Source organism: Odocoileus virginianus, chromosome 30 (genome assembly GCF_023699985.2).
Source record: "Odocoileus virginianus isolate 20LAN1187 ecotype Illinois chromosome 30, Ovbor_1.2, whole genome shotgun sequence".
NCBI classification, from domain to species: Eukaryota; Metazoa; Chordata; class Mammalia; order Artiodactyla; family Cervidae; genus Odocoileus; species Odocoileus virginianus.
The window spans coordinates 37237305-37376659 of NC_069703.1; the positions used below are offsets into that span (position 1 = coordinate 37237305).

The 139355-nt window shown below is 48.2% G+C and overlaps 4 protein-coding genes, 3 long non-coding RNA genes, 1 other non-coding gene and 1 pseudogene across 23 annotated transcripts in view; 5 read left to right on the top strand and 4 right to left on the bottom strand.

Moving 5' to 3' along the window:
• Positions 1-8576: 8576 nt before the first annotated feature.
• CRYBG2 (crystallin beta-gamma domain containing 2) lies at positions 8577-38222 on the bottom strand. 2 transcript variants are annotated; one of them, XM_070458969.1, is made up of 22 exons: positions 37899-38222; positions 35869-35938; positions 33511-34250; positions 25067-27698; positions 24666-24713; positions 24457-24569; positions 24146-24275; positions 20147-20286; positions 19237-19363; positions 18966-19001; positions 18472-18608; positions 18189-18315; positions 17817-17956; positions 17575-17701; positions 17283-17315; positions 17044-17156; positions 13630-13759; positions 12216-12355; positions 11711-11834; positions 10090-10248; positions 8856-9015; positions 8577-8760 (listed from the first exon to the last, which is right to left on the bottom strand). In XM_070458969.1, the coding sequence occupies exons 1-22, from the start codon at positions 38012-38014 to the stop codon at positions 8672-8674; spliced, it is 5631 nt and encodes a 1876-aa protein (XP_070315070.1). In that variant the 5' UTR covers positions 38015-38222; the 3' UTR covers positions 8577-8671. The 2 variants fall into 2 exon arrangements, with proteins under 2 accessions (XP_070315070.1, XP_020764862.2); XM_020909203.2 differs by lacking the exon at positions 35869-35938 and having other exon boundaries at positions 37899-37982.
• Positions 18935-24330, top strand: LOC139032235 (uncharacterized). Its single transcript, XR_011484763.1, has 3 exons — positions 18935-19036; positions 22664-22773; positions 23555-24330. It is a non-coding gene; the product is annotated as an uncharacterized lncRNA (long non-coding RNA).
• Positions 38223-38589: 367 nt separating the features above from the next.
• On the top strand, positions 38590-43157 carry LOC139032237 (uncharacterized). The gene is made up of 3 exons (XR_011484765.1): positions 38590-38729; positions 42507-42651; positions 42947-43157. It is a non-coding gene; the product is annotated as an uncharacterized lncRNA (long non-coding RNA).
• ZNF683 (zinc finger protein 683) lies at positions 38927-50168 on the bottom strand. 10 transcript variants are annotated; one of them, XM_070458973.1, is made up of 7 exons: positions 49935-50168; positions 47413-48556; positions 46390-46653; positions 45525-45750; positions 43503-44191; positions 42286-42414; positions 38927-41114 (listed from the first exon to the last, which is right to left on the bottom strand). In XM_070458973.1, the coding sequence occupies exons 3-7, from the start codon at positions 46501-46503 to the stop codon at positions 40806-40808; spliced, it is 1467 nt and encodes a 488-aa protein (XP_070315074.1). In that variant the 5' UTR covers positions 46504-46653; positions 47413-48556; positions 49935-50168; the 3' UTR covers positions 38927-40805. The 10 variants fall into 10 exon arrangements, with proteins under 10 accessions (XP_070315074.1, XP_070315079.1, XP_070315072.1 ...); XM_070458978.1 differs by lacking the exon at positions 47413-48556 and having other exon boundaries at positions 46390-46514; XM_070458971.1 differs by lacking the exon at positions 47413-48556 and having other exon boundaries at positions 45525-45729; positions 46385-46514.
• Positions 50169-50242: 74 nt separating this feature from the next.
• On the top strand, positions 50243-82211 carry LOC110147603 (uncharacterized). Of its 4 annotated transcripts, none has more exons than XR_011484766.1 (5): positions 50243-50621; positions 50762-50953; positions 52246-52341; positions 59842-59920; positions 79464-82211. It is a non-coding gene; the product is annotated as an uncharacterized lncRNA (long non-coding RNA). The 4 variants fall into 4 exon arrangements; XR_002316928.2 differs by lacking the exon at positions 79464-82211 and adding an exon at positions 65131-65405; XR_002316930.2 differs by lacking the exons at positions 59842-59920; positions 79464-82211 and adding an exon at positions 65131-65405.
• Positions 63118-63738, bottom strand: LOC110147602 (eukaryotic translation initiation factor 3 subunit K pseudogene; annotated as a pseudogene).
• TRNAG-CCC (transfer RNA glycine (anticodon CCC)) lies at positions 78719-78791 on the bottom strand. Its single transcript has one exon. It is a non-coding gene; the product is annotated as a tRNA-Gly (tRNA).
• Positions 82212-87348: 5137 nt separating the features above from the next.
• LIN28A (lin-28 homolog A) lies at positions 87349-98613 on the top strand. Its single transcript, XM_020909295.2, has 4 exons — positions 87349-87520; positions 87988-88172; positions 97053-97237; positions 97959-98613. The coding sequence occupies exons 1-4, from the start codon at positions 87490-87492 to the stop codon at positions 98173-98175; spliced, it is 618 nt and encodes a 205-aa protein (XP_020764954.1). The 5' UTR covers positions 87349-87489; the 3' UTR covers positions 98176-98613.
• A 4073-nt stretch (positions 98614-102686) lies between these two features.
• Positions 102687-139355, top strand: part of DHDDS (dehydrodolichyl diphosphate synthase subunit) — a 37037-nt gene continuing 368 nt past the window's right edge. Inside the window, exons 1-9 of one of the 3 annotated variants that reach the window (XM_070458980.1) lie at positions 102687-102788; positions 103323-103438; positions 105116-105232; positions 110501-110643; positions 114030-114146; positions 115096-115197; positions 126399-126513; positions 128422-128529; positions 138729-139355. The exon at positions 138729-139355 is cut by the window's right edge and continues 368 nt beyond it. In XM_070458980.1, coding sequence (XP_070315081.1) covers positions 103376-103438; positions 105116-105232; positions 110501-110643; positions 114030-114146; positions 115096-115197; positions 126399-126513; positions 128422-128529; positions 138729-138878 — 915 coding nt within the window. In that variant the 5' untranslated portion in view covers positions 102687-102788; positions 103323-103375 and the 3' untranslated portion in view covers positions 138879-139355. Of the gene's footprint in view, positions 102789-103322; positions 103439-105115; positions 105233-110500; positions 110644-114029; positions 114147-115095; positions 115198-126398; positions 126514-128421; positions 128530-136386; positions 138652-138728 lie in introns of those variants that run through there. The other 2 variants (XM_020909199.2, XM_020909200.2) reach the window with 2 other exon arrangements.

The following is a 139355-nucleotide window of genomic DNA, read 5'->3' on the forward strand; positions in this document are numbered from 1 at the left end:
TCCCTCCATCCTTCAATAAAGAACTAGTTCAAATGTCCCCTCATTCATGAATATGCTCACTCCCCACAAGTAGAATTGTTACACTCTACATTCTGAGAGCCCTGCTGCCATTATAGCATTCCTTATGCCATTTTGTGATTTTTTTTCTTCCAGTATGTGTCACCCTTGCAGACTATGAACTTCTCAAGGGAAGGGATCCTTACCCGTCTATCTTGTTTGACTCACGGGAGGTGTCAACAAATGGCCTGAAATGGACGGATGGACAAATGGATGAAGATTTCCCTTGAGATGCACAGCCCCCTCTCTGTGGGGGCGAAAGCAGGAGGGCAGATCAAACTGTAATGTGAGATGCAACCCCTCCCCACACCCCCATCCATGCTATGTTCCATTCTGTCACCGAGCTCAAACACATACTGTGCAGTCGCCCACTGTGGGACTGCCCTGGGCTGGGCAGTCATTAAAGGGCACTAAGAACTGCAGTGGGGGGTCATCTGAGGCACTTTGCACGCTCAGGTTCCTTTTTTTGGTTGCACTGGGTCTTCCTTCCTGCACATGAGCTTTCTCTAGTTGAGGTGAGTGGGGGCTACTCTTCATTGCAGTGTGCGGGCTTCCCACTGCAGTGCCTTCTCTTGTGGAGCACAGGCTCTAAGGCACGCAGACTCAGGAGCTGTGGTGCGAGGCTTTAGCTGCTCCACGGCATGAGTGATCTTCCCCGACCAGGGATGGAGCCTTTGTCCCCTGCACTGGCGGACAGATTCTTAACACTGGACCAGCAGGGAAGCCCCCCAGGTCCCTCTTGTTCTGCACAAACATTCCCTGTGAGTGGTCTTCCCTGAACACTAACCTACAATATGTCCTCCCCCCATTTCTCTTTTTTTGCACTATCCTTTTCACTCCTTCATAGCGTTTACTGAAGTCTTAAATTACCGTCATTGTTAATGTTTTCTCCCATTCAAATGGGCTTCCCGGGTGGCTCAGTGGTAGAGCCTGCCTGCCAGTGCAGAAGATGCAGGTTCACTCCTGGGTTGGGAAGATCCCCTGGAGAAGGAAATGGCAACCCACTCCAGTGTCTTGCCTGGGAAATTTCATGGACGGAGGAGCCTGGTGGGCACAGTTCATGGAGTCACAAGGAGTCGGACAGGACTGAGCGCACACACACACACACACACACACACACATTCAAATGTCAGTTCCGTAACATCAGGGACTACGCCCCCCTTTTTCCCCACTTCTGTAGCCCCAGTGTGTGCAGTACTTGGCACAAAGCAGATACTTAACAACTATATTTTGCTATAATATTTTATCATCGTTTTCTACTTCACTGATCCTCTCCTCATTTGTGTCTAATCTGATGTTAAACCTATCCACTGAGTTCTTAATTTCTATCATTGTGTTTTTAAGTTCTAGAATTTCCGTTTGGTTCTCTTCTATAACCTATAGTTCTTGGTCTTGTCTTCTATGCATCTGAATATACTAAGCATTATTAGTTAAAAGTTTGGTTGATAATTCCATTATCTGGATTTTCTGTGTAATTATGTCTATTATTTATTGCTCCTCTTGTTTTTTCTTTGTTTTTTTGATCATGTCGTCTTCAGTTTCTGTGAGGGGTTGGGCTGTTGTTTCTCATTCACTTGTACTCCTCATGTATAACCTTTCATGCTCCCAACCCAAAGCCTGGTGGAGGGTGGGGGAGTTTATCAAGGCCCTCCTTTCTTAGCAGGCCTTGAACTACAGTTTTCTCCCCCAGCTCCATAAATCTCTATAAAGTTCTGCTCAGTTTCTCAGCTGTCTCTTCTGGAAGTAGCAAGTACTTTTAGAGGAAAAGCAGCCCCAAGTGAAGGGCTCACATCTTTATTCCCCTCAATTCTTTTCTTCATTGGTAACTCCCCAAATATTTAGTCTACTATTGCCCCATAATAAGCATTTATTGACCACATGAATACAGGCATACAAGGCTTGGAGGTAAGGTGTGATCACCTTTTACTCACTTATTATTCAGCTGTCCCTGACACCTAACTGCCATATTCTGTTTTGTGCTGAGTTAGAGAGGTGACAAGACCTAGAGGGACCTGATCTTGGGTCAAGCTACTAAACCATATTCTTAGCAGACACAATCTTTAGAGCAGTGACCAACAGAAGAAGCTCTTGGAATACTGAGGAACTCCCTCCCTTTGAAGGAGTTTCTAGGAGCAGGGGAATGGAAATTTTCTCAGAGGAAGGGGCTTCTGAGCTAAGTCTTCTTTTTTTAATATTTATTTTTATTTACTTATATATTTATTGGCTTGCCAAGTCTTAGTCATGGCAGGTGTGATACTGGATTTTTGTTAAGGTATGCAGGGTCCTAAAGAAAATCAGTGCTGAATATTTATTGGAAGGACTGATGCTGAAGCTGAAGCTCCAATACTTTGGCCACCTGATGCAAAGAACTGACTCATTGGAAAAGACCCCGATGCTGGGAAAGATTGAAGGCAAGAGGAGAAGGGGATGACAGAGGATGAGATGGTTGAATGGCATCACCGACTCGATGGATATGAGTTTGAGTAAACTCCGGGAGCTGGTGATGGACAGGGAAGCCTGGCGTGCTGCAGTCCATGGGGTCGAAGAGAGTCAGACATGACTGAGTGACTGAACTGAACTGAACTGCAGGGTTTTTAGTTGCAGCATGCAGACTCTCAATTGTGGCATGTGGGATCTAGTTCCCTGACCAGGGACTGAACCCAAGCCCCTTGCATTGGGAATGCATATTCTTGGCCATTGTACCATGAGGGAAGTCCCTTGATCTAAGTCTTGAAGAACGAATATTATCAGATAAAACAACTGAAGAACAGCTTTCCTTAAAGAGAAAAGACTTGGGTTGTAAAAGAGCCTGGGGCAACTAGAGGTGCAAGGTGGGTGTGGTTGTGGGCTAGGGTGTGAAAAGTATGGAACCCAAAACAGAAGGCTGGGGAGGAAGGAAGGGCTTTGAATGTCACACTAAGGAGTTTAGGCCTAATTCTTGGGGGAGGTAGGGGCTACGTATTGAGATTTCCCAAGTCAGGTTTGGAGAAGGTGTATGGTCAGGCAGGAAAATCTCGAGACAGACTAGGTTCTCTCTTTAGCTCTGCATTAATCTGCCCTTTTTAGGTCCTCAATTTTCCCATCTGTAAAATGGGGGTCTCTCCAAGCCCTGCACAAGGATGACACGCAAATTCATGAAGTGTTCCTTATTTTTCCGGGAGTTAGTGATGGACAGGGAGGCCTGGTGTGCTGCGATTCATGGGGTCGCAAAGAGTCGGACACGACTGAGCGACTGAACTGAACTGAACTGAACTAAGCTCTTCAAGTTTTGCAACCAGGGTTCTCTCTATCCAGATGGTGTTAGACAGAATGAAGCTGCTCAGAGGGTAGGAGAGGAAGTTTGAAGCCCCACTTCTCTCAGGTACTAACAGACTCCAGACATCCCTCCAAGTCACAAGTCCCAAACTCTAAAAACCCTTCCAGCACCCACCAGATCTCCCAACCACTAGCAGCTCAAGCTCAAACGACAGCAGAGACTCAGGATGTTAGAAATGAAATTTCTGGGGTTTGTAAGAATGTTTTTGCAGATATGAGCTTGGCATTTAAATATCGTGACACAAATCCGCAGCATGGAGAAAGGACCCAGGGTTTAAGAGGGGAGAAGACCGCCCAGTGGGATGGAGCCAGTTTCAGCAGGGCAATCTTGAGTTTCAACATGGGCCTCTTGTCTCCTGGGGCCAGGGCCCTTCCGGCATCTGCTGCCTCATGGACTCTCACCCACCCACGTGCACCAAAGGCAGCCAACACGGTGAGGTTAAGGGTCAGGAGCTGCCTCAGGTGAAGGAGCTGATGGGGGTGGGCCGTGGCAGGTGAGGCGGGCTTACCTACTGGGCTGGGGAATTAGCTCAAACTGTATCGCGCTTGCTGAGCATGCGAGAGGTATTGGGATTGATGCCCGCATTCTCCAGTTTGGGGCCTCACTTGTGGCTCAGCTGGTAAAGAATCTGCCTACAATGCGGGAGGCCTGGATTCGATCCCTGGGTTAGGAAGATCCCCTGGAGAAAGGAAAGGCTACCCACTCCAGTATTCTGGCCGGGAGAATTCCATGTACTGTGTAGTGTCACAAAGAGTCGGACACGGCTGAACGACTTTCACTTTTTGTGGCAGGCAGTGGAGGGCTCCACCCACTTCCTTCCCTACCCACCTCCCCAGGAGCCTCAAGATTCCTGCCCCTTCTTTTTTACTTCTTGGTTTTCACCAGCTTGACTTTCAGGTTTTTTTTTTTTTTTTTTCCCTTTGTTTCTTTTTAGCCAGGGCTGGAGGCCCTAAGAGCTCACTCAAGTGTTTCTGAGGCTTACTCAAGTTTTTCTGAGGCTTGCTACACGAGGCCCAAAACCGGAGCAGGGACGCGAGAGAGGGGGATTTCTTTTACTACCTGGCACGCAAACAAGACACAGAATAGACTAAGGAAGGGAGAGTGAGTGAGGCTGAAGCTGGGCTGCAGAAACAACCCTTAGGTCCTCCAGGAGGGAGCCAGGCAGGGAACCAAGACTTAATCGGTGACTTCCAAGACAGCCCAGAGGTTACATACATGGCTGCAGCTTCAGACAGACCTTGATGCAATTCCACCTGAAACTGGCTCCTCCTTTTATTACCTTGGGCAAGTCACTTAATATCCAAGCCTCAGTTTCTTCATCTGGAAAATGGGGGTGATTATGGAACCTGCTGCAGAGTCCCACTGAGATAATAAAGTGACAGGATGTTTAAAGAATAGAGCACGGCTCACGCATCTTTGTGATTCACCCTGTCCCCCACCCCTGGCTGGGACTTCATAGACACCCCCACCCCAAATCCCTTCCCCTAAAGTTTAGTTAACTTCTGGTCCTCCACTAGCCTTCTTCCCATCACTCTGAGACTAATACAAATAATCATCTGCTGTTTTCTTTATCCAAGTCACAAGATGCTAGGCCTTAGTAAACTTCAGAAATAATCCACTTCAGTCTTCTCACCTGAGGCCCGGAGGAAATGGGCTTACCTAGAAGCTAGGTTTCTGAGTTCCTGTCACATTTCACCTTCATTTTCACAGAAATCTACACACCCCACTTTTCGTGCTCCACAATCCTTTCTTCTGAATCTTAGAACGGTCCATAACCTTACTTTGAAACCTAAATTTATCCCAGCCTTTCCTCCTTCAGCACCTACCCCCTGCCCCAATCTCCTTTTATTTATTTATTTTTTCCCCCAATCTCCTTTTAATGATACTATATTTTTTTAATTCTCTGGCAATTCTTTCAGAGAGGTACAGTTTCTGGCCCCGGGGTCCCAGAATTGATAGGTGATTAAACCAAGATTCAATCCCCACTCTGCAGGGCTCCAAGCCCAGGGCCCTCTTTACTGCCCCCCAGCTGCCTCTGGGTTTGCCCACCTCCCATCCCCTGGGATGTGCCCCAGTTCCACTCCAGAACCCATCACCTGCCAGAGCTGTGGAGCTGGGGCCTGGCATCCTCAATCCCAAGGTCTGTAGGACAGCAGCAGTACTCACCCCACCCCAGAGGCCCTCCTTCCTTTCCCTCCACCCCGCCTCCCTGCTTTACCCTCCTTCAAAAGCAGCCAAGCCCAAAGAGGCCTGCAGACAGCCCTGAGTTCACCTCCAAAAGCTGCTACCGAGAGAGCCGCGGAGAGCCTTCCAAGATGAAAGGCTTCCTCTTCCTCCTCTTCACCATCAGCCTCCTGATTATGATTCAGGTAAGAGCAGCCCCCTGGAGTCCCTGGAACCACTGCCCCAGGCTCCTCAGATCTGCCTGGCAGCGGGGAGAGGGCCTGCAGGCTCCTGGCACCCAGCCTTCCTCCCATGGGAACCAAGGACACCGGACGCTTGGCTCCCAGCCTTCCAGTTCTTCTGGTTGGGGTCAGACTGTTGGAGGGTTTCCCCTGAGCATTGCTGCCTCCAGTACTTGAGGCTGGGGCACACTGACAGGGTGCCAGCATACTGAGGCCCCCAAGGGGTGTTGTGGAATAACAGGGGATGAAGAGGCTTAGGAAGACAGCCCTGAGTGACGATTGCATCAACCCACGGGGAACCTGGGGAAACGGTCCTGTTGGGAGGGGAGCCAGGAGAGGTTCAAATGGAGCCTGATGGAGGTGGCAGGGATCCCCCGCCCTGGGTGAGGAGCCTGAGTGTTTGGCAATGCTAAGAAGATAGAATTCTCCCATTCCAGAAACAGCTAGAGTCTCAAGATCAACTGCTACTCCAAGAGGCGGCTTTGGCAGCATCTCACACGCTAGTCAGTAGAGAAGGGAGCCGTTGAGTTCTCCATCGAGAACAGCCTGATCAAGCATTAAGGACAACTTGGTCGCCATCAGAAATAGCTTAATCTCCATCAAGGGCAGCTTTAGTTGCAGCGTAATCAGGCTTTGAGAACAGCTTGATCACCATCTGGCCATCTCTTTGGGGGAAAAGTCACACCCTCCCTACCCCCACCCACCCATACTTCGCCAGGTGCCTTCTCTCCAGCCCAGTCTCATGTGACCTCCCCCATGACTATGATGGGCTCTTCTTCCCATTCACTAGATGAGGAAACAGGTTCAGAGAGGCTAAGGCCCTGGCTGGGCTATTAAGGTCAAGGTCTGGAGCCACAGATTTCCCTATCTCCTGCATGCCGGAGGTGTGGGTGACCTGGTGGATGTGAAAGGAAGGTCCCAGGGGACAGACAGGGGACTGCCTCTGACCCTGCCTGCGTTGTGGCCCAAAGCAGCCAGCCCTCCCCACAGGACCTTGGGGCAGAAGTCACGACGCTTGGGACAGGGAACCAGGGGCTACAGTCTGGGGGTGGGAGAACTATGTCTCTAAACAACACACCTGAGATTCACCCGTCCCCGGCTTGCCCCACTTCTCCTCTTGCAGATACAAACTGGAGTCCTGGGAAACCATACCACCACCATCACCACCTTCTCCAAGAAACCCCAAAGCGGCTCCCCAGCCTTCGGCAGCCTAGCCGGTGGCAGCATCCTTTTCTTCTTGACAAACACCCTCATCCAGCTCTTCCACCTCACCTGAGGTGACACACCCCAGCCCTCATCCCATGCCCCCCAAGACAGCGGCCATCATCACTAGCAGGAGAAGCACCCCCAATCCTTGGGAGGCGCTGATGCTAGAGATGAGCAGGTTGTAGGAATTGATGGGCAGAGCTTGGGGTGGGGCCCATGGCCGACACAGGGAGGTTCTGACATGGAGAAGGAAGCACCATCCAGCTGGGGCTCAATAAAGCTGTTGTGTACTTGGAGCGGGGTGCTACGTGTGGTCACTTGACATCACTGGGTCTGAAGAGCCAGCCCCCAGGGGCTGCCTGTGTCCCCATCAGCAGGAGAGGTGGCACCAGGGAGCTCACACCCCACCTTCCCTGCCCCAAAGTCTGGAAGCTGGGGCCCTACCCGTTTGGATCCCCTTGAAAGGACCCAGCCCAGAACCTGCCGTAGTCAGCCTCTCTTTAGTTGCATTTGGTCACTGGTCCCTGGGAATTCAGGAAAGGCGGTCCCAGAGGACCCATCCGCCCCTACCCAGACCTTGGGCATCCACAGCTGCAGAGGCTCAGAGACTCCCCCACTGCACTACTTGAGTGTCTTCAGAACAACAGATTCAGAGAGAACTGCCCGCCCAACCTCTAGCGGTTCCCTCACAGCCAGCCTCCTGTCGTCACGTCTCCAACCACAGGGGTGCTGAGAAAGATGAAGAGGCCGCTGTTTGTTTCTTTCCCACCTATCCATGGTTGGGAAGGCAGGAAGGACATGCAGCTGCCCTAACCACCGTACCCCTCTTGGAATTGGGATCAACAGAGAGGAAAGGGACCCTGGAGAAGCCCCCATCTCTGTCTCTTCTGGGAGGACCTCGGCCAAGAGGCCAAGTGTTTGCTAGATTGAATGACTGTGTCCTGCCCTCTCTGAGCTGGGTTAGGGACCAAGACCCCCTGTCCCGGCTTATTTGACTGAGATCAAACCTTTAGGGCTTGAGACCAGGGTTGGGAGAAATTGATAGGAGCCCTGGTGAGCAAGGCCCTTTGAGGTGTGGCTGCCACTTGCCTCTCTCATCCGGCCCACCCTGCCGCCATCACACTGGACTTCCAGGTTTCCACCCCTGAATTTGTCTGCATCCCTCTGCCGTCCTCTAGCCCGGCTGACTCCTTCTCATCCTCCACATCGCAGGTGAGGGTTCCCTCCTCCGGGCAGTGTTCCAGGCCTGCCTCAATGGTTTCACGTCCTCCCCTGTGTACGCCTCCACTTCCGTTCTTAGCCTGTCCCTGAGTGTATCACCCTACCCGTTGGAATCCTCCACTGGACTGAGTTGCCTGAGGGCAGGGACCAAGGCTTGGATCATGTTTGTGCCCCTGAAGCCCATGCTCCGAGAGTCCACCATTTGGCAGGGCGGAGGTGGGGACAAGAGCCCGCTCGGCAGTCAGTCTGGTCCCAGGGCTCCCTCTGGCGGCAGAGGGAGGCCTTGCAGCTGAATGCCAGAACGGGAGAAGGCAGGTGACCCTCACTCCCACCCCCAAATATCAAGGTGCAGCGTCAGGGATACCCGGGAGCATAGTATAAAACAGTTTATGTTACAACAAAAAAACCCTATAAAAACATGTCCTCCCAGGGAGAGCCTCCAGGGCTGGGGGGTGGCAGGGAGGTTTCAAAGCACATGGACAGTCCAGATCTGGGACGCCCTGTCCTTGGCCAGCTCCCACAGCACCGCGTGGTCCCGGTCGTAGCCCCGGCCACCTGCGGGGAATGGGGTAAGAGAGGGGAGATGGTCAGAAAGAGCTGGGGACTCCACTGCCCTCAGGGGCTTTCTCCCACACACGTGCCCAACTTACCCTTCACGTCTAGGATCCGACCTTCAAACATCTGGCTGCAGATGTGGCCCGACTCACTGATGCTCCATGTCTGGCGGGGCAGGCGGCTCTCAGCCCACAGCACCACCTTGGAGCCTGTGCTGGGGGCGCCAATCACCTGCAGGCTCATGGTGGGGGCCACCTGAGGCCCCCAGGAGGTCGTCAGGCACCGGCCGTCCCCCAGGGACTCTGCCAAACCTAAGACACCTTTGATACACCCAGCTTTGAATTTCTGGCTCTCGTGGACTGTGACTCTGGGCAAACTTCTTGATCTTTCTGAGCCCTGTTTTCCTGGGGGGGGATGGTTGTTGAAAGGGTTCTAGTTCAATGTGAGAAACCATAAAAGAGCTGGGAAAATTTTAACTCCTCCAGGAAGGCTCCCATGACTGCCTCCTGAAGCACAGGCTTTAGCAGCAAACTTCCACATACTTATTGGCTATGTGTCTTTCAGCCAGTTACTAAACTGGTTTCCTCACCTATAAAATGGGAAGTATAATAGGACCTGCCCCCTAGCGCCCTCTAGGGATTGCATGCAATGTTCACATGAATCCATCATGATGTTCAGGTGAAGACATCTGCACAGTATCCCCTCCACTGCCACTTTCTCAGGAAAGGTTCCCCTTGTCAGAGATACTGGTATTCCTTATTTTTCCTTTCTTAATTTATTTTTCCTCTATTGCATTTTTCAACACCTAAGACTCATTGAAGCCATTTCTTTCTCTCCCCCCTAGGAAGCAAGCCTCAGGAGGGCCGAGCACATGGCAGGTGCTCAGGAAAGATTTGTGGAGTGAATCTATCATTTTGTTTTGGCCATGCCTCACGACTTTTGGAATTTTGATTTCCCAACCAGGTTCAAGCCCGGGTGCCTGGCAGGAAAAGCCCCAAGTCCTAACCACTGGACCACCAGAGAATTTTCGAATCTATCATTAATAATAGGACCCAGATCTGCGTCAGGTTATCAGAGTTGGGAGGTCCCTTAGAAGCCTCCGGTCCAGCCCCTTTTGTTTTGCAGATTAGAGACAGAGACCCAGGGAAGAGCCTGAACGGCCCAAGGGTACACAGCCTGCCTTTTCCACCTCCCCAGGGTCCTGCTGTCTGTATCTCTCTGCCTCTCTGGCCCAAGACTGACTCCTGTTCCCGACTGGGCACAGGCCGGGACTCCTGAAGGTGGGTTTGTGAGGGCCTGGGGGCCCTGTCCCATCCCTTAAACCGGTACCTGGTTCTTCAGTAGCCCGTCCTCATAGAACCAGATGTTGCTGCCTCCAGTTCGGGGCTCAGAGACCACCACACGGCCTGCCTTCATGTCTTCCACATGGTCCGGCACGGTCAGGTATCCCCCCAGTGCCGCATTCCAGAGGCGGAAATAAGCCCGGCGCTGGTGAGTGGGGGGAGTCGAGAGTCAGGGCTCTCTGGGCAGGGATGCTCCCACTTGGGCCCCTAATGCCCTCAACTCTGGACGCTCCAGTAACCTGAGCTCCCAGGATCTCCCTCCTGCCCCAAACTGACCTGGACCCTGTTTCTAAGTCACCCCTTCTTTCTCACTCATATGCTGAGGACACATTCACAGCACATACCCACACAGTTGTATGTCTGTAGAGATGCACATAGACACACCTGCAGATACACCCAAGATCCACATGGTCGCACAGGATGGCAGACACAGACACAAGGGTACATACCAGCAGGCGCACTCACTACTTGCTCCCCCCACTGACTTCACATCAGACACTCAGGTCTGCTAAAAGTTGGAGGCATATAGAGGAATACAGATGTGCACAAGCACTTATTAAGAGACATGCTCACATTACATGCTAAAGAGGAACCACGGCAGGGCGGACGCTGGCTTGGCCACAAATCACCCAGGGGTCTTAGGTGGTGGTGACAGTAATAATAATAATCACAGGCAATGTCTGTTGACATTTAACACTGTTCTGAGGGCTTTATATCATTATTACCTTCAATTCTCAAAACAGCTCTATCATACATACCACCCCCATTTTATAAGTGAGGAAACTAGGGCCGTGGAGGTAAACAACTTGTGAAGATGGTAGAGCAAATCCTTGTCTACTTTTTTGGGTCTTTATTTCTCCATCTGTACAATGTGAGGGTTGGAGATAATCTCCAAGATTTCTTCTAGCAATGATGTTCTAAGAGGGACCGTACAGGTATCCTCACACGAAGACACATGTTTTCAACAGTGTCACAAGGCCAGCCACACGCAGTCACAAACACACTCTCACAGGTGTACAGGGTAGCCACAGATTGCCACCAGAGGGCACATGCATACAATGGCCATCATGAGCACAGAAATGCCCTCAGATGGGCACACACACACACGCACACGCACACACCCTGTGGCCAGGCCTCCACATACATGCCCTCATTGCACATAAATGAGACACAGGTCCAGACATGCACTCATAGACACAGAGAAACACAGGTACAGACACAGCGTTGCAAAGTGAGGCGTGCTCGCTAATGGGTGGTACATGAGCTACTTTTCAGGCTTATGTGGATAAGCCTTATTGTTAAAAAAGTAATGGCAATGTGTTTATTACAGTGTCTATTAAGGAAAAATCACACACACACACATCAAACCCATGATCTAATGGATGTTATTCCTTAGGATAAGGATAAAGTTAAAAAAGAAAAAAGTGAGTTGATTTAGAGGAATATATTAAGGGGTTAATGGTTCAAGAGGAATGACAGTAGGACAAAAATTATGACCAAAGTACATAAATGCTGAGTTTGGGAAACATGGGAAGTGCACAGACAGACAGACACACACACAACCAGACAAGCTGACTCAGATGCACTCAAGCTGACATGCTACCCACCTGCTTGATGGGGTAGAGGGAGCCCACCCGCTGAGTCCCGCTGTACGTCAGCCAGTTGGTGATCTCACAGCTTCCCACCAGCCACTGGCGACCCCGGAAGTCGCTGTGCTCGCATAGCACCCAGCTGGACCCGGTGAGCGCCAGAGACACAGCGAGGAAGACAGACAGACAGACAGACAAGGAGAGGAGGCATGGCCGTCAGGACGGCCTCCAGCTCCCCTTCTCTCAAGCTGGGACTCCTCTGCCTGGGGTTCGGGTCCCAGGAGTGGGTGGAGAGGGAGGCGGGAAAGGAGCCCTGGGGTTTGCAGGGCAGAGTAGGGTCCTGGAGAGGCCCCCCCAGGCTGGGGTCCAAGCCCTGAGGGCCAGTGAGCCTTCTCAGTCTGCGCTCCCTCCCCGCTCCCTCCTGGCTTGGAGGGGAGTGCAAGAGAAGTGGGAGGAAGACCCAGAGACCCCCGACCCCCCCCTCCCTCACTAGCAGCCCCCCACCTCCCCTTGACACACTCACACGCCCCCCTTGATCCGCACAGACAGCACGTGGTTGTTGAAGCCCTCGGCCTGCAGGCTCCGCACCTCCCCGCTGAGCTCAATCTCCTTGCCCTCGAAGCACTCCAGTCCATACAGGAAAATGGACGGCTCGGAAAAGTGCTGCAGGCAGGGGGGCATGGAGAAGGGGTGAGCCCATGAGAACCCCGCCCTCAGCACCCCCCTAGTTCCAGACGTCTGACTCCCAGGTCAGTATTTCAGGCTCTCTTCCTCCTGAGCTGCACCCCACAGGGCCCCTGACTCCTGGACACTGCCATCTGGGGGTGCCCCAGATCATCAGATGCAGCCTGGGCTGGACGGGTGCCCCCCGCCTTAATACCATCTCCTTGGTAAATGGCACTTCTAAGAAGAGTGAGAATAATAATCCTGGTCATTACAACATCAGTTCGCGAGTATTCAGGCTGACCGACTTGCCAGATTCTGTGCTAAGAGCTTTTCTTCATCTTATCAGAACTTAACAGCCCTGGACACAGGTGCCATGATTATCCCTACTTAGAGGGAAACTGAGGCTGGAAGGAGGAAACCGCTTGCTCAAGGCCCTACAGCCAAGTTCCAGGTGTCTTCAGAGCCCAGCGTGGAGTTGTAAAGAGCAAGGACTCCAGAGCCAGGCTGCCTTGGGGAGAACCTGGCTCTGCCAATCACCAGCTGTGTGACCTGCAGCAAGCTGCATGACCTCTCTGTGCCTCAGTTTTCACGTGGGAAAAAGGGAGAAGATGACACTTCTATGGCTCATAGGGTTGTGGTGAGGATGGAACATCTTATAGTAGGAGAAGCCTTTTAAACCCCGCCTGGAGCGCGGTAAAGTCAAGGCCAGCCGTTCTGCTTGTGCTGCTCCCACTGGTCCCCGGTCCGTCACCAAGTCCTACAGACTCCAGGTCCTTAATAGGGCCCATGTCACTTCTCTCTGCTTGTCCCTGGTCTAGGACATCATCATCTGTCCTGGTTCTCTGTCGCAGCAGCCCCTCTGCCTCTCCCTGCCCACCCACTTCCGCCCATGCAGCAGAGCCATCCTCCTGTTTCACGCCTCCCTGCCCAGAACCACCACCTCAGTGGTCACCCCTGCCCCCAGCCCACCCCCGAGCGCTAGCCCCTCCTGGCCCTGTCCCACCCCAGTTTCAGGACACACCACTCTGTGCTGTAATCCTTCTGGGTTCCTTGAAGGCAGGGCTGTGTCTGATTTATTTTGGGGTCCCCAGGATCTATGTCAGCAGGGACTCAGTAAATCCCTGGTATGCTGACCTGGCTTTGAAGCTCTGGGATCAAGAGGACCTGGGGTAGTTCTGAGGAATGCTGGACTTAAGCCCGACAGCCCAGTCAGCAGTGGGAAGAGGCAGGCTGACCTCTGCCTCAGGGGTGCCTGGAACTGGGGCACTCACCAGGGGCACCTTCCGGAGAGAGCCCAGGACTGTGGAGGCCAGGCAGCCCATGGCTGTGAGAGTGGGGAACTCGCCCTCGGACAGAACGTACTGCTCACCCTCAAAGTTCTTCTCATCAAACAGGATCCAGCTGGGGAAGGAAGGGGAAGAATAGGGGGATGTGAGTAGGTATTTGAGCCCACCCTGTCCTTGGCCTGCACGGCCCCTCTGAGATACAGCAGACTGAATGCAACCTTGATGCGGCTCCCCCGGTCCAGGGGAGGCCAAGGATGACCAAGCACTGCGGCAGCACAAACTGAAGTCAGACTTAAGAAAGAATTGAATGGAATCACACTGCCCTTCAGAGGAAATCTGGCAGCCAAGCCAAACTCCACGCACAATTACTCAGCAAGCCTATTTCTCAGAATCTGTTCCAAGGACCCCCTTCATGAAATGACACATACATAAGGCTAGTGGTTACACATTGTTTGCAGTAGCAGAGTGGGAGCAGCCAAATGTCCATCAATTGGGGATTGGTTGAATAAAGCACGAATCTGGACTATAACACAGCAGTCAACAAGAATGAGGAAGAGCTATCAAAGGGATATAAAGTAACCTCCAAACAGTCTAAACAAACAAGGTGCATAACAGTGTTGATAGTACGCTTCCTGTTTAAAAAATTGAGATAAAATTCACATACCATAAAATTCACTTTTTTAAAGTATACAATTCAGTAGTCTTTAGTATATTTATCAGGTTGCAGTATGCTTCCTATTGTGAAAGAAAATGGAGGGGGGGAAAACAAAATATATTTGGTTTCTACAGGTCTATGCAAATTTATATTTGGTGTATATTTGCTTATACACCATATAAGCAACAAAAAAGAAATCTTTAAAAAGAAACAACAAATGAATGAATAAACATTTTTTAAAATGAGGGTGGGAGAGGAAAAAGTAGCATGAACAAAGCTGTAACTTATTGTTTTTTAAGTCTTGACTTTGGAACTCTTGTGATCTGAATGTTTGTATCTCCCCGGAATTCATAGGTTGAAGCCCTCACCTCCAATGTGATGGCCTTTGGGAGATAATTAGGTTTAGATGAGGTCATAAAGGTGGAGCCCTTATCATGGGATTAGTGTCTTTATAAGAAGAGAAAGAGGGGAATTCCCTGGCAGTCCAATGGTTAGGACTCCATGCTTTCACTGCCAAGGGCCTGGGTTCAATCCTTGACTGGGAAACTAAGATCCCACCAGAGGACGAGATCCCTGGGGATACAGCAAGAAGGCAGCCATCTGCCGGCCAAGAAGAGAGCCCTCACCAGGGAACCAAATCAACCAACACCTTGATCTTGGACTTCCCAGCCTCCAGATCTATGAGAAAACAAATTCCTGTTGTTAAACCACCAAGTGTATGGCATTTTGTTACTAGCTCAAGCTAAGACAGGAACACGATAAATATTTTCAGTAACTAAAAACTAGGATTAAATAAAAATGAGAAGTATTCCTAAAAATTAAAATAAACAATGAAATGAACCTAATTATGTATCAGGTTGGGGGCATAACTGCACAGAAAAAAGTAAAAAACACAATATTTTGAACTGAACATACCTAATGGGATGTAGGTGAATGTACTGAGGACAAAAAGAACAACAGAGACACCTCAAAAGCATTCACTGGTTTTTACTGTTAGTAGTAGTATTATCAGTAGTAGTAGTATCAGTCTCACAATTTTGAAACACGTAGCATGCAAATTTTGGTCTTCAAAGAGCATTACCCATTAAAAGCAACCAGGATTCTTTGGGAAGTGACTCCAGGTTAGAGGCAAAAAATATATACAAAATGATCCAGGAACATCTTATTGTACCAGAAAAACAGGAAGTTATTAAAAAAAAAAAAAACTATTGGGGTCATATCAAAAGTACCCAGGAAAGGGACTTCCCTGATGGTTCAGTGATTAAGAATCTACCTTCCAATGCAGGAGACTCGGGTTTAAGCCCTGGTGCAGGAACTAAAATCCCTCATGCTTTGGGGCAGCCCACCTGCCACAGTTAGAGAGAAGCCCTGGTGGCCCAACAAAGACACAGTAAAAAATAAACATATAAATTTTTTAAAAGTACCCAGGAAGCAATCTGGAGGGGCTTCCATTTGCCAAAGGTGAAGTAATTTGAATACACAAAAGAACAGTGACTCCAGAGGACTGGAGCCTTTCATATACATAAAAACCCATGAGTCCATAACAATACTTAAAAAAAAATCATCGGTCAGCTTTGGAGGTTGCCAGGGCACTGATTCAAAAATTATTCTGAAAATTGATAAAGAGAAAGGGGCAAACACGGACTCTTGGGAAAAGAGCAAACTGCCTTTTTTGCAGAAACTATTTCAGGTAAATAAATACTTGAAAAGGGAAAGTTCTTCTTTATAGAAGTATTCCGGCTAGTATATGTAGAAGGAATAACAAAACTTATAAAATCATCATTTTGTAACCTCTAAAGAAATAATGAGTCTAGGCCATTATCATCAATGGATACTAGATAACATGAAATAAAGGTCACTGAGGAATCTTATAATGTAGGGATCTTAATATCATTTAAAAAGGGACAACTAGACACGTGCATTCTGATGTGATGCAGTGGGAAGTACACGTACCACATGTATAATATTCTTGCCAAAGGAACAAAACACCCTGAATCTTATCAAGTCTCTGGATGTAAACTACCTGTTTACAGGAAATATGGGGCACAGAGGAACAAGTTTAAAACACCACCAGGAAGCAATCATCTAAAATACAGAAGATGGGAAACTTAAAGGACAAATTATTGGGTTTCTTAAATAATTAATTCCTTAAATAATTTCTTAAATAAATGGTATCAGACAAAAAGAAGGGGAGGGGACTGCTATACATTAGAGATCAAATGGACAAAATGTGATGTGTGGACCCTGTCTGGATTCTAAGAAAAACAAATGGATTTCACAAAGGCATTTTTTGAGATAATGGGAGGAATTTGAACATGGACTGGGTATTAGGTAATAATAAATTACTGTTCATTTTATTATATGTGATAATAACTTGAGGCTGTGTGTGTGGAAGGGTCCTTTCTTGTTAGAGATATATATTGAATAATTTACCTGTGAAATTTTACATTGGGTTGGGGATTTAAAATATTCCACTAAAAAAAAAAAAAAAAGGCAGAGGGGTGAATGAAACAAAACTGAAGTTCTTCATACTCTGCTGTCTACAATGTTTACATTTGCTATTAAAACTTTATTTTGCTTTGTTTAAGATCGAATGATTGGGGCAGAAGAGCTAATCCCAAGGAAGCCAAAGGAAGGAAGTCATTTGAAACAAAGACCTAACTACAGCCTCGATTTCCAAGCTGAACTAAGCGCTTCAGGGCAGGCGCCCACAGGCCCGCGTCTCCACATTCCCACGTCCTCACCTGCCGCCGTGGACTCGGCAAGACTGGGGCTGGAAGGAGGCGGGCAGAGAGCTTTGGTCATCTTCAAAAGAGACGTGGTCGCCCAGGAAGTCGGGGCCGGAGAAAAGCTGAATCTGGCAGCAGAGACAGGAAGAGATCAGAGAGAAGGAGGGTGATGAAACGGGGGAAAGAGAATGGGGAAGAGAGGGAGAGATTTAAAATGAGGGAGAGGAGACAGAGACCCCCCACCACCTCCTTACCTTTGAGATAAAGTGCAGATTGTGCTCTCCGACCTGAAGGAAAGGACCAAAGTTTTGAGATTCAAGGAGAGTACTAGTCCCTAGCCTCAACGCCTCTGGTGTCAATATTCCTGATCCTTTTCGCAGTTCGCGCTTAGTCTGGGGTCTGTGTTGACTCCGCCCCCTTCCAGGAGACCCCGCCCCCAGGAGCTCCAGGCGTGCTCCTTCTAGTCCCGCCTCCACTGTAGTGGGCACCGCCCAGACTCCAGACCCCGCCCCACCAAGAGGCCCGGCTCCTGAGGCCGCCACGCACCTGCAGGACCGGCTGCAGCGAGCCGAGGGCGCTGCTGCCCGAGCCCCAGTCGTCGCAGTTGCGGTACACGCCCTTCTCCAGCACGTACTGCTCCCCGGAGAAGCCCACCTCCTGATACGCCACCCACCTGCAGGAAGAGCAGGGTGCTGGTCAGCGGGGCGGAGCCGACGCCTCTGCTGGAGCCGCCCCCGGCCCGCCCAGCTCCCCGGAACCCCCCCCCCCCCCCCCCCCCAGTCACTCACACGCCGCTGAGCACGTGGATGGCCTGCGTTCTGGGGCCATGTCCCGCCAGCTCCACGTCCGGCAGCGCTTCGCTCACCTCCACGCCGGGCCCCTCGAAGTCCATGGCCTCAAACAGCACCACGGCCGGGTCCCCGAAGTCCTGGGCCCGGGGGACAGTCAGATTACTCCCGGCTCACGGACGGACGGACGGAAACCCCTGGGAGTGCCCAGACCCCTAGGACGCATCCCACTAAAGGACTTTGAGGTGAGGTGACCAGGGTGGGCTGGGGAAGGGCAGCAGGAGACTTCCACTACTCTGGAGAACAAGGAGAGGAGGCACAAATTCTCTCAACAGGGGATACCAGCTGAAGGTCCCAGTTGCTCTTGCTTACCGTTCGGATGACCCGCAGGGAGGTCAACGCCTCGTTATAGCCTCCCCAACGTGACCAATCAGCGTATTCTCCCTCTTCCAGCAGATACTGGTGACCCCGGAAACCCTCCTTCTCATAGCCCACCCAGCTGAGCAGGGGGAGACAGACAAACAGGGAGTCACAGGAAGCCCTGGGGATTGTGAAATAGCTGCCCCCACCCCCGGGCAGCCCAGGTCACTCCCCACCCTGGAGGGTAGAGGCCAGTGGGGGGGATGAGGTAGAAGGAAGGGTCCTGAGTCCTCACCAGCCCCCAAGAACTCGCAAGGACCCCACAGAGGCCAAGTTGGGGCTCTGGCTATCCTCTGGCTGCTGCAGGTTGTAGATGTCTCGGTTCACTTCCCAGCTCCGGCCCTGAAACCCTGGGGCCTCATACACCACAGCCTGTGGGGGAAGGGGAGGTGTGGGGTTGGACCAGACCCACCCAGCCATCCCAGGATGACTCGCCAGCATCAGCCCAGAGCTATGCCCTCCCAGTCCCTCATTTGAGCCCCATGCCCTCACCTGACTCCTTTCTCTTCTCTGACCCGTGACCTGGTCCTTCCACACCAAAAGCCAGTTCCCAATGAGTCAGTTGGGTTCCATCATCACCACCACCACCACCACAACCACCCACCCCCAGACCCAGCCTCTGGCCCCAGTGCCCTCCTCTCCATGTTCTAGTCCAGGCCATGATACATACACACACATACACAGCCCCCACACAAAGGCCCTCTATGACCCTGAAGCCCAGGCTCTTACCTTGGGCTCCCCTGGTTTCTCCACAACTGGGCAGCCCTGCAGAGAAGACAGAGTGAGACCCCAGCCCAGAGGTGGGGAGAGACAGACTGGGCCTGGTGACCTTGACTTTAGTTGTTCCTGAGACCCTTAAAAATGGCCAATCCTATGTCCTCCCTCCTTCCCTTAGAATCAATCCTCCCTCTCCTCAAATCCTATTCCCAGTAGGAGTTCCCAGGCCCTGCCTCTTCCACCAGACTGCAGGGCAAGGCTACTGGGCCCACCTACTCCTTACCAGTCTCATGGGCTTCAGGGAGCCCACGCTGGAGTCTGATGCTCCCCAGGCCTCTGTGGTGGGGTACTCTCCAGGCTCCAGAATGCAGGGAGTGTCTTCAAAGAAGGGTTTGGGGTATAGAAGCCACCTGGGGGAAGGCAGAGAAATAGCTGCACCCTAGACTCCCAGAAACACAGATTAGTGGATGAGGTGGAAGGTGCAGAGGGAAAAATTGAGTTTGGGGGGAGAGGCCCTGATCAAGGGAACTCTGGAGAACATTTCAGGCCCCATCATCTCCTGCAGCAGCCAGTCCATTGATGTCCTGTCTTCTGACCTGACACTCTCTAATTGCACACAGAGGCTGAGAGTTCTTTCTAGCACCCATACCTGCTTAAAATTCCCCATTAGCTTCATAATACAGCCCAGCTTCACAAAGAGGCCTTCCTCCTGGACCTCCCATCTCCCCAGTTGTGCTGCTTTCTCTAACCAGACTGAACTTTGAAAGCTTAGATCTCTCACCTCTGGGCCTTTGCGGGTGCTAGTATACTCTTCCCCCCACCCCATTCATTCAATTAACAGATATTTAGGGCCATCTACCCCATGCCAGGTCCTGCTTCAGGCATCAGGGACACAGCAGTGAACAAAACGTATGAAGTCCCTGCACTCATGGAGCCAATTCATCCCAGCTGAGGAGTCTCCTCCTCCAGGAAGGCTTCTCTGACCTGGGCTGGTTTGGTGCTGTTCCTTGCTCCTGCAGCCCTGTGTTCCTCCATCCTGGAACTCCGGAATGCTACTATCTGCTTGCTTGCCTGGCCCCACCAGTAGGCTGAGCACTTCTTGCAGGCAGGAACCATGTCCTGTCACCTCTGTGTCCCCAGCACCCAGCAGAGTGAGTGTTAAATGAAGGGCTTCCAGAACAGCCCAGACTCACAGTCCTGCGGAGACAGCGGCAGATGCCACTTGCAGGGGCCTCTCCAGGCCCTGGGGGTCCTCCAAGGCCTCAGTCAGCCTCACTCGCTCTCCTTTGAGGCCCTCCTCAGAGTACAGGCTGATCTCTGGGGTAACGTAGTCCTGCAGAAGGAGAGGGGTGGGAAAATTAAGTGTAAAACAGCACCTTGGACCTCCCTGGAAGAGGGAGTCGTAATGGACCCAGTGACCACGATGGTGTGGTCACTCAGCTAGAGCTAGACTTCCTGGAGTGTGAGGTCAAGTGGACCTTAGGAAGTATTATCACAAACAAAGCTAGTGGAGGTGATGGAATGCCAGCTGAGCTATTTCAAATCCTAAAAGATGATGCTGTTAAAGTGCTGCACTCAATATGCCAGCAAATTTGGAAAACTCAGAAGTGGCCGCAGGACTGAAAAAGGTTAGTTTTCATTCCAACCTCAAAGAAGGACAGTGCCAAAGAATGTTCAGATTACTGTACAGTTGCACTCACTTTCACATGCTAGCAAGATTATGCTCAAAATCCTTCAAGCTAGGCTTCAGCAATATGTGAACCAAGAAATTCCAGATGTACAAGCTGTATTTAGAAAGGGCAGAGGAAAAATAGATCAAATTGCCAACATCCGTTGGTCATAGAGAAAGCAAGGAAATGCCAGGAAAGCATCTACTTCTGCTTCATTGACTATGCTAAAGCCTTTGACTGCGTGGATCACAACAAACTTTGGAAAATTCTTCAAGAGATGGGACCAGACCACCTGACCTGCCTCCTGAGAAATCTGTATGCAGGTCAAGAAGCAACAGTTAGAACCAGACAGGGAACAACTGACTGGTTCAAAATTGGGAAAGGAGTGTGACAAGGCTGTATATTGTCACCCTGCTTATTTAACTTAAACGCAGAGTACATCATGCAGAATACCAGGCTGGATAAATCACAGACTGGAATCAAGATTGCCGGGAGAAATATCAATAACCTCAGATATGCAGACAATACCACTCTAATGGCAGAAAGTGAAGAGGAACTAAAGAGCCTCTTGATGAGGGTGAAAGAGAGTGAAAAAGCTGGTTTAAAATCATCATTCAAAAAACTAAGATCGGAGAAGGAAATGGCAACCCACTCCAGTATTCTTGCCTGGAAAAGTCCATGGACAGAGGAGCCTGGCGGGCTGTAGTCCGTGGGGTTACATGACTGAGCATGTGTGCAAGAGGGTGGAGGAAGATGGGTTGGTAGCAATAAAGTGGTAGAACTAAAAAAAAAAAACTAATATCATGGCATCCAGTCTCATTACTTCATGGCAAACAGATGGGGAGAAAGTGGAAGTAGTGACAGACTTTATTTTCTTGGGCTCCCAAATCACTATGAATGGTGACTATAGCCATGAAATTAAAAAATGTCTGCTCCTTGGAAGGAAAGCTATGACAAACCTAGACAGCGTATTAAAAAGCAGAGACATCACTTTGCTGACAAAAGTCCATAGGGTCAAAGCTATGGCTTTTTCCGGAGTCATGTACGGATGTGAGAATTGGACAATAAAGAAGACTGAGTGCCAAAGAATTAATGCTTTTGAATTGTGCTGCTGGAGAAGACTCTTGAGAGTCCCTTGGACAGCAAGGAGATCAAACCAGTCAATCCTAAATGAAATCAACCCTGAATATTCATTTGAAGGACTGATGCTAAAGCTGAAGCTCCAGCACTTTGGCCACCTGATGTGAAGAGCCAACTCACTGGAAAAGACCCTGATGCTGGGAAAAGTTGAGGGTGGGAGGAGAAGGGGACGAAAGAGGATGAGATGGTTGGATGGCATCATCTACTCAATGGACATGAGTTTGAGCAAACTATGAGAGACAGTGAAAGACAGGGAAGCCTGGCATGCTGCAGTCCATGGGGTTACAGAGTCAGACATGACTTAGTGACTGAACAACGACAACCAATGGTTAAGACTCTGCCGCCAATTCAGGGGAGCATGGGTACAACCCCTGGTCAGGAAACTAAGATCCCATATGCCATGTAGCATAGTCAAAAAAACAACCACCCATCGCCCTTCAAAGACTACCCCCGCCCACACGTGCTTCCCCAAATCTGTTCAGCTGGGGCTGCCAGGGGCTTCTCCCCAGAAGCCAGAAACAACTGGGGTGTTCTCTGCAATGTCAGCCAGACAAGCCCGAGACCAAAGCCCTCACTTGTCCCTCACTGGCCCTTTGGGACCTAAGACCAAAGTTCTCAGCAGGAGCCTGCCAAGTACCATGCCCTATGCCCTGCCTCTGGGAGCCTCGTTTTCAGCCTGGTGGAGGGATAGGCAGGATGGACAACCGCTTCCGGAGATCTGAATTTGACCCTTCTTTGTATACAATTCCAACTCTTTATCAATCTCTACCCCTTACTAAACTGGCCTCCAGCTGCACCGAATCTCAGAAAGCTACAGGTCCTTTGCATTTCTGGGTGTTTCTTCCTCATCAGGATCATTTTTCATTCACTCACTCCTTCGTCAAATGTTTTATGAAACAGGGACTTCTCTGGTCGTCCAGTGGCTAAGATGCTGAGCTCCCAATACAGGGGGCCTGGGTTTGATCCTTGGTCAGAGAACTAGATCCCAGATGCTGCACCAACATAGCCGAGTGAGTAAATAAATTTTTTTTTTTAATGTTTATGGAACATCTACTGAGTGCAAGACATATGCTAAGGTTCTGTCCTACCCCTTCTCATTTGGTCTTCCCAGCGGGAAGTATTACAGCATTCACAGACTAGGAAAGTCAGGCTCAGTGAGGTTAAGAGGGCTGCCTGAGGGCACACAGCCTGTAAGTGGCAGGGCCAAGAGCAGAGCAGTACAGTTTTTTTCACTGTTGCAACCCAGCACATCCCACGTGCCTGGAACACACTAGGCACCTAATCAATGCTGACCGAATCAAAGGAACCCAGGTCCACCAGACTTCAAAGCCCTTGGTTCTCTTTTGTACCTCATTGCCTCCCACATGAAGATGAATTTATTGTGAGAAGCTCACAATAAATTGTCTACAAACATTTGCATGTTTCTGGAGAGGCTTTGAAAACTCTTGACCCCTCCTTTGCAGGGCTGGGCCACTGCCCTAATTAAGATAAGATTCTCTTCCTCTCTTACCAGGAGGATTGCAACAGCTCTAGACTCAAGAGTTACTAGTCCTTCCATTAAAAAAGAAGAAGAAGAAGAAAAAAAAAAAAACAAACCCAAAATGTCTGTCAGGCCCTGATTTTAGATTTCCACTTTCTCTTCTGGGTCTCTCTAATGTCCAAGACGGTTTTGTCAAGCTTAATGTTAGTAATTTGTAAATTTGTGTTATGACAATGGTTTTTTCCCCCACCTTAGAGATATGAAACTGTAATATTGACTATGCCCTTTCAAACCACATTGTTGTTGTTTAGTCCCTTCAGTCGTGTCCAACTCTTCGCGACCCCGTGGACTGTAGCTGGCCGGTTTCCTCTGTCCATGGGATTTCCCAGGCAAGAACACTGGAGTGGGTTGCCACTTCCTTCCCCAAGGGATCTTCCTGATCCAGGGACCAAACCCCTGTCTCCTGCATTGGCAGGCAGACTCTAGCACTGAGCTACCAGGGAAGCATCTGTGAGCGCGTGCATCTCTACGTGGCACCTCAGCTCTGGCTGTGGGCCTCAACACCTAGGCCCTGGGTGGGCAGTGAGTGCCCACAGCCACACCCACCCATTTCTGTTGCTCTAACTCCATCCTTCCCCAGGCTCCAGCTGGAGCTAGTGCAGCTTGGCCTTGGCCTCCCCAAGCCAGGCTGAGCATCCCCCAGAATCCCTTTCTTCTCCAGTTGGCTCCACAGTCAGGACCCTCTACAGGTGAGAGCTTAATAAACCCTCTTCAGGCTCCAATCCCTTGTGATCTCTCCCAGAGATCCCAGCTCTAGGTGTTCTTGGGGCTGTCTTCCTCCTCAAGGCCTGGGACTTAGGGTAGACGAGGCGACATCTGGTCCCCCACACCCAGCCACTCACCCGGACGACTCTCCTCAGGGAGCCAATGCCTTGGGTACTCCAGCTGGTCCCTGGGGCTCCAAGTTCCGTATCCCCTTGAGGCAGGGCCAGCTTCCGGCCCTGGAATGTTGGCTGTTCATGCAGCATCCAGCTGTGGGCACAGAGACCTAGGGTCACTGAATGGAGCGGGGTGGGGGGTCGTGGGGAGGATGTCCCCGCAAGGCAGGGTCTCTGGGTAGCTATGGGGGGCTTCTGCCCTCAGTGGGCACTTCTCACTGTCCTCACATCCCTGAGGTTCACACGCTGGAGCCCGTCGGGAGCTCCGCACTCACCAGCCTCGGACCACCCGTATGGAGGCCACACGGGCCCAGCCGGAAGCATCATCAGCGTCTTCCCAGACCTCCCTGCGTCTGCCTTGGCAGCCAGGCTCTGAGAAGAGGATAATCTGCAAGAAGGCCCAGAGGGGTCCTCAGGGCCCGTCCCCGGAACCCTCGCCTCCTGCTCTCCCACTCATTTGCCCCCCGACCCCAGCGCCCCCTACCTTTCCAGGCCTGGTGTTCAGCTTGCCCTGGGTCTTCAGTGCTGGACTCTGGAATAGAGAGCCGTGATACGTCTTTATGGGGTTGCCTCCTTATTGCCTCTCTCAACCTGCCGCTCCAGGAATCCCATATCCTCCCTGCAGGACTCCACCCCGCAAAGACCTGGCCCATAGAGGATGCTACACTTGCTCCCAGCCCCCAGGGGCTTCATCACTCTGTCCCAGGAACTGTCCCCTTCCCCAGCTTCTGAGATTTTATCAAGCCCTTCGGAATCTGCAGTGCAAACAGCCTGCTGCTCCGGTCGGGAGACTCTGCCTCCCAGGATCCCGGTCCTCACAGGATCCAAACCCTGGCCCAGATGAGGCCAGGCCCCCCTCCATTGCCCGCCCAAGGCCTCACTCACCCACCCCTCCGGGGGCCGGGCACGTGCCAGCTTCTCTGGAGGCGGCCTTTCGCTGGAGAGCAGGGGCAGCTGTCCTGGACCCTTCTTGAGCCCCGGTGCCCCGTGGGGTGGCAGAGCGGATAGTTTTGTGCCCAGTGGTTCCGAGGTGGGGGCCTCCTTCAGGGCAGGCACCAGACCCCCAAAGAGGAGGCTGCCTCCAAGACGGGAAGTGGGCCGGCTGCCTGCCTGCCACTCTGACCCCGGTTCTGGGTGGGGACCCTTGGCACCTGCTACATGCTTCTTCATCATCTCCAGAGGAGAGCAAGAGACCTGGGCGGGCCGGGCAGGGGAGGGGTCCCTGGGGGGGCCGGGCCTGGCTCTCTCCTGCCTGCGCTGGAGCTTTTCATCGTCACTCAGGTAGGGGTTCTCTGGCTCTTCTTCCTGCTCCTGTGCTTTCTCCTCCTTTACTTCCAGGGCGGGCGCCTCCTGGGGGCTGGGTCCCAGCACACATGGCCCAGGCTGGTCCTCCTCGATGGCAGGCAGGGTGGCGTACATGGCTAGGTAGGAGGAGCGGGGGGCTCGAGGGAGCCGGTGAGTGCGCAGGATCTCGGGCGGCTCCATGCTGCGCAGGGTATCCAGGAAAATCTCCAGGTCAGCGGTCAGGGTCACCTCCTCCTCCTCCCTCGATGGCTCCAGGAACGTCTTGCCCTTGGTGGCTTCAAGGACAAGCTGGGACTCCCGGCTGGCCTCTGCTCCCATCCTCACCGGGGCCGGGGGACCTCCTGAACTGGAGGATACCTTGCCCACTGAGGAGGGGGCGACAAGAGAGGCCGGGGCCTGGACAGCAACTTTCTGGGTGGAAGATGGGACATTAGAAGCACCAGGGTCCTGGACAACTTCTTTTGGGGTGGGAGATGAGATGGTGCTTTCTTCAGACCCCTGGACAACCTTTTCCTGTTTGGGGGATGGGACGGCAGGAATTGTCAGGCCTTGAGCAACCTCTTCCTTGGGGTGGGGAGGGACAGGGCTGCCTGCTATGCTCCAGACGACCTCTTTCTGGCTGATTGGGCTGACTTCTGGGCCCTGGGCAACCTTGGTTGGTTTGGGGGCTGAGGCAGCAGGAGCACTCGGACCCTGCACTACCTCTTTCTGGTTGGGAGATGAGTCAGCAGGAACCCCAGGGCCCTGGACTATCTCTTTCTGGGTAAGGGAGACAACAGGGACTTTTTCAGAGTCCTGAACAACCTTATTCTTTGGGGAGGATGGAGCAGAAAGACCTCCTGGGCTGGTGATGGCCTTCCATCTCAGAGAGGATGGAGCAAGAGATTGTCCGGGGACTATAACAACCTCAGTCTTCACCATGGGCAGGACGGTGGCTGCAGGGGGATCTGAAAGCCCTTCTCTTTTGATGGAGGGCAGGGCCTGGGGTCCCCGGGGCTTGAGAGTGAGCTGGGCCCGAGCCTGAGTAGGTGCTTCAGGTTGCTCTGGGGGGTGAACTAGGCCCAGGGAGAGGGTTCGGGTCTGGAGTCTGGGAGAGGAAGGTACTGGGGTGTGGCCCTGAGAGGTCTGGAGAGGGGACTGGGTGGGGCTGGCAGTTCTCTGCACCCTTGGGACCTCATGGGCCCCGGCACCCAGGGCTCTGTCCTGCTCCTGGTCTGGGTGGGCTGCAGGGACCTCCTGGCTCGGAGTGGGGTGGGCCTCCTCCGGGAAGCCCACAGGGCCCGGGGCAGATCCGTCCTTCGGCTCTGCTGTCCTCGTCTCAGGCAGCTGCCTCAGGGCTGACCTTTCTGTGCTGCCCAGACCAGGACTCCTTGGCACAACAGCCAGGGGCCTGGGAAGTTGGCTGGTGGGGGCGGCCCGCTCAGCGGGCACAAGGCTACTTAGCAGCTCCAGGGCCTGACTGCGGCTGGGGGAGCCCTCAGCCCGGGGGTTTACCACCACTGCCCGCACCGCGCGGGCAACATTGCGGCCCCTTGGCAGAGCCTCGCCCGAGAGCGTTGGCCCCACGGAGTTGATCACGGTGCTGTTCACCCGTCGGTCCACGTGCCCGCCCACCATCACAGTGGTCCGCACGGTGCGTGTCACCCGCCGTTCCTCCAGGCTCCTGGAGCTCCCGCTGCTGAGACTCACACCCGGGTGGGGGCTTGGCTCCCGGGGCCCGTGCACCGGCACGGAAAACTCAGTCCTGGCTGTGGCTCCCGCGCTCAGCTCAGTCCTGGGGGGCTGGGGGCTGCCCTCACCCCGGTCCGCAGCCTCCTTCAGTCTTCCCACTGGCCTTTTCTCCTTGAGGGGGAGTGTGTACTTCTTGGAAAAGACGGGCCCGTGGCTCTGGAAGCTTTTGGAGCCAGCCCCGTCCTGGCGGCCCTGATGGTTCACGGTTTCTTCCTCCCCGACAGCAAAGCCATTGACTTCCTCTCGATGATGGCTGGACTCAAACATCTCCTCGGAGGGGGCTTCCTGCCGGGCCCCTGACACCAGGGACACCTTGTGGAAACGGTGTTTGACCTCGTCCTGGGCAGGGGGCCACTGCCGCCACGTCAGCGTGGCGCTCACCACTCGGGCCTTGGCCTCAGCCGGGGGCCCGCTGGCCTCCTCCATGTTGGGCCCCGGCAAGGTGTCCTGAGGTGTCCTTGGCTCGCTGTGTTCCAACTCGCTGCAGAGGGTGCCAGGAAGAAAAAAGATGGGGTCGGGGGAGTGGAAAGGGTGGCTCCCTGCAGTATAGAATGACCACCTCTGCAGAGGTCAGACTGAGTAACCTCAGACCAGTCATTTGAGTTTCGGGGCCTTTGTTTCTTCATCAGTAAAATAGGCACAATACCCTCAGAGCTCCCACCCCCTCCCTACTTTCAGGCATTCTCTTATGCCAGGGTCCTTCAAGGGGTGAAGCTGAAGGACCTAGAAGGAGAGAGAGGAAGAAAAGAGACAGGCATGTGGATCCGACTCACTGGTGTGTGGACAGGGCTGTGACTCTGCCCAAGGAGCCCCGGGGCTAGTCCTCCAGGAGCTAAAAACTAGAATACCGGAAAGCTGAAAACTAGACAAGCAATGTTCTGACCCTGTTTCCGATCGTGGTGAAGGAAGATGAGGAAAGACAGCTTTGGCCTCAAGTAAAGCTGGGTTCCCCCTATCCCTGTCACTCATTAGCAAGATGACCTTGGGCAGCCACTTTTCGCCGGCAAGTTTCAGGACCCCCAGCCAGAAAACTGGAATAACAAGAGTATGTGCTTCACAGGGTTATTGTCAGAATCCAGTATGAGAGAAAGAATAAAAACCCACTTTATAAGCTAAAATGCTGGCTTGTAAGTTTCCCCATAAAGAATAAACTATTCACTATGGCAAACAGTATGGAGTTTTCTTAAAAAACTAAAAAGTGAGGTACCGTATCATCCAGCAATCCCACTCTTGGGTAAATATCCATAAAAGATGAAAACTCTAATTCGAAAAGATACGTACACTTCAACGTTCATAGCAGCACTCTTTACAATAGTCGAGACGTGGAAGCAACTAACGTGCCCATCAATAGATGACTGGTTTAAGAAGATGTGGTGTATAAATACAGTGGACTATGATTCAGCCATAAAAAAGAATGAGATATTGCCATCTGCAAAAATAGGGATGGACCTAAGGAGTGCTATACTTAGTGAAGTAAATCAGGCAGAGAAAGACAAACATAATGATATCACTTACATGTAGAAACTAAAAAATGATAACAAATGAATTTATGCATGGGAATTCCCTAGTGGTCCAGTGGTTAGGACTTGTGCTTGCACTGCGGAGGGTGCAGGTTCAATCTCTGGTCAGAACTAAGATCCCGCAAGCTGCACAACACAGCCAAAAAAAAATCTATGTGCAAAACAGAAAGAGACTCACAGACACTGAAAACAAGCTTATGGTAACCAAAGGGGAGGGGGAGGCATAAATTAGGAGTATGAGATTAACAGATACAAACTACTGTTTATAAAACAGATAAGCAGCAAGGATTTACTATATTGCACAGGGAACTATATTCAATATCTTGTAATAACCTGTAATGGAAAATTATATATATATATATATATATATATATATAATGGAATCACTTTGCAATATATTAGTACTTGACACCAACACAATATTGTAAATCAAGTATACTTCAATTTTTAAAGACAGAATAGATTATTTATAAATTATGAACACACATTCCACTTCTGCAGATGTGGGTGGGGGGAAAGACTCAGAGAGGTTAGGAAATTTGCCGAGTCACACAGTAGCAGAGGCAAGGATTGAATCCAACCCGAAGTGGTGAACCACCAAATCAAACTCCTTAATGTATCTGGTAAACTAAGACTCTGTGGTTTGGGGGGGTTATTTTTAAAGGAGGCACAGCAGTCCTGGAGGGGTCCAGGCAGTCTCCACTCTGACTTCCAGGCTGCGCTGAGTAGGGCAATCCTATTCTCAGGCCTCAAGAACCCAAGAGATCAGCCTGTTTTGCGCCAGCCTCAGTACTGGCCTGTCTTCAGCTCCTCCTCTCTGTGAGGCAGCCCCCAGACCATCATAGGGGCCCTTAAGGCCGGAAATGGACCCATGCCCCCAATTGCCCTCCCCCTTTCTCCATTTCCCTCCCTCCTGAGAGGCTGATGGAACCCAGTACTTTGACCCTGTCTTGTGGCCCCAGAAGTGACTCAGGTTTTATGAGGGACAGAGCTGAATGGGGCTGAGGCCGAGGGAAGACTGACCTGACTCGGGGACCACTGGTGGCTGTGACAGCATGTGGCCTGGTCCAGGATGGGCTCTGAGTGGCCCCAGGAAAGTCTTGTGTAGGAGGGAGGGGAGGGACTGGGAGGGATGCCCAATTCTTTCCCCAGGCCAGAATTCCTGACAGCTATACACTCAGACACCTGAGGGTCTGGATTGTAGCCCTTCCCTAAGGCCCAGCCCTCTCCTCTGTCCTTACTGAGGAGCTCTTTTGCTTCCAACAGAACCTCTGTCCTCCTGGCTGGTACTAATGATAACAACGATCATTCGCTGAGATTCACTATCCATGATGGCAGTGACAGTAGGGGGCAAAGCCTGGGTTCTAAGCCATGTATTCATTCCTTCACTCATTCATTCAATGTTCATGGTGTTAGGTGATGTGCTGGGTTCTGGTTGCATGTGTGCATGGTCAGTCATTTCAGTCGTGTCCCACTCTTTGTGTGACCTTGTGGACTGCAGCCCACCAGGCTCCTCTGTCTATGGAATTCTCCAGGCAAGAGTACTGGAGTTAGTTGCCATTTCCTCCTCCAGGGGATCTTTCTGACCCAAGGATGAAACCCGTGCCTCTTGCTTCTCCTGAACTGCAGGTTGATTCTTTACCGTTGAGCCCCTGGGGAAGCCCCAGGTCCTGGTTAGTTTCATCCAAAGCCAATTTCTCTTGAAAGTGGTATTCTGGGAGTTCAGGGGTCAAAGAATTAGACATAAAAACAGGAACCACATTTGGAAGGCCTCCATAGGCTTTGGCAAAGCCACAGGAGAGTGGAAGAGGAAGCCATTGGTAATTGTATCAGATATGTCTATTACTTCCCAATAATCAGAATTCTATGCCTCTCTGAACCCAGCCCCCAGACAACACCCCTGATAGTCATTCCACAAGCATGTGCTCATTTGTTTCTGCCTGCATACCTCTAGGGACAGGGAGGTCACAATTTAACAGCTCACCTGTCCCATCCCTGAATAGCCATGATGGCTAGAATGTTCTTCACACTATGCAGGAATCTGCCTGCCTATAGATCCCCTGACCCCATTTTGTCCTTCCTCTGAAGACACACCTCAAAACCCCAGGAGGCCTCTCCTAGGCCAGCCGAAATGCCCAATTCCAGAGCCCTCTCTTCTTCCAGGCCCTAGACCAGCTGGGTTACCTGTGACTTCCAGATCAGGTGTGTGGGGCTGGGGAAGGGAGTGGCTGTGGAGGGGGCCGGGGGAGTGTGGGAAAGAACCTTGTCTAACTCAACAAGGCCTGGATTCTCCCCGCTTACCTGTGAGTCACCCCCAAACTAGGCCAAACCAACCCACAGGCCCACAAGCACATGCTGCGTCACACACAGGCATGCACCAACACACAGGCACAAACACACACAGACACTTACCCCGGCACACACAGGCAGAACCACAGAGTCACACAGGTACTCAGGGACGTACACCCAGGGACACAGCAGACACACGAGTCACACAGACGCGGAAACCCACAAGCATAATGACACGTGCACACACATTCACACATACACACAGAGTCAGTTCACAGTCTCCAGCCCTTCTCCCCTTGAAATTAACCCTCATTGGAACAGACATGCACACCCGGATGCGTGCACATCTTACATATTCGGCCCCAATCACGTCGTGCCTCCCCACCTCCTCCCCATATTTGCCAGTCCTGGCCCAGGGAACCCTGCCCCAGAAAGGGAGCACAGAGAAGAAATCACACCCCTGGAGGTCCACTTCCGTCCCCTCTGAGCCCTCACCTCCTGCAAACCTGTCATTATCCACCCGTGCCCAAAATAGTCAGGGAGTGGCAGACGGAGTCCCCCAGCCAAACATACTGCCCCTTCCTTTCCCCTCGCCAAGGCCTGACTCCTCCACCCACCTCTCCCCCCGCTCCCCCCCCCACCCTTCAGGGTCTGCTTTAGACCCTGCTTAGCTCATCTGTTTTGAACTGACTCTTCTAGGATCATTGTAAGCTTTCTCAAGGTAGAGTTCTGCCTACCATGATGGAAAACTAATGTTGGTTAAAAAGAAAGAATTAGTTGTTCGGTGAAGGGAAAAGGGAAAAACAAATGGGGGAGAGTGCATAATCAGGGATTCTTATTCAACTTTCCCCACCGAGCGGGTCCCTGAGCCAGCCTGGGTCGCACACATCCCTCTTCCGCATCACAGGATCATTATCCTGACTCCAGCGCAGAGGCTTGGGCATCCCTGGCGTTGCCTCTGCTGTCACAGTGCTTCCAAATCTGGGTCCCTGGGCAGACGGTGAGTAGATTTCCCCCCACGTGGTCGCAGGAAGAAATCCCAGGTCACAGGAAGCTCTGTACAACAACCACCCTCACCCACACTCCCGGCCTGAGAGGCAGGAGAGAGGGGTGTTTAGAGCACGGATGCAGGTGTGCATGCTCACTTGCTCCAGTTGTGTCTGTCTCTTTATGACACACAGACTGTAGCCCACCAGTCTCCGCTGTCCATGGGGTTTCCCAGGCAAGAACACTGGAGTGGTTGCCATTCCCTTCTCCAGGGGATCTTCCCAACGGAGGGATCGAACCCGTGTCTCCTGCATTGCAGGCAGAGTTTTTTAACTGCTGAGCCACCAGGGAAACCCTAGAACACAGTTACCTGGGTTCAAATTCTTGTCCCTTCACTTTCTGGTTGACTTAGAGCAGATGATGAAACCTGTCTGAACCTTAGTTTCCCATCTGTCATTGGGGTGAGAGGGTGGAGAACAAGATTAGTCCTACTTCATGGGGCTGCTGTGAGGATTAAATAGAATTATGCTCAGAAAAGGAACCACACCATCATCAGTAGAAACTTTTCAGAATGCTGTCTGAGGCCCAGGATGTCCTTCCAAGTGGTTCTAGAGGGGTCTCAAGTTCACCCTGTTGTCAGTGAGTTTTACAGGACCCATCCTCCTTTCTCTGAGACCACCAGGCAGATTCAGGAGAATCATTTCAACACAAATTAAAAACCAAGGCTTAAAAAGAAAAATCGAGGCTTAGCAATGTTATGTGGCAGCCTGGATGGGAGGCGAGTCTGGGGAGAATGGATCCATGTATATGTATGGCTGAGTCCCTTTGCTGTCCACCTGAAACTATTACAACGTTGTTAATCGGCTATACTCCAATACAAAATTAAAAGGTTAAAAAAAAAAAACCCGAGGCTTGGGAACCTCAGCGCCTGTTCACCAACACAGGGCCAGGTGGGGTAATTATTGCTGCGACTGAAGCGTTATTAATAAGCATCCCAGCTGTCTTGGTTGCCCCACTCTCTAGAGTTCAAAGTATCTCCTTGTAACCTCCTCCTCCATCTCCAGTGACCAAATAAACCTGACGACTCAAGGCCCAGAGAAGTTAAGCAACTCGCCCCAGGACATCCAGTACCGCCCGAGAGTTCTCGTCTCAGGCTGAGAAAGTGGTCTCCAGAACAGAGGGGCTGGGGAAGGTGTTGCTGAGGATAAGGTGACCCTCCCCATCCTCTCTGCGACAGGATATCCCCCTCCCCAGGTGGACAGAGGAGGAGAGCAAAACTGGGTCCCCGGAGGTAGCCTATGGGCACACACGGGGTTGGGGGGCAGGCAACAGAGGGCAGAGATGGGAAGGGGAGGGGATGGCAGAGTCAGCTTATTGCCCGGGAGAACTGAATGAATGGTTTAGAGAAGCCCGGAGATGAGATAGAGACCCAGGAGGGGGCGGCCAGGTCAGTTTCCCCCTCCCCCGCCGCCCCACGTGGGGGTGAAATCCACTCACCGGCTGTGCGGGGACCCAGGCGGCCGGCCGGCCCGGAGCTCCTGCCGCTGGGCCATGCTCCCCTGATGTGGTGGGGCTCGGAGCTGGGGTTCCTGAGGCGGGTCAGCTAGGCACCCTGTGATGGGGCGGGGCCCCTGGGGAGGCTCCTGCCAGCCCCTGGATTCCTCAGGGCCGCAGGGGTGGGGAGCTGGTTGGGCCGGTTTGGGCTCTTCAGTCTCCTCCCCAGGTGCCTGCTCACGCCCCTGCAGGCTGACAGTGATGCGGTAGTAGCGGGTCCTCCTGGCAGAGGGACGCTCATGTAGGGTCTGGGCTGGCTCTGGCAGGGCTGGCCCTGGGCTGGTAGGCTCGCCCTTTGCCCCCTCTGCCCTGGGGCAGGACGCTGGGTGGGGCAGCATGTCTTCCAGGTTGCTGGGTGCCTCAGGCCACAGAGGAAACCCCCGGGCTGAGTGTGGGGGTTGCCGGCAGGTGTGGCCCGGAGGTCCTTGTTCCAAACATCCAGGCGCCGGCAGTGGGCCTGAGGGACCCCTAGCTCCAGCAGGCTCTCCTGAGGTCACTGCTGGTGCCAGGCTGTCTTGCCCCATGGAGGCATAGTTGGCCAGGTCAGAGGCGCTGCCTACAGCAGGTCTCTGGAGGCGCCCCAGAGGCTCCGCCGGCCCCCCTGAGCTGTGTCGTCGCTTCCAAAGCCAGGAGCCAAGGCTCCCTGCCCGAAGGTCCAACTCTGAGCGGCTCTGGGCTTCGGCCTGAGGGAAAGCAGAAGCAGAGACCTGATGACGGCCTCTCTGCCTGCCCCCTGGGTACCCCCTGACACCTCTGGCTGCCCTCTTTGGCACAGGAGAAGCTGAACAGAGGTCTGACACCAAGCGGAGCTGCCCTACAGAGAGGCTGCCAGCACCACAAGAGCTGAACAAAGAGGCAGAGGTCTGGAAAGTTCCTTCGGCATTTATCTCACCCCTTCCCATTCTACGTACGAGACGCTGACATGACCAAGGTCGCACAGTGTGGGTTCCTGACTCTCAGGCCAACTGCTGGTTTCCCAGGAGTCCACTGACTTCTGGCCCTTTGATACCAGCTGCCCTGGGGATTAGGACCTGTGTGGGCATGCCTGCCACAACGCCCCTGGCTTCTGCCCACTCCAGGCTCCCAGAGCCTGCAACCGCCTCTCCAATACCCTCCCAGCCTGAGTGTTCCAAACACACCTAAAGGAGGTATCGGGTATAGAGATGTTCTTGGGACAAGAGGAAGCCAGGGAAGAGGGTTCCCCTAAAAGTGGGACAACTCTGACTTCTGTCTGCTGTCTTCCCCTGGGGACCAGCCTAGCTGTGGGGGTGAGGGGAGAGGGTTCAGGACCACAGACCCAAATAGATACTGCCCCCCAAATGCCAGTCTTCAGGGATGGATTTGTCCTCGGCAACAGAGGAGCCAAATCTAGGGTCAAATTCCTTCTTAGCAGGGTGCCTTAATCCCAAATGCCTTATTTTACATCTATGAAATAGATGCAGTCTCTCACTCCCCAGGGGCTGAGAATCTCAAGAAACAGGAAGGTTGGATGATTAACCTGGGAGTCTGGAGCAAGGCAACCTGGGCTTGATTCTCAGCACTGTTACTTTCTAGCTGCAATACCTCTTGCATGTTAGTTTCCCCATGTGTAAAATGAGCATGATAATAATAGTATCTGCTTCCTGGGAGTGCTGAGAATATTGTATGAGATTATCCATGCAGGGTACCCAGCAGTACTCAGTTAAACGCTAGCCATCACTGATGATGTTCAGGATCACAGAGAGACATATGGCTGCTTGAGCCATCTCTAGAGGAAGCCCTCTGCTCCTCCAGGGGATGGAGGGTGGGGGACCTTGCCTCTGTCCAATCCATGGCTCAGGTCCCTGCTGAGGATGGGGAAACTGTGGCCAGAAGGTTAAGCCACTGGCCCAGTGTCACCCCTGGGGGCCATGCCAGGATGTGGGAAAAGGGAGTCAAAGATGGGGAAGGTCAAGCTAAAGGAGGGAGTGTGGAAAATGGGGTCCTGAGAACACGTACTGCCCCTCCATGCCTCCTCCAGGGGCCCTGACATTAGGAAGCTGTTTCCTGAGCATCTGGGCCCCATGCTGGATGTCCTACATCTGATACCTTAATTCTCACAACAGCCCTGAGGTATGATTGTCCCCATTTTCCAGATGGGGAAGCTGAGGTTCAGAAGTGGAGTGATCTGCCCAGGGTCACAGAGTGAATCCCTGGCAGAGGAGGTATGAGAGAACTGCAGTTGCCTAACTTGTAAGTCAGGGTTCTCAGGGCCAGCCCAGCCCATCCCAAGAGCTTCTGCTCCCCTCCCCTCCCCTCCCCAACCCTAGGATTCTCTCCTACCTTGAGGCTGACTTTGCTGGTGCTGCCCTGGCCCTGGGCCAGGTCAGGGCAGCTCTGGCCACCCCAGGGCCTGGGAAGGAAGCACAGGGGAGGGAGTGAAGTAGGCTCCTTGTCTCCTGCCCCAGACTGGACCTGATGGCCCTTGTCTCTAAGGGCCCCCGCAGGGAGGATGAGCACCTGAAGTCTTGGGGGGCAGGGGAGGTCTATATGCACAGCCTTCTCTCTGCCCCCTCCCTCACCTGTCCACTCCAGCCCCAGGGACAGAGAGAAAGGGATGGGCCTGGAACAATATGGGGACTAGGCCTATATCAGGACCAGAATACAGAAAAAGGACAGTACCCTAGTAATTCAAAAGCTTGCCATTTGCTGAGGCCCACCCTATGCCAGGTTTAGCACTAGGTATTACACCTCCATAATCCCCTTTAAGCCTCACAATAATCCTAAAGGGTAGATAGCAGTGTCCTCATTTTTCAGATAAGGAAACTGAGGTCCAGAGTGGTAAAGTCACACAGCTAGTGGAGTTAAGACATTAGGATGGATGGTCTCACTCCAAAGCCTGGCTGGGCATCACCCCTCTAACAGGGGCAAGAAGACGAAGGGCCTTGGCTGCCCACTCCGTGCACTCTGCCCCCTACTCCAGGCAACCAGCAGGGATCAGGGGCCTGTCCCTCTGAGCCAGAGTCCCATTCCCACGGCCAGTGAGAACCAAGTCCAAGTGCACACATGGAATGTATCATCAGGCTGGCCCCAGGAGCATGCGCAGTCCCTACCCGTCCCTCCCTCTCCCTGACTCACCTACAACCCTGCCTCCTCTCAAGCGGAGAAAGAAAGGGAGGAACAGTGCCATCTGGGCCTACAGGGCAAGTTCCTGCCAGATGGGGTAAAAGGAGGGGGTGTGTCTTCCAGGCTGGGCGCTGGCAGGGTGTGGGCACCCCCGGGCACCCAGGCTTCCAGGTTTAGGGTGGCTAGACCCTACCGTCCCTGCTCTCTTTGGTGTGAGAGCAGCACAAACCCCTTCCCTCACCCTGGGCTCAACCAGGCCTGCACTCCTCCCAGGGCAGGCCGGAGACAGCTACATCGATAAGATCAGAACTGCGAAGACACTCGTGCCTGTGATCACTCCTGACGTTCTTTGCAGACATGGGGCCTGTGAGCTCCTGGGGCCCTCTTCTCTATCCCTGTCTCAGCCATTCAGCCTGGCAATCCATACAGCCTTTTCTCTGCCTGTCACACATCAGGTACTGGTGAACTGGCTAAGAGAGATGTAGCGATTTGTTCGAGCTCATGTGGCCAGTGGCCTCTAGGGTTAGGACAGAACTCTGGCCCTCTTGCTTGAGTTCTGAAATCTCTCAAGGCAACAGAGCAGCCCAGGGCTTCAGGCTGTGGGCCCTGGAGTCAGACTACAGAAGTTTGTGTCCCAGCCCCACCAGTTCTGAGCTGTGTGACTGGAGAGGTGACATCATGTCTCTGAACCTCCATTTCCGTATCTGACTCACACAAAATACCTGCCTGGTACAGCTGCTGGGAGGATTAAATGAGATAATCCAGGAGAAGCATCAAGCAAGTGGCAAATAAGTTTATTGTTAATACAATCTAGGAAGATGGGGAAAAGCCTCTTCATGTCATGAAAGGGCAAATACAGTGCAGTCTAAGCCAACTCAGGAGCCTGTCATACTCATGACAAAGTGACATGAAGACCAGAGTTAAACTGGCCTGTGATGAGAGAATCAAAGTCCACAAGGGCAGGAGGTGCCACCGTATTTGCCTTTCAATTATCTTCAGAGAGGAAATCAGGAGTTCCCTGGCCACCCGCCAGACTTAGGAAACTGCAAAATTGTTGTAAAGGTTTTAAAAAGTACAGGGATTTTATAAAGTCCACATACCCCAAATCGTAGTACACGGGTCGGTATATTTTAATGCTCCCAGTCACTCAGACAAGCTTACTCAAACATCCACTGCACACTCCAAGACACACATCCACACCCTCGGGCCCAGGGGCGCCCGGGGCGCCCCTCCTCCAAACCCCTCACCTATCCCGGGATCTGGCCTCCTTCGGGGTCCGCTTCCCCTTGCGCTCCCTCCGGACCCTTAGCCCGGCCAGGCGGCGAGCCAGGCGGGCCCCTAGGCCCCCGCGCCGCTCGGCCATGGCGAGGGCAAGGTCCCGGGCACTGACTGCTCCGGGGCCGCGGGGGCCACCCGGATCCCGCTCATTTGCAGAGATACGCCTCCTCCGGCCCGCCCCCCTTGAGCAAACAGCGCCCAGCCCGAAGTCCGTGTGGGCGGGGGAGTGGGACCGATCCACATACTGCCCAAGCTCCAGGGCTAGGGGCTGCGCTCTGCAGGGGTCGTCTCCACCCCGCCCACCCCCTCTCCCCCCGATCCTCCCCCGCACCCCTGCCCCGCTCCCGGGGACCCAGCTCCTGGCCCTGACCGCGCTACGTCTTTAGGCCTCCGGAAGCGCCAGGGGACCCACTGGTCAGGGTGCTGAAAGACCTCAAGTTGGGCCTGCACAAGGTGGGCGGGAAAACAGGGCCAGGAGGTTAGACCGAGCCCAGGGTCTTTTCAGCGCCCCCGCCCCGGAGGAGGGGCTAGAATGCAAGGGCGGAGCCAGAGGCGGTAATGGGCGTGGTCTTGGGGTTGCCTAGCCTGAGTGGTTGGCTTGTTGGGCGGGGCCAAGCGGTTGATCGAGTGGGTTTGGAACCTAGTCCGTGATTATTGGTAGGGACGGAAGCCAACCCTGCCCTCGCCCTGCTGGTGAGACTGCCCAATGAGAGTGAGCTATCTCTCGGTCCTGCAGACCCTAGGGCACAGCGAAAATCTCGTCCTGTACCGTGGTGGGGAAGCCAATCTGAAACTCACAGGTATGCCCCCTGCTGGAAGTTGGCCAGCTATTAATATTTATAACCGTAGACTGCCAGGCTCCTCTGTCCATGGAGTTTTCCAGGCAAGAATCCTGGAGTGATTTGCCATTCCCGTCTTCAGGGAATCTTCCCGACCCAGGGATCGAACCTGGGTCTCCCACATTGCAGGCAGATTCTTTACCATCTGAGGCAGCAAGGAAGCCCAATAATAATTATTTAATAATTTAAAAACTGGCTTAGGACATAACATTCAAAAAACTAATATGGCATCCATGATCTTCATGGCATGATTTCATGACAAACAGAAGGGGAAAAAGTGGAAGCAGTGACAGATTTTCTTTTCTTGGGTTCCAAAATCACTGTTGGGCTTCCTAGGTGGCGCTAGGGATAAAGAACCCACCTGTCAATGCAGGAGAAATAAGATCCTTGGGTTGGGAAGATCCCCTGGAGGAAGAAATGGCAACCACTCCAGTATTCTTGCCTGGAGAATCCCATGGACAGAGGAACCTGGCAGGCTACAGTCCATAAGTCGCAAAGAGTTGGACAAGACTGAAGAGTCTTAGCATGCACGCAAAATCGTTGCTGATGGTGACTGCGGTCATGAAATTAAAAGATGCTAGCTCCTTGGAAGGAAACCTATGACAAACCTAGAAAGCATGTTAAAAAGCAGAGACATCACTTTGCTGATAAAGTTCTATATAATCAAAGCTATGGTTTTTCCAGTAGTCATGTAGGATATGAGAGACTATAAAGCAGGCTGAGCACCAAAGAATTGATGCTTTTGAATTGTGGTGCTGGAGAAGACTCTTGAGAGTCCCTTGGACTGGGAAATCAAACCAGTCAATCCTATAGGAAATTAACCTTGAATATTCACTGGAAGGACTGATGCTGAAGCTGAAGCTCCAATACTTTGATCACCTGATATAAAGAGCCGACTCATTGGGGAAAAAACCCTAATGCTTGGAAAGACTGAGGGCAAGAGGAGAAGGGGACAACAGAGGATGAGATGGTTAGATAGCATCACTGACTTAATGGACATGAATATGAGCGAACTCCAGGAGACAGTGAAGGACAAGGAAGCTTGGTGTACTGCAGTCCATGGGGTTGCCAAGAGTCAGACTTGACTTAGTGATTGAACAACAACAAATTATTACTTAATAATAGCTACTGTTGTGATTATAACCTGGGCTTCCTATACCCCAAAGGGCAGTACTCTTTCCCATCTAATGCCACCACTCTCTCGGGGGGAGGGCACACTTCACATACCTGAGGGGTTCCTCTGGGACTCCAGGGAGAAAAACCATCAGGAGGGCCCTAGTTCCCAGGTTCTCTCTGCCAGTTCTTCCCTATCTCTAGTCCTTGTAGGGCCTCTACCCCTTCCCCAAGCTCGGTACCCCCTTAGCTGTTTGTCCTCTGGGATGACAAGTCCTTGACACACAGGGGGACATCTTGCTTCTGGGTCATGAGTGGACCCTGACATCCCTGTATTCCTGCCTCTCCCACAGGAGGCTCAGATCCTGGCATGTACAGAGGGAGATGAATGTGTCCCATCCAACCATGGCAGGGAGTACCAGCTGAGGGGGCACAGTGGCCTCTAGAAACTGAGAGACAAGGAGGTTGTGGGAAGCAGCAGTCAGACATCTGGACAGGTGCTGGTTCAGAAAAGAGTGCCCTATGCTCAGCACCACAGCACCACAGTCTGCACCCTGCAGAGACCTGGAAGGCTGAACTGTCCATCAGCGAGCTGAGATGGAGGGCCTGGTCCCAGATAGGTCCCAGAGAGTGGAGCTCAAACCCAGCCAGAGGTAGATGGCTGCAGGCACCCCCCAACACACACACATACACACAAACACACACACACACACACACACACACACACAGTGGGCAGCATAGTCTCTTCCTGCCTGTGTCCCATGACCTGCCAGGTGGAGTGGGACGTGAAGTCTGACAAATACACTCTGACCTCCCCCTGCACTATTGAAGCTCAGGAGGCCTCAATTCATTGTAGAGAAAATCCTTTCATTGCTCTGCTCCTGCCCCCTCCCCAGGGCAGACCTAGCACCCTGGCTTAGGCCCTTACTTGCCCCGGGATGCTGAGGACACCTTGACCTTGTCCACGTCCCAGTCCATCTGCCTCTCTGATGGCACTGCCAGAAGATCTAGGGCCCCCTGATGCCAGCGGGCAAGGTAGGTGAGAGATGCCAGGGGCAGGTGGGTGTGAGCCAGACCGCAGGGCCGTGAGGCATGCAGACGAAGGTGCAGCTTCAGATGAACGAGCTGGGTGAAGCGACTTGGGCAGACACTGCACTGGAAAGGCCGCGCCCCCGAGTGCAGGCGCAGGTGGGTCTTGAGGTTGCTGGAGCTGCTGAAGCGCTTGTGACACATCTGATGGGAATGGGCACTGGTATTAGCTCTGCCTGCCTGGTTCACCCAGGATCTCTGCTCCCCCCTCCCCATCTTGAAACCACCCCACCCCACCACCACCACCTCCCTGTGATGCAGGCCTGGAAGCTTTCCCCCATGATTCCTCCCTGGGACCACGGTATCTGGCACATTGGAGCCAGGCAGACTGGGTCAGTACCCTGGTTCTTCTACTCCCTGCATGACCTTGTGCAGGAGACATGACCTTGTACTCTGAGCCGTGCTCTCTTGATGGTTGACATGAGACTATTAATACCTAAGCTCGTAGGCATGGAGGACTGAATGAGATAATCACACAGAACCCTTAAGCGTGGGGCTGCGGCTTCGGTGCACGTAATTAACATTTACTGGGAGCTGCCGCGTGCCACGGAGAAGGCAATGGCACCCCACTCCAGTACTCTTGCCTGGAAAATCCCATGGACGGCGAAGTCTGGTGGGCTGCCGTCTATGGGATTGCACAGAGTAGGACACGACTGAAGCGACTTAGCAGCAGCAGCAGCAGCAGCCGAGTGCCAGGAGTTGGTCTTATGTAGTCTTCTCCAGGACTGGAGAATCGGAACTAAGCACTACTTCTATATTAACAGGGAACATGCAGAGGCTTAGAGGAATGAGGCCAGTAGCCAAAGCTCACATAGCAAATTGGAGGCGGGGCTAAGATTTGAACCCAGGTAGCCTAGACTGTCACCATTATGCTGCTTTCGTTTCTGCCTCTGTAAAACAGGGAAATACTTCTGGCCCTTCCGAACTCCCTGGAGACATGGTGAAGCTCAAAGAGGGAGGGAGCTAACACTGAGCTGATGTTATCACTAGTGTTCATAGACTTTGCACACACACTAGCATTAACTCCTCCGACTATGCTGGGAAGTCGCCAAGGGGTGTCCGCTCCCCAGGACCTCCAACTTCATTCTTTTCCACTCCCAGACATACATCTCTATTCTCCCCTCCAGGCCCAGGGAGTGTCCTCCAGTAGCGCACCCTGGCCCTTCCGTTCCCCTCCCTCCCCCCAACCTTGCCTCCTGCCCAGCACCATTTTCTCAGGACGGTGGAGGAATGGAGGCCACAGGTGCCATCCCCCAGGGGCCTAGCACTCCTCCCCAGCCTGCAGGAGGACAGGGGAGGGGGCGGAGGGTCTCACCGGGCACTCGTGGGGCCGCTCCCCAGTATGCACCAGGTGGTGCTTCTGCAGGTGGGCAAGCTGGGTGAAACTCTTCTGGCACAGGGCACACTGGAACGGGCGTTCCCCGCTGTGCACACGCAGATGGACCTGAGCCAGGTGTGGGAGAAATGCTGTCAACCGCCCAGACCCCCCCATCAGGGCCAGGGATCCTCTTCAAATCTCTACCCTCATCCCCGCAGGACCCCTTTTTGGCATCAAGGCCCTTCAATCCCCCTGCCTCTGTATCACCTCCCTGAAGGCCAATCTACCGTTCCCCAGGCTCCCCTCGCGCTCTCTGCTGCCCTGCTGGAGGGAAGATGGAGGTGGCCAAGGTCAACAGGCCAGGTAAGGGGTACCCCATGTGTACCCCCTTAGATATATATCTTGTGCAGTGCTTCTCAAAGTGTGGTCCACAGACCAGAAGCATCAGCATCACGTGGGAGGGTGTTAGAAAGGCAGACTCTCAGGCCCCACCCGCAGAGCAGCTGAACAGAAATCTCTGGGGCTGGGGCTTAGGGCAGGCCGAGGGCTGGGGCCAGCTCTCCAGGTGGTTTGAGGCTCATTAACATTTAAGAACTCATGCCCGAGAGGATGCAGAAGATCTGTTCTCCAACAATCAGTAAATTTTCCTCTATTTCAGCAGGTGCCAACTTGCCCCTAACGTCAGATCTTGGCCGATAGAGAGATATGTCCATGGTCTCCCCCTTCTGGAAGATGCCTATAATGACGCCTACAGCACACTGCTGTTGTGTTGGATCCCAATTGAAAAAGGCTGGTTGTCAGGTCTAGATTCACTAAAATTCATCTGTTCCCCGACCTGACCTTTAAATAAATAAACAAGAGGAAGATTACCAGGGAATCAGAGAGCATGACTCTTCAAGAAAGAACTTTGCCCTAGATATTGAGAGACTCAGATGGAGACCTGGCTGCACCCTTAAATCAAGGTAACCTTGGAAACATCTTTCCTCGGTTTCTCTATTTTTAGCTGAAATGAGACGATCTCATGGACAATCTTTGGTGTGGAGAGGACTCCTCTCTACAGTGAAACTGCGAGGCCAAATGAGCCAGCCAAAGTCACAGGCCCTAGAGGTTGCCTTGGAGTTCCCCCTGCCCCAGGTCCTTGATTCTAGAAGCAGGATGGGAAGGGGTCATCGAAGGATGCCCGGTGGGAACCCTGGGGGCCTGGAGGCAGATACCTTGAGGTTGGAGAGCTGCCCGAAGCTCTTACTGCACACGTTGCACTCGTACAGGATTCTGCCGTTCTCTTTCTTCAGCGGGTAAGGCAGCGCTGCAGAGCCAGCCTGGGAGCCCGGCGGGGCCCGCTTTCCTGCAGCCGCCCTGCCAGCCCGCTCCGGTCCCGTGGAGTAGGTCCTGGCAGTGGCAGGGCCCGGATTCTGACTCTGGGAGGGTTGGGTTTGGCCGGAGTCTTGACAGGCCCCTGGGTAGGGGCGCAGGGTCTCCGCCCAGGTGCTGGGGTGCTCAGGCTCATTGACGTTAATCAGCAAGCTGGGCACAGCCATGGTGGCATACGGGGTGTCTTGGGGCAGCTTGAAGAGGGGGGGACACTGCACTGAAGGTAGGCCCCCCCACGTGACCAGGTAAGGAGGGGGCAGGAAAAATGGGTAGGCAGGGTAGAATGGGCGGAAGTGGGAGGAGAGTTCTTTGGAGTTGGGTGGGGGTGTGGAGCAGGAGCAGAAAGCCAAGGGGCTCTTCTTATTTTGCCAAGAATTTAGGGAAGAACTGTTGGGAGGAGAGAAGGATGGGCAGGGGGACCCCTTGCCAGCTCTTTCTGTCTGGCTTCCCATCTTGTCCCTGCTCGGAGGACACTTGGCTGGGAGTTTCTCGCCATTGGAGGAGCTGGCAGGCAGCCTTGGTGGCAGGTGCCCTGAGCAGAAAAAGGAAGATGGTGAGGGCCACCCAGCCTGGGGTCAAGGTCAGCTCTGCACCTAAGCTGCCTGGCTCCGACCTGAGAGAGGACTGTAGCCTGCATGGCATCTCCTTTCTCTGGGCTTTCCTGGTCTGCCATCGCCCTTGCTGATAAAGAGGCTGGCATTTGTAAAGTGTGTAATCATTTCAGGGAGTGAAAATGATTCAAGAAGCCTATTAGACATGCAGGTAGAGAAGTCAGAAGGCCAGTTGGATGAATTGGTTTAGACATTAAAGGAGCAGCCTGAGCTGGAGACAAAAATCTGGGTGCCAAATGAGATCACATAAAGGATGGTCCTAGATCTGCTGTGTCCAAAACGGTAGCCACCGTACACCTTTAAGTACAAAAACAAACAAACAAAAAAAAAACAGCTTCTCATTTGTACTAGCCACATTTAAAAGGCTCAGGTGTCAGATAGCACAAGTACAGAACCTTTCTAGTATTGCAGGAAGTTTCAACAAACTGCTAAAGAGAACAGGAGAGAAGAGGGGAAGAATGGAAGAGAGGAGAGGAGGAGAAGGAGAAGGGATGAGGGGAGAGACAAGGAGGCAGCCCTGGACGGAATTCTTGAGCATGGGAAGACTCAGGAGGGTAAGTCAAGGAGCGCTAACAAGGGAGAGTGAGGTGCAACAGCCGGTGAGGTAGGAGTTAAACTAAGAGTGAGATCAAGTAAAATACTAAATGTGTATCAATATTCAAAAGTAGATTGTCTGCTTGGATCCTCACTGATTGCGTCAACCAGCTTTACTGGGCTGTGTTACTCTGTGCTGGACACAGCAACATCGTCCCTGCCCTCCAGGTTGAGTTGCATAAGGAAATGGTGTACTGTAGGCAGTAATCGTGGAGGTATAGTGAGAGGGTCCTTTTGTGAAAGCAGAAACTGGCTTCTGTGATGTGCTCGAGGTCAGAGAGCTAGAAGGGGCAGAACCACCCCCCGACTCCCTGCCTCCCAAGCAAGCTTCCTGCCTGATAACACAGGCCCCTCTAGCTCAAGTGTTCTAAGCAGACAGAGCACCCACCCTCAACTCCTGGAACTGTGGCTACACCTCCACCAGATCCCACACCCATGCCTGAGAAAAACCACTGCCCACCTCCTCTGCTCAGATGTCACCACCTGAGAGTTCTACACGAGCCCAGGCCAGAGCTCCAGATCAAAATGTGGAAGCAGCATATACTTGAGGCTCCGTCCTCACCTGGGACCCTGGGTCTGCTCCGTCTCTCCTCCTCAAACCTAACAATACTCCCCCCACCTCCCACCTCCCCCAGGTGCGGCCCTGCGCCCTGGGCTTACGTGTGCTCAAAGCATCCTCTCTGAGACCCCGCGGGGCTGCTGCTGGGGTTGTCGACTGCAGGGCGCACAGGTATAGGTCCAGGCCCTGGGGGCAGGCCAGCAGGGCAGACTTGGCTGGTGCCAGCGGCCATGGGCAGAGCCAGCTGGCCCAGGACTGGCCATGAGGATCCACTATGTCTGGATGTGGCTTGAAGGCTGGGAAGACCTGGTAGGCAGAGGGAAGGGGCTTGGGGGGTGGGGACCGGAAGTCCGCTGAGATGGTCCCACCCCAAGTTTGATTTCCAAAGGGGAAGGAGAAGCTAAGACCCACACCCTCCCTCACATACACACATACACTCACCTCTGCCATATCCATCCCTCAGAGGGCTTCCCCTTCCCTCATCCACATTTCCTTTCCAAGGGACTTACACGTCCACCCCCAGGGTTGCCCTACCCCTGCCCCAGAACCCCCCACCCAGCCCTGTTCTTCCCTCCCACCCATCCTTCCTCACCACCCTCATCCCACTCTGTCTCAGACTATCTACCATGTTCTCAATGGATCCAAGGTGAACTTAAGAGAAAAACCCCTCATGAAAGACTGTGTACCCCACAGGAGGACCCTGAGCCTGCTCCAAGGCCCAGGCCCCCGTGGCACTCAGCTCTGCATGGCCTGTCCCTTCTCATGTCCCACAGAGAGTCTGGCCCTGGGGCATGGGAGCGGGTCTCTGGCCCCTCTGAGGGAGCGTTCTTGTGAGGTGCTGGGGTAGAGGTGCTCAGAACCAGGAGAATCCAGGTCCCTTCAGATCCACCCCCCACCCCACTTCCTAACCTCCCCTCCTTCCAGAAGCATCCTGGGCTCAGAGATAGGACCGGAACCTCACCTTACCTGGCCATCTTGGCAGAGCTGGGAGTCCAGGTGGGGGGACAGAGAATCCCCTGTGCTCCCCAGGAGCTTGGTCTTGTGGCAACAACCCAGCTCTGGAGAGGGCTCCCCCTTCATGCCCCTGCCACCTGCTGGGAAGACAGGTCAATCACAGGTGAGCAGTGAAGGTCCTCCAAATAGGAGCCTGACTTCCAGGGCCGGCTCTCCCGGGAAATCACTGTGTGACCTTGAGCCAGTCACTGCCTCTCCTGGCCTCAGTTTCTTTATCTGCAAAATGGGAGGGTTGGAGTGGCTGACGTGAAAGGACTCTCTCGACACAGACATTTAGAAGCCAATGACGCTCTCAAGTAGAGACAGGAAGAAGCAACGTCTGAGCAACAACTGGATGGAGGCTGGCCAGTCAGAGGCGAAGCGGAGAACTGGCCTGATCCCCATCCCTGGGGAAGACAGGAGGGAGAGAGGTCTCATGGAGATACTTCCAAGTGAGCTCAGAGATCTGAGGAAAACGTTCCAGACCTCCTCGGGGGCCACAGGGAACTGAGAGTCTAGTGTCTTCTTTGCTGCGAGGGGCTGATGTCTCCACGACTCTATCAACCACAGGCTCCCCACCTACATCCGAGCTCACCTACCAGCTTTGGGGGGCAGCTGAGGGAGCCCCAGTGTCCTGTCACCCAGACTTCCCAGGCTCAGCTCCCTCAGCCGCGCTGGTCTGAGCAAGTGGGCTCGGGGTTCCCCCGTCCTGACTGGCTTGACAGGAAGCTGCGTAGTGACAGCTGTCTGCTCAGTCAGCAGCCCGCTTCTCCGCTGGTCACTTCACTGAGGGTCGCACAGCCCCAAGGCTCCCCTCCTTCTCCCTTCGCCCTCTCCCCTCTGTAACCCCAGCGCCCCTCAGAGCCTGGCGGCCTTATGTGGGTGTCTCAGTCCTCTGAAACCCGTCTCTTCTCCCTCTGCCCTGACTCCTCCCCACCCTGCCGCAGGTCTCCAAACACCGCAGGAGGAGGCGCGGCCCCGCGCGAGGCTCTTCACCTGGCTCTGCAGAAGTCCTCTCTGGCTGGGGAAGGAAGCCGCTGGGCAGGCGGGCAGCCAGCCTCTCTGCCTGTGTCTGAGGCCCCCGTGGGTGTGAGAGGTGACAGGAAAGCACTACATTTGAAGTTGCCACAAATAGGAAGAGGGGGGCTGGCAGGCAGGCAGGGGGCCCAGTGGGACCTGAGACACCGGCGAGCCGCCCACCAGCCTTTGCCTACCTGAGGCCACACTGTAGGAGCTGGGGGCCACAGGAAACTGGGGCTACCGGAATTTTAGTGTGGGGGATGATGGAGTGGGGAGGAGCCTTAGCTGTGGCTCTCAGGGAACCCCTATGGCTGAGCAGGAGGGGGACGGAGCAGGGCTCAGAGGCTGGAGCTGGGGTCCTTTAGGGAAGGGGGCCCCGCTGAGACAGGGACGGGTGGTTGGCAGGGAAGACAGCAACGGGAGTGGCACGGACAGGAACAGGCAGAGACAAAAGCAGGCAGCGTAGGAGGAAACAGAGAGAGGCAGCGGGGTGAGCAGGAATCTGATCTCGCACAGCAAAGGCCCCAGAGGGAGCAAGTACGTCTTCCTCCTCCTCATCCCATCTCTGATTTCTCTGTCCTGGGAACCTTTTCTCCAATTTAGATAGAATGCTGAGGCCCCAACTGGGTGAGAGAAAAGTCAGAGACATGGCAAAATGCCCATGAAGCATGACCAGGTATCGAAAAGGGAGGCCCCTTAGGCCAGAAACAGCTTTTCCAGCTGAGCAACTTCATCACTGCCGAGAGCTGAGGAAGGTTCATCTCCCCCGCCCTCACACAAATTCTGCCCCCGGTTGGTGTGTCCGCAGCGTCTGGCCCAACGCGGCGGCCCAAGCCTCAGGCTCCATCCGGCCACGCCACCAGGTGTCATGGAATGCGCAGGGACGTCTCAAACTCCATGTGAGCAAGGGACGTGTTATTCTGCCGGCTTGGCCCCTGGCTGATACTCACTTGCACTATGGCCCCCACCACTTCCTGTCACCATCGTTTACCCGCATAACTGACCCCTACATGTCTGTATCTCAAGGACAGGGACCACTCTCTACTTATTCTCATTTCCCATGTAGACATTTCCCAGGTGTTTTGGATGCCCAGCACCTGGAATTTTCTCTCACTAGAGGCTGGAAGGAGGCAGAAGGCACATTCCACTATAAAAGCCGGAAAGGCAACAGGCTGAATTTTGACCTCCCCGCCCCAACACATGGTGCAGGCACATGCCATGGACCAGACTGACCACATGTACCCATCCAGACTGTGATCAGAAGCCGGTGGTCCCGAGGCGGCAGGTTGAGGGAGCCCACTCTGTGGATGGTGCTATGTCAGCTTCCAGGAGAGCAGAGTTTCAAAGAGGGGGGTTCAGGCAGGTCTCACAGTCCTCTCTGGGCTGTCCAGCCGCTCTTGATCCAGCCTGTTCTCCAAGCCTGGCTCTGCAGCCTTCGCAGAACTTCTCTGCACTCCTCCAACATCTTTTAAGTGAGTTTCTTCTCTCTCTGTTGTTGTTGTTTCTTTGCTGAACTGTGAAAACCTGGGCCCTCGGCATTGAAAGCACAGAGTCCTAACCACTGGACCACCAGGGAATTTCCTCCTCTCCTTAAATCCTCCAGAAATGGTTTCTATAGCATACAACCATGAATTCTGCACTCTACATGCCCAGAATAGATGAAGCATCAGGCTCAGGTTGGACTATTTCAAGGATTAGAGTAGAGAGCTACCTTTACAAACAGCTTACTATATGCCTGCCACTGTGCTTGTCGTTGTTCAGTTGCTAAGTCATGTCTGACTCTTTGCAACCCCATGGACTGCAACACGCCAGGCTTCACTGTCTCCCAGAGTTTGCTCAAACTCATGTTCAATGAGTCAGTGATGTTATCTAACCATCTCATCCTCTGCTGCCCCTTCTCTTCTGGCGCTCAATCTTTCCTAGCATCAGAGTTTTGTCCAGTGAGTCGGCTCCTTGCATCAGGTGGCCAAAATATTGGCACGTATTACGAAGCTAGGGGCTTCGTAAATGTTCTCTTTTCGTCTTTTATTATCCCCATGATGAAGGAACCGAAGCTCAGAGAGAGTAAGCGACTCACTCAGAGACATAGAGCAAATAGCTAAGTGCTGTCTAGTCCCAACCCTCAGATTCCACTGTCTCTCGGCAGTGTCAGCCCACCCTCACTGCTTCATTTCTGTCCCTCATGCTCTTTTCAAATGTGCCATTCCCAGGGCCCAGATCATCCCCCCCCATCCTCCTCTCCCCCTACCCCATCCCAGTTGCCCTCTCGCATCCTTCAGATTAGCTGAAAGGAGTCCTTCCCATGGTGCTCTTTGCCCTCTTGGTTGACCAGAACTCTACTCCCGCCAAAGGCCACAGCCCTCCCGGCCTCCCAGGTTACAGCCTGCCTCCCAGGTCACAGCCTGCCTCCCCTCCAGCTGTGCTGCAATCAAGGGGAGCAAGAAGTTCACTGAGCACCCACAGGAGTGCCCCCCCATCTCCCAGGAGGATTCACATACACGTTTGTCTTCCATCTGCCAACTCCACTCCCTCCTCCTGGCATCACACTCTGCTCCCAACTCACAGAATGGTCTGTACACAACCAAAATGGCTGTGGAGACTTTCAGGTCTCCCACCCCTGAAAGGACTGGCTAGGAGTGTCCTGGGAGGAGGACACAGTCCTTCTACACAGGTAGCCTCTACCTGCCAACCTCTTCCTTGTTCCTATCTCTTGGGCCCTGCCAAGTCCTTAGCCTTGTCAGCCTCCAGGCCCACTGTGATGTCACTGGCTTAACTGTGAGGTCACCATGTCCCACATTCCCCTGAGGAGTAGCACAGGTGTAGGACCTTGGCCTCCTAACTGGGGAAAGAAACCACACCAGTGCCTGGACCCAGATGAGAGACCCAGGCCAAGCAAGTCCTATAAAATCAGAGAGGCCTTGGGAAGTGACTGTGGAGGGAAGGTAGGGTTAAGAGGCCTCCAGGGACAAGTAGAAGACACCAGGGAGGCCTCAGAAAAGGATCAGCTTCTGGAGCAGAAGAGCTGGAGGGGTGGACGTGGATCCTCAAACCCCTGGTCCACTGTGCACTTACTTTCTTCATCTTTCTGTGAGTTACAAGATAATACAGATGAATGGTCAGCGATTAAAACAGCAGGGAATATAAAGAAAAAAGTGTAAGCTCCCCTCCTTCCCAGTTTCCCAGAGGTCAGTGTGACTTTTTGATGTTAATCTTTCCAGACATCCATGAACCTACAAACAATAAATGGACTTCTAAATTTTGTTTTTATACATGAATATTAATAGATGATATGATAATACTATTCTGTAACTTTTTCTATTGACAGTCTACTGTGGCCATCATTTCATGCCAGAACATAACACACCATCTGTCTCCTGTCTTCTCCTGACTGCATAGTATTCCACTGCAGAGGAGTGCATGCGTGCCCTCTGGTGGACATAATATGTAGCATCCCTCTGTTGGTGGGCTCCAATTTTTCCCTGTGCCACACAAGACTGGAAAGGATTTCCATACAGAGGTAATATGCAGAATATTTTAGAATATTCACTGTCAGGCACAGAAAGATAGTTATTATATGATATCACTTAAATGTGCAATTGAAAAATAATCCAAATGAATTTATTTACAAAACAAAAACAGACTCACAAACATAGAAGACAAACTTATGGCTAGAAAAGGGGAAAGAGGAGGGGGAGGGCTACATTAGGAGTGTAGGATTAAAAGATACACATCCCTATGTATAAAATAGATAAACACATCTCTATTTATATATGTGTAAAATATATAGTAAAAGAATTTACTATATAGTAGAGGGAACTGTATTCAATATCTTGTACTAACCTATAACGGGAAAGAATTGGAAAAATATACATGTATGTATCTATAATTTTATTTATTTTTGGCTGTGCTGGGTCTTCATTGCTGCGGGAGCTTTCCTCTAGTTGAGGCGAGCGGGGACTTTGTAGTTGCAGGGTGAGGGTTTCTCATTGCAGTGGCCCCTCGTGCAGAGCATGGGCTCCAGGGTGAGCGGGGCCTCCACTTTTGGAAGTGGCCCCTCTTTTGCAGCACCTGGGCTCAGTAGTTGCAGCTGCCAGGCTCTAGAGCACAGGCTTGATAGTTGTGGTGCATCGGCTTAGCTGCTCCGAGGCCTGCGGGCTCTTCCCAGATCAGGTGTCTAGCCCGCATCGTCTGTGTTGGTAGGCAGATTCTTCACCACTGAGACACCAGGGGAGCACCAGGTGGATGTGTTTTAAAGATGTTACCTCTGCTGGATGTCATCCCAGCTCTGTGACCTTACGGCAAGTCACTTAACCTCTCTGCCTCTTTCTCCATCTGTCAAGTGGGATAATAAGAGCGCTTGCCTCCCAGGGTTCTTTCAGTGATTCCTCAAGATAATTCGTGTAAAGCCCTGAGGACAGTGCCTGGCCCCATGCAAGCACTTGACAAATGTGGATTACTGTTAATAATGTACATCAATCTTTGCCTCGTTAGGCAAGTATCTGCAAGTCAGTTTCCTAAAAGCTGATGATGAATGTTCCTGGCTCCCTTTGGAAGACCAGAATTTAGGCAGCACACTTGGAGAGATGAATTACATTCAGTTTTATTGCTTTGTTCATTAACCCCCAGTTGGAGACCACTGCTCTCCTCCAAAGCAGTCTTGCCCCCACACCAGTCTGCACAACACAGCATTAATAGCTCCTGGCATTCAAGCCCTCACCATGTGCCAGGAACCCTGCAAAGCGCTTTGACACGCTTGGTCTAACTCCATCAACACAATGACCCTGGATGCTATTATATTCTGTTTTATAGACAAGAAAATTGAAACTCAGAGAAGGAAAGTGACTGGCCCAAGACTGCATGACCCAACATGGAGCTGCAATGTCCCAGAGGGGAAGGAGAGCTGAGGTAAGAATTGCTGGAGGGGCACCTGTGAAGAGATAAAAAGGGCTACAGATGTAGCACAGTAAGGTCTGGATTCCCTTCAGTGGCCAAAGGACCCTCAGAAAAATTAGGATGGATGGAGGCCCAAGTCAAGTGCTAGGGAAATGAGCTGTAGAATTAGCAGCTGTCACCCTGCAAGTGCCCTGAGAATCTGCCATTCACTCACTCACCTATTCATTCACATATTTATTGATTGTCAACTGTGTGTCAGGCATTGAACCAGTTGCTGGGAATATATCCTATAGGAACATGACGCAGACCTTAGAATTTAGAGTCCACTTACCAGGAGGTTTGCAGGATGTTGCTGAAATAATGAGTTGTATGCAACTGTCAAGACTTATTGTCAGGACTTCTCTGTTGGTCCAGTGGTTAAGAATCTGCCTTCCAATGCAGGAGACTCAGGTTCAATCCCTCATCCAGAAACCAAGATCCCACATGCCTCAGGGCCCCACCCGGAGCCTGCTTGTCCTGGAGCTTGAGGGCCGCAACTGGAGAGAAGCCCTCATGCTGAAATGGAAGATCTCAATGCTGCAACCAAGACCCTTACACAGCCAAATAAACAATTTTTTTTAAAGTTTATTATCATTAAGAGGTTTGGGACTGGTCATAGCAAACACCCTTTTCCAACAATACAAGAGACAACTCTACACATGGACATTACCAGATGGTCAATACTGAAATCAGATTGATTATATTCTTTGCAGCCAAAGACGGAGAAACTCTATACAGTCAGCAAAAATAAGACCCAGATAACCATGATGGTGTGATCACTCACCTATAGCCAGACAACCTGGAGTGGGAAGTCAAGTGGGCCTTCGGAAGCATCACTACGGACAAAGTTAGTGGAGGTGATGGAATTCCAGCTAAGCTATTTCAAATCCTAAAAGATGATGCTGTGAAAGTGCTGCACTCATTATGCCAGCAAATTTGGAAAACTTAGAAGTGGCCACAGGACTGGAACAGGTCAGTTTTCATTCCAATCTCAAAGAAAGGCAATGCCAAAGAATTTTCAAACTACTGCACAATTGCACTCATTTCACATGCTGGCAAAGTCATCTCAAAATTTTCCAAGCTAGGCTTCAACAGTACATGAACTGAGAACTTCCAGATGTACAAGTTGGATTTAGAAAAGGTAGAGGAACAAGAGATCAAATTGCCAACATCTGCAGGATCATAGAAAAAGCAAGAGAATTCCAGAAAAACATCTACTTATGCTTTATTGACTATGCTAAAGCCTTTGACTCATTGGACATGAGTTTGAGCAGGCTCTGGGAGTGGTGGTAGACAGGGAAGCATGGTGTGCTGCAGTCCATGGGGTCACAAAGAGTCGGACAATACTGAGCAACTGAACTGAACTGAACTGAAAGCCTTTGACTGTGTGGTTCATGACAAACTGTGGAAAATTCTTCAAGAGATGGGCATACCAGACCACATTACCTACCTCCTGAGAAATTTGTATGCAGGTCAAGAAGCAACAATTAGAACTGGACATGGAACAATGGACTGGTTCCAAATTGGGAAAGGAGTATGTCAAGGCTGTATATTGTCACCCTGCTTATTTAACTTATATGCAGAGTACCTCATGCAAAATGCTGGGCTGGATGAAGCACAAGCTGGAATCAAGATTGCCAGGAGAAATACCAATAACCTCAGATATGCAGATGACACCACCCTTATGGCAGAAAGCAAAGAGGAACTAAAGAATCTATTGATGAGAGTGAAAGAGGAGAGTGAAAAAGCTGACTTAAAACTCAACCTTCAAAAAACAAAGATCATGGCATCCGGTTCCATCACTTCATGGCAAAACAATGGAAACAGTGACAGATTTTATCTTCTTGGGCTCCAAAATCACTGCAGATGGTGACTGCAGCCATGAAATTAAAAGATACTTGCTCCTTGGAATAAAAGCTATGACAAACTTGGACAGCATATGAAAAACAGAGACATTACTTTGCTGACAAAGGTCTACCTAGTTGAAGTTATGGTTTTTCCAGTAGTCATGTACAGATGTCAGAGTTGGACCATAAAGAATGCTGAGCGCCGAAGAAATGATGCTTTTAAACTGTGGTGTTGGAGAAGACTCTTCAGAGTCCTTTGGAATGCAAGGAGATCAAACCAGTCAACTCTCAATGAAATCAATCCTGAATATTCACTGGAAGGACTAATGCTGAAGCTGAAGCTCCAATACTTTGGCCACCTAATGTGAAGAGCCGACTCATTGGAAAAGACCTTGATGCAGGGAAAGATTGAAGGCAGGAAGAGAAGGGGATGACAGAGGATGAGATGGTTGCATGGCATCACCCACCAATAGATATGAGTTTGAGCAAGCTCTGGGAGACAGTGAAGGACAGGGAAGCCTGGTGTGCTGCAGTCCCTGGGGTTGCAAAATGTCAGACATGACTGAGCAACTGAACAACAATCATTAAGAGGTTTGGGAAGCAAAGTAGAGCCAGGAGTGTTGACATGCAGTAAAAAGAGAAACACAGCAGAACCACAAGCAGAAGCCTCACTTCCTCTTTGAAAACCTCAAAAACTTCTCCAATCCATAACCACTGCCACCTCCAACCTTGAGGACAGTCAGCTGAGCTCCTGGCCGGCTCAGTGCCTGGGTTCTGGAGCTCTGTGGTATGGATAATTTTGAGGGGCACCAGGTCAGGAGTCCAGGTCAGGATATGGGGGAGTCTGGGGCCATCACTGCTTCAGAAGGTTAAGCAACTCTGTCACTTCAACAGGGTTAAGGGTGGGGAGCTCAACCCAGTCCACAGTGTACTCACCTCCCCCTGCTCTGCGGTTGACACCTGCCTCCTTCTGCCTGACACCCACTTATCTCATCTCCCTGGACTGCCCAGCTGTCAGTCAGATGCAACAAGTTGGCCTTTGGCTTCACACCCTAGGGCGGGGAGATTCTGAGATAGGGCGCATCAGCTCTCACATTTGCAGAAGGGGCCTCGAGACACTTGCATCTTCCCCTGCACCCACCTGTGACCTTCCAGCCCTTCTCTGGACAAAATGGTAGCTGCTGTTGTTCAGTCACCAAGTCATGTCTGACTATTTGCAACCCCATGGACTGCAGCATGCCATGCTCCTCTGTCTTCCACTGTCTCCTGGAGTTTGCTCAAACTCATGTCCACTGAGTCGGTGATACTATCCAATCATCTTTTCCTCCGCTGCCCCCTTCTCCTCATGCCTTCAATCTTTCCCAGCATCAGGGTCTTTTCCAATGAATCAGCTCTTTGCATCAGGTGGCCAAAGTATTGGAGCTTCAGCATCAGTCCTTCCAATGAATATTCAAGGTGGATTTCCTTTAATATTGACTGGTTTGATCTCCTTGCAGTCCAAGGGACTCTCAAGAGTTGTCTCCAATTTGGAAGCATCACTTCTTCGGTTCTCAGCCTTTTTTATGTCCCAATTCTCACAACCATACATGACCACTGGAAAAACCATTGCTTTGAGCATATGCATCTTTATCGGCAGAGTAATGTCTATGCTTTTTCATATGGTGTCTAGGTTTGTCATAGCTTTTCTTATAAGGAGCAAGTGTCTTAATTTCATGTCTGCAGTCATTGTCCGCAGTGACTTTGGAGTTCAAGAAAATAAAGTCTGCCACTGTTTCCATTATTTACCCCTCTATTTGCCATGAAATGATGGGACTGGATGCCATGATCATAGTTTTTTGAATGTTTTAAGCCAGTTTTTTCACTCTCCTCTTTCACTCTCATTAAGAGGCTCTGTAGATATATCTTCAAATGACATCTTAGGTTCATCCTACTTATCCCCTCATCTCACCATTCCAAGAGGACAGGAGACAGAAAGAGGTCACACAGTTGGGATTCAAATCCAGTAGTGATAATATACTCTTAACCATCTTATGCTTACCATATACACAGATGTCCTATCCAGCCTGTGTCAAACAGAGAAAAACTGATGTTCCCCTATGTGCCTACCTTGGCACATAGAAGAAGAATTAGAAGAATTGTACATACATGCAACAGAATACTGTGCAGCCAGCAAAAAGCAAAGGTTAAATCTAATGAGTAACTTCCGTATGCTAAACCTCTTTATAATCATCTCATTTAAAGACTTCCCTGGTGGTCTGATATCTCAGTTGGTAAAGAATCCACCTGCAATGCAGGAGACCCTGATTCAATTCCTGGGTCAGAAGATCTGCTGGAGAAGGGATAGGCTACCCATTCCAGTATTCTTGGACTTCCCCTGTGGCTCAGCTGGCCAAGAATTGCCTGTGATGTGGGAGACCTGGGTTCGATCCCTGGGTTAGGAAGATACCCTGGAGAAGGGAAAGGCTACCCATTCCAGTATTCTGGCCTGGAGAATTCCATGGACTATATAGTCCATGGGGTCACAAAAAATCAGACACTACTAAACGACTTTCACTTTTACTGGTGGTCCAGTGGTTGGGAATCCACCTGCCAATGCAGGGTATATGTGCTTCATCCCTGATCCAGGAAGATCCCACATGCCAAGGGAGGGCAACTAAGCCTGTGCCCCACAACTACTGAGCCGGAGTGCCCTAGGACCCATTCTCTGCAACAAGAGAAGCCACCACAATGAGAAACCGTGCACAACAGCTAGAGAAAGCCCTTGAGAAAAAAAAAAAAGAAAGAAAGCCCTTGAGTAGCAACGAAGACCCAGATCAGCGAAAAAAAATTTTATTTTAATCATCTCATTTAATCTTCCTCAAAATGTCCCAAGCTAAGAATTATTAATGTCCCCACTTTATAAATAAGCAAACAAAGATCCAGCAAGGGTAAATCAGGTAGCATCCACTAAAATGCCTACAGTGGCCATACGGTTAACAAAAAGTGGTCCAAGATTAATATGATACAAATGGTACCTGACACTCAGCCTTGGTGTCAGGATTAACAAGGAAAGGTGGGGACTGAGGCAAACCAGAGAGCCTGGGCCATTCATCATGACTCAGCATAATTACAGGCCACTGCTGCCAAAGGTTCTAACTCCTCTAGAGAATTCGAAAATCAGGATTCTTCTGTGAAATCTCTAGATTTTTTTTTTTAAGTTGGTTCAATTGTCTTAAAATAATGTGTTTGCCAATCAGGACAGATCTGTGTGCCAGATTCAGCTGCCTCTGCCCAGGGTCCCAGAGCCCTAGCTCTTTCCTGTGGATATGACCCACGTTCCTTCGAACAGTCAAAGAACACCAGTTCTTGACAAAATCCACTAAAAAATATAAGAGGAAAGAACAACTCCCAACTCATTCTATGAGGCCAGTATTACTCTGATACCAAAACCAAAGACCTTACAAGATAACTATAGACAAATATCTTTTATGGATACATATGCAAAAACCCACAACATAATATGAGCAAATAGAATCCAACACCACCAGGACCAAGTAAGATTTATACCAGAAGTGGTTTGACATCCAAAAGTTAATCAATGGAATACACTATGTCAGTAGAATAAAAGACAAAAACCACACGATCATCTCAATAGATGCAGAAAACACACTTGACAAAATCCAACAGTCTTTCATGATAAAAACACTCACTCAACTAGGAATAGGGAACTTCCTCATCCCAACAAAGAATGTCTACATAAAGCAAGTGGCCAGGACTTCCCTTGTGGTCCAGTGGCTAAGACTCTTTGCTCCCAACACAGAGGGACCAGGTTCTATTCCTGGTCAGGGAACAAACTAGGTCCCACAGGCTGCAACAAAGATCCTGCATGCCACAGCTAAGACCTGACACAGCCAAATAAGTAAATAAAAAACTAATAAAAGGTAAGTAAGCCAATCAAAAATGGGCAAATGATAGGAACAGACACTTCGTCAAAGAATGTATATAAATGGACAATAATCATAAAAAATGCTCAACAACAGAAAACTTAACATTACAAGTCATTAGAGAAATGAAAATCAAAACCATGATACTACTTCACACCCACTATAATAGTTATAATTTTCTAAAAATATATGATAAAAAGATGTGTTGATGATAATATAGAGAAATCAGAACACTTACACATTGCTGGTGGGAATGAAAAATGGTACAACCACTGTGGAAAATAATTTGGTGGTTCTTCAAAAATTTAAACAGTTACAGCATGACTCAACAATTCTAATATGGATATATATACTCGAAAGATTTGAAAACGTGTTCATACAGAAACTTGTATGTGAATGTTCACAACAGCTTTAGTTACAATAACTAAAAAGTGGAAACAATCTATAAATCAACTGTACTTCAATTTAAAAAAAAGGAAACCAAATTTCCATCAATTGAACAAATAAACAAAATGTGGTTTATTCATACAATGGGATGTTCTTAATCTATAAAAATGAATGAAGTATTAATGCATGACAAGGTGAACAATAAAAACATTATGTTAAATGAAAGAAACCAGTCACAAAGATAGCATATTGTATGATCCTATTTATATGAAATATCCAGAATAGGCAAATATGTGGAGACAGAAAGTTGATTAGTGGTTGCTTAGAGTTGGAGATTGGGAGTGGGAAATGGGGAGTGTCTGCTTTTAGTGTAACGAAGATGTTTTAGAATAGATAATGGTTTTAAAAAAAATCATAGTGGTTACACAACTGTGAATATACTAAAAACCATTGAAGTGTCCAGTTTGAATGGGTGACTCATGCAGTTATATGTATTATAACTTAAAGCTCTTTAAAAGAGAGAGAACTGAGGAGTTCCCTGGTGGCACAGTGGATATGATTTCGCCAGCTAATGCAGGGGACATGGGTTCCATCCCTGGTCTGGGAAGATTCCACATGCTATGGAGCACCTAAGCCCATGTGCCACAACTACTGAATCCTTGCTCTAGAGCCTGCAAACTGGAAAAAGAGAAGCCACCACAATGAGGAGTCCATGCACCACAATGAATAGTAGCCCCCGCTTACCACAACTAGAGAAAGCCTGTGCAAAACAACCAAGGTACAGCACAGCCAAAAATAAATAAACAGATATAAAGGATTTTTAAAAGAGAGAGATGAGAATATTCTTGCCTCCTGGCACTGGAACGGCTTCCTGGAGTTTCCCACGAATGCCTTCTTCTGGAATAGGAGCTCCATGAAATGAGAGCTCTAGTGAAGTATCCATTAAAACCTATGTCAGACACACACACACATACCCTTCAAGTTAATGGTATGTGAACAGGAGCAGGCCTTGAGCAGAGTAATTCCATGCACAAGTTCTGCACTGGCAGGAAGGATTGTGGAAATGGTGGCTTGGTACTCAACATCCCTTGCTTCCTCCTAGCATGCCTCTGGCACTGTGAAAAAAAAGCTACATTTTCCAGACTCCCTTGCAGCTAGAACTCTGGGAATATGGTTCTCCTAATCCATATACAGTTGGGTGAGATTTGGGAGGTGAAAATAAGGCCAAAGACTCCAAGTCAGCTTTTTTTGCAACAGTATCAGCAGTGGAACCATAGTCAAAGTTTGGAGCATCTTTTTTTTTTCTTCCCTTGCAGATCTGGCATAGGTCTGGAGCCAGTACTTACAGATTCTCCACCTTTCCAAGTGAAGCAAAGGGAGCAACTCTCCAGGCTGGTCAGTTCTGTGGATTTGTCCCTGAATTACTCTCAGAGGCCTTTTCTAGAACCAGCTCCCTGTCCCTTCTTGTTAGTTTGGAAGCATTTAAAGCCATGTATGACATTCCTTTCCACTTGGCTTGCATGCGTGCTAAGTTGCTTCAATCGTGTCCAACTCTGTGCAACCCCATTGTCTGTAGCTTGCAATGCTCCATAGCAGTTTATTTATTTGCAACTGAGTCTTAAAGAATACACCTGCTTTGCCCGAGTTGTCCTGCATGAAGACAAGCAATCAGTCATCCTGAACCTCTGTATCCTCATCTTTAGAATGGAAGTAAGAATACCCTTATGGCAGAAAGTGAAGAGGAACTAAAAAGCCTCTTGATGAAAGTGAAAGAGGAGAGTAAAAAAGTTGGCTTAAAGCTCAACATTCAGAAAACTAAGATCATGGCATCTGGTCCCATCACCTCATGGGAAATAGATGGGGAGACAGTGGAAACAGTGTCAGACTTTTTTTGGGGGGGGCTCCAAAATCACTGCAGATGGTGACTACAGCCTTGAAATTAAAAGATGCTTACTCCTTGGAAGGAAACTTATGATCAATCTACACAGCACATTAAAAAGCAGAGACATTACTTTGCCAACAAAGGTCCATCTGATCAAGGCTATGGTTTTTCCAGTGGTCATGTATGGATGTGAGAGCTGGACTGTGAAGAAAGCTGAGTGCCAAAAAATTGATGCTTTTGAACTGTGGTGATGGAGAAGACTCTTGAGAGTCCCTTGGACTGCAAGGAGATCCAACCAGTCCATCCTGAAGGAGATCAGTCCTGGGTGTTCATTGGAAGGACTGATGCTGAAGCTGAAACTCTAATACTTTGGCCATCTCATGTGAAGAGTTGACTCCTTGGAAAAGACCCTGATGCTGGGAGGGACTGGGGGCAGGAGGAGAAGGGGATGACAGAGCAAGAGATGGCTGGATGGCATCACTGACTCAATGGGCATGAGTTTGAGTAAACTCCAGGAGTTTGTGATGGACAGGGAGGCCGGGCGTGCTGCGATTCATGGGGTCGCAAAGAGTCGGACACGACTGAGCGACTGAACTGAACTGAAGAATACCTCACTGAGGATTAAATAGGAAGTATTTTAAGAAGCTATCATGCTACTTGACAATAGTTTCATGAACTGGAGCTCTTTGGTTGAGCTCACGAATCATTGCAGCTTGTACTCCTGTGAAGTAACAAACAGTCTCAGTCTGCATCCTCCTTTCTCTCAGAAATTTACCCTGACCTTTTCTATCTCTGCATGGTTAAAACTCAGAGCCAAGAAGGGGTAGGGCCAGTTTTGCAGGGCAGGGGAGAGACCACCAAGTGGGGCTTGGATGATCTAGGTACCAGTAGCCCTCTTTTACAGATGAGAAGACTGAGGTTTAGGGAAGATAAAGTACTTGCTTAAGTTCAGTAAGCCATGAAAGCAGAGAAGGGATCTAAAGACATTTTGTCTGACTCCAGAGTGTGAAGCCTTTCATCAGCACACAGTACATACACCTGTTACTTTTGGCATGTGATCCACTCCCCTTTCAGTCTGAGGCAGGCAGCTGGCAAACTTCATTTCAAAGACATATTATCTCAACAGGCAGGCCCTTGGATGGCTCAGTGGTCAAGAACATCTCTCCAGAAAACTGGGGCAACTTGGGTACCACAAAGAGCATTCAGAAGGTGGCAGGTCCATTGCTAGAATCTGGCTGAGATGACAGCTCTGATTTCTTGCCCAAGGAGTCAGGAGAAAAATATCTATTCACTCGGTTGACATCGACCTACAACAAGCTCTACACGCGGTGCCACCGGGTTTGCAGCAATGTATGCTCCAGCAGGGAGCCCGGGCAGTGATGGTTACTCCACCCTCCCTGGCCTGCCCATGCAGGCCTCAGAGCTCTCCAAAGACATCTTCCCAGGGCCCTAGGACTTTCACAGCTTCAGAGAGTACCCCCCCACCCACCCACCCACTGCCAGTCCCCTTCCCACCAATTGCCCACCTTTAAAGCTACACTGGGCAGCTTCCTCCTCTAGGACAGAACTCAGTTCAGCAACCTCTCCCACCTCTGAGGGTCTGCAGCCCTCATTTCATGCAGACTGCCCCTCAAGGGCAGAGCAAATCCTGCCTTGTGTCCTGATTACAATGGGAAAGTAGGAGGCCTGGGCTGACCTCAAACCTACATCAGCCCCACTGTTCTTGCATGTTATTGAGTTTCTGTGAACCTCTTTCCTAACCTGTGAAAAGTTACTAATATCTACTTTGCTGGAGAGGTAAGCATGTACTGGGGCTCCTATTCAGTAGATGGTCATTCCCTCCTCCTGGCCTCTCTCCTGCCTTTCAGATTATACCATCCTTCAGGGCAAGAGACAGAAACTTTTTATCTCTTTATTCACAACCACACCCATCCACACCTGCCCATGGAGGCTGCCTGACAAAACCTGTTGAATGAGTCAACAGCTAGAAGCCTATGGTGAAAATCACTCCATTTGTTTCATTCTTCTGTTTGTTAAACAGAAGTGTCTTAAGTCTTAACCAGATGCCAAGCCCTGTGCTTGCTGCCAAGGATAGAAAACATGAGTCAAGGTCCCTGTCCTCAAGAGGACCACGGTTTGTGATAAAACAGACATGTCGGATATCATTGTCCAGTGTGATCACTGGACTAGGGGTGTCCAGGGGGGGATGTCTAACCCGGGGAGGTGGGGACAAAGTTGTCAGGGGAAGTTTCCTAGAGGAGGTGGGGCCTCATCCAACTTCATTTAGAGTCTGTGTCTCTCCAACCATTGGCATGGAAGTACCATGAAGGCAGAGATTTTGGTTTTGTTCACTGCTGTGTCCCCAGGACTTAAAAGACTACCTGGTACATGGTAGATGTTTGATAAATTTATGTTGAATGAATGAATGAAACAGGCAAAGAAGAGGAAAAATTGTGGTCAGAGGCTTGGAGGCAGGAGATCACTTGGCTCCTCTGGGTTCCTGCATCCCTTGTTTTTCTTTCAAGAAACCCAATCACTCTACACAGGACCCCACACCTCACAGAGGCTCTCATACCCCATGTTAGTTTCACAACAGCCCAGTGAAGTGAGCTGGGCAGGTACACCTCTCCCTATTCACCCATGGGAAAACTATTTTTGTTTTTGTTTTTTTTTTAAGAAGCCAACAAATCTTTTTCAAACACCTGCAAAGTTACTGGGAGGAAGGCATGATGCTGGACACCCTGTCAGTCTATCTTCTCCATGACGTTCTTGGGCTTAATGCTCTCTTCCTGGCTACAGATGGAGATCTTGTCTAACTTGTTGGGACTCCAGCCACACTGCTCATTCACACCTTTAGCTTGCTGCCTGTCAGATCCCCCAGCATCTCGGCCAGCAGCCAGAGATTGAGGTGCTGATGAGTGATGCCCTTGACATGGCAGATTTCGAGTCTTTGAAGCCGGTTATACCTTCCAAGAGATCCATGTTTTTATCCAGGGCTTACTAGAAGGCCTCGAAGTGGCAGGTCCCCAGCAGGTCTCTGAGGGACAAAATCCGCCGGCTTGGGCCGTTCTTCCTGCTGCATTGCACAGCATGAAGGCGGTGTGGGGCAGGTTGGTGCGGGTCTGTAGCAGGATCTGGGCAGTGACTGTGGTCTGGAAGAAGGCTGGGTATACAGCTTCAGCACAGCTGGATTGGCTTCCAGATCATAAATATTCTCCTTGTCCTGCGTCTCCTCATAGTGGTCCGGGGTGGCCAGGTTCTCAGGATCGTACCTGTCCATCCCCTTGAGTGACTTGCCTGCGTTCGCTCTCACCTGCTCGAACATCACCATGACCTCTGCGGCCTCCCACACTGGTGATGGAGCCGAAGACCCTGCTGGGCTGCATCCTGGAGAACTGGAAGAGTGGGGAAACTGATCTTTAGAGAGCAAAAGTGTTTGACCTGTGGTCCATGGCAAATTGATGACCTTGCTGAGAGGAGAACTCAGGTCTCCTGGCTCTGATACCTGGCTCTAACCTGCTCCCCTGGGGGCAGCTCTGCCCTCCAAGGACCAACAGGGCTGCGGTGCTCAGCGGAGCTGGGTGTGTCGACCTTCACATTCGGAGAGGGGACCCAGAATCAAGGTGAAGAGAAAGATCCCGGTCCTGAGAATGGAGATGGTATAGTAATAGGAACGGTGAGGAAGAGGAGGAGGAAAATTAGAACTTTTCCATTTGCTCAGCTGCTTCAGTTGTGTCCGACTCTTTGCAACCCCATGGACCATAGCCCTCTAGGCTCCTCTGTCCATGGAATTCTACAGGCAAAAATACTAAGTGGGTTGCCATTTTTAGGAAGTTCAGTTGCTGTTCAGTTGCTACATCATGTCTGACTTTTTGTGACCCCCATGGATTTCAGCATGCCAGGCTCCTCTGTCCTCCACTGTCTCCCAGAGTTTGCTCAAATTCATGTCCATTGAGTCGGTGATGCTATCTGACCATCTCACCCTCTGCCGCCCCCTGCTCCTTTTGCCTTCAATCTTTTCCAGCATCAGGGTGCTTGACATCTGTTTCCTCATGGATTCCTCACCACAGCCCTATGAGGTGGATATTCTTCTCCCGATTTAACAGGTTAAAAAACTGAGCTCAGAAAGGTTAATTCACCTTTGAATTGTTTGAGGTCATGCTGCCAGTTAGTGGTAGAGCTGAATCATAAGCCAAGTCTGTAGAGCTTTTTTTTTTACCATCTTTGGTCATCTGCAAAGAGCAAAGGATGTAGGACAGGTGTGATGCTGTGATGCTGTGTGCATGCTGGGAGCCAGGAGGACCTCAGAGCCCTGGCTGGGAGGCACTGTCAAGGCCAAGCAGCTTGGACCCCAGAGTCTAGGGGTTTAGGCCCACGGTTCTGGCACAGAGTTTCTCTTGCTGCCATAGCTGTCACACAACAGACACTTACATAATGCCAGGTAGGTGCCTAGCATAGCTGGGTTATACATGGAACCCAAACACCCAGCCTGCCCCATTTATTGGGAATAAATGGGGGCACATTAATAGCAACTACTTCACTGCAACCCAGCCTTGAAATCATCCTCAATTAGTTCTCCTGTATCAGTTGAGTATTTTGGTTCATAGCCCATGGCCCTAAAGTCAACCAGACTATGTTCAACTCCCTCTGCCTCTCTAGCTTGCATCTTGAGCAAATTCCGTGGCATGTCTCAGTTTGTTTCCTTACCTCCTTTACAAAATAGGACTTGGAACAGAAGTGGAGTTGTTACGGAGACCATAGCAGACTGTGCCTGGGAAGTGATTAACCCAGCACCTCGCCCAGAGAAAGAGTTGGATGAACACAGCTGTCAGGAGGGTTTTTCTGAGAGGTTCCGGGGATGGCTCTGTGGGCTCCCAAGCATGTCACCATCTGCCTCCATGGGAAGACAAGGGTTGGCAAGCCAAGGGTGTTGTGCCTTGTGGGGCTCCCCCAGTGCTGGGCCAGCAAGTCACACCTACAACACGTTCTGTTCTCAGCGACGAGAAGGGTGTCCCACTCACGCTCCGGTCCCGCTCTATCAGCAGAGGGTGAAGGAGCTGAAAAGGCAGCTCGTGCCCTCCCATTCATCAGAGCCCTCCACGGAGGCAGTTCCTTTGACTCCGACAAGTGGGCGCACTGAGCGGCCTGACCCCGTGACTCTTATTCAACATCATGGGCACTTCATCCTCCTGAGGACTCCTCCGTCCCCACACACATGGGCCTGAGGGGGTCCATGCTAACCCCTAATGTCTGAACCTCAGCAGACTTAACACCTACTTCTGGCCACCCCAAATCTCCCAGGCTGGGTAGAAAAGACTCCAATAAGGGATAAGGCTGAAGACCTTTAAGGGACAGAGAAAGTGTTGCAGGAGCACAGAGCGGGGGGTTTTTCCTCTGCCTGGACCAGGAAAGGCAATCTCACCACATCACTAATGACTCAACCTGCTCTGTGCCTCCTCAGACCCCCAGTTTAGCCTATCAGATCTCCTCTGATGCAACCCCTGCCCAGGCAACCACATCTCCATGACCTCACTTCATCCTGCCAGAGGAGGTGGCAGTTTTATTACACAGAAAAGGAAATAAGGCTCAGAGATTTTAAATGATTTTCTCAAGGTCACAAAACAAGCTAGAATTTGAACCCAGACCCCACCCCAGAACCTGTGCTCAAAGAATCACAGAATCACTTTAAAAACTAAATGAGCAGGTCTTCCCTGGTGGCTCAGTGGTAAAGAATCCTCCTGCAAATACAGAAGACACAGATTCGATCCCTGATCTGGGAAGAACCCACACGCCGTGGGACAGCTAAGCCCATGTGCCGCAACTTTTGAGTCTGTGCCCTGGAGCTCAGGGACCACTGAGCCCTAGAGCTCAACCATCAAAGCCCACGTGCCCCAGAGCCCATGCTCCGCAATGAGAAACCACTGCAATGAGAGACCTGAGTTCTGCAGCAAAGAGTTGCCCCCACTGATGGCAACTAGAGAAAAGCCCATGCAGCACAGAAGACCAAAAAATAAATAAGTGAATACATCTATATATGTACATTGAAAAAAATGCCAAATGAGCAAATTGTAGGGGACTTCTCTGGCAGTCCAGTGGTTAAGACTCTGTGGTTCCACTGCAGGGGATGTGGGTTTGATCCCTGGGTGGGGAACTAAGATCCCACATGCTGCATGGCCAGAAAAAACGAAGTAAAAGTAAAAAAAAAAAAAATTAAATGAGCCATTTGTGAAAACACTTTGGAAAGCATATGAGGGAAATTAAAGACACCATTTGTAGTAAATATCTTTTAACTAAAAATATTTCCCTCATCTTGATCAAAACCCTCAAGGAATCCAAGAATAGTATCACCTCTAGATTTGGTCACTCTTAACAACACATCAGAGGCTTCCCAGGTGGTACAGTGGTAAAGAACCTGCCTGCCAGTGCTGGAGACACAAGAGACATGGATTCGATCCCTGCATTGGAAAGATCCTCTGGAGTAGGAAATGGGAACCCACTCCAGTATTCTTGCCTGGAATATTCCATGGACAGAGGAGCCTGGTGGGTAAAGGGGTCACAGAGTCAGACACAACTGAGCGACTGAGCACACACACACAACTCATCAAAGGAGACCAAAGGGGTCAACATGAGGTGTCTTACAGAACTGAGCATCCTCCTTTCTGGACAGAGTGGGCAGGCACAGATTCTGGGACTGTTCTCTGTGGATTATGGCAATACCAGACTCTGCTCGGTCCTCCAGAAGGAGCTGTCCAAAGCCCATTGCTCTGAGCAGCATCAGCAGTTGAGAAGGTATGCCCATTCAAGATGGGTTCTGGCAGCTCTTCCCAAAGTTTACTGGGGAACACTTACAAAGTAAGGGTATATTAGAAGAACACTGCCAGGAGGTGATCACCTCCAGGTTAAAGGAGACAGCCCAGTCGCTCACAAACCAACAAAGGTGTCACAAATTAACTGCTATAAGAAATGATCCAAAAATTGACTCCTATTTTGAATAGACAACAAGCATTGAGTATCACGGTCACATGCTGAAATTACAAATTGCAAAACATAGTAAAATGATCAAATAGCTTGACTGCAATTCAACATGTGGTTGGTGAATACATTCCTATGAAAGTGGAGAAATATTTGTTGAAACAATGCATATACACATTGGAGACTAGTTTGTGGAACTTGGAGGAATTCTTGATGTGTTAATTCAGGTCCTCCGAGAAGCCAGTGTCAAGAGGGGATTAGACGTGGGACTGATTTATTGGGGAAAATACCTGTGACGGAAAATGGGCAAGGAGCCCGAGGAAGGTGGGAGAGCGGGCAGACCACAGTGCAGGTGAAACCCCCAAGGAAGACAGAGGAAGGGAGGAAGGAGGGGTGGGCAGGAAACATTTTAGACTGAGGTGCAAGTCTAGAAAAGTTTCAGCGGAAACACTGGGGAGTCCTCAATCCAAAACTGCCCATCACAGGGACTTCCCTGGTGGTCTGGTGGTTAAGACTCTGCGCTTTCACTGCAAGGGGCGTGGGTTCGATCCCAGGTTGGGGCACTATAATCAATCCCACAAGATGCATGGCCAAAAACTAAAACAAAAAACCCAAACTGCCCATCACAAGGTCCTTTGTCTCCCAGGATGGCCTTGCCTTCCTGTCCTTGTCGACTCAGTCTCTGCCTGAGAGCCACCCATGGGAAGTGTGCCCTCAGAGAGAATGTGGTGAAGGATTTCAGCCATGACGCTTGGGGCACAATCACCCTTGGGGATGGCGTACCTTTTGTTAAAGGCGATATGTATGTCACAGTAAGACCCATCATAGAAACGTGTTTACTTTCTATTATGCACGTAATTTTCCAATGCATTTTAAAAGAAATAAATATCACTAGCCTCAATTTTGTCAGCATATTCCATGAAATCTCAGGAAACAGTTTGGAAAGTTCTGGATTCTGTGGATTCCTGGCCAAGGGTAGGTAATTGGGATTGTGGAAAGAGGACGCAGGACAGAACTGAGAGATCTGGGTTTGAGCCCCATTCTGTCACTCACTTGCTGTTGGAGCGTCTTTAAGTCACTTCCTTAGTTTCCACACCTCAAAATGGGTGCAGTGAAAAAGAGTTCTAGTCGTAGAACCTGCTACTCAGAGCCCCTTAAAGATAGACTCCTGGACAGAAGCTTCTACGACAAAGTGGCTGCTTCAGTGGCATCAAAGTCTGCTGGCCCTGCAACCTGACCTTGTGCCTGCCTGGGTGTGCCAAGCAGGGACCTCGTTCTCCACCATGCTCTGTCCCTGCTTCCTCCTAAGCAGACTGGCTCAACTTCCGGTCTTGTGGTTTTCCTTTGTCAGCTGTCATAGCAACCGGGGGGTGCTCTGGGAGGGGACTGTGGTCAGCCGGGGGAAGGTGTCACCTTCCAAAATAACCCTGGTGGAGAGACTCGTGGCCACTTTGAAGCTGACTCTCACCACCACGCTGTTTCCAGGAAACCCTCAGAGGCTTGAATAAAGGAGGGGCTTTTAAGAAATGAAGCCTGCTGCAAGATCCTTAGGCTTCCTGGACAGATGGGAGACACGCCAAGGGGCTAAAAGTCCAACTGCATTTGGAGGGGGAGCAGGGAGCAGAACCAGGAGGAGGGGGCTAGGTTGGTGGTGAGAAGGTCAAGGTATGAGATCCCCAGCAGCAGGGTCTGGGTCTCCCGCAGCGGCCTAGGCCTTCCTTGATGGCTGTGTCCTGGGCTCCCCCTGAGACAAGGAGGCCCCCGCAATGTGGGCTCTGCATCTTGTTCGAGATCGGGCGTCTCAGGCAGGGCCTCTGAAGGACAGCCTTATCCACTTGTCTGCCCAAGTCTAGCACTAAACTCCTTCCTGTCTCCCAGAAGTCTGCCTTGATCAGTTCCCCCTACCTCTTATCTGCCTGCGCCCACATCTCACCCTCCACCCCTCGGGGGTCCAGCCCGGCCACACGCCTTCCAGAACCTCTAACTGATTTCCAGCTGCCACTTCCTCTGGACTCGACTGCCTGACTGTGGCCTCCTTCCCAGCACACTTAGGCCAGTGTGTGTTTGTCTTTATCTGTTCAATCCAATCCTTCCTTCCTCTGAGGGGGGCAGAGGCCTCTAGCTGGCCCGTCACCAGTGCCTCCCTGACAATTAGCTCTAACTCTGAGCATCTACAAGTATCCACAAAACAGAGAAGAGCGACCACCCTTGACTGCAAGCTGCGTGTATGTGCCAGACACAAGGCTAACTCTTCACACTTCACCTCTAAGGTCACTCCATCCTTCAGGACTATTACAGAAAATTCCCTGGTGGTCAAGCGGTTAAGAATCCACCTGCCAAGGCAGGGGACACGGGTTGGCTTCTTGGTGGGGGGGGACTAAGATCCCACAGGCCTCAAGCCAGCCAAGCCTGTGCACCACAGCTACTGATCCCAAGCTCTGGAGGCCGGGCTCCACAATAGAAGCTGCCGCAACGAGAGGCCCTGCAACGAGAGAACAGCCCCGGCTCACAGCAACTAGAGGACGCCCGCGTACAACAAAGAGTTCGTGTGCCACAACAAAGACCCAGGGCAGTCAAAGATAAATGAGTAAATAGCATAAAAAGAAAATAAGAGTATTACGGAGCTCCCACTGTCCTCAGGCCCTTGTTGGAGACACTGCGGTCAAAAGCAGACACTGATGCTTGCCCTTCTGGAGTTTACATCCTCACAACAACTCTGAAAGTAGGCATCACTGCTGCCATTTGTGTATCATCTAAGGTGGCAAATATCTAAGGTGGCGAAGCCAGTAAGCAGTTTCCGCACTCAAACTGACCCTTTTCTAAGCCTGAGGCTTTTTAACAAATAGGAGACGTTAGACTGTATAAGCTGAAAGCACTAGACTGATAGGAGCCGGACTCTGCATAATACTTTCTGTTTCTAAAATACTTGGCTCCTTGAAGAAATGGCTGCTCTCAGGCTGGGCTGGGGAAGGACAGGTGAGCCTGGAATAGCTTGCTTTACCAGAAAGCAAGACGTACTTAAAGCGTGATGAAGACACCAGTTTGAAGTGGGTCCCACTGGCCAAACTGGGGGCAGTTTAAGAATCAGAACAACTGATGGTAATGGCATATAAAAGAAATCCATGAATTCATTCTGATATACATGAATGAACAGGGACTTCCCTGGTGGTCCAGTGGCTAAGACTCTGCACTCCCAGTGCAGGGGGCCTAGGTTTGATTCCTGGTCAGGGAACTAGATCCCCCATGCCACAGCTAAGAGTAGGCACGCCCCAACTAAAGATCGTGCATGCCACAACTTAGAGCCGGGGCAGCCAAATAAATAAAAATAAATATTAAAAAGATAAAATAAGTGAATGAACAAATGGAGAAGCGAAAGCTCTTCTAACAAATGCAGAAAGATAGCGTAATTAGAAAATCACACTTGGTAACCAGCCAAATAATAATTGATGTGGGCAAGGATTAGCAGTGGGTACTGAAATTATGAAACTAGAACTACAACGAAAGTTCATGAGAAACACAATCTACGTCACCACAATGGATGGTGATACTTACTGATTACAAAGAGAAAAAATAGCAACTTGACAGTGGAGAAAACTGACACCTCAACCAAGTGATTCAAGTTCAACATGCAATGGTTCATATTTATCTCCTGCTATGAGGTATTGAGAAAGATATATCAACATCTGTGATAATCCTGTCAAAAATGCAAAATTTCAGTCCAATCATGAGGAAACATCAGACAAACTCAAGTTGAGGGATATTCTACGAAATAACAGGCCTATGATTCTTTAAAATGTCATGTCGCAAAAGATAAAAACAAAGGAACTATCCCAGATTTAAAAGATAGAGATATGAAAAAAGGATAGAGGTGTGAGTATTGAATGGAATGACTGATCGAGTGATCCTGGATTGATTCTAGACCAGAAATGACATTATTAGACCCTTAGCAGGACAACTGATAAAACTGGAGTAAAGTCTGTGGGTTTCAGTGTATCATCTTGACTTTGATAACAGTATTATGGTTATGTTTGAGGATGTCCTTGTATGTTTAGGAAGCACACTTTGATATATTTAGGGGAAAAGGAGCATTATATCTGCAATTTACTCAGAAATAGCTGAGTATATATAGAAATATTGGGAAGGGAAAGAGAATGATAACAAATGAGATAAATTTTTAACAGCTAGGGAATCTGGGTGAAGTGTGTATAGGAATTCTTTGATGCTTCTTGCAACTTTTCTATGAATCTGAAGCAATCTCAAAATAGAAAGTTAAAAAAAATTTTTTTCCTACTAATTTTCTCTGACTTTTCATGTAGCCCTATCCCCTTGGCATTCCTATTAACCATGAGTCATCCACCCAGGTGGATGTAGACCACACAGTAGGGGAGACTGATTGAAGGGCGAAGAAGGATCCAGGAACCAGTTAAGGTCTGGTGCCAGTAGTCAGCCTCTGGAATCCCACTCGGGCATACGTAGGTCTTATTGGACGTCAAGGTTTTACAATTTAGGGAGCCCTCTTTAAGAAAAGAAATGTAGGGGAATTCCCTGGTGGTCAAGGGGTTAGAAATCTGTGCTTCTGGACTCTCCTAGTGGCACAGTGGATAGGAATCCACCTGCCAATGCAGGGGACACAGGTTTGATCCCTGGTTCGGGAATTAAAATCTCACATGACAGAGCAACTAGGCTTGTGTGCCACAACTACTGAAGCCTGTGTGCCCTAGAGCCTGTGCTCTAGGCAACAAGAAATGCCACCACCATGAGAAGTCTGCACACCACAGCTAGAGAGCAGCCCCTCCTCGCCACAACCAGAGAAAGCCTGCATGCAGCAACCGAGACCCAGTGCAACGAAATAACTAAATACATAGTTTTAAAAAAGAAAGAAAGAAAGAAATCTGTGCTTCCACTGCAGGAGGTGGAGGTTCGATCCCTCTTAGGGAACTAAGATCCCACACGCCATGTGGTGCAGCCAAATATATAAATAAAATGTTTTTTAAAAAGTATAGGATTATAGGTATAAAATGAATACCCAAAGTGAACGTTTATTTAGACTAAGAAAAGAAGTCATAATAAATCACAAATTTCAAAAACTGAAAAATACCACAAACATCAGAAAATGTATTTGTATTAATTAATTACCTGGCACACCTCTTGGACTGTTGGTATTTCACATTTCAGATGTCCAGCTGTGACTAAAATATGTGCATATTTTATAAAAAGACGCGAGCATACAACTTGACTAGCTCCATGGCCTTGGGAGGGGCCCCGAAGTTTAAACTAAATCCACTTCTGTTTTACTCGCAGTTAAAAAGTTTGTGCTTAGGAGGGGGATGAACAGAAATTCTCCCTCCCGAGCTCGGTTACTCTAGAAAGGACCCAGAGACCTGCTGGCTCTCTCTCTCTTCACGTTTTTTCCCCCAAAAGGCAGTTCTCAAGAAAACTGAGTCTTCGAAACTTGGAGGCTCCAAGTGTGTGAGTTTCACAATAGAAAGGATTAAAGTGAAGTGAAAGTCGCTCAGTCGTGTCCAGCTCTTTGAGACCCCATGGACTATACAGTCCATGGATTTCTCCAGGCCAGAATACTGGAGTGGGTAGCCTTTCCCTTCTCCAGGGGATCTTCCCAACCCAGGGATGGGACCCGAGTCTCCTGCATTGCAGGCGGATTCTTTACCAGCTGAGCCACAAGGGAAGCCCAGAAAGGGTTAAACCTCTGACCAAAGCTGGATGTAGCCACAGAGGCAGCCTTCTGGTCTTCCTTCTGCAGGGGCCCTGATCTTTTCCTGATTCAGGTTCTGAAGCCCATTGTTCCCTTTGTCTGAAAGGCAACCCCTACACACTCCGTCACCTCTTTGCCACATTGTTACCTGGTCAAGATTTAGGCATCTGTTAAGTCTCAGTTTAAAAGGGAGCTCCCCAGGAAAGCTTTGTCCAGACACTCTTTGAATTAAATCACAATAACTGTTTATTCACTGTATTCCCACGCTGCCAGCACCACGGAGTCTAGGACCTTGTCTGTGCGTCTGGTTGGTGCCTGAATGTTGCAGTCCATGGCATGGTGTCTGATGCACAGCGCCTGGCACACAGTGGTGATCAAACAACAGTTTTGAAGGAAAGAAGAAAATTCTGAGGGGTGAGGAAAGGGAGAAATGTAGGGGCAGAGCGCCCCCTGCTGGAAACTTGGGGTACCAGGGACTCAAGACCCCACTCCAGAGGAATGGGGTGGTAAATTTCTGAGCTCGGGGTAGTCAGGGCAACCCCAACCTGATGCCAATACTCCTACTGGTTTATGCCTTCTCACTTCTATTAGCTCCACCACAACTCTCCTGCCCTTCAGAGCACAGTCTGAGCTCTGCACCCATTCTTCTCCACATTTCAAAGCACCTCACTTTCAACTCCATGACCATCAGCTGAGCTTCCCCACAATTAATATCACTCCATCCTGGACCTTTAAGTTGATTAGAATAGGCCCAGATTCTCCCATCGATCCCTTTCCTCCTCCTCCCTAACCAATCAATTAGAAGTGATTGGCTAGGGCATTGCAGGGGGGTGGGGATGGATGTGGGAAAGGAATGGTGGGCAGGAAGGATGGAAAGCAGGTGGGATGGGGCATGTGGGTGGGTTAATGTGCTTCTGAGACAGGGGTCTGCTAATATGATGGCCAAAACAATGGGTTTGTTCTTTAAGGATGTGAGGGATGAGAAGGTACTTGGGATGCAACATTCAGAAAATGGGGAATGAGGAATTTCCATCTACTGCCTTGACTGGAAAAGCATAAAATGACCCAGACAGGGACTCCCCTGGTGGGCAAGTGGTTAGGACTCTGTGCTTACAAGGCAGGGGCCGAGAGTTCAATCCCTGGTTGGGGAACTAAGATCCCTTGTGGTGCGGCCAAAAAGGAAACGCTCCAGATTATACAGCGCAATAGGACGGCAGGGGAGGGAAACCATGAAAGGAGCCTGAGCTAACGGAAGTATAGGGTTTCACTGAGGGGGGAATGGGGCTCAGCAAACCAGCTGAAGGCTCAGGTAGGAGATTAGGGGTTCAGTGAGCAGAGTCAGGGCTCCGTGCTAAAGAGGTGGGGGGATACAGAGCACCGGAGGAACTCTTGGGTGAGGGCAGGAAGGGGAAGACGGTGCGGGTCAAGCAGAGATAGAGGTCTCATTCCTCTGGTGGGGAGGGGAGGACCACCCACACCTGCGTCTCTCGGTAACGGTTCTGTCCCAGGCCCTTCCCCCAGCAGAGCCCCAAGTGGGGCCGGGGAAGAGTGACAGTTACTTAACGACCCTGAGTCCACTTGCTCTTCTGTGCACCCTGTGGTCACTGGAGGGCCAATGGGGGCTGAAGCCAAAGTCCGGGTCATTGATCTCTGGCCCCAAAGGTCAGCTTCAGGGGCAGAGGGACTGGTGCGGCCACAGTGGGAGCCCTCAGGGACCCCACAACAGTGGGGCTGTGCCATACTGCCTGGTCTCTGTCTGCATCCTTGGCTGTCCGTGATCCGCCCTCCCTGCCTCCCCGTCCTCCCCCGCAACTCGCGCTCCTCCAACCAGTCCTGCCTGACGCTTTTGCCTGTGAGATGTCAGACTTCTTGTGTCTGGATTTTGGAGTAGCTAGAGAGCATAAAGCAGGGACTTGGCTGGAATTATTATTATTTTATTATTACTTAAAATATTTATTATTTGGCTGTGCTGAGTCTTAGTTGCGGCCCACAGGATCTTTGATGTTTTGTTGCAGCATCTGGGATTTTTAGTTGCAGCATACAAACTCTTAGTTGCAGCATGTGGGATTTAGTTCCCTGACCAGGGATCCAACTCAGGCCTCCTGCATCAGGAGCGTGGAGTATTGGCCACTGGACCTCCAAGAAAGTTCCAGATGGAGTTATTTACTACTACTCCCACCCCAAAGATAAAGCCCTAGAAGTCCACAAACTCTTCGGTGAACTCAGTGGGAAAGCACTAGTCTGGTAGCCAAGAAGGATTGCCACAGTTTGCAGTGTGACCTTGGGGAAACCACTTAACTGCTAAGTGGATCTTCATTTTCTGATGTAGAAAATAAAGGGGTTGAATCAGACGAGCTCCATTATTCCTTCAGTAAACAAGGTAAAAATCTAAGGAATTAAGTAATAATGGAGAGTAAGGGCTAGGGTAGGAATTAGGTTAGTTTCAGATGATGATAAAAAGAATTTTTGGAATTATAAATAAAGTCTGGATTATAATGTAGGCCATTATTAGCCATGGACAAAGGTCCATACAGTCAAAGCTATGGTTTTTCCAGTAGTCATGTGTGGATGTGAGAGCTGGACCATAAAGAAGGCTGAGAGCCGAAGAACTGATGCTTTTGAGTTGTGCTGCTGGAGGAGACTCTTGAAAGTCCCTTGGATAGCAAGGAGATCACACCAGTCAGTCCTAAAGGAAATCAGCCCTGAATACTCATTGGAAAGACTGATGCTGAAGCTGACAGTCCAATACTTTAGCCACCAGCTGTGAACAGCCGACTCACTGGGAAAGACCCTGATGCTGGGAAAGACTGAAGGCAGAGGAGAAGAGGGCGGCAGAGGATGACATGGTCGGATAGCATCACTGATTCAATGGATGTGAAGTTGGGCAAACTCCGGGAGATAGTGAGGGACAGGGGGCCTGCCATACTGTAGGAATATTGGAATACTGGACAGGTCATTCATTTATGTGTTCAACAAACATTTAATAAGTAATCACTCTGTTCCAAGCTTTGTGCTATAGGCTGGGCACACAATGAACAAGACAGACAAGTTCCAGCCTCATGGGATTTACATTCTAGTAGTCAGGGCTTCCCAGATGGCACTAGTGGTAAAGAACCTGCCTGCCAATGCAGGAGACACAGTTTTGGGAAGATCCTCTGGAGGAGGAAATGGCAACCCACTCCAGTATTCTTGCCTGGAGAATCCCACGGACCGAGGAGCCTAGCAGGCTATGGTCTATAGGGTCACAAAGAATCGGACACAACTGAAGACTGCACACACAGCTGGTGTGAGAGGAGGATAAAAAAGCAATATAATAAAGTGGGGGCAAACAGTTTGTTACAGTAAGCACATATGAGAGAGGTGTTGCCTGAGTGAGTGGACAGAAGCAAGGAGATTCCCGGAGAACGTGTGACACCTTTGGAGCCTAAAGAGTGAATAGTGATCAGCAAAGTGAGGTAGGAAAAATGACGCTGCAGGCAGAAGGTGAGCACGGGAAAACCAGGGCAAAGGAGAGAGCAAGGCATACAGACGCCCTGGAATGCTAACTGTGAGAGGTGTGAGGAGCACGAGTTTGGAGTAAGTCTGGTATTGGGGTCAGAGATCTGCCTCACCTGCTAAACTGAGATAACCACATGCCGCTCATGCCTCCCTCCTTCCCAGCGGCCCTGTTTCCCAGGGTCTGATGAGATGATGTGATGTATGGGAAAACACTGTGGCTAGAAAAGCACTGTACAAAGTGATGCAATGGAAAGAAGCTGTGGATCATTGAGGATCAAGCTAGGAAAATCTGGCTTTAGGCTAACTTCCACAGGAACAGTGGGAAATTAACCAAAATTGAGGCATTGAGCCTCAATTTGTCCAAGGTTACTCAACTGGGTGGACTTCCCTGATGGCTCAGCGGGTAAAGAATCTGCCTGCAATGCAGGAGATGTCGGTTCGATCCCCGGGTTGGGAAGATCCCCTGGAGAAGGAAATGGCAACCCGCTCCGGTATTCTTGCCTGGCAAATTCCATAGACAGAAGAGCCTGGTGGACTACAGTCCATGGGGTTGCAAAAAGTCAGATACAAATTAGCAACTAAACAACAATGCAGCTGGGGAAGGGTGGGATTGGGGTTTGAACAGAAACCTTGACCCCAGAGTCTTTGCCCAAGAAGGAGGGGACTTGATCTAAAGTCCTCAGTGAGTAAAGGGTATCGACATCAGCTTCAATACAATGAAAGAAAGAACCTTCTAAAAGTCCTGTCAGGGGATGGGGAAGGTTTCCAATAATAATAAGCTCTCTGTGACTGGAGGTTTGTAAGCTGAGTCAAGAAAATGGTTGATATCAAGCTTGGGGTCTGGCAGGGAATCAGCTGATCTGCAAGGTCACTTTTGGCTCCGAGAGTCAGGGGCCCAAGGATCCTAGATCCTTCTCATGGCCCCATACCTCGTTCTTCAGGAGGACAGCTGCGGAGGGCACCTTTTGGCAGAAATCCAAAGTGCAGTTTGCATTCAGGAGAGGCCAGGGGAGAGCAGGGACAGTTTGCATGCATCTGTCCCTCTCTGCCCTTCTCCCATCACGGCCAAATCACAGGAGCCCGGTGGTGAGGAGACAGAGAGGTGGTCCCCTCTCATCCAAGTGGATTATATGGAGTTTGATGCTGTCTCAGATGTCATTTCTGAGATGAAGTGTGGTCTAGTAATTAGGAGCACAGACGATGGCATTAGACACTTCCTGTTACACCATTCGAAAATGAAGATAGAAAGAGAAAGACAAATATTGCGTGATATCACTTATATGTGGAATCTAAAATACAACACAGATGAATGTATCTATGAAACAGAAACTGACTCACAGACATAGAGGACAGACTTGTGGTTGCCAAGAGGGAGGGGGGTGTGGAGAGGTGAAGGGTTGGGAGTTTGGGATTAGAAGATGCAAGCTATTATCTATAGGAAGGATAAACATTCTACTATATAGCACAGGGAACTATATTCTATATCCTGTGATAAACTATAGTGGAAGAGAATATGAAAAAGAATATACATATATATGTATAACTGAATCACTTACACAACATGGTAAATCAACTATACTTCAATAAAAAAATTTCTTTTAAATGGAGGTTTTTGGGGGATTACATGAGCTAATGTAGGGTCTTGACACAGTGTCTGGAATGTGGTGAACTCTCAAACATTTTAGCTCTTATTTTGTTCTTACTTGCTGGGAGGATTTGAGGAAGTGATTCAAACCATCTGAACTTCATTTTTCTCTTCTGTTGAATAAGAAGATAGCATCTCCCTCCAGGATGGTAGGAGGGGGTGTTGCCCAGCATGAAGCAGAAGATAACAGATGTTATTTCTCCCCTTACTCTCATGGAGGGAAGTCAAGGACACCTCGACACCTTTATCCTGTTCTTGCTCTGTAATCATCACAAATGAAAGTAGAAAGAGGCCTTGGAAATCGTAAATTCGCTCTCCCAATTGATAGATGGTGAAACCAAGGTCCGGAAAAGAAGAGATTTGCTCCAGGTCATGCAGTGAGTTAGTGATAGAGCTGGAACTAGAACCGTAACTTTTTTACCATACCATCCTATCTCTATTTTTTCTTTTCTTAGCCACACTTTGTGGCATGTGGGATCTTAGTTCCCTGACCAGGGATTGAACCTGTGCCCTCTGCATTGGGAGTGCAGAGTCTTAACCACTGGACCACCAGAGAAGTCCCTCTATCTCTATTATTGACAACATGTTGAATGAATGTGTGATTGAAGATTGACTGAAGGGAGTACAGGTCTCTCTGGATGTCTTCACACGGACAGGGAGTACTTACTGACATGGGAACCAAACTTTGTGGCTGTTCACTTTCAAGCTTCCTTGCTTTCATTTCTGCTGCTCCTTTCCTCTGTGCTGTCCTGCCCTCCCTTGACTTTCAGACTCCTATGCAAGGTTCAATGCAATGCCACCTCCCCTGGGAAGCCTTCCATACCATATAAAATGAGTCAGCTTTCATTGTTTCCACAGTGCATTGTATCTGCCTCTATTATATGTCCCAGTCACAATCTGATGGGATATATATCTTTTACATGTCCTTTCCACTAATTTTATCCCCTAAACAGGGAGACCAAGGTACAGAAACCAAACCTGAATTTGAAGCCCCACTCCCTGACTGAAAAGGGAAATACTAGGAAACCTGAGTTTCTAGTTCTTATGATTAACTAGCTAAGGACTTGAACAAGTCACTTGGATTTTAGGTCTTGTTTCCACATTTACCAAATAGGTTGGGGAGAAGACAAAGTCAGAAGATACTAATTTATAAACCTCTTCTATTATAACAGAAGAAGTGAAGTGTAGATATTTTTAATGCTTACTTGTTTATTTTTGGCTGCACTAGGTCTTCATCGCTGTGAACAGGCTTCTCCAGTTGCAGTGCGTGGACTCTAGGGTGCACGGGCTTCAGCAGCTGCGGCGTGCAGGCGCTCAAGCTCGGTGGTTGTGGCCAACGGTCTTGGCTGCTCTGTAGCACGTGGAATCTTCCCAGACCAGGGATCAAACACGTGTCCCCTGCATTGGCAGGCACATTCTCAACCACTGGGCCGCCAGGGAAGTCAAAAGTATAGATTATTGAATCCGAATGCTAATTTCAGAGTCAACCAACCAGGGTTTGAATTCTGACTCTTATCACTTACTCTGTGACCTTCACCGAGTTACTTAACTCCTCTATGCTCAGCTTCATCTATAAGACGGGAATAATAACCTTGCCTATCTCATACATTTGGTGTGACAATTAAATGAGATTTTCATTTATGTAAAGCACTTAGCACAGTGCCTGGCACATGGAGAACCTTCAAATGGTGTTAACTATCAATGTTTTTTTTTAAACCATTGATAAACCTAGGTTTCCAACCTCAGAATCTAGAAAACACATCTCCAACCTCAACATTCTCAGAGCAAGTGAAGTGTCTTTCTTCACTTTGCTAGAGGTCAACAGATCAGAGTGGTAAAGAGTATGGCTTTGAAACCATCAAAAAAGTAAGATTAAAAAGCAGTAGGCTCAGACTTGGAAGGCCTAGCATATTCCCCTCCTGAGCAACCTTTCTTGGGCAGTTACTCGAGGATGCTATTCAAGTGTGAACCAAGAAAAAGGTTGGCATGGGATCCAGGAAAGAGTGGCTCTGTCCACTGTAATGAGAGGTTGTGAAGGTGATTGGCTGACTGCTGTGGAACAAGTCCAGAGGGCAACCAGGAGGGAGGTCCTCAAGAAAAGGCTTAGTGGAAAAGATAATATGATGGAGCCCTTGAAAATAGTTGAAGATATTTCAATGACTAATCTTGTGATGAGAGAGAGGAGGTTAGAGTCCAGGGTAAATTAAAAAAAAAAAAAAAACAGCACAGTTTAAGAAAAGAGTTGTTGTTCTAGTATACCATTTTGCAATGCAGTGAACATTTCCATAATTATGACAATGTAAACACTGGTTATCAATTTAGTTGACAATGGTGATTTAACTGCACTGGGAGGAAAAGGAAAGGAGAAGTAGGCCTTGTTTGCAAGGTTAAGTCCTCATCCACCATAACATGAAATCAATAGGTAATATCTAAAATTGATAAATCAAGGAATGGAGGTACATGCGTATTATTTAGAGACGTGGAAATATCCTCCAGAAGAAATGACTCGTGGGAGTGGAGGGGGTGGGGTATGCAGGGTGCTGTTCTTTTTCATTATAATTCTTTCAATACTAATTGATTTTTTTAGCCATATGCATTAATTACTTTAACTGCTAAAAAAAAATACAGAAGAAGAAGAATATCAGAGTAAGCTAGATCTGGGATGCACTCTTTGTGATTTGCAAGTCGCTTAGCTGAACTGAGTCTCAGTTCCCTCTCCAGTAAAATGGGGATGATATTGGGATAGTTGAGGACAGAAAGAGACAGTACACAGAAAGCAGTCAGCGCAGGCTTGGTAGACAGTCAGCTCTCGAACAGTAACTGCAGCATCAGAGAAGGGTAAGTTAAAGACTAGACTAGAGTAGTTTTGGGGTAATGACAGCATTTGCTTAGATACCCTGCTTCTGCCTCCCCGGTACATGACTCACATTGGGCACATACAAATGGACACCAGGGGAACCATAGCTGGGTGAATCGTGACTGACAGGCTAGAGTCACAGCAGGAACATTGAAAAGATCAGCAGTCAAGACGGAAATTACAGTTGGGCTTGGCACGTCCCACCGCAAGAGAACTGGGGAGTTACCGTCGCTGGACAGTGGGCTCTAGCAAGCTCATCATTTCCTCCTCTGGCTTGTACCTTGTGGGGGATGTGTCAGAAGGAAAAGATTTAGAGGCTGTCAGGGTGAGGGTCAGAGGTCAGCTGGGGTCAGGAAGTCTATTTCACTGAGGTCACTCTAGTCTCCTTTCAATGTAATGAAGCCATTATTGGTGAAAGCAAGTGCCTGGCGTCTTGCTCTGTGAAGCAAGGCCCACATGGGGAGCAGGACTGAAAGAAGGAAGGGGACTCCCTTGGTTCACCCTCCCTCTGCCAATTCAACAGGCCTATGAGGTGAGAGGTGCACAATCCTGCTTGATGCAGGAAGCCCTGGTCCTTGGAGAGGGATGAAGATGACAGCACGGGGTGAGAGCAGATCGTTTCTCAGAACAATTAGGATGGGGTCTCTCTCTCACACGCACAAACACACATACACGTCATATTGCTTTAGACAGTCAGAAATGGGAGAAACGCTTGTCTAACAGCTAATCCAACTCCCTCATTGTATCCTTAAAGGGTAAAGCTGGGGGCCTTTCTTGAGGTCACAGAACAAGTTAACAGGCTGGAACTATATATACTTTGTGAAGTGAAAGTCACTCAGTCGTGTCCGACTCGTTGCGACCCCATGGACTCTAGCCCACCAGGCTCCCCTGTCCGTAGGATTTCCCAGGCAGGAATCATGGAGTAGGTTGTCATTTTCATAAATTTTACTTAATTATTTGTTTTTTGTCTGTCCCTCTCCTCTAGAATGTAAGCTCTGTGAGGGTAAGAGCTTCATCTGATTTGTTCACTGATGTATTCCCACTGCTTCCAACAGTGCTACCTGAAACATTATAGATGTTCAATAAATATACGTTAAATGACTTACTGAATGAGTGGAAACATTGCACACATCATATTCCCTTCCTCATGAATCACACAGCATATTACCATACTAAAACTATACAAAGTCCTATATAGGAAGCCTAGTTAACATATCATTTTCCAAATGATTTCACTATAAAGACCTTTAAAAAATGGTTAGGTGTATTAATCATCCCATGGAACTAGTATCCTGAGGGACACATTGTGGAAAATACTTTCCTCAAGTGCACACCATCACTCATATTAGCATCAAGGTTTTAACTCCAAACAACCAACCTGGACCCCACCACAGGGTTCTCAAAACACTTTAGAAATGCAAACTGGATATGGACTATTGCCCAAAAGAGGACCTGTTTTGGCTCTGGTCAGCTCTTTGATTTAGACGGTCAATGAGTTTGGGGGAGGGTAATCAATAAACGACAGACTATAGCTCTGGTCCCCGGAAGAGGAATCACAAACTTGGGTTCTATTTGCTAATTATATCGAGATACAGTCTCTCCTTACAGCCTTTTTGTTTGCACATAACTTCTTTCTCATTGGTAAAATGGGGACAGTACCAGTCATGATAACAACATACTGGAACTGTGGAACAAATGTGAGCTTTGGAATGAAATGTATGGGTTCAAATCTGCATCTGCTGAGTATTAGCTGAGTTACATTACCCAAGCTAAATTGATTCATTAGGCTTGTTTCCTCTCCTATAAGGTGGCAATATTAATACTTAGAGTTATTGACAGGCTTGAATGAGATAAGAAAAGTGCCTCGATAAATAATAGCTGTTATTATTATTACCTATCAGAATATAAGCTCAGCAAAGGTGGGCTTTTGTTTGTGTAATTTACCCAGCACACAACAACACCTGCCATGGGGGAAGTGCTCAATAGGTATAGATATATATACTTAATGGTGATGTTACTATTATTACTAAGACTTCTTTCAGCTCTTCCTTTTATGGAGATACGAGCCTACCCAAGAAGAACTTAGCAAGGTACTTTAAAGGGGAGATGCTCTTTGTCTTTGGGAGCTGATGCTGAGTGGTAGATGAAGGTGAGTGAACCCGCACCCCCCTGGGCTGACAGTAAACTGTTAAGCAGGTGGGATCTTCTGTTTCTGTTTTCTCCAGCACAGCATAGACTGACTGCTGAGAATCTCTTTGGACTCTGGGTTTTCTGGTAATACCTTTTTATTTACAGCCCTGATCCAGCTGTGTTCCTACCAGAGCTTTCAGGAAGAGTTACAAAAGGAGTTTAGAGAAAGAAATGGCAACCCACTCCAGTATTCTTGCCTGGAGAATCCCATGGACAGAGGATCCTGGCAGGTCATGGTCCATAGGGTTGCAGAGAGTCGGACATGACTGAAATGACTAAGCATGCACGCACGCTCTTTGTGTTGATACTACACACTTTGGCCTAGGCTAAAGAGCTCCACTTTCCCCCTCTTATCAGATAATATTATCCTCAGAAACCAATACACAAGAAATTTGCAGTACTTAGCTATATCATGTCTTGCCTCCCTAACTACACTATAACTTCTTGGATAGTAGGAAATGTTTGTTCTTTACTTTGTGGGGGTACAGTTTTGGTCATTAACCTACTTAGTGCATATTACATATCTAATTCCTCCACCAAATGTATGAGCTAGCACAATGACTGGGTCATAGTAGCTACTTAATAAGTTTTCACTGAGATGAGGACCCAAGAAAGGAAGAATGTTAAGTCAGGAGCCTTCCTCTCCCACATGGAAACAACCCAAGGGGGATGAGGAGTCAATTATGTTGGGAGCCATGTGTCCCTTCCTAAAGCATCCTCTACCTCCACATATGCAACTTCATGAGATCCTGATTCTTCCTGGGTTTGAATTCTTAGACTTGAGAGAGGCAGCCTAGAAGAATAAGTATTATGACTAGTATAATAACATTCATCATTTCAGTCAAAGCCTATTCATCAAGAGGGAGGGGACTGTGGCTGATTCATGTTGATATTTGGCAGAAAACAAAAAATTTCTGTAAACCAGTTATCCTTCAATTTAAAAATAAATAAATTAAAAAAATATTCAGATTGGTATATATAGAATGGATAAACAACAAAGTCCCACTGTTTAGAACAGGGAACTATATTCAATATCCTGTGACAAACCATAATGAAAAGAATATGAAAAAGAATGCACATATATGTATAACATATATGTATAAGTCATTTGCTGTGCAACAATAATTAACACGTGTTGTGATTCAACCATACTTCAATAAAAATAAATTTAAAAACTTATTTAGGAAACTCTTCTTTTTAAAGACTTGTTTATTTTTAATTTTTGGCCACACCGTGCAGCATTGAGATCTCAGTTCCCTGACCAGGGATTGAACCCACAACCCCTGCATTAGAAGGCTGAGTCTTAACCACTGGACCACCAGGTTAGTCCCTCAGGAAACTGGATGTCTTCTGTGGGTCAGCCACTGTACTAAGTACTGGTAAGTGTGTGAGAGAAGGAGCAGAAAGAAATAACACTCAAATGGCCCCAATTCTCAGGGATCAAATGACCCAGCAGGTTCTAGGACAAAGAGACAAATGTGCATAATAGTTATGATAATAATAGTAATAATTTACATTGTTAAGGGCTAACTATATGTCAGACACTTTTAAAAGCTTTACTTACATAATCTACCTTTATCCTCATGATAACTCTGAGAGTTAAATCTTCATTATCTCCATTAGGCAGAGGAGGAAACTGAAGCATAGAAAGCATACAGTTTTCAGAGCTATAATTAGATGTTCGAACATAGATTATCTGATTCCAACATCTGTGTTCCTATGAAAAGTGCTACTAATTAGAGAAATAATAATGAAAAAGAAAGATTAGTCTCTCTAGTCTTATTTTATGTGAATTAAAAAATATTATCTCCTCTTTCTTCACTCTCTGTGGCTACATGCACCATTTTTCTGAAGAGGAGTTTGAGATACTTACACTACTCTCACAGAATCATGTATGGCTGGAAATGCCCTCTCTTTAGAGTGCAAGAAAGTCTGTTCATTTGTCTCCAATGTGTCGGGCTCTCTGAGCGGGTGGGGGCTGTTTGAGAAGAACCAGGTTTTCTGGGAAGAGCGCGGGTGAGATTTCAAGAAGGCATTCTCAAAACTGTGAGTGGGAACCAGGAGAGCGGGTCTTTATTCAGCACCGTGGACAGAGCTCCCGCCGCCCTCAGGACCCTGGACAGTGAAGCTAGTAGCGCCTTCCTGGAACGTCTGACTTAATAGCAGACCAACGGAAAACAGAGTACTAAATTCTCTTATCCCCTCTTTTCTTCAGCCAGACCTTAGTCACCTGCTCCTGAATCTTAGGAAGAGAGATACAGAGAGTGGGTACATTTAAGGGCTCTAGTAAGGGGAGGAGATAATGCTTAGGTGGGGAGGATTATATAAATAAAAAATAGTTTCGGCTGATGTACTCGCACGACTCTGGGAAGATCTAAATTAAGAGTCTTCAGTTGGGACTGTAGCATTGTTAGTGATATTTGTTAATAATTTGTATTTTTTAGGCTGAGGGCCACAGTTGTTCACTTTATCCCAACTTCCTATCCCCCATTTCTTACACTGAAGTTTTAGTGCCTCGGAGATCACTCTTGATAGGAGAGAGAAATAATCTCTCAACAGCCCCTTGCTCTCCTCCTCATCTTCCCCTTTCCTACCCCCACTCATCCCTGTTCTCTATTTCTCAATTTCACACGCGCCCGCGCGTACACACACACACACACACACACACACACACCCGGGCGGGCGCAGGAGCACGAGAGGTTTCTGCACACTTGGTGGAGACGACTGAATTGCCAGTGAGCGGATGCCCCCGAAAGCAGGCTCTGTCCCTTTAAGTGGGTTGTAGCAGTGGGGGAGGGGAACTGGCCGGAGCTGGCATTGTCCAGTTCGAACTGAGCACCGGAAGTGAAGGGGCAGGGCCAGGGCCGTGCACTGAGCCCCGGGCCATTGTCCATCTCCGACCAGGGCACTAGCCACCCCCCTGGCCAAGCCTCTTTATCTCCTACCAGGGGAGGCTAACTCCTCAAATGAGGAGAGCCCCTACTCCAATGCCCCCACCAACCTCACTGTGGGGAAGGGAGCGCACTTTAGGACAGGACTCTGAAGCGTGGAGCGCCAGGGAAACTAAAAGTGTCGGGGTCCCAACCACGGATGAAGATGGGATGGCTATGGGGGCAGGATGAGGTCAGCTGGTGGAGAGAGGAACACACTTCAAGCCTCTTTGGGTTCCTTCTTCTGTTCTCAGCAAACTCCACGTGGGTCAGTGTTAGATTCCGAAGGAAACGAGGAAGAATTCTTTACACGGAATTAATTGGGAGCGCTTTGAGAGATCGAGAGAAACTCGGTGGGAAACTCAGAGACATTCAGTTAGTCAGAGACAGACTTTGAGAGGCCGCGCCTAGGTCAGGAGTGGAGATCGGCCCCGCTGGGTCTCCCACCTCCCCCCTGCTTCCCCATCCCAGGCTTCCCAGTGTCCTCAACTCCAGGTCTATCTAAGCACACGGGGGTGGGGGGTGAGAGCGGGTCAGCGCCGAGCTGCCAGGTCAGCTCGGAGGCCTGAAGGGGAAGGGAGGGGGAGGGGCGCTCCAGGGCGGGGGGAGGGGGAGGGCTCATCCATTTCTCTCTTGACAGGTGGTTTGTGTCTCTGATTGGCCAGCGCTGCCAGGCTCACACCTCCCCCCCCCCAACTCTCTGGAATGTATAATTATCTGCAAAGGGGGGTGGGGTTGGTGTATAAGTGTGTGTGTGTGTGTGTGTGTGTGTGTGTGTGTGTGAGCAGTCACGTGGCTTTAAAACTGCCCCCCCCCCCACATGCCCCCCACCTGTATGTTGCTTTGGGGACCCCCGCCGACTTCTTAAAGTGCAGGATCCCAAATTCACGGGTACTCAAGACTTGTAGGGTTGACGGCCCCAATCTCCAGATGTGCGTATGGGGAGGAGGCGTCAAACCTCTAGGTTCTGAGAAGGGACACCCCAGAGGTGTCAGAGACCTCCGTGGTGGGGGAGGGCCGGAGCTGGAGCTGGAGGGAAAGGGAGGGGAAAGGCCAGGGAGGGGAGGGGAAGGGAGGGGAGGGGGGCTGCCCGCGGGGGGTTGGGTCATTGTCTTTTAGAATTTGGGAGCCTTTGAAAAGCCGTGGGCCCTCCCACCGCTATTGTGCTGGGGAAGATGTAGCTGCCTCTTCCCCGAGCCACCCCTTTGCCTCCGGACTTCTCTGGGGCCAGCAGCCGCCCAAGCAGGGGCCCGGGGCCGCGGGCTCAGCCGACTACCATGGGCTCTGTGTCAAACCAGCAGTTCGCAGGTTCGACCTCGGGACTTACTAGGGACACCTTAGGCGGCAGGGGCGCCCCGAAGCCACATGAAAGATAGGTGGGGAAGTGTCCCCCAGGCTAGCCCAAGGACCCCAAGTCTGTGCGGCCTCCTACTTCTGGGGGCCATCTCTGGAGCCAGGAACCCTGGTGTCCCAGTGGCGAGCAAGCTGAAGGTCCGGGGGCGGGGGGAGAGAAGAGGAGGGGCCTGTCTGGCCGCATGTCCCCGGGCAACGAGTTATGGGAAGAAAAGCAAAACTTTCGGGGCACCGCTGGCCTCAGTTTAAGCTGGGGGAGCGCGGGAGGCGGCCGGGACAGGTATTTTCTCGCCGGCTGCTCGGTAGCTGCAGCCTCCTGGGTGTCCACCCGCGGGCTGGGACCCTCGGGTCTCCTTGCCGGCTCTCTGATGGGGGTCCTCCAATTCCGTGGCCCCCCAGCTAAGCGCCTTCCCAATCTCCAGGTGGCTGCGCCAAGGCGCCGGAGGAGGCGCCGGAGGACGCGGCCCGCGCGGCGGAGGAGCCGCAGCTGCTGCACGGTGCCGGCATCTGTAAGTGGTTCAACGTGCGCATGGGGTTCGGCTTCCTGTCCATGACCGCCCGCGCAGGGGTCGCGCTCGACCCCCCGGTGGATGTCTTTGTGCACCAGGTGAGAGCGATTCTGGTAACTTTGCCGCAGGAACGGGATGTTGGCGCGCGTATCCGAGGGTGGGCGGACGGACTCGGCTGTTGGATTGAGGGGAGACCCAGGGCCCTTATTGTGCGTTCCCGTCTTTGCAGTGGCACCCCAGTCTGAGTCCCTGTTAACTCAACGGGACGAGAGTGGGGGAAGAGCTGATGATTAACACCCCCACCCCCTTCCGGGAACCCCTCTGGTTTACCACGTGTCTGTTACCTCTTTACCCTGGGCAGGGGCAGGGGGCAGGGAGGTGATGCATGTGGCAGAACTAAGGTTGTATTGTGCTTGCCAGTGGGGGGAGGGCGAGCAGGCCGGCCAGGGAAGCACATGCCCGGTCAGAGCAGAACCCTGAGCGCCCGCGCGTTTCGGTGTCCTGTGAATCGAGCTCCCGGCCTTCAGGAAGGCAGGGAAACGGCTTCAGGACCCAACGGCGGAAAGCTGAGAAGTCTGCCGGGTCCCCTCACCCAGGTGGTCACCCAAAACTCAAGCCCTGGGGTTCTGGATGGGTTTGGCAGATCCTTGAAGGATCTATTTGGGGGGCATGGAAGTTCCTCGAGAGCAGTCTGAGGCACATGGATCACTAGGGGGGCTCTTACTATTTCCTATTAGGAAAGAAAATGTGAAAAGCCAGGCCTTCGACTCCTGGGCCAGCCTGGGAGGGAGTTAGGTCGCAACCCCAAGTTCTCAGCTAAAGCGAGGCACCACAGGGGCGGGGGGTGGGGGGTGAAATTCAGTGTCGCAGGGCAGGGGGTGGAGAGAGGCTAGCCTCAAGACCTGTTCTCCTCAGCTTGGCATTTATGGCCCCAGACAGCCACTGATTGCCGTCCTAACATTCCCGGCCTCAAACAAGGAACCAGAGACTTCGTCTACCTTCCTCCCTGGCCACCCCTTCCTGAGTATCTCCGAAGCCTCACGTAACCACCATGTTTAGGAAATTGTTGCTTGTGTTCCCCTCCACCTTTGGAGGTTTGGGGCTGAACCTGAGAAGAAATTGCTAATCCCAGACCCCAGAGGTTGACACCCAGGCCGGGCATGGAGGGGTTACTTCGGGGAGGTTGGCTTTAGGAGCAGTGGGGGAGGGGAAAGGAGGATGTGGGGATTAAGGGTTGGAGCCTGAGGGATGGTATTCTGGAGGGGGAGGGGTGGAGAGGGGAGATGCTGGGTAGACTGGTTGGAGGGAAACAGCGGGGAAGTCCCCACATGGCCCTCAGTGAGGATGCTGAATGGGGGAAGCAAGGGAGAGAGAGGACGCAGGGAGATGGGGATCCACTAATTAACGCTGGGGTCACTGGGCTCCTAGAATATCTGCCAGAAGGGTCGGCTGCAGAATGCTTGGCTGCCCCCTGGCTTCCCCTGCTTCCTCCACCCCCAGCTTTACCCTCTTCCCTTCGAACTACTAATTCTGGCTGGTGGCTAGCCCCCCTCCCTGTCTCATTTACATATGTGAATGATAACCCACAGGAAGTAATTGTGGGAGAAAGAAGGGAATTGGCCTCTTTAGATCTATTAAATCACTTTATTACAGGAACCAGCTTTGAAAGGCCCTCCTCAGCGGGGTGGCCAGCTCCCCATTTATCTGATCACAAAGAGATTAAAATCTCTCCCAGCCTGGAGACAACTGGACACCTCCACCAACTTTGGAAAGCTTGGAATGAAAGAGTCAGACCCAACATTTTCTTGCCTCCCTTCGAAAGGTTGCCACATAGGGAAAGACTGAGGGGAAGGTAGTCCCTCTGAGGTTCTTTGGTGATATCCAACTCCCAAGGAAGGTTTTCCTGAGAAAATGGATCTGTGCCTCAGCAGTTGGAAATACGGGATGGAATAAAAGAAAATGGGGACTAGCCTTCAGATTTGGGGAGTGGAGCCTACACCGTGCTGTTTCAGATGGGTTTGCTGGGAGAGAACCTGGACTTGGGGTGTTGGAATGTCCAGGGACGTTCCACAGTCAAATAAGTTATCAGGAGGAGTTGAGGTGGGATAAGGAATGAAGACTTTGTCTCCCTTATACCCCCTACTAACAGTCACAGAGGACACTGGTGGAAATTCCCTGAGCTTTATACCTGGAAGCTCTGTCTTCACACTGCTGGGGCTTAGGTTGATCCTCAAACCCTACTGTACACTTAAAATAGTGATTCCAGTCCTGCACTTGAGAAATCTGAAATATCTCCCTGGGGATCTAATGGAGAGGAATTAGGTGGATGCAGATCAATCCTTAGAAATTTTCCCAGGGCAGGAGAGTGTTCCCAAAATGGAAAGAAAGACATTTCCCTTTAACAGTTAAACTTCCCCTTTAGCTGCTTGTGGTGGGTACCTTGGAACTGTAGGTGTGGGTGGTGGGCAGGGTAACTGTCCTAAGATAACATCTGCTAGGGGAGGGGATCAGGGAGCCCCTTTCCTAAGGAAACGGTGGCGGGGGGTGGGGGTGGGGATGGACACAATTAGACATTTCTAAGGTTGGGCCTTTTTGGTTCCCAACACACTGGTCACTGTTCCTGTGCTCCCTGTCCAACCCTCAGTGCCCAATAGGGGTGGATATGTAGGAAAGAAAGCCTACCGTTAGCCTTAAAAAAAGATGAGTAAATAAAACCCATAAAGTGAAAAGACTTCTGTATCAACCCTGGTACTCAAACACAGGTTTTAGGCTAGAACTCACTTGCTGTCCCTGAATTTGGAGGAATTTAAGAATGATCATGATGGCAGCTAGCTAGCCCTTAAATCCCGGTTTCTCAATCTCTGCACCACTGACATATTTCAAGCAAGATAACTTCTCATTCTGGGCATCCCTCAGTTGTGACAACCAAAACAATCTCCAGACATTGCCAAATGCCCCCGCTGGGAGACAAACTCACCCCCAGTTGAGAAACAGTTAATACATCAAAAGGTGGAGTAAGAAAGAGCTAACTAGGGGTTGCCTGAGGACTAAGAATTCTCAACTCTCCATGGCCATTTAAAAGGTTTTGGGCATTTTAACAGAAACCTCCTGTTTCCTGTGGCTCAACTCCCAACCCCCCCAGATGTGCAAAATTTGAAAATCAGGAAAAGGTCCCCTTTTTTCTCCCACAGCTCTTTGGAACTCAAATCTGTTTAAAACAGCTTTCTGGCTAAAATGCTGGCTAGAATGCTTGGAGGCAAAAGAGCCCAAATTTGACTGAGGCACCAAGCTTGGGTTAAGAGAAGAAATTTCCAGTACCAAGAAACTTCTGATGCCACGTGGCCTGCTTTCTCTGAAAAGGATGAGTGGGGGTGGTGAGAGCAACTTCAGTCCGGTCTAGATTAAGACAGGTTTGGGGGCAGGGAGAATGTAAGGGATCTTTCCTACCCGGTTTATAACCTTACTAGTGCCTCTGATTACCCTCCTTATGTTCAGGTACTGATGTCTTAACTCTTCCTCTAACCTGAACTCTTTGAAGAGAGGGACTAGTAGTCTGGTTAATTTTCTAGTATGCACTTGGTGGGCTGAAGATATGAGTATGAGGAATGAAGGGGCCCCTGAGAAATCAAGAGTACGCTCACAGTTGGGGGTCCTTGTCAGCAGGTCTTCCTCCAGACCAAAAGCTTGGAGATAGGGAGGGAATGTGAACTGATAGTTGCTGTCTATCTGGACCAGGGCCTGAAGAGGGCTTGGTACTCAGTAGAAACACCATGAAAATTTGTGGAGTGGTAGTGGATCACAGCTGATCCACTCCAGCTGACCACAGCTCCAGAAGAGGATATGGAAGCCATGGGTTGAAGTTAGTTATTCATTAGTTATTTCTTTTCCATCTTAATAGGGAATTTTAAAAAGGTTATTATTTTATTTTCAATTAATTAATTAGGCCAGGAAGCATGACTTAGTTCCCTGACCAGGGATCGAATCCAAATTCCTTACAGTAGAAGTGAGGAGTCTTAAGCACTTGGACCATCGGGAAAGGAAAGTGTTTTGTTTTCCTCCCACTCCTCCAGAAAGAATTTTTTAAATGAGTGGATTTTTTCAGGAAGTTAGCAGAAAAGCATGTGAGTTACTTTGAGCATTACGAGATCTTGAGTCCTGTTTGTGAAGAGACATACTTTCTAGGCAGTGTTCCAAGTAAATGCTGTGCCACCATCCAAAGCAAAGCTTGTGGTTAGTGGCACTGCTTGCCTTGTACGTGGTTTTCAGTGATTTTTCTACAGGGCAAGGTTGTTGCTGGAACATTCCTAATCCAACTATCAAAAGTATCAAACTCAGCCTTTGGGAATTCCTTGGTGGGTTTCTTTTTTTTCTTTTAAGCAACAGCCTGAGGCACATCACCTCTCCCTTCTTCCTGCAGGCAAGAATAGCAATTACTATCAGTGTTAAATCTGGAAGGTCGAAGGAGGTGAAGGAAAAGGTGGGGAAAACTTTCCAGAATAGTATGCAATTAGTACAGACTCAACTTGGAGTTCTTTAATTCAGATTGGCAAAGAGAGTAAGATGGCTTTTGTCAATAGAGCAGAACAACAACTGGGCTTCTGGTTAAAAACTCCAGGAACTTTTCCTCACTTCTTGAGTGGGGGTGGTGGGGAGGGAACAGCCCCATCTTTATCGGACCTACCCTGGGTGGAGTTCAGTCCCCTTGTGACTCCATCTTCCTGAGGACCACAGAGAAGATGCCTGTCCTAAGGAGCTGGGAAGATCAATCTAGGTGAACTCTTGGGTGCAGAGTTGAGAACACTGGCTCCTTCCTCTCTTCTGCTCCAGACTCCCTCGGCTACCTGGGCGCAGACAGGCTGACAGCAGCACCATCTGGTGGAGAACTCCAGGCAGGAACTGGTGGTCCTGGCTGTGTCAGAGCCAAAGGGATGTGTAAGGGGGTGTATGCTGGCAGCCCTTGGTTCTGGGTGGATCTCTTTCCCCATTTTCTGTGACAAACTGCTTCTGATAGAACCCACTGATTTCTTACCTCCTACCAAACCCTACCTTTAGAAGTGAGGCTTGGGTTGAACTGTGAGGACACCTTAGGACTAACTCATTAAAATTAAATTGCTTTTTACTTTTTCAGTGTGACTCTTAGAAAGTTTTAAAATGTCAGTGCACCTTACATTATATTGCAGAGCACAGGATACAAAGTCAGCTCAGGGCTGTCACACTATAAGTTTGGGCAGGGTGCTTAACCCCTCTGCCTCCATGAATTCAGCAGGGGGCATGATAAAAAGCTTGGTGTGAAGGTCACATGTGTTACATCATGTGACATGCTTAAAACTGCTTAGCCTATAGTAAGCATCAGTACATATTAGGCATTTTGGATAGTAGAGAACTTAGGTTTTTTTTTGTCTGCAAATGTTTGTGCACTGCTAAGCACCTAGAACTGAGGGTTTAGTTGAACAGGCAGGGGAAAGGAAGATGGGATGGTGGCAGCCCTCCCACCTATAATATAATTTATCTGAATAAAGAACCCTAATTGGGCCCCTCAGTTTAAAAAAAAAAAAAAAGGTTTGACTGGAGGCCCTGGAAGGGTGGGAGGGCAAGTCAGAAGGAAAGATGGCTGCTGGTGGTGGCTTTGGCTGGCCAGCAAGCTTGACTAGGGAAGAAAGGTGTCTCTGTGTCCAATCCTCTCACCGTGACCATAACCCCCTACATGGAGAGGAAGGAAAGAACTGGTGAATGTGGTAAATGTGTGGTGGGGGGGGGAGTCAAGGGGGAATCTGCATCCTCTGGAACTCCAGGAATCTGACCACCAGAACCAACCAGTGTCAACTCTTTGTTTCCCGGAGCAGGGCTCTATTGGGGGAGCTCAGGCCTCGCCCCTCCCCCTCCCCAGGTCTTTTCTTTTTTGGAGGGGATGGAGAGGGGCGGGGCCCAGGCCCTGCTTTGTGTGTGGTTGGTGGGGTGGGGGTGGTAGCAAGAATTTCAGGCTCCTTTCTGATGCAGACCCTGTGAGGCAGGCTCAGTGGGGCTGCACGCTGATTACCTATCTGATAAGAGAGGAATTCAAACTATGTGTTTTAGAAAGAGGTGGGGTGGAGGGAGCCTAGGAGCTACCCCTGGAGACCACCAGTCTAAATCTTGGCTGATTATGGTGAGGTGCCCACAGGGATTTTTTTTTTCCCCCTTTATCTTTTCAAAGGAAACGATGGTCTTAAGCTGACCTCAAATCCTCCAGTGACAGAGGTGAACTAAGAGGACTAGTCAATTTCAAATGTCCCCATTTATATTATCCTCTGTTTCTCACATTAAGCCTAGAAGGTGTAGATGCAGAAGACTGTGGTGCTCAATAAACTGGAGCACAGAAAGGGGATATTTTTCTGAGTTTCCGCTGCTAGTTATCAATAAAAACTAGGGTTAAGATGCTGGGTCCTTTGACACTTCTTTCTCACTGTTACCCCACCCTCATCCAGTCTGAAAAGTTGAGATTTATATGTGGCAGTCAATGTGTTAACTACTTTTCATGCTTAAAACCTCACAGCACCACCATAAAATTAGTACTTACTCCATTTTGCAGGCTAACACAGAAAGCCGGGATAGGCTGCAGGACTCTAAACCTTTGCTCTTAATCACTTATCTATCTGCTGAATCACAGAAAACTGGGAGTGTTCCACCCTAAGAGCCCACTAGGCAAATGGGAGAAGCTGAGTTTACCTGGGTCAAGAATGCTCTTGGTCTGGATCCTCCAGCATCTCCTGACTCACTGGCTTGTCCCAGCTCAATAAGAGACACGTCAGATTTAACATCAAATTCAGGGCGGTGGTTATGCAACTGGGAGGAGGAAAGAATTTTCACCTTTCTGAAATGTTTTAATGTTCTGCTTTAATGCTCCACATTCAGATTGGGGGGAGGGAGGGAGTCATCACAACCCTGTCTGTTCTATGCGAATAAGAAGGGAGAGGATCCCAAACCTTTGGAATATTTCATTCATTGATATTTATTGAACATATGTCCTGCCTGCCTAATCTTCATTAAAACTTTGGGTAAATAGCTACTGTTATCCCGTTGTCTGAAAGATCTGAGGCCCAGAGGTGGGTAACCCACCAAGATCAAACACAATGCCAGAAATTGGTGGAATCAGCATTTCAGGAACCAGGATGTATCTGACACCTGAGCCTATGCTTTTAATTACCTCAGTGGAAGAAGTTTTGTCTTAAGCAGTATCATCTAAATTAAAAGAAAAATGTAAGTGACTAAGGAATTGGGGATCCCATCTGGCAAAAGAGCATGTTTCATCTAAGTCCCAATTTGAAATAGCCACCTCGCCCCACCCCCACCAGCAACAGCATAAAAGGCTTCAAACCAGGACTAGGTACATGGTGATCCCTTTTGCTTCTGAACCGCATTTTCAACAAGGACTACACCTTGTTGACATATTTGACATGTTCTTTGGATATTTTGGAAGGTATCTATAATGAAGTCTGTTCTGTGCAGGGTCTAGGAGAGGCTATCATTCCACTAATGTGTTATTGATGCAGAAAATGGCAAGGTGAAATGGGCTATCCAATCCAGAACTCTAGGTTCTTCTGACCCTGGTGTTGCCACTCAACTAACTCCTTTTTTTCTTTTAAATTTTGGTTCAAACAAGCAGTGTTTTAGTGAGATCATTCTACACAGTATTTGAAGTCTTTTTCTTTCTTTAAATAACTTGGGATTATCTTCCCAAATTATACAATTAAAGCCTACTTGTTCATTAATTCATCCAAAATGTTCTAGGCATTATTTAGGTGTCAAAATGCAGCAGTGAACAAAGCAAAGACTTTACATTCTTTTGAATGGCTTTATGGTATTTTTGTTTTCTGTTTTTGGGGGTTTTTTTGAGCCAGTGAGATATTGAATATATGTGTCATGCTAGGTCCTTCTGCAAATTATTCTGTTCTGTGAGTCTTTTTACATATTGATTTACAGTAATTTTTATAGTTTTATCAGTTTAGTTATCTGTCGTAATTAAAAAAAAAAACTGTTCCAGTTTTTTCCTCTTAACATTTAGATTGTTAATTCTTCCAAAATATTTTGCATACATATGATGTAAAGTATAAATTTCTGGCTTTTCCTAGTGAATAACTGGTTTCTCAATAGTACTATTTATGGAAATATTTTCCTTACCTGCTGATTTCTGCACTTATTTTTGGATCTTCCAGTAGATTTTCTCTTCTAATCCACTGATCTGTCTGCTTGGATCATACTGTCTTTTCCCTTCAACTTTCAGTAACATTGTTTTGATATAATTTCAAATTTGGGAAAAGGTTGCAAGAATAGTATGAAGAACTCCCATATAACCTTTACCCAGATACATCAATTGTTAACATTTTGTACTATTTGCTTTATTGTTTATTTTATCCCTTATACAGATTTCAAGCATCTTAATCTTTACAATATTTCAGCATTTTTTTCTAGAATATGGCTATTGTCTTAGGTAACTTCGGTACAATGATCAAAATTAGGGAACTTAACATGTTTGCCTACATTCCATGCACAAATTTTGTCAGTTCTCCTAATATTTTCTCCTGTTCTAAGAGCCAGTCAGAAGTATGTGTGGCACTGTTTCTTTACTTCGTAGGGGTTTTTCTTTCATGACTGACATCTTTTAAGTGTATAGGCCTGTTATGTTATATTTTACAATTTTACATTGGTTGATTCCTTATAAATGCTATGATTAACAATTTTTTTCTGCTGTTCTATTTTACTGAGAACTTTCAATGAAAATAGCTGCCAAAAATGCTATGGCATCTGTTTACACAGTGATTGTTCCTGATGTAACGTAGATTTTTTATTTTTAATGGTGACTCCTCCAATCACAGTGTCTCTACCAATAAAATGGAAATGTTACACCCTTACTCTTCCATCCTTAGAGGAACATGTGTATGCAGGTTTTGGGTGTAATGATGAAGACTAACATTAAAATCTACCATGCTTCTCTCCCCCAGAGTAAGCTGCACATGGAGGGCTTCCGGAGTCTGAAGGAGGGTGAGGCCGTGGAGTTCACCTTTAAGAAGTCTGCCAAGGGCCTGGAATCTATCCGAGTCACCGGCCCTGGTGGGGTGTTCTGTATTGGGAGTGAAAGGCGGCCCAAAGGGAAGAATATGCAGAAACGCAGATCAAAGGGAGACAGGTATGGACTGGAAGGCAGCTTCTGTGGGTTGGTAGGGATGATGAGCACTCTTCCATTCTTGCTTTCCCTTTCTTGGTTGGACCAGATGCCAAAGATAAAGTGAAGCCTGTGGCCCCTGGCAACATCTGGATGTGGGAGGCAAAGAGAGGGTGGTATGTATGGAAGGTACTTCATGACCTACTTTTCTACTTGATAAGTAATTAGTTTCTGGGAGCTCTAGCTTTGATTGCTAAATGGGGATTGTGATACTAACCTCACATGCTATTTTAGAACTAAAGGAGACCATGGATGTGAAAGTGTATGTGGTGAGGCCAAGACAGTACATCTGTAGCTGTTGCTTCTTCACCTCATCTCCAAATGACTGGTTTCTTTCCTTTTCTGTGTGTAAACAGATTCTGGCCCTTTAATTTCTTCTCTATTTTAATGAATGAGAGGTACTGTTTTTAAGGGTATGGTAGTTCTCAGTTGGGGTCCAGGATTTCCGTTCTTGGTATTTTCAATTTGTCATGAATCTCAAGCTGCCATCTAGATATTACAGGCCTGGAAATGACTCAGAGATATCTAGTCATATACCCCTTTTCTAAGTGCTGAAATTGGTCTCCAGCAAGGGAAGTGGGTCCAAAGTAACAACTAAAACCAGAGCCCAGGGGTCCTCACTCAGGAAACATTGTGGTCTCTTCTCACGCCTTCCTCTCAACTTTACTATCTTGCTTGATGCTAGGTGCTACAACTGTGGAGGTCTAGACCATCATGCCAAGGAATGCAAACTGCCACCCCAGCCCAAGAAGTGCCATTTCTGCCAGAGCATCAACCATATGGTAGCCTCGTGCCCACTGAAAGCCCAGCAAGCTCCCAGCTCCCAGGGAAAGCCAGCCTACTTTCGGGAGGAGGAAGAAGAGATCCATAGCTCTGCCATGCTCCCAGAGGCTCAGAATTGAGCCACAGTGGGTGGGGGCTATCCTTTTGTGATCAGAAAGCTTTGAGGAGCAGGCATCAATCGGCAGAGTGGAGAAAGTGGGGACAGGGTGGGTAGGGGGCAGCTGGCACTGCCATATATCTAAGGCTGGAGTCCACAGCATCATCCCCTCTTCCCTCTTGGTGGGAAGAAGGGGTGAGGCAAAGAAACTCCAATTAGCTCTTTCCAAATGCATATGAGGGCTTTGGGGGTTAACCCTCCCTGCATGCTTTATATGAGTCTCCACCCCCAGAATCTCCAGCTTTTGAAAGTGGCCTGGGTAGGGAAGTTGTTTTAAAGAAGAATATGGAATAGTATTTCCCATATCAGAATGTAAAGATTAAGAACAGATTGATGGACCCAACCAACAAGCCACCACATTCCATGGGAGGAAACATCTCAGGGGGGGGGGGGGGTAGCAGGGTTTTTGTCTTCTCTCCTCATAACCCCCTCTTGGGACAGAATGCTAAGAACTGTCCCAAGTAATGGATTATGATGACAGTAATGGATTATGATCAAGGGAAGAGCTGCAGATTTGCTGCTTCTAAGCTCACTCTCACCCCATTCTGGGCCAACTCAATTTTATTTATTTGCTGCCTTGGGTGACTGTACCTTGGGTCCCACTTTCTCCAGGATGCCAACTGCACTAGCTGTGTGCGAATGACGTATCTTGTGCATTTTAACTTTTTTTTTTTCGTAATATAAATATTCTGGTTTTGTATTTTTGTGTATTTTAATCTAAGGCCCTCATTCCTGCACTGTGTTCTCAGGTACGTGAGCAATCTCAGGGATAAGTCAGCAGCAGCTCCAGGTCTGCACGGCAGGAATGCTTTTTGTTGCTGTATCATCAGAGAAAACAACTATTTGGAGTGTATAGCCTATTGAACTACCTCATTTTTGCCAATTAGAGCTGGCTCTTCTGCCATAGTGTCCTCTTGAAACCCCTCCATCTTCAGCGTTTCATGAGAGACTAGGTTTTAACTGGGTTGCCCCATGACTTGGTCTCCTTCCTACTGAAAGATTGGAAATTGGTCTGAACAGGAAAACGTGGTGCAGAGAGGTTAGGAGAGGCTGGGCCAGGTAAGAAGTGCAGAGAGGGGAAGCCAAGATTTAGGTAAAGGTCATCTGTATGTGTGATAAAGGATTCCTGTTCCAGATCTATAATCCCAGGACTCGTTTTATATACCAGATCCATCCTTCACCTGACTGGGCTAGGCTGACCATGCACAACAGGGGGTGTGTGTTTTATAAAAAAATGGAAGTTGGTAAGGAGAGGTTTTTAAGAACAATGCCTCTGTACCCATCTTGAGCTGCCCAAGGATGGATATGTGAAGCAAGTACAAGATCTTTAACGATTCTGGGCTTTTCCTCCTTGGCTTCCAGAAAGACCATCAGCAACGGCTTCTTTGTGGTTCCCAGAGCCAGGGTCCTGCCCTGCTGCAGCAGTGATTAGTGTCATGGCAGCTAAAGGAGAAAGGGCGGTGGCGGGTCGGGGGGGGGGGGCGGGGTGTGCATTTACAAACTGTGAGATCACTGCAGACCTACCTCACTGTGTTGTCACGGGGCAAATGCAATAGAACGCATTGGGTGATGTGTGTCTGATCCTTGTCTCTCCCAACTGCTGCCCCCCTCTAGTTATATTTGTCTGGGCTTTGTAGGACTTCACAAGTAGCTGATTTGGTGATTGCTAGGTGGCCTAGTTTGTGTAAATATGTGTTGGTCTTCTCCATGTTCTTTTCGAGTTTTATTGTTTTCAAACTTCTTTTTATATTGAGAAAAATAGCCAAAGCATCTTTGACAAAATGTTCTGCACCAGGCAAAAAGATCTGAAACATAAGCTTGGGGGCCCCTCTTCTTGAAGTTGGGGGGGGGGGTCTTGAACTACACTTTCTTTTGTGTTCCCCTTCCTCTATTTACTATTTCAAACAAGATCTGTCCTAAAAACTAGATTCCTACCTCCTTCTCTTCCACGTTTGTGCCCCCCAAAATAGACCATATACCTATACATTTAATTTGTGGGGTATCTGTGATTAAGTGATTTGTGCAAAAATCCTGAAGAAGCTAAGATCTCTCCATCCCTTGTTCCCAATCTCGAGTCACGTCCATTCCTTGATGTGATTCATGCTACACGGACTGCTGTATTTGGATGGATCAAGACCAACTTTAATTTCTAATCCAAGGGTAGAGAGGAGCAACGAAGGGGGCCTTCCATGTAGAAGGTGGGGCTGGGAGACCACGAAAGGAAGGATGAATGTATATCCAAGTCACTCAGGAACTTTTATGTAGGTGCACGAAACTTATGTCAAAGTAGCCAAGATTGTTTAATAGCAGACGGACGAATGTAACTCCATGTTTACTGCTAGAAACCAAAGCTTTGTATGAAATCTTGAATTTATGGGGAGGGAGGGAGGGTAGAAAAGCATGTACCCATCTGTTCTTTTCCTCATTCCTGAACGGCAGGAGACAGAGCCCCTTGGGCTTTGGCAACCCCATCTGGGCAGTGTTTATTTGATGGCTGATTTTGCTGTGCCAGGTACTTCCTTTCCCATTTGCTATCATTTTGTAACACACACGCTGACCCTTTTCCCTTCCCTTTCTTTTCCTTGGGAATATACAATAAATAAAAACTTATTGGTACTGAAACTGTCATCTTGGTTGATATTTAAGGCGCCTTCCTCCTACCGTTATTTCCACCTTCTTGGATTGGGACTCAGAAGTCATGAGAAGAACCATTAAATTTTCGGCTCAGCCATTTTCTTAGGAGTGAATCTTGAAAGTTCAGTCTTTTTAGCACCTCATTACAGTGGATTTTTGTTTCTAGTTAAGGCCTCTTGTCCTTTCCTTGGAAGCTGCCACATTCAAGAGGGGATTAAGGGCTTGGCATGCATAAGAATGGGGTTGCCTGTGCCACTGGCTGGGATGAAAGGATGGGGCCATGGCTTGGGGCATGAGACCCTAGTAATACTTTGTTCCTTGCTCCTCAAAGCCCTTTACAAATCTTAATTAATTAACCCCCTGTAGCAACCCAGGGAGGGAAATACTGGAAACTGGGGAAAGTGAGGCCAGAGGAGATACACTGACTAGTTACAAACACATGTTAACAAGTTCGCTAGCCTTCTATTTCTTAACATCTAGCTCCCCGCATAAAAAAGAGGGTTTACTTGATTGGAAGCATACCAACTGTCACACAAAGGGCAAGAAACCATTAACAAAAACAAGGGTAAGAAGTTTCCCTGGTGGCTCACTGGTAAAGAATTCTGCAATGTAGGAGATGATGGTTCAATCCCTGTATCAAGAAGATCCCCTAGAGAAGGAAATGGCAACTCCAGTATTGCCTGGGAAATCTGAGGCTCCTGGCGGGCTACAGTCCATGGGGCTGCAGAGTCAGACACAACTGAGCAACTAAACACTCCAGGGACTTTACCAAAAGTCAAAGCGGGTTGGAAGATGTTAAAAGCAGCAAACTACTGGATTTCAGTAAATGGTTTTCCCGCACAATTGAAGTAATCAGATAGGCAACCTAGATGCCAAGCAGGAAAGATGGAAAAGCTTAAGAAATTTCATCTTTAGAGGGCTTTGATCATTTCACTCAAAAATAATCCTTTCATCATAAAGTGAAAGACAAAGTAATGAATTGGGAGTTATGACTGCAGTATCTCTCTCGTTTCTTTGATGACACTGGAATCGAAAATTAGAAACAGGAAGGTTCTTTGAAAATGGTAGTTTTTGTTTTCCCCCCTTCTTTAATTTTGAGAAAACTCCCAATTTCTTTTGTGAGTTAGTAACTCGAATTTCTGCAGCCCTTTTCGTTAAAGGTTTGATACAGAAAGAATACCCCCGATTTTTCTGTCAGGGTTAGTTGATGGCCTTATAATTTAGAAGCCATTTTAAGCAGAGTTCTTTCTGACCTTAATCCTTTTTCTGAGTTCCTTGGGTAGGTCCTGCGAATGCAAACCCTAAAATGTGTGTGCCTTAAGGCAGCACGAAATGGACTGAGGTTAAGTCTTGTGAGACTAACGAGAGCCAGGAACTTCGCAAACGATTAAATCCACTAAATAAGACACAACGGTGTAAACACAGGCTTTTTAAGACTTGTATCAGCTCTAAAGCCAATTCTGCAGCCTTATAGTTAGCAGAACACAGCCTTACCCCTTTTTCTCAGCAGTCCTAATCTGCTGCTAGCGGCTGAGAAGTCCCGGCATTTCTGAGATGAGGCTCCCCTAGCTCCTGATTCCTGTCCTGTAACCGGATGGTCTACAGACTTAGCGGCTCTCCCAGGTGGTCTGGTCCCCGCCTTCCCCAGCAAAGTCCCCGACACTTGGCCCGGAGCCGAGTCTCAAGCCCTCACCGCGTCCCGAAAGCCCAGCTCTCGCATTCGCTTCAACCCGCCCCGCCCCCAGGCGTTCGAAAGGCCGAGTACGCTCGCCTCGTCGCCCCTCTTCCTCCAAGCGCGCAAGCGCAGGCCAGGGCTCCACCCCTTAGGTGACGGGAGAGGCGTGCCCCAGCGCCCAACGATGACGTGTTCTTCCAGCGCCACGTCGTGATGAAGTGTCGGTCCACTGGAGCAGTTGGAAGGCGCTGGCGGAGCTTGTCAAGGTGCTGGATTCAGGGTGGGGTGGACTGGAGGAGAGGGATTGACTGGGCGAGAGGCAGCTGTGGGACTGGCAAAAGGGACAGTGGAAGAGACAGTGAGAGAGTAAATAATTGGGAAAGCTCTAGGCTAGGAGGTAACGGGTGCAGTAGCTGAAAGGGTTGTCGACCTGGGGCATCGAAAGTCGGAAGCTGCCTAGGGGAGGATGGAAAAGGAAGAAGGGGGAAGGATCAGGATGTAGGCGCTACGATGTGACAGGAAGCTGACGTTTTCAATAGATGTTCAGAAAAAGGCGGTGCAGACACTGAGGGAGAAGGGAATAGCAGCAAGCTCCACCAAGCCCGTGGAGCCAAGAAAAGGCCTCTGCCCTCAAAGTCCTGTTGTCTTATAAGTCTGGGTAGAGAAAGACTAGAGGCTTAGGGTTCTAATGCCTTTGGGTTCTAATGCTGGCTGCTCTCTACCGTTTTTGGTGTAGTTGCAAGTCAAAGGTAGTTGTTTGCCGGCGTGGTGACTTCTGATTCTCTTTCTTGTTTATACAGAGTTACCTGGTTGGTGTCTAATCGTTCTGGGCTGCTTCTCCGGGGCAAGAATTATGTCATGGGTCAAAGAAGGAGAGCTGTCGTTTTGGGAGCGGTTCTGTGCCAATATCATAAAGGTGAGCAGTGGCCCACAGCACCAGCTGGCCTTTTGGTTTGTTGGGTAATCTTATATCAAAACCTGTTATTAAAGTTGAGTAATCCCTGACGTTTATGGATTTGTAATAGAATTTAGCAGTGGTGTGAAAGATTCTTAGAATTGCAAGTCTACGTTTCTGGCAAATTACTGTCCTAACTCCCGCGTTTTCAGGAAACCTAGGGCCTCCCGGTATCACTGGGCAGTACGGGCTGTTAGGTCTTCCTGAAGTTTGTTTCTGTAGAACTTTGATCGGTTATTCCTAGTACTGTCCTCTGGGTTTAGATAAAATAACTAATCTTGCTTTGATGTGATAGTAGAACATAATGGTTAAGAGTTTGGGATCTGGAGGCAGACAACTATGAATGAAAGTCCTATTCTGTCATGTACTAACCATGTGACTTTATATGGTGGTTTTGAGTTGAGGATTAGATGAAACTACATAGAAAGCACTCACCACAGTGTCTAGCAGTTTTTAATTACTATTGTTGGGGGTGCCTTTTAGCTATTTGAAGACTATAATCACTCTGTTTCCTACACTCTCCTTGGTTCCCCCAGATCTTCCCTCAGCTTTTTCTCTAGGAATCACAGCAAAGTTATATCCTCTGCATATGAAAGGTTTGAGATTGGAGCCAGTCAGCTTGGTTTCAGCCCCAGGCAGCCAAGCAGCAAGTAGCAGTGAATTTATGAGTAAGCCTTGAACCCCACCTCCCCACACACAAAAAATGCCAAGTGATCTCAGACAGTGCAGGAAATGGAAAGCATCTCCTTAGGGAATCACTGCAGTCTTGTGTTGGGAAGAACAAACTTCATGACTTTACTGGAATTTTTTTTGGGGGGAGGCCTCTATGTAGGGGACAAAAATAGAAAATGTCAGAGAGTTGCAGGGGAAGCGGTCTATGAAGAAACCCTCCAGTGAGGGAAAATTGTTCAAGGGGTGAATTTTTGCTATGATGGACAACGTAAGGCTGCACTAAGCCAGATAAGAAGTTTTGTTTGCCTCCCAAATGCCTTTTGTTTTGAAGTGTCTCCTGACATTGAAGTTTTTATAAAAATCTTGAGTGTCTTCTCTTGTGAAATAAGAAGATCCAACAATTTTAGGCCTCTATTCATGTGTGACAGGACTCAGATGGAAGTGGATGCCTGTTTTATGAGGAGGATGCCCTCTACATTTGACCACATCCATCACCATCCCTCCTATGTCTTCCAGTTGAAAGCTAATGAAACCAATCTGGTGGTTAAGGGCATGTGGTTAAGACATGTACTCTGAAAGCACATAGACCTCGGTGTGAATTCTCACTTTGTCTCTTCTTGGCTGTGTAACTTGTGCAGGTCACTTGACCTCTCTGAGCCTCAGTTTTCTCATGTGTAAAATGCAGATAATACTATTTACTTCACATGTGTGTATGATGAAAAAAAAAACTAAGGTGAAGTATAAAAAATCCAGCATAGTATTTGACATGTAGTAAGTGCTCAATAAACACATAAATAAAAATAAATAGAAGTGCTTAATGCTTATGTATTGAGCAAAAAAGTACAGAATACTCAATTCCCTTCCTCAGGACTTTTATCATATAACTCAAGCCTATCAGCTTGGCATATTGTCTCCTTTTATCTCTGAGTATTATGTGATGTGTCCATTTGTCTTCTTACCTCACAGGCAGGCCCCATGCCCAAACACATTGCGTTTATAATGGATGGGAACCGTCGCTATGCCAAGAAGTGCCAAGTGGAGCGGCAGGAGGGCCACTCACAGGGCTTCAACAAACTGGCAGAGGTGGGTGTGGGTGGCAGAATCAAGGGTGAATGGTCTGGTGAGAATTGGATTTTGGCTAAAAAACCAAGCCCTAGTTTGCTGTGGTTTGAGAGTGCTTTTATAGCTGTTTGTTTTCTTCCTTGCTTGTTTGCTAGCTCTAAGTCTCATATCAACATTTATAAAAAATTAAACCGTCAAGTGAATCATCACAAAATATTCAATATAAGAACAAAATTGTCTCCTCTTACCACTTTAATCAACAGTTTATATTTTTCTGTGCCTCATCCTAGTCCTTATAGTATGTTCAACATGACTTAACATCCATAAAATTATATCTGTAGCTTTTGAAAAAAATTATTTATTTTTCAGTTCAGTTCAGTCATTCAGTCGTGTCCAACTCTTTGCAACCCCATGGACTGCAGCATGCAGGCCTACCTGTCCATCACCAACTCCTGGAGCTTACTGAACTCATGTCCATTGAGTTGGTGATGCCATCCAACCATCTCATCTTCTGTCATCCCCTTCTCTCACCTTCAGTCTTTCCCAGCATCAGGGTCTTTTCCAGTGAATCAGTTCTTCACATCAAGTGGCCAAAGTATTGGAGTTTCAGGAATACTGTGTTGGTTTTTGCCATATATCAACATGAATTAGCCATAGGTATACATATGTCCCCTCCCTCTTGAACCTCCCTCCCACCTCCCACCCCTTCCCACCCCTCTAGATTGCTATAGGGGGTTTGGGTTCCCTGAGTCATAGCAAATTTTCATTGGCTATCTGTTTTACATATGGTAGTGTATATGTTTCTATGCTACTCTCTCCATTCATCCCACCCTCTCCTTCTCCGCCCCCCTGCCCATGTCCATAAGTCTGTTCTCTGTGTCTCCATTGCTGCTCTGCAAATCGGTTCATCAGTACCATTTTTCTAGGTTCCATATATTTGTGTTAACATATGATATTTGTTTTTCTGACTTTCTTCACTCTATATAATATGCTCTAGGTTCATCCACCTAATTCAAATTGACTCAAATGTGTTCCTTTTTATGGATGAGTAATATTCCATTGTGTATATATACACCACAGCTTCTTTATCCATTCATTTTTCTGTGGACATCTTGGTTGCTTCCATGTCCTAGCTGTTGTAAATAGTGCTGCAATAAACACTAGTGTACATGTATCTTTTTCAATTATGGTTTCCTCAGGGTATATGCCTAGTAATGGTATTGCTGGGTTGTATGATAGTTTTATTCATAGTTTTTTAAGGAATCTCCATACTGACTTCATGGACATACTGGAGTGGGTAGTTCCCTTCTCCAGCTGATCTTCCCAACCCAGGGATCAAACCCAGATCTCCCGCATTGCAGACAGATTCTTTACCAGCTGAGCCACCAGGGAAGCCCCATAGTACTGGAGTGGGTAGACTATCCCTTCTCTAGGAGATCTTCCCAACCCAGGAATTGAACCGGGTCTCCTGCATTGCAGGCAGATTCTTTACCAGCTGAGCTACCAGGGAAGCCCATGATAGTTTTATTCATAGTTTTTTAAGGAATCTCCATATTGTCTTCCATAGTGGCTGTATCAATTTACATTCCAACCAACAGTACAGTTGAGTTCAGTTCATTCACTCAGTCATGTCCGACTCTTTGCGACCCCATGAATCGGAAGCACGCCAGGCCTCCCTGTCCATCACCAACTCCGAGTTCACCCAAACCCATGTGCATTGAGTCGGTGATGCCATCCAACCATCTCATCCTCTGTCATCCCCTTCTTCTGCCCTCAATCTTTCCCAGCATCAGGGCCTTTTCAAATGAGTCAGCTCTTTGCATCAGATAGCGAAAGTATTGGAGTTTCAGCTTCAAAATCAGTCCTGCCAATGAACACCCAGGACTGATCTCCTTCAGGATGGACTAGTTGGATCTCCTTGCAGTCCAAAGGGCTCTCAAGAGTCTTCTCCAACACCACAGTTCAAAAGTATCAATTCTTCAATGCTCAACTTTCTTTATAGTCCAACTCTCACATCTACACATGACCGCTGGAAAAACCATAGCCTTGACTAGACAGACCTTTGTTGACAAAGTAATGTCTCTGCTTTTTAATATGCTGTCTAGGTTGGTCATAACTTTCCTTCCAAGGAGTAAGTGTCTTTTAATTTCATGGCTGCAGTCACCACCTGCAGTGATTTTGGAGCCCAGAAAAATAAAGTCAGCCACTGTTTCCGCTGTTTCCCCATCTATTTGCCATGAAGTGATGTGTCCGGATGCCATGATCTTAGTTTTCTGAATGTTGAGCTTTAAACCAGCTTTTTCACTCTCCTCTTTCTCTTTCATCAAGAGTACCAACGGTACAAGAGGGTTCCGTTTTCTCCACACCCTTTCCAGCACTTGTTGTTTATAAATTTTTTGATAATGGCCATTCTGACAGGTGTGAGGTGATATCTCATTGTAGTTTTGACTTGCATTTCTCTAATAATGATGTTGAGCATCTTTTTTATGTATTTATTAGCCATCTGGATGTCTTTTGCCCACTTTTTGATTGGGTTGATTGTTTTTCTGCTATTGAGTTGTATGAGCTGCTTGTATATTTTGAAAATTAATCCTTTGTCAGTTTCATTTGTTATATTTCCTTCCATTCTGAGGGTTGTCTTTTCACCTTGTTTATAGTTTCTTTTGCTGTGCAAAACCTTTTAAGTTTAATTAGGTCCCACTTATTTATTTTTGTTTTTATTTCCATTATTCTAAGAGGTGGGTTATAGAGGATCTTGCTGTGATTTATATCATACAGTGTTCTGCTTATGTTTTCCTCTAGGAATTTTATAGTTTCTGGTCTTACATTTAGGTCTTTAATTCATTTTGAGTTTATGCTTTTACATGTAGTTGTCCAGTTCTCCCAACACCACTTATTGAAGAGACTGGTCTTTTCCTCATTGTATATTCTTGCCTTCTTTGTCAAAGATAAGGTGCCCATAGGTGTGTGGGTTTATCTCTGGACTTTCTATCTTGTTCCATTGGTCTATATTTTATCTATAGCTTTGATAACCTTGTTTTTTCTTGACATTTGGGCAATTATTTTTCTAGGTTCATATATAGCCTTTCTTCCTGTATGTTTTAATGACTGTGGAACATTTTATCCTGAGGATCCGACATGGTTTGTTCAGCTGCCCCACTGTTATTGGACATTATAAATGGTACTGGGCTTCCCTGGTGGCTCTGATGATAAAGAATCCACCTGCGATTCAGGAGACTCGGGTTTGATACCTGGATCAGGAAGATCCACTAGAGAAGGGAATGTCCCCAGTATTCTTGCCTGGAGAATCCCATGGACAGAGGAGCCTGGTGGGCTACAGTCCATGGGATCACAAACAGTTGGACACAACTGAGCAGCTAACACTTTTGCTTTTCACTTTCATAAATGGCACTAGTTTAGAATAAATTCTCAGAAGTGACATTTCCAGAGCAAAAGTAGGGGTGACCACCCATCCTGAGATTGAGGTGTTTTTCAGGACACGGGCCTTTAAATGCTTAAAGTAGGAAAAGTACCAGACAAACAAGGACATGACTCCAACAAAGGTTATTGGCATTTTATGGTTTTAATGCCTATTGCAAATTGGGAAACATTAAATTTAACGATAACAATGGACTGTGTTGATTTTTGTGAAATTCTGGCCCGCGGATCTCAGCTTCCTGGCACAAGAACATAGCGTGAAGCCAGCACACTGATACTTTTTGCCTTGAATGAGCGGTTGTGGAGTTCTCTCCAACATTGTGGAGGTCTTCGGGTCTGTTGACCTCAGTTTCTCTTTTGTGACTAGAGGTGGTTTTGCCCTAGTGCTTAGGAGGTTAACCTCTGTGGTCACTCAGAATTCACGGCACTCCTGCTCTGCCACTTCTGGCTCTGTGACCTGCTTTAAGTTACATAGCTTCCCTTTGCCTCAGTTCCTCCATCTATAATATGGGGAAATAACATAAGGATTAAATGATATGGGGCAATGAAAAGCATGTGGCACGTGGAAAAGGCATGTGGAAGTGCTCAAAAATTGAAGCTGTTATTAGCGTCTTTACTGACTGAGGTCAGTGGTGGGCCCCGACCCAGAGGTACCCACTAAGTTTGCTGCCTGGTAAGGTCTTCAGGGCCCAAGCCTATTCAGGTTTCAGGTTTGTGCTGGTAATTTTCTTCAGGTGGCAGTTAATGTGTTTGTGTGTCTGATAGCAAATTGGAAAGGTGGTTCTTCAGCTTTATTTCTTCAGTTCTGTTTGAATGTCTTCTGTCCCTTGCCTTTAGCCTCTAGGCCCTATCTCAACAGCTCCAGTTTGTTCTCCACCTTTAGTGTCACTGGATTCGAGAAATACCAGAAGACTGAGTTTAAATTTGAGTTTTACTTCTCTTTTCTTTGAGGTGTAATTTCATACAGGGAGATGCACAAATTTGGGGTTTTGACAATTGCACTCATGAGTCTATTCCACACCCCTATCAAGATACAGAACATTTCCATCTTTCTAGAAGGTTCCTTTGTGCCCCCTCCCCGTGAAACCCTGTGCTACCTCCTCTTCCGCTCTGCAGGCAACCACTCTTCCGATTTCTGTCACTCCAGATGAGTTTTTGCTGTTCTAGAACCTCACATAATGGATTCATACAGTAGAGCTGTGGACTTTTGATATATTTCTTCATTTTCCGAGCCTCCGTTTTACTGTCTGTAAAGTAGGCATGAAAACAGTAATGCCTTTCTCAAAGGGTTGCTTGAAGAATCAAGTGAATTAATGTCTGTGAAAACGCTTTGGAGACTTAAATGCTGCACGGTTGTGCAGTTGTTGCTTTGTCTTGTAACTCATCAGCCTCTCAGTCTTCTGGAATAATGATGTTGTGGGCAGTAATACCTGTGTTCTTATATACCTTTAGCCACCTGGTGAGGGATGGATTGTGATGCCGTTTCACAGATAAGGGGATTTAGGCCCTGAGACTTCAGTGAAATGCCAGCAGTCACATAGCAAGTGCATGATGGAGTTAGGGGCTAGGACCTAGAACTTCACTCTCTCAGCAAAGAGTTCTTTCCAGGAAACCACAGTAGCATCAGCATAATAATACTCATTAAGTTTGCATTTTTCAGTCTCTCAAGTGGTGGCTTTCTGCTTATTTGGTTCATTATTCTGAGAGAAGCATTGGTATTAACCTAGCTTTACCCAGAGTGGGAAGGAAAAATGTCTGTCTCCCACTTCAGCACTGAGTCGGGGCTAAGGCATGTCCTGTTTCCCTTCCTGCTCTTCCTTGTATCCTAGCTCCTTGCCTTCTCCCCCTCAGACTCTGCGTTGGTGTTTGAATTTGGGCATCCTGGAGGTGACGGTCTATGCGTTCAGCATCGAGAACTTCAAACGCTCCAAGAGTGAAGTAGACGGGCTAATGGATCTGGCCCGGGAGAAGTTTAGCCGCCTGATGGAAGAACAGTAAGATGCTATCAGAGGGGCACGTGTGTCCTTCCACCGCCTCCAGCCTTATCCTAACCCTCAGCTCTCTTTTCTGGGGCTAGTTAAGGAACTCTAAATCTTTCTGCTATTAATAAGACCTCCTCAGTGGCAAGTATGACAAGCTAGTTTTTCTTTTTTTTTTTCAAAGGAAACATTTATTTCAGGGTACAGAGGTGTTTCATAGAATTCAAGGACAAGTATGGCCAGCCTCAGGTAAAACTGAAGTTAAGAAGTGAAATCCAGTAGATAATGGATTCTAAATGCCTCCTTGGGCATTTACTTCTTTTGCTCCACAGACCAGCTTTGTCTGCTTCAAGAGCGTAGCCCAGAATGAACTAAAACCCTAATTGGTTCTAGTTCTAAGCAGCCCACCTTAGATCAGATTTCTATCCCGGGACCAGTAAGCTGTGACCAGGGGAGTAGAGTAAGAGAAACTTTGAAAAAGTCATTTTCTGTGGTGCAGTCATCCCTAAAAAGCTACTACACTTCCCTGTATATTCCCTTGGAAGGGACTGGATGATGCACAAAAGGCCTTTATGGGGATGAGTCGGTACTAGTCTTATCTGTCACTATATTTAAGCCTTAACTTGGGGAGCAAAGCCAGAACAGGACAAAGAGGATGTTTGGTGGGAATTAATTGCTTCAAAGTGTGCATCTCTCTCCAGCCTGGACTGCCCCAAAGTCTTCATTACAACCATTCTCCGCCCAGCTCCTCCTTACTCCAGGACCAGGCAGATGAGAGAACAGAATGCTTAGAGCTCTAGCAGAGCTGGGCCTAGGACATTTCTGTCACTTCTGTCCCTGTGTGGGTCTGGGGGAGGGGAGAGTAGCCAGGCTTCTCTGTCCACGTTAAGATGGTGAGACTCTGGGCCACAGACATTACTGCCTCCTTTGGGGCTCAGAAGTCACACCCAAGGGACTGGGGACAGAGGTAATGGGGACGCATTCCAGGTGTTCAGATTCTTCTGTATTTCACACTAATCTTGCCTTTTTAAAGTGTTTATACTATGTGTCAGGCCCTGAGCCTGATATGGATTCTCATTTAATATTCACATTATCCTGTGAGAAAGGTATTATTATCCCAGTTTTAGACAGGAAGAAAGTAAAAACCAGCGACGTTTAGGTGTGTATCTTGGGTTGCGCAGCTATCAGACAGACAGAGCCAGAACACACAGAATCTTTCTGACTCTGGAGCTAAGCTGTTATCTACTATACTGCACTCCAAGAGACAGGAGGTAATCTTACAGTTCTTAAAAGGTGCTCCTGAGATTGTTCTAATTAGTCAGTAGTAGAGGACATGGTCTTAGGTTATGAAGTCCTGGATACAGCAATAAGAAACCTTAGTGGTGGTTTTCCTGTAGTGTGCCACAGAACCCCAGTGTTGTGACGGGTGTGCTTGCAAGGACGCAGAAGGAACAGTGCTGCTTTATGTTTATCTGTCTTATATATTGGACATCTGTTACAGATTTGATTCAAAGAAAGAGTTGTTTGGCTAAAAGAAGTTTGGAAAACCACTGGTCTAGTTTGGTTTCATCAGTTGGGAAACTAACCCTTGTGGAAAGAAGAGAAAGGTTTGCCCATGGTCACACAGCAAACTAGTGGCAGAACCAGGCTGGGAACCCAGACCCCTGGCTCCTTGCCAGCACTTTCACAGCTCCTTCCCTGTAGACCTGCTTCAGGCCATGTGTGCTCTCACAGTGTGGCACTTTCCCAGAATGGCAGAGATGGTTAGCACCCGCAGTTTACAAGGTAAGAGGCTCGGCGAGGCTTAGCAGTTATGCTAGGTCAGATAGTAAGCAGTAGCTCTAGGGCTTGAATCTAGGTATTCTTTCTCTTTTTCGGCCGCATCCCAGGGCATGTGGGATCTTAGTTCCCTGACCAGGGATTGAACCTGTGCCCTCTGCAGTGGAAGCACAGAGTCCTAAAAACTGGACTGCCAAGGAATTCCCAAATCTAGGTATTCTTATTCAAATATTGCCTTGATTTTGAGTATACATTTGTCTACTAGCGCTGAAGTGGGTTCTCAAAACTAGGTGATTAGATCTTGCTCACTCTTGGAAGAAATGTGGTTGAGGGTTGCAGGGTGGAAAGGCTGTGGGTACAGCCTTCAACTCTGGATCAGGGTTCTCCAGAACCTGCCAGATACCCTTGCCCCACAGTATACTTCTTGTTACGGAGCTCCTGTTTTCCAAACATTAGTCATTCTGTTTCTCCTTAGCATTCCCAAGTTCAAGAAGCTGACTAGGGAACAGTGAGTTCATGCTCACTCTGCTGTTTGGGAGTTACTATATGGAGGCAGTGTAATGTTGTGATTTAAAAAACAGGCCCTTGAACCAGACTGCCTTGATTCCGTATCTGACTTTCTACTCACCAGCTGTCAGATCTTGAACAAATTCACCTCCCTGGGCCTCAGTTTCTTCATCTGTAAAAGGGGAATGGTAATGGTGTCTGCCTCAAAGGTAGATGTAAAAATGGAATGCGTGTAAAACACTTAATGTGTGTAAAACACTTAGACCAATGTCTGAAAAAGTGAAAGTGAAAGTTCCTCAATGGTGTCCGACTCTTTGCAACCCCATGGACTATACAGTCTATGGTATTCTCCAGGCCAGAACACCGGAGTGGGTATCTTTTCCCTTCTCCAGGGGATCTTCCCAACCCAGGGATTGAACCCAGATTTCCACATTGCGGGTGGTTTCTTTACCACCTGAGTCACAAGGGAAGCCCCAGAATCCTGGAGTGGGTAGCCTATCCCTTCTCCAGTGGATCTTCCTGGCCCAGGAATCAAACCGGGGTCTCCTGCATTGCAGGCGGATTCTTTACCAACTGAGCCATCAGGGAAGACCAGACCAATGTCTGGCAATTAACAAACATATAATTAATGTTAGATGTTGCTATACTTACAATTCACAAGAAGTTAACAAAAGTAACCAGTAGTACAACTCCTGCCATTGAGTTTGTCCGCCTGTCAAAATGGGACAGATAGCATAGAATCCGTGTGATGCAGCTTGCCAACAGGGACATGTGAGGCAGTGTAATATGTGGTAAAGAAGTTTGGGTTTTCAAATCAGACAGACCTAGGTTTCAGACCTGACACAGCTCTTGATGGTTGTTTGACCTTGGGCAATCCCTATCTGAGCCTCACCCTATTCTGCCTGAGCCTCGTTTCCCGCTGTAGAACAGGAAATGTGCTAAATTCCTTTCACAGCCGTTGAAGGCATGCAGTGAAATAATACATGCAGTATGGTGCCTGACACACAGGAAAGCACTCACACTGGTAATTGAATATTATCTAAGCACTTTGCTCTCTCCGGCTCAGCAGGTGCTCTCTCCCAACTCCCAAACCTGCCTCCTTTCCCCCCGATCAGGGAGAAACTGCAGAAGCATGGGGTGTGTATCCGGGTCCTGGGTGATCTGCATTTGTTGCCCTTGGATCTCCAGGAGCTGGTCGCACAGGCTGTGCAGACCACCAGGAACTACAACAAGTAAGTCTTCGGATTTTCCTTTAGGGGCCTCTGTCAACCTTTGACTCCGTCTGACTGGAGGGAGGCTTCCTGGGCCTCTCGTGGCCTGCATTTGGTACAAGAGGCGATAAGGAGTTGGTTTTGGATGCTTAGAAGCTTCTTCCTTCAGCTGTAGGGCAGAAGGAGATGTTTCTGCAGTACCTTGTTGCATGTGTGTATGTTCACACATGCAGTTTCTTATCTTCATCCTTCATGGGCCTTGCCCCCTCCTATATATATACATATATATACACACACACACATATTTAAGTATGTAAATACATATATATTTGTGTGTGTATATATGTATATATGCACCTATTTACATACATTAATGTGTGTGTGTATATATATACATGTTTAAATATATATGTTTGTGGTTTTGGGTATTTTTTAATTGACAGAGGATGGGGTAGGAATGTATCAGACCTTATCCCTGTCTCTGAAGACAGATCCCTCAAGAAATTCTCTTTCTGTCCCACTGCTTTAACCAATAGATGGGATGACCTGAGGAGGACATGCTGCTGCAGATGCGAACAGAGTTTAATAATCCAAACTTCATTATGTGTGGCTTTGCAATGTAATGTATATTTGGCAGTGGATTTGTTTCACATCAGATTTCCTTCCTATTCTTCTCTACTTGTTCTAATAATCACAATGAATTCACATCCTCTGAAAGCCAGGTGCTAGCAGAAGGCAAGAAGATTAAGTGAATAATAAGGATCAGTTAGTATTTTTCTTATTACAAAACTAATGTATTTTTTCCCAAGGAAAATAGGAAAACTCAAAAAACTAATAATCTCGCCTTTCAGAGGTATCCATGGTTAACCTCTGATGTGTGTTCTACCACAGAAGGGGTGCTCTGTAATCAGGGACTCTGCTTCTTACTCCCTGTCCCTCTTGGTAAATTATTCTGTTCTTCCCTTCTCAGGTGTTTCCTGAACATTTGTTTTGCTTACACATCCCGTCATGAGATCAGCAGTGCTGTAAGAGAGATGGCCTGGGGAGTGGAACAAGGCCTGCTGGATCCCAGGTACCCACAGTTGTTCAGCATGGTGACTGATAGGGAAAGCAGGCACGCACCAAACCATAAAATCCCTCCTAAGTCATGTACATGGGTCGGAAGTCAAATCAGGAATGTATGTGGAAAGATTCAGGTGAGGGTGATTCCCCTCACTTAGAATTTCAGAATGACTTCTTATAGCCTGCTTTAGAATTTCTCTGTGTTCGCCACATACCAAGAAGTTCCAGAAAAATGGCATAGCAGGGTAGCAACACTGTGGCATGCAATAAACATGATGCCCTCCTGGCCCTTTGGCAGAGTTTTTCTAGGAATGATTTTTCAGGAATGCAGCTTTTGGGGGGTATTGTCCTTTAGGCCCGTCATTTCACAGTTCATGCAAGATTCAGGTATTTTTCAAAAAGAATGTTGTTCATCATTGACAACATGGTGGGATTTTTAGCTTATTTTATTTTATTTTTTCCATTTATTTTTATTAGTTGGAGGCTAATTACTTTACATCATTACAGTAGTTTTTGTTATACATTGAAATAAATTAGCCATGGATTTACATGTATTCCCCATCCCAGTCCCCCCTCCCACCTCCCTCTCCACCCGATCCCTCTGGGTCTTCCCAGTGCACCAGGCCCGAGCACTTGTCTCATGTACCCAACCTGGGCTGGTTATCTGTTTCACCCTAGATAGTATACATGTTTCAATGCTGTTCTCTTGAAACATCCCACCCTCGCCTTCTCCCAGAGTCCACACGTCTGTTCTATACATCTGAGTCTCTTTTTCTGTTTTGCATATAGGGTTATCGTTACCATCTTTCTAAAGTCCATATATATGTGTTAGTATACTGTAATGGTCTTTATCTTTCTGGCTTACTTCGCTCTGTATAATGGGCTCCAGTTTCATCCATCTCATTAGAACTGATTCAAATGAATTCTTTTTAATGGCTGAGTAATATTCCATGGTGTATATGTACCACAGCTTCCTCATCCATTCGTCTGCTGATGGGCATCTGGGTTGCTTCCATGTCCTGGCTATTATAAACAGTGCTGCGATGAACATTGGGGTGCACGTGTCTCTTTCAGATCTGGTTTCCTTGGTGTGTATGCCCAGAAGTGGGATTGCTGGGTCATATGGCAGTTCTATTTCCAGCTTTTTAAGAAATCTCCACACTGTTTTCCATAGTGGCTGTACTAATTTGCATTCCCATATGGTGGGATTTTTAGAGCCGGGAGAGACTTTGGAAGCCGTCTGTCTGCTCAGTCTCTGTTATGAGTGTAACCTTTGGTACTAATATTAGTAAACTAACAACAGCAATAGTAAAATAAAGTAGAAAAAACCCCACAAACCCTGGGTAATATGTTATGCTTTGTATTTTATTAAATTAATATTCTTAAGTGTAAGGGATTTGAGTCTTTTCTCCATTTTGTAGATGAGAAAACTGAGCTCACATTGAAATGACTTTCCCAAGGTCATTCTGCTAACAAGTGCCAGCGCTGGGACTTCTATCAAAAACTGTCTTGATTCCAGAGTTTTTGTCCTGACATATGGGGTCTTGGGACCCAGGAATTTTTTTGACTCCCCTCTTGGATATAGTTTTATTTTCCTGGGAAATTAAATAAAAAATGAAGACGTTTCTCAGTGAGAATGAAATTATATAAGAAGAAAAAGATACAGTTTTTAAGGCTATTTTATGAATCCCTCATCTCCCCAATAGCTGAATGATCTTTCTGTGCTATATAATTTATTCATTCAATCAATCATTCATTCTTTAAACAGATATTTTTTAAGTGCCTACTAAAGGCCAGGCACATTGCTGTATATAGAGGATACAGTGGTAAGAATAAAAAAACATATTTCCTGTTTTTATGGAGCTCTGGCAAGGGAAGCAAACATTATCAAGATCATACAAGTCAGCATAAAATTATATTGATGATAAGTGTGATAAAGACATTGGTGCGTGGTTCAGTAAGAATTTATACTTAAGAGGAGTGGACCTGGTATGGAAGGCTCTTCAGAGGAAATGAATGATAAGTGACCTACCAGGGGGTGGGAGGATAAGCAATAGCTGGGGAAAGAGGCAGTAGTGTGAGGGAGGAGCTTGTTAGTTGCACAAATACTGTTGGGAATAATTCAAGTAGAGAATACTTGGAAGGGAGCTTAGATTATGGTGGTGATGGTGAACTAGACCAGAGTGCATCGCGAGTAATGCAGCAGATCAAATCGAGAAGACTTGGTGGGCTGACTCTGGGAAAAGGGTGTGTCAAGGGCGGCTCCAGGTGGGTGTTATGGGTGACTTTGACTTATGCAGCAGAGGGCAGTGGTGCCCTTCACTGAGAACCCTGAGAGGATGCCGTTTGAGGAAGAAGGTCAGGAGTTTGGTCTAGGATACCCTGTAGTTGTTGAGCATAGATGGCAGGTCTACAGTAGAGAGGAGGGATGGGGACTGGGGTAACTGACCCAAAGAGAGGGCCTAAGGAATCTAAGGAGATTGTAGAGTGAGAAGAAGAGAAGGCCTTGGATGGAGTTTGGGGAAAACTGGCTGGGTAGAGGAAAAGGAGCCTTAAGGGGAAAAGAGAATGAACAACCAGAAAGGTTGAAACAAAAGGGCTGCCATTATTACAGAGACCAAGTAAAGAAGGTGTTCATCGGCGCAGGTGGGGTGGGAGCAACAGTATCCAGCAGTGTGGGGGTCAGTTAATATGTGGATCGAAAATTAGCTATTAGTGGAAAAAGTGAAGGTACAGGTTAAGTTGGCAGCATGGGGCTGGGCAGGAAGATGAGATATAAGTAGATGAGGGATATATGAGTAGATGCAAGTTACTGGTAACTTTCTGATTCTTGGATGATTCTATAGTTGTTCATTATATTCTTAATGCTTTATAGTTAACATTTTGTGCATTTGCAAATATTTGTGCAAAAAAGAAAAGAAGCTATTTAGTAAGCAGATTTAATATGCCTTCATGCCTGGGACTGGAACTCTGATCTCGCCTCCTAGTACAGAGTGATTTATATTCCTCCCACATTGCATAGCCACTGACTTCCTGCTTTTTGCCTGGCAAGTTTTCTCATATCCATTTTCTCTACCCTGCATGGTTTAGTAACTTGCCTGTGTGGGTTAGTCATGCAGACATGGCGTGGGCTGGGCAGGTTACTTGGGTAAGGAGGCTGTCTCTCAAACCACCAGTTCAGGAAGCTTGATGTTCAGCTCAGGTTGGGCTGATCAGGGCCTGATCAGCCTAGTGCTCTTTACCTTCTTCAGTGTTAGGCAAATCCATATTTATAACAGAGTCAGTGAGTTCACTACAGCCAGGCTCTACTCTTCTCATAACTGGAATTTTTCTGTTCTCTCATTACCACTGTCCAGCTCATTTTCCTTTCTTCGAGGGTATATATTTTTTTCTAGCAGCCATATTAATAGATTGTTTTTTGAGTCTCAAATTATAGAAGAAGGAATTAGGTTGAGCATAAATGATAGTTAATAAACTCTCTGGAGCAGGTCTTAACACTCTGCAGGCCTCTGTCTTCCCCTTAAGTCAATAGTGTTAATAATAATTGCTAGTGTGTACTAATCGTTTTCTTTGCAGCCAGCATTTGATAAGTAGTCCACGTACATACTTCATTTAATCCTTAGACACCTTGAGGTAAATACTGTTTTTATAAATTGAACCTTGCTATGAGGTTAAATGGGGCTTCTTTGGTGGCTCAGTTGGTAAAGAATCTGCCCGTAGTGCGGGAGACCTAGGTTCGAACCCTGGGTTGGGAAGATTCCCTGGAGAAGGGCATGGCAACCCACTCCAGTATTCTTGCCTGGTGAATCCTCATGGACAGAGGAGCCTGGTGGGCTACAGTCCATGGGGTTGCAAAGAGTCAGATACGACTGAGCGACTAAGCACAGCACAGCACGAGGTTAAATAACCAAGTTCACATCATTGACTAGGATTTCTAGCCTGGCTCCAGAGCCTGTGCTGTCTTTCACTGTGGTATACCGACTGCCTTATAGGAAGGTTGAAATAAGCAATAACAAAGTATAAAAATAAAAATTAATATCTAATAGTTATCAGATCTTATGAGGCAGGCACGAGACTGAGTTTATCATGCATAGTCTCATCTGATTTTCATCTAAGGTCGTGACTATTATTTGTCCCACTTTATAAGACCACTCATGTTGTTTAGTCACTAAGTTGTGTCTGACTCTGACTTCATGGACTGTACCCCTCCAGGCTCCTCTGTCCATGGGAATTCTCTAGGCAAGAATACTGGAGTGGGTTGCCATTTCCTTCTCCAGGGGATCTTCCTGACTCAGGGACTGAACCTGTGTTTCCTGCATTGACAAGAGGGTTCTTTACCACTGAGCCCCCAGGGAAGCCCTAAGACTGGTTATATGCATGGGTGCGTGCATGGTCGGTCATGTCCGATTCTTTGCAGCCCCGTGGGCTGTAGCCCTCCAGGCTCCTCTGTCCATGGGATTTCCTAGGCAAGAATACTGGAGTGGGTTGCCATTCCCTTCTCCAGGAAATCGTCCTGGATCGAACCCACGTGTCCTGCATCTCCTGTATTGGCATTCTTTACCACTGTGCCACCTGGGAAGCCCAGTTAACTAAGGTTTAGAAAGATTAGTTGGGACTTCCTGGCAGTCCAGTGGTTACAACTGTGCTTCCACTGCAACAGGTGTGGGCTCAATCCCTGATGGGGGAATTAAGATTCTGCATGCCATGTTGCACAGCCAAAAAATTAAAGAAAAAAAAAGGTTAGTTGCCCTGCCTAACCTAAAGTGACATAAGCTTAGTGGAGCAGCCTGGACTCCACCTCAGTTGCATCTGCTTCCAAAGCCTAAGTTCTTCACCACCTTCTTTATAAATTGAATGCTAGAGAAGTGTACTATATTGTTATTACAGGGCACATTTCTGTGTTGTACCTTCTAGAAAAGGGTCTGTGTTTCCTAGATGGTACTGGGAACACAGTGACACGTTCTTTTTCTCACTTACAGGCCATTCACTGTCTTGTTGATACTCATTGTTGCCAGGCCTCCCTTCCCAAAGCTGATGTCGTATCTCCATTATAGGTTTTTAATTGATTTTATTTTAGGTTGGCCATATCATGAAATAAGTAGTTTTTTAGGGAGGAGCCATTATCTTGTGGAATATTTGTACCAGTATCCTTCCAGAAAATGTTTTTACTTTTTTTGTGATAAGACATGCACAACAAAAAAAAAAAAAACACATGCATAACATAAATTTTACTGTTTTAACCATTTGTACTGTAATTCAGTGTCATAAAGTACGGTCACAGTGTTGTGTAATCATCACAACTATTTCCAGAAGTTTTCCATTATCCCAAATAGAAATACTTCTTTTAAAAAGAATACAGCCTCCCCCCAATATACGCGTACTTTTATAAAAGTCAGAGGTAATCATTAGAGAAAATTTGCAAATATTAAGATGAGAAATTAAATCTCTCAGGATTCGACCCTCAGCAACAACCCTGGTAAGGGGTTATTTTTCTGGCAGTGCTGGGCCTTAGTTGCTGCTCGGGCTTTCCTCCAGTTGCGGTGTGTGGGCTTCTCACTAGTTACGGTTCCGGGCTCTTCAGCACAGTGCAGTAGTTGGAGTGCCCCGAGTTGTAGCGCACCAGCTTAGGTGCTCTGAGACGTGTGGAATCTTCTCGACTCCGTGATCGAACCTGGGTCTCCTGCACTGGTAGGCGGATTCCCTGCCCCTGAGCCACCAGGGAAGCTGCCTGGTAAACTTTTGATTTTCAGTATTTCCTTCTGAGTCTTCTTGTGTGCTTATGTATGTGTGTGTGTTTAACTACTGTGTTGATCTTTTCTAGCAAGCTGTGACAATGTCTGTTACTTGTGTTTGAGTTCTAGGTTGTTTGAAAAGGTACATAGTCAAATACGTTTTAGATGTATTTATATTTGGAAAACCAGTGTATATTTATTTCTGCGATCTGTTTTCAGTGGTTCATTGATTGATTTTTTCGAACAAGTCTTTCTCTGTCCCGGCAAAGTCCTCTGCTGGAAGAACAGGATAAGGGCTTGCCCTCACGCAGCTCACAGTCTGGTTTGTGTCCACTAATACGTAATCCATGGTGCCATGTACTACAGTAATGGATGTGATGTGCAAGGCACAGAGCTGATGCTGACAAAAGTGGTGATCAGCTGTGGTTGGGAGTTCAACCAGAGTCATCTTTTTAAAACACTAATCCGATAATAACATAAATGTTTTTAACAGAAGAAATTACACTGTAAACAACCTTAATCATGCTTTGTTTGCATAATGTTGTAATATGAGCACTCTTCTATGACCCATGTTTTTTAATAATTCTTCCCTTTATTTATTTATTTATTTTTGGCTATATCAAGTCTTAGTTGCAGCATGTGGGATCTTTCCCTGTGGTACATGGGTTCAGTAGTTGTGGCTCACGACCTCAGTAACCTTGAGGCATGTGGGACCTTAGTTCCCTGACCAGGGATTGAACCCTCCTCCCCTGTATTGGAAGGTGGATTTTTTTTTTTTTTTTTTTTTGGAAGGTGGACTCTTAACCACTGGACCATCAGGGAAGTCTCCTTAATAATTCTTCATGTTATAATTTTTAATGGCTACAGAATATATCTTGCTTTAATTTACTTAATCATTTTGCTGTTGGTTCTATAAGCTGTTTCTAATTTATCATTATTACAAATAGGGCTACAATGAAATCTGTGGCCTTAATTCTTGTCTGCATTTTGGATTGTTTCCTCAGGATCTGGGTCTGGATATGTCTGTTTAACCTTATTTTTGCCAAGATTTTTATTTAATGTAAACTATTCTAATTTTATAGGTGAAAATTGGTATTTTACTTTTCTTTAATAGAAATTATTTCTTAAAATTTTTCATGTGGCCAGCTAATACCATATAGTTGGTAGATTTTTCTTGGCCAAAGCACAGATATTTTCATTTTGTCACTTTTGTCTATACCTCCTTAGATTTCTCTTCTTTTTGAAAAGAATTCTGCCCACTCCATGCATTAGACAGAACAAACTTTTTGCAGACACATTTGAAATTCAGAGGGGTTATGTGGGGATCCCAAGTCCCCCAGCATGGTGGTAGGTCTGGAAATAATCTTTATTCTTCTTATGTATGTAGTAGCATTTTATAGTTCCTAAGGTACACTGAAATCTGTATTTCACTTGAGTTGACCCTCACAGTAACCTATAAGTAGACAGTACAAATGTGCCTATTTCAAAAACAAAGAGAGCTAAAAAACTGTTGATTGTACAGATTTCGCCTTTTTTTTTTTTTTTTTTTTTTAAATTTTGGCCACACCATACAGCGTGCAGAATCTCAGTTCCCCAACCAGGGATTGAACCCTGCCCACAGCAGTAAAAGGGCTGAATCCTAACCACTAGACCACCAGGGGGGCTTCCCTGATAGCTCGGTTGGTAAAGAATCTGCTCGCAATGCAGGAGACCCCCGTTCAATTCCTGGGTTGGGAAGATCTGCTAGAGAAGGGATCAACTACACACTCCAGTATTCTTGGGCTTCCCTTGTGGCTCAGTTGGTAAAGAATCCATCTGCAATGTAGGAGACCTGGGTTCGATCTCTGGTTCGGAAGATCCCCTGGAGAAGGGAAAGGCTACCCACTCCAGTATTTTGGCCTGGAGATTTCCATGGATTGTATAGTCCATGGGATCACAAAGAGTCAGACACAACTGAGCATCACTTTCAGACAACCAGGGAGCTCCCATGTTTCACATTCTTGATTAGAGAATTAAATCATGCTGTCAAGACAAGACTCAGGGGCTTTCCTGGTGGTCCAGTGGTTAAGAATCCACCTGCCAGTGCAGGGGACATAGGTTTGATCCCTGGTCGGGGAAGATCCCACACGGCCCAAGGCAGCTAAGTCCCTATGTCAAAACCTGAGCCTGAGTGCTGCAGCTACTGAAGCCCGCATGCCTAGAGCCCATCCTCTGCACCAACAGAAGCCACTGCGGCGAGACGCCTGCACACCGCAGCTAAAGAGTAGCCCCCGCTTGCCACAACTAAAAAAAGCCCGTGAGCAGCAGTGAAGACCCACCCAGCACAGCCAGAAATAAATAAATATATTTTTAAAAAGGACAAGACTCAGATTATCAGGGAAATCTGAACCAGAGCCCTTCCTATTGCCCAGACATAAGTGAATATTATTTCTCATATGATGGTATAGAAAATAAAGCTGTGGTTTGCAAAACGATGACTGAGAGATGAACTTACCCAAGATACACAACTAGTAAGTGTAAATCCTTGTTTTGAACACTCAGCCCAGATCTCTCTGCCTTTTTTTTTTTTTTTTAATTTTTATTTATTTGTCTTTGGCTCTGTTGCTGCACAGGCTTTTCTCTAGGTTTGGAGAGCAAGGGCTGCTCGTTGTGGTGGCTTTTCTTGTTGTGGAACAGGGGCTCTAGAGCACAGGCTCAGTAGTTGTGGGACACAGGCTTAGTTGCTCCATGGCATGTGGGATCTTCCCAGATGAGGGATCGAACTCGTGTCTCCTGCATTGGCAAGCAGATTCTTTACCCCTGAGCCACCAGGAAAGTCTTTCTGCTTTTTTTGACTACACTCCCAGAAGAATGTTCCCACCAAGAAATTTTGTCTTCTAACCTCTTCCCGAGATGCAACTCTTACCACTTGGAGATTCTAAATTCTGCCTCTTGGTGCTTCGTAGGTTAGGTAAACAGCATTCCTAGAACCACCAGACACCAGTCTTGCAAATACCCTCTTTCATTGGACAGAAAAGTTTAACTTAAGATTATCTTAAGTACTCCCAGTCCCCATTCTTCCTTCATTCCATCTCCTTTCTGAGTATCTGTCTGCTTGGAAAAGTAGCTCTTATCAAATATTAGAGAGCTGATCATTTTGCTGTTTTTCATATCCTAAGTGGATTTTTTGCAGTGTTTCACTGTCCATTTGACTTTAAGGTTTTAAAATTTTTATCTATAATAAATTCAAACAATAGCCAAAGTATATAAAGTAAAAAGAGATAGTCTTTCCTTCTTATCCAACCTAACAGAAATAATCACTGTTAATAGTATGGTGTATGCCTTTTTAGATTTTGTTTGCATGTATCTATGTTTATATGTATTCACAGGTGTGAGTGTTTCTGTGTGTGTGTATGTGTTTTCCACACTCTTTTTCTGAAATTTCCTTTTTTTCATTTAATGTTACGTCTTAGACATCTTTCCAAATCAGTGCACTTAGGTTTATCTTTATTAACAACAGTGGCATAGTATTTAATCAAATTGAAAGGTCCTAGGGTATATGCATTTTATTTATTTTTTAAAAAATATTTATTAGGTTGGGGCAAAAGTAAAAAAAAATTGCAGTTTTGCATCGTTGAACTTTGTTGTTTGATATTGGAATATATTCTCTTTTTTTTTTTTTTTTTTGGAATATATTCTTAAATAAATGTGGTTATGTTATACATCATTTTAATGCACATTTCTAGCTTTATGGTTTTTTGCTAATGACATTCCTTACTGTTTATATTTATTTTAGACTATAGAAATGATGTTAGACAAAAAGCAAATTCAAGCAATGTTTTAATTTGAGTTCAAAATGGGTTGTAAAGCAGCGGAGACAACTGGCAACATCCACAATGCATTTGGCCCAGGAACTGCTAACAAATGTACAGTGCACTAGTGGTGCAAAAAGTTTCACAAAGGAGACGAGAGCCTTGACGCTGAGGTGCTTAGTGGCCGGCCACTGGAAGTTGACAATGACCAATTAAGAACAGTCATCAAAGCTGATCCTCTTAACTACATGAAAACCACTGCAATATTGTAAAGTAATTAGCCTCCAACTAATGAAAATAAATGAAAAAAAAAAAAAAACTACATGAGAAGTTGCTAAAGAACCCAACATCAACCATTCTATGGTAATTCAACATTTGAAGCAAGTTGGAAAGGAGAAAAAGCTTGATAAGTGGGTGCCTCATGTACTGACTGAAAACCAAAAAAATTATTGTTTTGAAGTGTCATCTTCTCTTACTTCTGCCCAACCACAAGAAGACATTTCTCGATTGGATTGTGACATGCAACGAAAAATGATTTTATATGACAGCCGGTGACAACCAGCTCAGTGGTTGGACCAGGAAGAAGCGTCAGAGCACTTCCCAAAGGCAGACCTGCACCACAGAAAGGTCATGGCCACTGTTTGGTGGTGTCTGACCCACTACAGCGTTCTGAATCCCAGTGAAACCATTACATCTGAGAAGTATGCGCAGCAAGTCGATGGGATGCACTGATGACTGTAACTCCTGCAAGCGGCATTGGTCAATAGAAAGAGCCCGTTTCTTCTCCACAACCATGCCCGACCACATATCATACAACCAACGCTTCAAAAGTTGAACAACTTGGGCTACAAAGTTTTGCCTCATCCGCCATATTCACCTCACCTCTCACCAACCAATTACCACTTGTTCAAGCATTTCAACAACTTTTTGCAGGGAAAATGCTTCCACAACGAGCGGGAGGCAGAAAATGTTTTCCAAGAAATTTGTCGAATCCTGAAGCACGGATTTTTATGCTACAGGAATAAACAAACTTATTTCTCATTGGCAAAAATATGTTGATTGTCATGGTTCCTATTTTGATTAATAAAAATGTGTTTGATACTAGTTATAATGATTTAAAATTCACGGTCCGAAACTGCAATTACTTTTGTTCCAACCTAACATTTGACTATGCTGGGTCTTATGTGTGGCATGTGGGGTCTTTGGTCTTTGCTGTGGCATGCGGGATCTTTAGTTTCGGCATGTAGCATCTAGTTCCCTGACCAGGGATTAAACCCAGGCCCCTGCATTGAGAGCACGGAGTCTTAGTCACTGGACCACCCAGGAAGTCCCTGGTGTATGCATTTTTTAAAAAAAAAGATGTTTTACATGAAGGACAACACATGCTCTGATGGGTGCATCTATTTTAGGCCTGCAACTAAATGACTATGGGCGAAATTTTCATCTTCTCTCAGCTTCAGTTTCCTTATCTATAAAGTAAGGGTAGAAATACCTTATGTAGTTGTGAAGATTAAAGTCATTCATTAATTTATCAAGCATTTATTGAGGGCCTTCTGCATGCCAGGTAGAAGGAATGTATTTGATGGTGTTTTACAAACTGGGAAACTTTATGTAAGGAAGTTCATCATGAGAGTAATTCAAGAGGAGATAGATATGTGCTTATCTTGTCTCTTCCCCACTCACCTTAGCGATGTCTCTGAGTCTCTGCTCGATAAGTGCCTCTATACCAACCACTCTCCTCACCCTGACATCTTGATACGGACTTCTGGGGAAGTGAGGCTCAGCGACTTCCTCCTCTGGCAGGTAGGTCATTTCCAGCCACTATCCTGTTTGTGTCAGAACTGAAAACTGTGGGTGCATCCACAGGACAGATTGGAGGGGGAGCTAAAATCCAGAGTGCTGTCTCCAGGCTGTGCCTGGTAACATTTGTTATCCCTTCCTCATCCACCCCTAACTTTGTGAGTCTGTGTGGTTCTTGCTGCCTGGAATGCCCAGAGGAAAAATCAAGGCTATCCTGCTGTAGTGGAAGCTTTACTTGTGCCTGTGTTCAAGAACTGGACTTCTGCCTTATGTCCTGAGCACAAGCTCCTGCCTTGGTAACCTACCATGTAACCTGCACCTCTAGGCTAGAACCTTGCCTTGAATTCACTGATTTCTCTTTCAGAATAAAGGGCTGCATTTACACAAGCACAGTCCACAAGGGATATAAACTATGTGCAGACTCTTTCTTTGGGGCCTGCCATTGCCTCTCAGCTCAGTTATCCCAGTGTAGGTTGTTATCTGAAAGCTCATACTCAAATAAGTTTGTCTTTGCTTGAGAATCTCCAATCATCTGTACCCTTGGCCCCTGGTAGCACTTGGCTGGAGGAAATCTTGTTCAAGGAGACGCTGGAGGGAGAGATATGAGTTAGAAACAATTCACATGGTAAATTCCAGAAATTTTAATGGCCCGTAGTCTCAAAAGCAAACTAACAAGATTCAGCTACTGAAGATACTTTTAGTCTTTGGCTATACTAAAGAAGTGTAACATGCAGCTTATGGTTTTATGGCCCACTCTGTTGGTCAGATGATGTTGGAAGAATTTACTTCTGGGCATTGGGTTTTAAGAGATTGCACTGGTAAACTAGAGGACTTAGCAGAAGAGGCCAACCAGAAGATGGCCAGGAATCTGAGACTCATGTCCTCTAAGGCATAAGTGAAGGATGATGGTCTGGAAAATAGTTTATTATCTTGAAGGAAAAAAAAAAAATTGAGTTCCTCCTTGGTGCTGGGAATATGGCAGTGACCAAGTTAGAAATAATCCTTACTGTCTTAAAACTTACAGTTTGTTAGCAAGGACAAACTGAACAAGTCATTACAACCTTGGGAGCAGATAACAGGCAGCTCTAATCTAGCCTTCCAGTATGTGAAAAATGTCACTTTGGAAAAGAAATAAAGTTGTTCCAGAGAGAAGACCTAAGACCTTGGTAGGAGTTCCAGGGAAGGTGACACTGGTTTAGCTTAATGAGCTCTTTTGACAGCTAACGTATCCCCCTTTAGGCATTGAATTCCTCGCCACTAAAGGTATCAACAGCGACTATCAAGAATGTTCCAAAATCAGTGATGATTGTTAAAAGTTTACTCAGCTCTGTGCTTTGTTATATGTATGTTATCTTGTTAAATTTTCACAGTACCTTATAAAACAAGATACTCTTATATACCCAGAGAAGTTAAGTAACTTGCCTCAGGTCAAATAGATGGTAAATGGTGGAGCCAGAATTCAAAGCCAGGCAGTCTGGCCCCAGAGCCCATGCTCTTAACCATTGTGCCATATTCTGCTACTTAAAAATAACAATGGCAGCTACCATTTATTCATTGCTAACTTTTATCAGACACTGTGTCTGTCAGATGACCTCTGAGGGCCAAGAGCCAATAACATAATCCAGATGTTATTTCATAGTCCTAAAATTGGCTCTTAGAAAACTCCTGGTGGAAATGTTGATCTGGTCTCGCTTTAGTTCTGCCTTGCTACAGGCAGGTGATCTACTGCCTCAGATGACCCTTCCCCCATCAGTGAGTGAGTCTGGGCTGGCAACAGCAGCTGTAGCTCGGGCTGCCTGGGCACCTCATCTCTGGACGTGATCAGCCTGCTCCTTCTTTGGAAGCTGACCAGGAATATGTTCCAGTGACACGTCACTCAACCAAATTCTCTTCCTTCCCCACCTTTCCCAGACCTCCCACTCCTGCCTGGTGTTCCAGCCTGTTCTGTGGCCAGAATACACGTTTTGGAACCTCTGTGAGGCCATCCTCCAGTTCCAGATGAACCATAGCATGCTTCAGGTAAGAGTTCAGGGCTGGCCTGACTGGATGGGATGGAAGAAAATGTTAGCATTGATTGACCCGCATGACTGTATGTCAGGCACTTGCTAATGACATGTTAATGATAATGATGAGTAGCTACCACTTACCGAGTGTTTACTATGTGTCAGGCACTGTGAACAGTGTATATGCACTGTCTCATTTAATCTTCCCAAGAACCCAACGAGCTAGGTAATACTAGCCCCACTTGTGCAAATAAGTAAATCAAAATTACTTAGTTAAGGACCAGAACCAATAAAAGACCGAACCGAGATTCAAGTTACAAGTCTTTAATCTCTTCATTGTGGAAATTTAGGAAAGGCTTCTCAGAGAGATTGGCCATTATTCCCTGAAGGAATTAGCCTAACAAAAGATTGTAGAAGTGGAAGTATGTAAAATCCAAGACTCTATCAGAGGGATTAAAAACAAAGTAGCACTATCTTTCCATTGTATAAAGCTGTGTTCTGCCAGGACTTGAAGTTCTGATTTCAATTTTGATCACTAGGTCCTGAAACAGGTTTCATTAGGAGGGAGATTCACCTATATCTCATTAGGACTCTTCATCATAATGACAATGTGTGTGGTGGTGGCAGCTAACTTATTGAGGGTCTGCTAAGGCACTCTGGTGTTTTCATATGTTTTCTTACTTAACCCTTCCAACAATCCAGCAGCTTTGGTGTCCTCATTGTTCAGATATGGAAACAGAGGGATAAACAGTAACTGTTTCAAAGTCACAGAATTTTAAGCCCAAAGCTGGTGATGCTTCTTGAATCTGGAGAGTTAATGGCCAGTAGTAAATAAGTCAAGGCTTCTCAGTCCCTCTGGCATCGGGGACTCCTTGGAGAAACTGATGAAAGCCGTAGACCATCTCCCTAGAAAAACTGCAAAGGTCACTGTAACACACGGCATTTTGCAACTACTTCTGGAGGTTCACAACTCGTGAAATCTTTCCATGAATCCCAAGTCCAGAACTCCTGGAATAAGTCAGTCAGATTGTGTGTTTGATCATTTAGTCTCAAAATATGAGGAAACTCAGAGAGGAAGTTGAGTTCAATTGAAAGGAAAAACAGCAGTCTCAATTATCCACTGTCAGTGAGAAATGAATATCAGTTTTTCCATATGACCAAATCTCCCTTTAAGAACTAACCTTCTTTATCCTTTTTTGATAGAGAACTTTCTGAAACATGTCTTGTGTGTAATTCATTGATACCTACTGTGTATTAGGCACTTGCTAATAATGATGATGATCAGAATAATCACATTCTGCTGATGCTGATAATGGTAGTAGTCACTCCCATCTTCAAGCACTTCATTGTGCAGGATGACCTTGAAAGATGGGACTTTCTCTAAGCTAGATGGTCCACAAATACTTGACTTTGGGATTTCTTGTGTATGGTCAGTGGCTAATTTTGACAGCATTCCTTCTTCCCTTCTCTTCCTGTTTCCAGTTTTAAATGAGCTACAGGTAAGAAAACCAGTCAACCAAGCTTTTTAGAATTATGTCTGTAAAGAAAGAGTAGACTGGCCTCTCATGAAGCCCAGAGGATCTTGGTGCATGAACTTTTGTGTGTGACTGTTCTTGTCTCTGGGCTTCCCTGGTGGCTCAGCCAGTGAAGAGTCTACCTGCAACATGGGAGGCCTGGGTTCGATCCCTCGGTTGGGAAGATCCCTGGAGAAGGGAATGGCTACCCATTCCAGTATTCTGGCCTGGAGAATTCCATGGACAGAGGAGCCTGGCAGGCTACAGTCCACGGGGTCACAGAGTCAGATGCAACTGAGTGACTTTCACTTTCACATTCTTGTTTCTAATTAGGAAGTTCACAAGTCCCTTTTAGTAATTCAGATTTCTCAGATACTTTCCCACATGGCTATCAGAGGAATTACCTCAAGTTTCACTCATTCCATTCAGTTCAGTTCAGTTGCTTAGTCGTGTCTGACTCTTTGCAACCCCATGGACTGCAGCACACCAGGCCTCCCAGTCCATCACCAACTCCTGGAGTTTACTCAAACTCATGTCCATTGAGTCAGTGATGCCATCCAACCATCTCATCCTCTGTCATCCCTTTCTTCTCCCACCTTCAATGTTTTCCACCATCAGGATCTTTTCAAATGAGTCAGCTCTTTGCATCAGGTGGTCAAAGTAAATGTCTCATTCCGTAAATGTCTATTATTGAGTACTTGGTCTGAGTCAGGCACTATGTTAGTGTTCCACACAAGAGATTTAAGCAGTTAGTTGGCCAGACAAGATCCTTACCTTCATGGAGATTATATTTTTACTTGAGGAGACAGATAATAAGTAAACAAATATATGCAATAAGGCAGTGAAGAAATAGAGTGTTGTCCTAGAAAGTAATGAGTGGAACAGTCAGGGAAGGTCTTGATAAGCCATGATATTAAAGATAAGTAGCCAGACATGTAAAAATCTAAGGGAAAAGAATTATTCTCTGTAGAGGGAGCAGAAAGTGGAAGGATACTAAAGTTTCATAGTTTAAGTCTTAGAAGAACAAAGAGGCCAGCATTCATGAAGAAGGATGTGAGATGAAGCTGGGTAGGAGTCAGGCCTCTGATCATTCCCGGCCTTGTAGGCTGTGGTGACACATCTGAAGACTTCTGATCAGAGGGAATGGCAGGATCTAATTTACATTTTATATAAGTCACTCAGGATTTTCACAGGGCAGGAGTCAGAGACCAAATTCCTACAGCTGTCCCAGTGGGAAGATGTGGCCTCGAGGTGGGGTGGTGGCTGCAGAGAAGGGGAGGGCCGAGTGCACTGAGGTGGAGGAAAAACAAACAGTAAAACAGAAACAAATGAAACTAAGCTGATAATACAGCCTTCAGAGAAAGGGATTAATTCAAGTTACCTGAACATAGTTCTCTGACTATACATCTTCAGTGGTATATATTATAAAAATACTACAAACTGGAAAGCAAACTTAAACATTATTTAAGAGATTTATCAGTGGTAATGTTAATGATGTAATTCTGAAACTCTTTCATGCCTCTTGTAGGAGAAAACCAATGAGTATGAATATTAATGTTACTAGGAACCAAAACATTTAGGTTTTGGCATGGGCAGTTGGGTGGATGGTTCTGCTGTTTTCTAGAATGGGGTGGAACATGTTTAAGGACAACCATTAAGAGTTTCATTTGGTACCTAAGAATCATAATTCCAGACATTTATTGAGTTCTTACCATGTGTCAGGCATCCTTTTACTTAGATTCTACGTAGTTCTATAAGGTATATATTACTCTTAATTGCCTCCAATTTTAGAGTGAGGAGACCAAAGTAATAACAGATATTGACTGTCCTGAACTCTTTCTCAGCAGACCCCATGAGGGTTTTGGCCACATTTCCCCTGCCCCCGAGCATTCATACTGTTTCTAGAAATCTTGGCACCTCAGCAGAAGCACTAGCAGTGTAGTCCAGACTGACGACATCCTGGCCAGCACGCTGTCAGGCTGGAGAGCGGGTCTTTCTAATATCTCCCCTGTATGTGTCCTGTATCCTCACCAAATTGGACCATTCAGTTCCTTGTTCTCATCCCCTTTGGCTTTCTGCCTCCACGTCTGTGTTCTTGCCCCATCTCCCAAATTCTTATTGTTCAGTTTGAGCTTCTCTGTCTCTAAGCCCAGCCCAGTATGTCCCGATACCCCGCAGGAAACCGGGGCAGGGAGCTGGGTTCTTGACCTAGCTCACTGGGATGAGGGCAGGTGCTGGATGCTAATGGAAGCAGGGACTCAGCTATAAATTGTTAGAGGCTAGACCTTAGTATCTGAAGGAACCATGACAGTTTCCAGGTGGTCACCCTTCATCTCAGAGAATGGGGGCTGGCAAAGGAAAGCAATCTTGACGATGACACAGTAGGACAGAAAATCAGGGTGGGGCAGGGGTGGGCAGCAGTACAGAGCCATTGATCCTCAGTTACAAGCTGCATGGATGGTAGGTCCCCGGGGGTCTTTCCTCAGAAATGAGGAGTGACAGTGGTCCACCTGACCTGTAATGATGTAGAGGGAGAAGAGACATGGTCCCACTAAACTTCGTTTGATGTATCTGTCAGAGGTTAAACACTAGGCTAGATCAACCATTTTATCTCTAGTACTCTAAAGGTAGTCACTGTCTTCTCCTCAAGAGAAGTTAGAAAACTTCAGCTGTTATCTCAGACATTACTGACTTTGAATCATGGTGCTTCCTACTAGCTATGTGACTGACTAGATAATTACTTAACCCTTCAGAGGATCACTTTTCTTATCTGTAAAATGACAGAAGTAATGATAATACCTGCCTCACAAGTTTGTGATCAGCCTTCAGTGAACTAATACACCAAGAGAACTGAGTGCAGTGCTGGAACACAGTTCATTTTCAGAGACTGGTGGTCAGCATCGTTCATCATGTGTGTCTCTGGGCTCTTCATTAGTCTTCATCTCTCTCCAGAAAATCCGCAGACACTTAGCACCCTGCTCATCTCGTCTCCAGGACAGTTCCCTTGGCACGGAGACTTTGGGTGTTCGTCAGAATATCATGTTTCCAGTAGGAGGTGCTGTCTCAACCCTCCAAAATGCATCCCCCTTGCTACCGGCCTGGGAAGATGGGGACTCAGGAGAGGACTTGTTATTAGCTGGTGAATGTTTTGAAGGCCAAGACCTGTATCCTCTTTTCATGCCCTAGTGAGGTCAGCGGACCTGAGGATTTATGTACTGTGGAGGGGCCATTACGTCTGGTTCCCTAATTCTGCTGAGGAGAGAACAAGAGCAGAGAGTCTTAATGCCCAGGAGAGGTTTATATTAATAGTTTAGAGCCCCATTTCTCAAAATGAGCTCCATGAAACCCTTACACCAAAACCACATAAGGTCTGTATAAGAAGTATCTACGGTAATTATTAACACCCTCCCCCAATTGCTCCTTATAGAGGGAGAGCAGACAGTATGCTTAGGGACAGAGAAACTGACCATTAGGACTTCCATTAGCCTAGATTTTCAGAAGCTGAGTACCTGAGAAGAACTTAGAACACCTTTGAGACGGGGTGGTAGATCCAGACCATCTGGTTGCAAAGAGGCATCCAGATGCAGGTCACTGGTTCCCCACTCCGCCCCTAGAAAGTACAGCTTATCCAGAGGCACACAACACATGTCCTATAGATCTTTCAAGAAGTCACCTTAGTGGAAACCAAGGGAACTTTAACTCACTGTGTGACTTAGGCCAAGTCCCTCCCTAGCTTGGTGTCCTTGTCTGTACAGGAGAAGTATAGAGCCGATGGGCTTTCCGCTCTCCGCTGACTCTGTCATCCTACCGGTGAATTGCTGATACCTGGCAAATTAGGGGCCAGACTCTGCCCGACTGCCACCTCCCTGCTCAGCACTCAGTCTTGGGCTGCCATTTGGAAAAAGCCAGAGCAGTTTTAACCAGCTCTGCGTCTCCTGCCTCTGTGGCTGGCTGCCCTCATCCTTTCTGCTTGGCTAGAACTTTGCCTACTTAGCCCTAGTCACAAGCAGTGGTGACAGAAGAACAGCTCCCTGTTAATAGCCAGGCACCAGGTTGGGCATTCATTATCTCCTTTTTCCTCAAACCACCCAATGAGATGGATGCTATCATCTTCATTTTGCAGATGAAGAAATAGGCTCAGTGAGGTAAGGACAGTGAGTTTCCTTTGAACAGAAACTTCTCAAACCCCAGTGTTCCAGGCAGACTCACTGGCCTAATCACCCTCTCCGATTTCATGAGTCTTTGCCCATTATTCCCCTGCCTGATAGTCTCCTCCCCCACACACTCTACCTTTGTCCGCCTCTTCCCGCTGGTTCTGCCTGCCCGTGAGATTCCACTGCCCCTTCACCTTCATCAGTCAGCTTCTTTCCTCTGAATCACTCAGCCCTTTCGCTTACCTCCCTGATGACCCTTACCAGATTCCACCAGTACTGTGGCATTTGGGTTCATCTCTGTGCCTGTGAGCACATGGATTGTGGTGACTATATCCTGTGCATTTCCCAACCCGCAATAAGGTCCCACATGTGGGACCCAGGGTCCCCCCTGACCAAGGCCAGGAAGAAGCCCTTCTAGCAAGATGGAGACACTTAGCAGCAACTTCTCAAACTTGTTTAGTCTTCATAGCACCACATGTGAGTTCGTTGTCACAGCAGAAGAGTGCCCTTGAATGCCTTGGATCATTTAAGAGCCTGGAGAGGGTATTTTCTAGATTTTTCATCTTTGTGGTAGTGATGGTGTTTAGTTGCTGAGTCATGTCTGAATCTTTTGCGACCCCATGGACTATAGCCCTCCAGACTCCTCTGTCCATGGGATTTCCAAGGCAAGAATAGTGGAGTGGGTTGCCATTTCCTCCTCCAGGGGATCTTCGAGGCCCAGGGATCAAACCCACATCTTCTGTGTCTCCTGCATTGGCAGGCAGGTTATTCATGCAATAAATCTTTATTGTTGAGAAGATGCTAGAAAATCACTTCCCTACTCTGAATCTCCATGTCTGTCTCCAGCAGATAGACAGTCCCTTCCTAGTTCTGTTGAGAGCGTCAAGTGAGACAACAGATGACGCGCTTGTGTATGTGTAAGATATTCCTTAAAGGAGGAACACAGAGCAGTCCAGGTGTTCACAGGCTGAGTAGGACACAGACAGGTACCCAAATACAGCAGTCCAAGGTAGAATGTGGTGGAGGGGCACCAAAGGTATAAGATGCCAAGTTGGCAGAAGGATGGGAGTTTCTCCAACATGGAATAGGACTGGCAGGAGGAACTCTGAGGCTAAGGTTCTGCAGCCTGTTAGAGTAGCAGGAGCAGACAGCATCAGTGAGGCACAGCACGGCCTTGGTTCTGCTCCAAAAAGATTTTCACCTCCTGTGCCGGGAACATCCTCCATGTCCTTCTGGGGGCATACGGTCAGTCTGTTAACAGGTACAGGGTGCCCCAAGTGCCAGAAAAAAAGAGCCACGGTCTCTCTCCTCTAGGAGTTCATGGTTGTCTGAAAACACTGATTACGAGATGTGCTGCCAGGGAGTGTAGTCACTTACCTGGTGTCAGAACTGGTTCCAGGAGCCCAAGGGCTCTACTGAGCCTTCAACAGCTCCTTTCCTAACAGAAGTGGTGGACTGTGGTCCTAATGCCTGTTCTAGAGGCAGAATGCAGTAAGTGGCTAAGGAAAGCTGAACCTGCTTCTCACAGTGTTCACAGGAGGGTCATTTGCTGAGCAGGTCAGCCTGGTCTCAGATGAAAGGCAGTTCTGGATCCAAACCCTGAAAGGTAACTTAGGAAGTTGGGAAGACGACACCCTCAGAGTGCCTGGGGAACCAAAAGAAATGACCCAATGGATATGCCCCAGGCAGGAATAGAACCTTCCTTGCATGAGAGAATAGGCAATAATAACTTGTAAAATTGCTATTTCTGTATGAGAGCCTGCTAATATGCTGGAGGGGTTTTGCATATATTATCTCTAATCCTTAAAACCATTCTTCAAGATAGGCACAACCCCCACTTTACAGATGAAGAAATGAGGTTAGAAGAGGATTTGCCCAAAGCCACAAAGCTAGGCGGTGGGAGAACCAGAAGTCAGACCCACATTTGCTGGTTCCCTTCCAAGTGCACACCTGAGAAGAATTTCGAGAAATATAGAAGCTCCCACCCCAAAGAGACCAACATGGATCCAGAACTGGCAGCAGCCTGCCTGTACAATGTGGGCACCACCCATCACACACCTACTCCCAGATCTTTCTGAATGTGGTCCAGACTCCCCACTGTTCCACTTAACTTGGCCAGTGCTGTGCCCCATCCCCACCTCCTCCATCCCAATTCCACCCAAGCCTAAAGATGATTTCCCCACCCCAATTCCCGCTTTTCTCTAGCAGAAGGCCCGAGACATGTATGCAGAGGAGCGGAAGAGGCAGCAGCTGGAGAGGGACCAGGCTGCAGTGACAGAGCAGCTGCTGCAAGAGGGGCTCCCGGCCAGTGGGGACCCCCAGCTCCGACGGACACGCTTGCACAAACTCTCAGCCAGACGGGAAGAGCGGGTCCAGGGCTTCCTGCAAGCCTTGGAACTCAAGCGGGCTGACTGGCTGGCACATCTGGGCACTGCATCAGCCTGAGTGAGGCTGGCCTCTTGCCACTTTGCCCTACCCTTGGCCTCCAGGGCCCCACTCCCCTTTCTTTTCTTGGTGAAAGGCACCTCCCTCCTGATGATGGATTGTGTTCCTTGGCTTAGCAAGGGAGCCCCAGAGACTAGGTCTGCTGGCCAGATATCTATGGGCGGCCTGGGACAGTGCCGCTGGGGAGAGGGACGGGGGTGAGTCTCAAGTACACTGAGCCTAGCTGTGATCACAGTAGGTTTGGGGAGCAGAGGGCCCCAGCTCTTCCATCTTTGCCACCTCTACCTGTTATTCCTAGGTGCACTTTGTTTTTCCACCAGCACATCCTTCAACACACAAAATTTGGGGGAAGAGGTCTGCCCCAAACCTTAGCCCTTTACCCATCCATCTTGGCCATCACAGTAAATGCGGCCCCACCGTGGACTTGCTGGTAGAGCGCTAATAGGTGGCCAGCGTGATTGAGGCAGAGGGAAGGGAGAGTCAGAAAACTTGCCCATCTGCTGCTCCTCCCCCTGGCCCTCCACCTGGGATTTGCTATTGAATCTCTACCCCCTCCCACCAGCCAGGCTGACTGCTCACTGAAAGGCTCTGCACCCCCAATGGTGCGAGGAAGCCAGGCGGGTGATTACAATCCAATTACCTATTGTCGACTCAGCCCACACAAGCTTTTCTCCTCCTCTTGCAGGGCATGGGGCCAGGCTCAACTCCCCAGTGAGACTGCCCCCTCCATTGCCACAGGGTAACAGAAGAGCTTGTAGGCCCTGGTGAGTCTAATCTAGCACAGGCCGCCTTCCATGGATCACATGAGGAACAAGGGCGCAGAAACCAGCCCTTCTCCCAACTGACTGCCTCCTGCCCTCAGCGCCTCCAACTCTGCTTCCCACCTCCACAGCCTTTGAGGCTTTTCTCAGCTTTTGACCTGGCCCCATAAGCAGGCCGTGAGATGATTTAGTCTCAGCATGGCAGAGTCTCAGCTTGTGAGGGCCAAGGTTGCCCAGCAGGGAGAAGAGGACCAAGGCAAGGGCTGTGTCCTTCCCCTTACCTCTCCCTGGCAGGCCTGGCTGCGGAGCTGCTGAGAGGATTAGTGCCTTTGAAGAGCTGTCTGTGTGAGCAACTCCGTGCTTCTGGCGCCCCACGGCAGCAAGCACCAGTGGGCAATACCAGCCAAACGCTGTGTCGTCCCATTTTGCGTTCTGCAAACTATTTCCCCAGCACCTCTCTCTAGGGGAGAGGTGGGGTCTTGCAAGAAGTGCTAACAGCATATTCTTTAAAACCCCTACTTCCTTGTATTCCAGTCGCCTCCCCTTTCTGTGCCTGGATACCTGGCACAAGAGACCCCTTGGCCATCATCCCTGCTCCCAGAATCAGGCATGAATGCCAGACACTGCGATGGAAAAGCCAATCAGTGCACCCGTTGGCAAATCCCTCACACACACCTGGCACTCCCCACTACCAATCCCTGGCACAGGGTTCCCAGAGAGCAGGTGCTGTACATTTTCCAGCTTTACAATGAGGCTGTTGACAGCCTTAATTAGGGAGGCATGAATTATGCGGCTATAACGGCAGAGCCCTACAATTAAGGCGGGAAAGAGGGGCTGGAGGCAGCAAACGGAATCTGCCCTATGAGCATGGTGGTTGAGTCCTTGTCTCTCGTCTGGGTACCGCAGAGGTGATTAATGGGCAAGTACCTCTGTCCTGAGGTCCTGTGTTCTGGGAGAGGTACACAGGGTGGGGGAGGGGCGAGGAGTGGCTGCCTCGGGAGCCACAGGACGGGGGTGGGGGGGGGGGGGGGAAGCTGAGGGATCACGGATTCCCCGAACCGGGCTGCAAGTAGTTGATACGAAGTCACTGTGATTGCTTTCCACCGGTATGATTTGTACAAACCAGCTCAACCCTTGCCTCAAGAAACTCGGTGCGACCTATTTAAATGTCCTCCCACCTGTGAGCCAACCGCCCCCCCACACACTTGAGGATATTTATCGTGTTGTGTTCTCTTGGGTGTCAAATAGAATTTTTAAAATTCTCTCTTAGAGGTAAAACTTGTTTGCGAACAGTGCAACAGAAGACCGTGCTTTGCTGCAGCAGTTGTCCACCTCCCTCAGGTCCGCTCGGCCACTTCCAGGATCCCTGGCTTCGGGGGCGGAGCGGGGGGAGCCACTGAAGAGCCCTTTCGCCATCGCAACACCTGTTCCTCTACTTGTTCCCTAATCCCCGGACGCTTTCCTCCACCCTCCTTTTCATCGCGCAAGTGAAAGGAAGCCAGCCTGCCAGTGTGGAAGGAGGGATTTCGCCAGCTGCGTTTGCAGCGCCCAGGCTTGGTGGCCGCGTCGGGTGGGGGCAGCTGAGCTTGATGTCTCCGAAGCGGGTGGAGCTTAGGGGGAGGGGAGTGCTAGTAGGCCGCCTTGGCGGCCACTCTCCATCATCTGGTGGCGGGGTCTGAGGTCCGGGAATACAAGGACCTAAGGAAGCCTAGCCGCCCAACAGGCTTCGGGGGGCCGCGGGGGGGCTTCATTGGTATTTGGGGAGGCGGCTGAGCAACGGGTGCTGAAAGGACAGCTCCTACCTGCCCCACTGCACCCGAAAGGCACCTCTACGCATAAAGTCTCCCCCCTGGATCCCCCACCCCACCTCGAATGGCCCGCCTTCCAGGTGAGGTGCACGAAAGGCTTCCTCTGAGTGGCAGCTTGGAAGGATGCACGTCCGGCTGCGCCAAGCTGGCTTCCCAGCTC

What these genes read in the sequence shown, in the direction of transcription:
- LIN28A (XM_020909295.2), top strand. Translation starts at nt 87,490, where the DNA reads ATGGGCTCTGTGTCAAACCAGCAGTTCGCAG. An exon ending in TGGATGTCTTTGTGCACCAG is followed by an intron (nt 88,173 to 97,052) that starts GTGAGAGCGATT and finishes TCTCTCCCCCAG; the next exon opens with AGTAAGCTGCACATGGAGGG. An exon ending in CGCAGATCAAAGGGAGACAG is followed by an intron (nt 97,238 to 97,958) that starts GTATGGACTGGA and finishes GCTTGATGCTAG; the next exon opens with GTGCTACAACTGTGGAGGTC.
- CRYBG2 (XM_070458969.1), bottom strand. Translation starts at nt 38,014, where the DNA reads ATGGCCGAGCGGCGCGGGGGCCTAGGGGCCCGCCTGGCTCGCCGCCTG. An exon ending in GCCGCTGTCTCCGCAGGACT is followed by an intron (nt 19,364 to 20,146) that starts GTGAGTCTGGGC and finishes GCCTTCCCCCAG; the next exon opens with GTGGCTTCTATACCCCAAAC. An exon ending in CTCTCCGGAAGGTGCCCCTG is followed by an intron (nt 12,356 to 13,629) that starts GTGAGTGCCCCA and finishes CCCTGCCTGCAG; the next exon opens with CACTTTTCCGAGCCGTCCAT.
- ZNF683 (XM_070458970.1), bottom strand. Translation starts at nt 49,978, where the DNA reads ATGCCAGGAGGAGGGAGTGGAGTTGGCAGATGGAAGACAAACGT. An exon ending in TGCCAAGATGGCCAGGTAAG is followed by an intron (nt 45,730 to 46,384) that starts GTGAGGTTCCGG and finishes TCTGCCTACCAG; the next exon opens with GTCTTCCCAGCCTTCAAGCC. An exon ending in GGCAGCTCTCCAACCTCAAG is followed by an intron (nt 42,415 to 43,502) that starts GTATCTGCCTCC and finishes CACCTGGCTCAG; the next exon opens with GTCCATCTGCGTGTGCACAG.